We start from the raw sequence: 144,179 nt of genomic DNA on the forward strand, positions 1-144,179 counted from the left end.
GTCTACTTATCGTTGTGATATTTCATTAAAGGTAAAGCTTCAATCTTCTACAATAATTAAATGAAAAAAGATAAGATACTTTCCGAGTTACATTTGGAGCATCCTATTTCAGTATTCAACCTATTTGTAAAATACGATGCGTCGAACCCATCAATTCCAGGAATCCGTAGCCTCTGAACACATTTTCGATCCCGTTGACGGCAGAGTGCTGCGAGGACCATCGAAAGGCGGTCCCGAAATTACCAAGAACTCCATCGATGGGCAGGCTTCGGAGAAGCAGGTTACTCGAGGGGGCAATAAACCGCATTACGGGTGGGTGGCGCGGAAGCTCGTAAAACCAGGACGATAGTTCGCTGTAGGCGCAGCGCCGAAAGTGAAAGCTCAGCGCGACGTTGCACGGCGCTGCTCGTCTCTTGGCTCCGCGATCACGACGTCGCAATTTCGCCCCCGTTACGCTCAAGATATGCGTGATATGCCGATAATATTCGCGCCCCACGGTAACACTCGAATGACAGCGAGTTCACTACTAGATAACGGCGAAGTAGTTTGATGCGAAGTGACGTAACGCGTACCTGAGTGACTTGCACGTGGCCTGACTACAGCGTTGACAGTTCCCCTACTGGATCCAAAGTTGATCAGAAATACCATAGTAACCGTCTCTTCAGGTAATATGGAGAAAAGAGAAAATCCATATACATCGCAAATTATATTCGTTAAATAATTTAATAAAATTTTAATGGGAGATTACAATTCTTTGTTACAAAAATAACACAACGTTTAAAATTGACAAGTTGCATTTAACGGTACAATTTTCAATATCCTCGTTCGCAAAATGTGATAAAAATTCAATGGTAAGAATAGGCTGCTCAACGCATTTAAATTAAATGCCTCGAGTTATATTCATCTTTACTCTGTAATATACATTTGTCAATATCGTAAATGTACATGAATAGATGTTTTTTTAATAAAGGAAAAGCAATGTGCGAGCGGTGATCAATTTCTTGCTGGCATTTCACAAGTTTCTTTAGTAATGTCGTTTGCACAGCGCCTGCGTTACGAGCCATTAAAAGTTGCTAAATGCGAGCAAATAACTCCGCGCTCTAGGAGCCTTTTATGCGGCGTTCAATCTCTTTCGTAGTTTCCTTTAAAATATGCAAACATAACGATGTCGCGTTACTTTTGTGAATCACGAATCACTTATTAACTGTTATGATGCAATCAGATATGACTGCACTTGTATGCATTTTTTTTTATATACAAACTCCGCGCGCATTACAAAGGCACGTTAAATGTTACTTTTTTACGTATTATACATTCTGAACATTTCAGTTACGTCGAATATTCTGCAAATATCAGGCACCGTATTGCGTCGAATGATATGAGAGCAAATACGTGTATTTTGTGTACGTTTTATAAAAAAAAAAGTCTTAGATAGGATTCATAGGAAAAACATCACTGCACCAGTCAATGATATAATTGAAATTTTAACATAATTAAATTTTTAAATAAAATATAATTGCTGTTTTAATAAAGTTTTTATGAAAATTAATATCATAATAAATACAATTATTAAAATTTGCAATTTATTGTTTTAAAGTCTTATTATGTTAATACTTTTCTGAAATAGTCATTCACTGGTAATTATTCAGCGACTGGTGCAGTGACCCTATATTTAATTTATTTATTTTTAATAAAATAAGTACATTGCAGTTATTATCACAGACAGCGTTTCACAATATTTAATCTCTTTCTTTAGCTTATCAAATAGATACTTTATAAAACTTAATCATATATTTCGATCTAAATTTTAGTCACCTCGATTCCCATCGCTTCCTGCAGCTTATTCAACGCAATCATGATTTTCTCATTATCCGACTGTTGATTCTTATTGAAGATAATCTGTTTAGCTCGCTCAATTATATTGCGGTCCATTTTCCAGCTAGCATAAAATTTGTTACCTTTTTTCTCGCTAGGAACGTTATTGTCGTCATGAGAATTTCGACTGTCCTCAATCTCAAAGCTAATCTTGCCGTCTTTATCTCTCAGATAATTTTGAGACAGAAAAGTCCTGCTAGCAAGACTAGCGAAGGACTTCCATAGTAGACATCTAGAAGACCATCGTCTAAGTGACTCATCGATCGCGCAGGCGATATTCTCAAAGTAAGCAATCAGATGTATCCGCTCAATGAGTCCAATCAGCTCGGTCTTGCACAGAATCTCGGCGGTATCGCTAACCGCAATACCATTTATCATATTCATTAATACGATAACCATGAGAAGGACGAATATCACGAACACGAAACGGATCCACATTGATTCCTCTAATTGGAATGTAATATCGTCTATATCGAACTCACCGGTGAGCATGATAATAATTTTGCTGATCGAAAAGATGAGATTTGAATCCTTGAAATTTGGATCCTGGCCGTCCTTAAAAAATATTTGGAAGACCAGAGCGAACGCGATGACGAGAAATATGTACGGCACGAATAAGCATACAAAGTTCCAGAAGACAGTTTGAAAAATCACAATGCCAGTAGTAAATCTCGGATACTGGCTGATCAGAATCATGAGTTTCCAGGTGGATATTAGGATTACCGTGACACCGATATTAAGTTGCAAGTAGTCTGGCAGTAAGTTCAGTATGTTGCTGCATAGCATGGCGATACTTAGTGCAATTAGGCTGATCTGCAACCAGTTCGTAAAATCCTTCGTGTAGTGCTTAAAACAACTGAGGAGTAAAATGAAGTCTCGAAAGATATAAAGTGACAGCATTATAATAATAGAATTCTGTAACATATTGTTCTGGTGAACGTTCTGAAACATTTGCATGGAAACTCTCCCTAGAGACATGTTGAACGACTCCGCTTCGTCTTTATTCGGAGAACTTTTGTATGCCATACTCAGAATGTAACCGTTCAACAAGATGTAGAAGACTACATAGATGATAAAATTCACAAACAAGAGGTGCCGTATCATGTGCCATTTGAGGTGGAGAAAAGACGAGAGCAGCGGATGCTTCAGCAATTGTTTGAGGTTGTTGTTATTAGCAATATACATGAACACTTCCAACTCGCGAGTTCCCAGATCATCGCCTTGCGCCTTGGAAACATTGGGTGGCATCAAGCAGCGATAATTGAATTCGATTGCGCACTTGTTTGTTTGCTGGTCCGTCTTCATCTGTATACAATTATCAAAGTAGTTTGACAGCATGCTTTCCGGAATATCTGCGATAGGCGGTTTATTAACATCGTTTAAATGACCTATATAGCTGTCTCGATTGAGAAATAGAGAAATCGCTTCGCTAAAGCCCGATTTGGCGGCATAATGCAGTGGCGTGTTAGACTTTTCTGTAATAAAATAAAATATTTGCAAACAATTAGAATAAGAAATGTATTCTAATAGTAAAAATATAATAAATTAGAGTCCGTGAGAGACTTTTAAAAAACCTTTAAAGATTAAGCTTAGAAATTAAGATGTTTTCATATTTTCTAAAAATGCTTTTTTTTATTTATTGTATTTATTGTAATATATTCACCGTCCGTTATTGCGCGAATGTTCACTCCTTCTTTATCCAGCATCAAGTTCATACACTCTAGCCAATCGGATATATCAAGCCTATATAAAAAGTAATATATGAAAACATCATATGTATTTTTTATTGAGTTTATCTACAATGAAATACGATCCTCTTCAAAGCTTTGGACTTGGGTCGCGGTGGTACAAGCATCATAATAAAATGTTATATTTATTTTGTAGATCAGATTTTGTATTTTATAGTTCTGATTTTGTATAATTTTTCCAGTTTTGCAAAATAAAAAAAATTGAAAACTCACCATTATGAGACTATATAAATACAAAAAAAAAACATCTAGAAAACTGTGTAAATATTTTAAGAACATTTTTGGAATTGGTAAGAGTACCACAAGGGACCACTGGAAACGATGTTTGTGTGTGCGTGCGTGTATTTTTAAAGAGTACACTTTGATAGAGATTATATGGCATTGTGGATAAATTAATTTCTCTCACTACTTCTGAGACTAACTTTTTATCTTGGTCTCTCAATTTTTTCAGCTGCCAGCAAACATCTATAATTAGGTCCTTAGTTATTTCTGGCACTACGTTCAGCAATTCCTGAAGAACAGCGTAATGACCCTTTTCAATTGCCATGCGTGCCGCTTGCTCTACGAAGAACTTTTTCCTCGTATCTCCTTCTATTTCTTTAAGGCTTTTTAGAATTTCTCTCACTGCCTTACGAAGATTATTTCGCATGGCTATTTTCAATAGCTTTAAACACTCATCATTCGACAAAGAAGTCTCCTTAGGCATATTTTTCAAAAAATTTGTTTCATCATTGACCATCAAATAGTACTGAAGATCATATTTATGGTAAAATGGATATTTGTGAAGTTCTAGATTTGGTCGGTTCTGGTGGATCACCTTGCCTATTGTCTGATTGTTGTGACTGTAACTATCTAGATCCGAGGATTGCCACTGTTCTTGTTGTATCAACTCTGCCATGTCGTGCTGGAAACGATGCTGTTTTTTCTTTACCGCTAGTCGGCTGGCAGTTAAACCCTCACCGTTGGGAATATTAGCGCTAGCACCTTTCTGCAGTAGTTGTAAAGCACACTTTTGATCATTTCTGTTCACCGCAATATGCAGAGCGGTCTGCTGTCCAGCCTGGAGATTAGGATTTACCGTCGCATCAGCTAGTAAAGCTTCCAACGTGTCTACGTGTCCGCCTTCTGCGGCGAAGTGAATAGGAGCGTGATTATACGTGTTGTTCACCCTGTTAAGCTTTACCCCTTGACCCAATAAGATTTTTACGAATTCCGTAAAGCCATTTTTGCTAGCTATATCAAGGCATGTTTCTTTTAGATGTTTAGAGTCGATAAGTATGTAATTAATAAGTTGCGAGTTTCTCAAAGCACGCTTTACGATATTTTGGAAAGATTGGAAATCTTTGAATTGTTCGATGTTCAGCTGACGCTCATAAAGATCTTGTATACTGATTAAAGAAGAATCGCAGTCGTCCAGTAGACACTCCTGCATCTTTTCGCAAGCCATTTTGTTGTTTAAAAATGTCTAAAATATTAAATTTAAGATATTATTGCTGAATCGATTATTTTGAGAAAAAAAAAACTGACACTACAATACTAAATCGATTAATTTGTGAAGATATAAAATTATTGATGCTGGTAAATTAAAAATATTAGATTACACGTTAACTTATTTATTTCGTGAAAAATATAAATCTTGCAAATTTACTTATTTTGAAAAAAATATAAAACATCCTTATAAGTTAATCAAGAAAAGTTAATTATTTATTTAATATATGTATATGCAACAAGTAGATATTAAGTAGATAATATTGAGAAACGTAATAATATTGAGAAACGTGATACGCAAATGTTTCGCATTACTTCACCTTGTAATGATTCTGTATACACGAACAAGATTTAATTTGGTAATTCACATTCACAAAATATTTATAAAGAGATTTGCACTATTAATTAACACTCAAGGTGATTGGCATAATCGATTGTCAATTACACCTGTTCTACGTGTTCTACGCTTGGTATCACGCTTATTAGTAGACTACACATGAAAAATTTTTTGCTTATCGTGTAGGATATGTATAAGATATCAATTATATGATAAGAGATTTATCATTTTGCGATCAAAACAGCCAATAGAAAAACATCGCTTACATAGAAGTCGAACGATAACGAATACAGAAAAATAACGAAAAATTGTAAAAATACATTATCGGAAATGAGCGAGTTATATCACGTATTGCATTACATATAGAATGTACACCAAAAACATACGAAAAATTTGAACACAGACGAGATGAGTCACAGCGGAAAGTTTTACTTCGGAACTGCAAACCGCTCAACTGCACACTCGAGCGACGATGACCAAACGATTATTTTTGATATAATTTTGTCACGCTGAAGATGACTCCAAAGCTGAGTCGAAAAGTACGAATATAGAAAACGTTTAAGAATATTGTTAATAAATATATTTGATTTTGCGCAACACTAACCGCGCTGGACTCCCATTTGCCTGTATCTATTGTTTTTTAAATCTCGAGAGTCGTTTACTCGAGTGTGTTTACTCAAGTGTGTCGAGTCGTATAATTGTATATATTAGTCAGTTGGTGTTTTTTGTTTTAGATATTTTCATTTTTCTGACATTTTTTTAATGCATTTTTTTATAAACATTGTAAATTACAGTATAATGAGGCCTGTTAATAATATTCAAGGTTTTCCTTGTTTTTAAAATAATATAATAGGCCTGTCACTTTTATAACTGCCAATAATATTATCAATATTAGTCGAAATTTATATATAGGATAGTAAACTATTTTAATTATTAATGCTTTGTTGCATTTACAATATAATAAGTACATATCTTAAAAAAAATTAAATATAATATGCGACAAAAATAGGTTACGTCGCAGGTTCAATGTAGTTTGCTCATGCTTTGCTTGCCCTTTGTACTCGAGTTTTGCTTGTTATATACTTGTGAAGTTTATATTCTCCAAGCTCAATTTCTATACGTATGTATATATGCATACATATTGATGACATATATCGCATGTAATCGTTTACGGAGATCGTGATTTTTAGTGTAGACAAATGTATCGCCACTGAACCATTCACGATTCTTGAATTTTAGTTAAATTTTTTTTAGTTTTGCGGCGATAGCTTCAATTTTTTTAACTGTGGAATAAAATTTGTTGCTATTTTCGCAATATTTATTTGATAAAAACAATTGTTAGAAAAAATAAAATATTAAAGTGCGTAAGTCAATTTTTAATCACCGTTTGCAATTTATTAATACGCTAAATTGAGAAAAAGTCACAATTCATAAATACAATTTTCTAATTAAAAATATATTTTAATTGTTATTATAGTTATTATTCTATTCTAAATATTTCTACGAATTAATTTAATTGGCGGAAATTATTTTTATTTCTCTCTGACTAATATCGTTTATATGTAGAGATTAATATGCGAACAAGAATTTCGTCATAATTAACCCATCAGCAGATGTATGAGTACACGACCGGCACGAGTAACTCCCAAGGAGCAGGGAACTTCACTCTCTGTATTTCTGTTCCGAGCTGCGAAGAAAGTTTGGCAAAGCCCGGCGCCAGTGAGCCAAAACACTGCTTTCCCGGTGTCATCTCTCATACCGCTCGACCTCCTTGTACGTGCAAGATTTAGTTGTCGCTATAAAGCGCTTACTGCTTCCTGCTTACTACTAAGTCTTGCTGTGGATCAAAGGCCGCAAATGTCGTCCTTATTCAAGAATGAAATATGGGTCGCGATGCACGTCACGCATACAACAACTTTATAGTCAGGCAAGATCCGATCGGAAGTGAAGTAAGACGCAAGAAGCGTCTCTGAAAAGATTATTCGACCATATTTGCATACCGCAGCATAAATTGACGAAAGAGCACATTTCTGTTCCGCGGATCAATTGCTAAGTACGTCTTTAATCTATTAAGAAAATTATCTCGACAATCTGAGAAAATTTATATGAAAAAAGACAGAAAATGAAAATGTGTCCCACATGTCTCTTCCGATATTCTCCCCCTCTTTCGTCGATTTTGATAATTGAATACATATGTTATGACAATCTTTAAACAAAAGTTGCATTTCTGCAACATACCCGAGGTATAAATCTTATCAATTCGTTGAAATAAATTAAAACTTTGTGGTTTGCACCTGTACACCTTGTACGCCTTATTATTCAAATAAAAAATCAGCGTCGAATACTCGAATAGTGCTTCTTGTTATTAATATAGTTGATACAATGATTAATATTTTATGTGTCAGAAAATAATTGGTTAGAACATATTACGTTATTAAGATCGATAATTCCATTACACCGTGTTTACCGATATCGTCCTTCGATCTTAATTTGACATGGACGCTGCACCACCTGGTTGCTTATTTTTATTTTCTGTTCTTTCAATACGAAAAATCTTTGCTTTTGTGCTTGCTAAAAAAAAAAAAACAAAGGAGAATGAGAATGAATGTACTTACGACATATTGATCCCTGCAACATGTTCTGCCAATAAAGTATATTATTATTAATACCTGCCAATTTTCCAAAAAGGTCGACACACATAGAATGATTCCGATCAGCTTTATGTACAATCTTTGGATACACATAGGTAAACGATTGAGCTAAAATGTCGATATAATAATAAGAAATGCCTTAATATAGAATCCTACAAATAGCGAAATTTTTATAAAACTTAATATTTTTTTTTATACTTAAAAACGAAAAGAAAATTAATTGATATATCAAACACATAGAAATAATTTATAAAAAAAGACAAAAATGAATATCTTTATAAGGCAACGACGTAATTACGTAAATTATACAAATTGATATACGCAAATTACAATATATTTCGATGCTCCGTTTATTTCATATATACGTTGCCGTAATTTTCACTCACGATAAAATGCGATTTGAAAAGATTGCTGAATTTGCATTTAAAATTTCACTTGGGATGATCATCATAATATCAGAATATCGATATTTTCGTCCGTCGCGCGCTAAACGCAGCTAGTCGTATATTCGCAACAGAACGACTGAATAATTCTGTCCGTGTAATGAGTCCGTGCATTTTTTTTGTCTCGTTTCTTTCCGCGACGTTCTAGCAATCTTTTGCTTCGCTCCTTTCCTCTTTTCAACGGTTGCTCCTTGTTGTAAACACGCGAGTGTATACTGCACGTACGCAATGGCAGCCTCGAAATGGCAAAGGAGCCGGAATCTTTATTACAAATCTGAGTGCACCTGTGCGGGCGTGCAGAAAGGTACCTGCTATACTCGACGATCACAGTAGAAATGAGAGAGGTCGTTTTATTTCGACGGTGTTTCAATTTAGCTGCCGCTGCGAAAGAGTTTCGACCTTTTATCGCGTAGCATTTGCCCGACGGGGGTGGAAAATAAAAGGAAGACGAGTCGGAAGGGAAGCGGGTGCGAAGCATCAGGCCGAAATATAAAAACGAGAGACATCGCGACTAGGCACGAATATTGCGCTCCGTATAGCGATATTAGTATCCGGAATTTAAATATAAGTAGTTATATGTGTGTGATATAGAGACGTTCATGTGTACGGCGAGCGATTTTTATAAAATAAATGCCCTTGCATTTTTATATGCATTACCTATGATTTTTTTATGAAAAAATATTCTGCGAAATAATCCGCAGCTGCAACGTTTTCAAAATTCAAAAGTGCAGCTATTAGCGCAGTTAATTTTCAGCCTTTATATAATTTAATTACAATATTTAACATTTTTTTTAACTCACAATTTGTATCTCGTTATAACAAACTTGAAAATATATTTGAACGGAAGTAACATATAGTAATGTAAAATTTTAAAAAAATTACGAAAATTATCAGAGAAAATTATAGACTGTGTATTGAGATCTGAAAAAATTATGAAGATATGAAAAAAATCGACTTTACCAACGATGACATTTGAGGAAATTTATTTAAGTGCCATATTATCGGGCTTATTACTATTAGCGGGTTCTTTTAATTCAAGTTTCTATTACGGTAATTGCCGACCGCGAAATTCAAGTCGTTTTATCACGTAATCGAAAGTCTTTTTCGTATATTCGTTATTTCTTTCCTGTCACGCGGGATTCCATTATTATCGTCATCTAATTGATCTTTCGTTATATTAATGGAACACGGCTAGCCCATCATGTATGAAAGTGGAATTTTATTGACGACTTTATCGGGTACCTGTCGTTTTTTTCCACGTTTTGCCAACTTATCGGTGGGTCAAATCCTGTTTAGCAATCGATCTTATCTTTGTCTTGCTATTTTTATTTTGTAGAATTCAATGCGCGATTAAGCGGATTTCTTTTCACGATGAGTGTGAATCGGAACCCAGATTGGGGTTTCGCATTTGTTACATCGAAGATACCAGCTGTTCCCAGTAGATATGCGGTTTATCGCTGCAACGAAAGACTTACCGCGATTTGTCCGTGCCATGTTGCATTCGCCATTGTCCGTTTTCGCTTTCAAACTCAATGTGATTACTGTGTAAAGTATTAGTCGACGGACACTTCATTTTATTCGTTGTTCAGTTAAAAAGCTATCATATTTTTTCGTAAAACGCCATGCAGTAAAATAATTATTTATTTTTTATACATACAAAATAATTTGAAACATGAGTGGAGATCAAATAAAGTCACATAGAATGCAAAAAATTTGATTTATTATTTTTTTCTTAAATACTATGGAAAAAAACTTGTGGGAACTTTTAAATCCGTGCTCCTAACAAAAAAATATTTATCGATCGAAAGGAGAAACGATACTTAATCGCGAGATGAGTCGAGACGATAAGAGACAGATAGATGTGAGTCGACGTGCGTAGAGATAAGAGTCCCGATTCTTTGAGCAAAACTATCTCGCGAAAATAGTCTTTCTCGTATCCTCTATAATCTCAACCCTACATTATCATTTATATAATACCCATTTAAGAAGTTCTAGGTTTCATTAAATGAGGTTCTAGTTTAACTCACTAAAATGCATTTACTATTTGTATATTATACTGCAAAGCCAACCCATTTTAACTCCTATTACTATAAAGCGGTTATAACGATAATTGTAACAGTTATAATAATTTTTGTTCACCCGATTCACTCATGGTAATATTAACGTGGATTAAAATATGTAGATTGAACAAATAAAATAAGAATTGATAAAAATATTGGAATTTACAATGATTAGAGGTTTAACTTGGGTGCGAAAAGGGGCTCGTAACATTTGCATAGATGCCGTTATGCGAATGATTAAAGAGAATAAACACGCGAGCATACGTGTTTCATGCAAAATAAGTCGTAATAGACTATAATAGATTGCATGTGAATTGCGACGTGAGAAATAATAATCCGTCATTGAGATTCCATTTTCTCCATGGAGAAATGCTAAGTGGTCCGCAAAAACATCTGATTGCATGCAGTGAAACTGCGTTTTTTCTCTTACCTACATCATAAAGCTGTCATCAAGAAGTCAATGAATGCTAATACAAATTGTGCTCTAAATTATTCTTGTTTTTTTGCACTGTGAAAAAGGCGTTGGTTTCGTCCGGAAGAAATATTTATTAAATTATAAAATACACAAAATGTAAAATAACTAAAATTTGTAAAATCGATAAAATGATTGTATGTTTTATATTTATATAATTTATATATTTTTATTATTTATCTATATATATATGAAAATAAATATAATATTGCGTTAACCGCACTAAAAATTACTAAAATATTTCTATACTAAATATAAAAAAATATACAGAATATTCGTCAATTGGTGAAAAAAAATGTAAAGAGTGATTCTAGATGATGAAATTGAGACAAAAATTAAGATAGCAAATTGCGATTTCGTTTTTTAATTGTAAATGTTAAATATTCGCGTGTTTTAGGCATTTTTTACTTAAATATTCAAATATTCAGAATAACTAAACTTTGGCGGAGGCTTCGTCTTCTAATTTTAATATCTAAATATTTACGTGCTATAGATACTTTTTACGTGAATATTTAAACGTTTATAATTAAAAAAAGGAAACCGTAGTCGTAATTCTGCCGTTCTCGAGTTTCGTCTTATTTTACCATCTAAAATCATTTTTCAAACTTACACCTGCTGCCAAGCATCCAGTATATGCAAAAATTCAAAAACTTTATGTACATAAAAGCTTTAAATACTTAAAGACAATCTTTTTAGAAAGAACAGTTATACCTCAAATGTTGTCAAATTTGCAATATCATAATGAGGTTTAACAGAATGATTGGAAATAAAAAAATTTATAAAGAGAGATGGTCTTAAACGTATTTCATTTTCACAAACTTTTATATATATCTTATTATTACTTACACAAACGTTTTTACACTATGTACTCTAAAAGATCGCACGATGCCTGCTAACAAAAATTCGCACACGTCGAAGTAGCTTCGAATTAATTAAAATAATGAATGGGGATACTTTCCAAGATTTGGAGAATGAATTTATTACATACGTATAGTCACGATTAATGTTTTATTGAATGCGTAGTTAGAATGTTTAGTATTTACATTGATTCCACGTATTCAGATAAATAATGTTGATGAGCGCGAGTCCGCGGCCGCATCGCCACGTATCGTGCGTGCCGCGCATAAAACTCGATGTATGGTTTTAAAGACCGTGATCGCCCATCGCATTTCCTCATCGCAGAAAGGCCGCGAGATCGAGCTCTCGCGGAGCGAAACAATCGGTATAGCCGCGGAAACGCGAGATTCCTTCCGAAGTACACTCCTTCGCCACCCTCTTCCTTCCTTTGCCTCCATTATTTTACACTTGAAAATCTGTGGCGCTAAGTGCCCGAAGGAAGAGGATCTAAAGGACATAAAAGAATTCAGAAGATGTCTTTTAAGCGTCTTTTAAACGTCTCGTCCTCTGGGTTTTCGCTTTATTTGCGTTATCTTCGATATTTTAATGAAACGAGGAGCTGAGCTCCGCTCGATGGAAAAAGTCCCCACCGTTGATGGAATAACATATAACAAGTGGAATAAAGTATTAGTTCCGCTTTCGATAAAATAATTGAAGAAACGCAATTTTTTTTTGCGCCTCGAAAGATCCGATCGCTCGCATCGCTGGCTCGACGCGCGCCATCCGAGGCTGGATTATTCATCAATCTTGAGGACGTATGAAAGTGGGTACATACTAGAAGAGAAACGAAAAGAGAACGGGCGAACGAACGGAGAGCAAATGCTCGCGCGCTCGCCGTCTTCTCCCCTCGTTCCACCTTTGTGTTCACATCGGACATTCGTTCGGTTGAACGAACGTTTGCATTTATCATTTATTTAAAGATAGGTATACACTGAGCGAACAAACAGAGCGAGAATGCTTCAGTGTATACCCACCGCTCGGAGAACTCGCGAGAAAGAACTCGCTCGCAATGACGACGAACGGCACTGCGGGCAAGTCGACGGGAATTGAGGTAAGGCTTCTACAGCGCGGAAAGAACGTCGCTCATCCACCTCAGGTTCGCGTAATCAAGTTGTCGCGAGAAATCTGCTTGTCTTATCTCGTCGCGATTTCGAAGAAACGTACACCGGGAGGGCGTTCGAAACGAGATTTACTTAAACTCTCCGCCACCGACAAAAGATAACAAGATTACTTTACGGCGGAATTTACAGCCTTCGCACGTTTGAAAGTATACTTTTGTCGTTGTACACCGCGTACCGGTCAAATTCACGATTTTTTTTTTCGTTCTCTTTTACTCAAATCTGTATTTATTTGTCTGTAGAAACGTCGTTCGGGTTAGATTTATTTATTTATTTATTTATTTGTTCAATTTGATTTGTAAAATAAAAGGAGGCCTCACGGTGGCACGGTACGCGATTTAATCGAAGAGGACGATTCGTCATTATTACGCGGCCCCGCCGCGAATGCTGGTCACGACAAACAGAATTTTCGCGGCAGCCTCTACGTTATGCAATAACGTATCGTACATACGGCGAAAGCTCGATCGAACGCAATCGAAAGGGATGTTTCGGCCAAACAAAAACATGCGCAATCAATAAATGCAAAACGATAAGCGATACAAATCACTTTGGGATTCGAAAATATGAACGGTACCGCGATTAATTGGAAGAACGATAAATCGAGCTCTCGCCGTGTACATTTGTCTGTACGTAACGAATATATACGTTTATATATGTATATATGTAGAATGCACGTACGAAGAAAACGACTCACCGACCACGCACACCGAAAGATATCAATGAGTCGCATATCGAGCGGAAGGGCTCCCATCGGGAAACGAATTTCCTGCGAGAAACTGAGTTTCCTGTCCAAACAAAACGGATCTCCCTTTCCGCTCGCACGACGCTTTTTTCACCAATTTGCGTCTCTTACGACGTACCTTAGTACCATAGTTCCATAATCCTCTGGTCTCATTGCGGTCCACGCGGTTACGTCCGGAGCGATTGGTAATTTTGTTTACGCGAGAAAATTTATATTGCACAGTTTAAAGCGAAAAGAGAACGTAATTTTTAAAATAGAAATACATTTTACGTGAAACGAATTCATCATACGAAATTTATCGCGGCATATCATGTCCACGTGGTGAGATTTTGTATTGTTATGTCAAAATTATTCATCTTTCACGGTTTTCGATAATTCCTTTTGAATTATCATTGTTTTGTACGATTTGTCATCACAAAAGGATCTCCGAGTACAATAAGAGAAATTTTATTCGTATTTACACGCCGTAATCTTGTTTCTCATCGTAATTGCGGACAGAAAGGGGCTTGGACTGTAACTTCGCGCGCAACGAAACGCGTAGAGAGAATTACGCGAGAATTTAAGAGTAAAACTGTATCCTACAGTGAGTCGCTAGCTCAATTTCAAAACGGAGTACAGTCGTCCCGGCAAGCGCACTTAACGCGGCACTCGCGCGAGAACCGGGGGCCGAGATGGAAGATAAGGTGCGAAGGATCGAAGACACAGCTTCACAGGTGGGCGCACCGTATCGGAACAAACTCGGACTCGCTGGCGACTCTGTGCGTCCTTGAGCTACAGGACACCGCGTCGGACCACCCGAGTCGGATTACCGCGGCTGTCAACCCCGAAGAGCGTCTATCTAGTATACGCAAAAGAGAGCAACACACACGTAAGGTGAACCGAGGTATCGCCGTGGAGTTCGTGGTATCACGCGCACAATCATCCCCGGCACCGAAGTTTCTTCCCGAGTCGAAAATGAGCGCGAGGGCTCGTGCCGACACCAGGCAGCGGAACAACGACTTCGGGAACTCGTTTCCTCGCCGGGCCCGCCGTCAGGTCGCGGGGAACACGCGGACCGGAGGACGCCGCCGGGGCGGCGGTAATTCACGTTGGGTAAAGGCTCGTGAAACTCGGTATCCTCCAGCTGACGGCCGCTAGGAGGGACACGAGAAAGTTGCTCGCCAAAATTGCCGGGCTGAGGTTCCTTCTGTCGCCCCCGTGCATCGCCGCTGGCTTCTCCTCCTCTGCAATGAGATTAGAAAAATGCGTTTTATACGGCGGCAAGGGCAGATGCGGATATGATAAGGTTACTCTGGTGTTTATGCCGCGGAAAAAATAGAAAGAAGTAGAGATAACTTATTTATAACCACTCTGTTATATGCTTTTGTGTTATGTTAGGATTTTGTTGTAATTTTTGGTTTTTTTACTCTTTTAACATTAACGAAACCATCATGAGTTGAGTCAATTTGCCAATGTCATGAGCGGTGCAGCGTTGTATTACAATCAACTTGTAAAATTATTGCTAAAATAATACTTGATAAATCAAGTTTTCGTTTAGATATGTACCGGAGGTACTCTAATAGAAAGTAGTCTGCTTAATTTTATATTATATCACTCGTGGCTGCAACGGGCTTAAGGTAGTACATGGTAAACCACTTGAAATAAAACTGCAACACGAGTATGATTTCAACAAAACTTTTCATCCCTCTTAGAATGTAAGGGCAAAGGTAATATAAAATGGTGTCGATATTAAAATTATGTTTTCGAAAAGTCGTGGCCGTTGTATCTTGAAGCTAGCGGGCTACATATTTTCTAGATATTAAAAACTAGTTCTTGAACGTGGAATTTGTTTTTTCGCGATGCTTAGATTTTTGTCGCAGTCAAAAACCAGCAAAAATATATTATAGTGAAAAAACTGTTATGTTCGACTTTAACCAGCTGCAACTTTGTTTTCATACATAATATTTTGATAAACGTCAAGCACTGGATTTTTCTCCGTTTTTCCACAAAAAAATCGCAAATTTAGGTCTTATTTTAATCTATCTAAATATATGTCGCTTTAGGAACACTTGGGAAGTTGCGGACTATAGAATTTTATTAACTATTTGTTTTTGTCTGCGAATGTTACTTTAAGTAGTATTTGCCATGCCATTTGATATATTATTATTCTTTATAACTACGTCCCACGAGAAATTTGAATATTTCTTGTGTAAATCGTTATTCTGTCGACGATAGTATCTTGACTTAAATAAAGGAAATGTGAGATAACGGATTCTCTTCGTATTTGTAAATTCCAGAAATAGTTGATTTGCAAATAAAATCGGAATAAATCAAATAAAAAACAAACATGCAATATTAGCGTTGTTCGGATATCGACGATGATAGAAGGAAGCTAAATAAAAATCTAAAGATACACATGTGTAAACTAGAGCAGAAGTTCACGTCTACAGAAAAGTGTCCTTCTTGTACGGAGCAGTAAAGCCCTCGAGAGCAGAAACGGCGTTTTAAATGATCTCAGGTCCTTCGACGTTCCTAGTTGAGATATAAGATGAAATGCGGATCATTTCACGTTTCTTCTTGTAGAAAATACCGCTCGACAATCTGATCACGTGCGTGACACTCCCTGGTTGTCACGTGCCTCGACGTCACACGGGGACATGGCAAACAGTGGATGAATATCTGTCGAATTTTCTCGGGTTTTCCAAGGCAGTTTCCTCTTTTCACGTCGCCTCAAAATCCCTCAAAGTAAGCTACTCTTTCGAATGCTAAAATCCAATTCTAAAGGACTTCAATGAATAGTGCCTATTTTTTGATTCTTTGCATGTAGTTCCCAACAAATTATCGAATGCAATAAGTTAATTTTAGTGATATTTTGTAAAATCTGTAATAATTACAATATCTTTTTATACGTTGAATAAATTTTTGCTACGTTATTTACAAGAACTGGAAAGTTGGATAAGCGTGTAACAACGTACATGACATTCGAATGTGCATCAGCATTAATAATAAGATATTATCATCATATAATAAGATTTAATTCAAAAATAATTCCAAATAATTAATCTAAATACAATAGTTGCATCGAAAGAATAGCTTTCTAAAAGTATCTAAAATTTTAGTTAGATATAGATCCGCAAATAATTTTATCTTAAAATAATTATGTAAGATGCTTATAAACTGCTAAAATTTTAAAACATTTTTTGCTGCATTTATCATTATTATGCTTGAGCGTCTTACATAATTATTTTTATGGTCCATCAAAATTATTTTCGGATTTATATCTAGCTAAATCTTTAGATAGTGCATAGTTAAATACACAATAACAATTTATCTGACATACAGGATTTTTTAAACTTTATCTTTCTGCTGTATTTTCTCCCTCAGATCTATAATATTGTTTCTATTTTTTCTTTTTACAAGCTTGAGTAAACAGGACCATCGTAAAGTTTAATGTAAAGAGGCTTAATATAATCTACATTAATGCCTTGGAAAAACTTTTGACGACTAGCGATGTCACAGCTATATCGCGGCACGAGCAAAAAAAGATTAAAATCGTGCGGGAGGGAGGGGGATGGGGGAAATGATATCGTCTAGTGTATAAAGAGAAAATAATAGATAAGTTTGATAATGCCCTACGAACACTATCGCGTTGTTATGCAGTTACTAAGCGCGTTAAAGTGTAAGTAAAGCCGGCCCGAAGTTATACACCGTACTTTCAAAAAATTGCGTTCGAACTTCGTCTTCGCAGAACAAACTCGAGGAGGTTTCGTAAAAAGTTTCGTCGTTAGAAGGACGGTCGTACAATTTTGAAGCGCCCCTTCTGTTATCGTGGTCGAGCTATGCGGGATGAGTGCGTCTACGAGAGCCGCTAAATCCAATCGTAACGAGCTCCCTACGAGCCGTTTAATTGTTCAGCACTTACTCTAATGAATATTCAAGTTTCATGGAAGTTCCCACCCGGCCGATCGGCGGCTGATCTCTTCTTCGCCGAAAGTAACTGGAGTGAGTTAATTACCATCGCGTTTTAATCCATGATTTCGGCCTACTGACACAATCCTCAGGCCGCTCGCGTACCGCAGAAACCTCGCTAAAGTCGGATCTTTTACAATCACATCGCTGTGAATTGCCGTGCAATGATGAATACAGAGCTAATGAAGTTTAATTACCGGAAAGCGTCAAAGATTCCCTGCTTGACACGTGCACATGTGTGTCGACGCTGCTTGAACCGCGCAACATTCGCGATTAAATATAGACGGTCTACTTTCGCATTTATGTCATACTTAAAATTTCCTCGTTAGCGAAATAAAAATTGTTTGATAAATAATTCTGTATAACGTTATTTGATTTAACGTTTTATCTTATATAAACGCTAACATATAAAGTTTTGCTACATTTGTACGCAGAAAAAATGATTTTTCCTTTTTTCGTTGAGGTATCTCATAATTGAACTAGATACAGATCTGAAAATAATTGTGTTGGATCGTCAAATTAATTATGATGGACGTTGAAACAGGAGGAGCAATGCTGCAAATAGTTTTGACATTCTGGCAACGAGCTTGAAGCGTCCTATGTCATTATTTTGTCAGTCCATCAAAATTAATTTTAGGTCTCTATCCAACTACATTTTTAGACGCTTGCAAAACCGTTCTTTCCGTAATAATCGTTTGTGACATTTTTTTTATGTACATGCACGCAAATATGTTGCATATAAATACCGTTGGCGTCGTTAGATTTTTTTCGATGCACAAGTAATAGCTGTTTGCGGATTACTTGTTGTATGGTCAGTAAGCAATGATCGGGGGGATCGTTATAGTGATTTATCGCTGATCGTACAACAGTGAATCCAGAGAAAAACTAACGAGGTTTAATCATCGGGAAACGTCAAAGATGCTTCCCTTGACACGTGCACATAGTCATTGGGTTTTGCTTCGCATCGTGAACATAAAAGAGACTGTGACGAGACAGAAATATGCACTTATCGAGAAACAATTTCAACTCGATAATCTTTAATCTATAATTCCGTTAAATAGATTAAACAAATGATATCTTTTCTTATCAAGTGAAAATTTAAATTCAGATAAATATTAGTGTTAGTTGTAAAATTATTAGCTCGGGATTTTATGTTAATTCAGGAAAATTTTGGAACCTGAAATAAATATTGTAAAATATTTGCCACAATTCACATTGACAGAATATACCTTGACATTAATTAATGTCATTTTATTTTAGAATATTATATTTTAGACTAATTATGGTATAGCTTATTCTGTTCCTTCTCACCTTCGATCACGTGGACCATGACGGACGCCGCTTTGGCGTTGCTAGGTACGCACGTGTAATTACCGTCGTGCGTAAGTTTCGTTTTGTTCACCGTGAGAATGGAGCCGCTCGTTGTGAGCTTGACATCGACGCCGGGCTCCTCGTCGTAATTTATCATACGACCCTGACGATACCAGAAGACGTAAAGGGGCTTTTCCGTGGCTGCCATAAGTTGGCATTCCAAACGGAGGCTCGAGCCTTGCTTCACGTGCAGATCAGGCGCACCCGGTATTATCGAGTACGCCTCCGTAATCTTGAGACGAGCGAAGTTTCGCTGCACCGGATGTGACGTCACCTGCAATCGTAACGGAACAATACCTTTAACTTTTCCTACTGCGTTAAGAACGCGAATTCGAAAGAGCTGTAACATTTGTACAGGATGGCAATCGGAAAGTTATCGAAACTAAATAGCTTGTTGTTTCGTGATATATAATAGAAATGGGCAGAATAAAATAAATCGAATATTAAATTGTACACGAAACCTGTTATTTTTATTAGCACACAGTGTAAAATAATATACATTGATTTTTCAAGAATAAATATTGCAAGAAAAAGTTCATTTGTTACAAAATAATAGCCATTTAATTTTTAATGATGAGAGGGAAAATCTTTTTTCTCTTTTAAGATAAATTGCCCTTTAGAGGCGCAAAGCTGAATATATATTAATTAAAATAATACAATAGCGAGCAATCTTATATAAACTTAATGTAAATACGATATTGTACTTAATAAAATAGTATCAAGAAATCGTAATACCGTAACTTGAGCATTTTCCATGCAACAATGGCCGGTTTCAAATTATAACAAGCCATGAATTATGCCGTAATATATACTAAAATTGTATTCACATTGCCAAAGCGATGTTGATTGTCCTTTATAGAAACCTAGGTGAGGCTAAAGCCGTGACTAATCACTGTGACCTGAAACGCAGCTTGTGACCGCTTTGGCATTTGAATTGACATTTTAGACATGCGAAACCTTTAACGAAGTGTCACGGAATCGTACATTAGAAATTACTCAATTTATCAGATATAGCTACAAATGTCCGAGCGCTATTTCACACAATTACTACTGAAAATTAACTCATTCAAACTCGCATTCTAAAGCAAGAATTAAACGGTCGTACAGCGAAAGCTATCTCATGTTCGAGTGTTTTATTGATATGACTAATCGTACGATATGAATAATCGTACTCTCATTAGCATAAAAACTTGACGATGCGAACTGAATAAAGAAAGATCGCGATTATATGTATATGCGACCTCGTTTTATTTACTTATAAATTTATACAGTATTTATTAAGATAGAAATACGATAAAAGATTAAGTACATTATTTTCTTAACGTGATATCTTAATATTAGAATATAGAGATACGAGTAAAAATGTATTATATAAAAATTGTAACCCCACAAATAGTGAATATCTTGAAAATTAAAAATATAAGAGATTAAAAGATCAAATTACCTGACATTCATAGATGCCGGCATCATCTACAGTCACGGTGCGTATTGTGAGTTGCCAATCGGTGCTCGAGTGCCTGACGACAAATCTCTTGTCAATGGAGTGTGTGCTAGTACCGACTGTTAATAACTGTCTGTCCCTCCGTCTCACCCACGTGATCTGTAACAAAAAAAAAAAAACAAGAAGTGAATAACATATTATTTATTTTTGAAAATGTGTAAAAGAATCTTTTTATTAACTTCTTTTGATTAATTAATATTAAAAACGATAGAGATGCAACCATTAAAAGAATTATTATGATGTCATTGTAGAAATTAAATATGAAATTGAATAAAATTACAGCATTGCGACATGCAGTCGTGGCTAAATAGTAATTATTATATGAATGTAATTGTTCCAAATATTTTTACAGATTATACATATCTTTGCTACATTTTTTTATGGTACGCGTTGTAAGAATTTGTTTGCATAAATAATTTTAAAAATTTTATAAAAATAATGAAGATTGTGTTTGAATAATTTTATATAAAATTAATATTGTTGGCTTGGTTACATAAAAAATTTGCAGATAAAGGCAGAAATTATTTTTAAGTTAAAATAATCTTGTGAATATTACAGAAGCGCGCCAGAGCTTTTATCTTTAAAAAAATATATTTGCGATTACCAACTCTAGGGATTCGGACAGTGAAAACTATGGGTGATGTAGTTTGTTCAAAAGCAATAAATTATTTAGAGCAGCAATATATGTACACGAAAGAATGTATATCACATGGAACAATGTGAGAGAAGCCGCGACACGCATCAAATATCAATTATCACGGCCATTAGAGTACCCTAATTTCTAGGTAATTTTCATACCCCACGGGAGTAAACCACAAAACTATGCTCAATATCGGATAGCGGCTACATCGCTCAGTATTTTAATTATGTAGCGATATCATCAATTCTGCGCCACTTTTGGATACGATCGAAGAGAATCGATTATTTAAGCGTTCAGATAAATCTGAATCTACTTAATTACTGAAAGATAAAAACAGAATTAATTTGCGCGAGAGAACGTATTATTATAATTAATGTCCTTTTAATCTTAACACTTACGTTTTTAAGCATTGAAAAAGCTTTTTTTTTGTGAAAATTTTTGTAGAGAAGAGAGATATTTTAAAAAGCTATTGAAATGTTTGTAATATTGACAATTTTTCAATATATATCAATATATGTATTATTGTACATAAACAAATCTGCTATTATTTTTTACGCACGTACATATTTTATCGCTATCAACTATAGTGCATTATTTTAAAGCACTTTATAGGCCATTGTACTTTATATCACATTTGTCGCAAGATTTGTACGGCAAATGCCGACTGTATCGCTTAATTATTTTTCAGAAAATGTATTTTTATTAAAATGTTACGTAAGCCCTTTATATTTCAACCTGAATAATTACTGATGCATCGAGTACACAGCTCAGAGCATTTCCTCTCACTCATTAGGGAGCAAGTAATTACGCATTTCGTAAACGAAGATGCTTATTAATTAACAGCTCTCAGTGAAATTTAATTATTTCCTAATAGGAAATTCCTCGTTACGATTTCCGATTAGCAGGTTGCGCATTACGAAGCCTCCTCCTGAATTTCGATCCAATAGATCAGAGACGTCACGTTGCCATGCCAATTATTTTTTACATCCGCATCTCCCGTGACGAACTCCACCGTAAACGTCTTAGTACTCTCAGGCAGAAACATAATTAGGCCGATTTCATGTAATACATCCCGGGGAAACCAATTCCCAAGGATATGACATTTCTAGTACCGCCAAACCCGGTAATCCGGAGTGCTTGCTGTAATCCTGGGTCCCACCACGAAAAGGACCTATCTACGGCGCACCGACGTGTAACGGCGAATCCAATATGGCAAGACTGCATGTGAGAGAGAAGAGGGAGAGTATGGTGTGTGTGTGTGTGTGTGTGTGTGTGTGTGTGTGTGTGTTTGCACGTCGCTAGTCTTTGACTGGTGGGAGTTATCGGGTAGTAGAGTTTGCCCCAATCGGCGCAAAGTTACGAGAACTTCGCGGTGTCTTCGCGAACAGTCGGAAGGACAAAGATCCCAAATCCCACCGACGTCCGTCTTTCGGTCTCGACTAACTCCAGGTAGACTGTTAGACACACACATGCGGATTGTTAGAACGAACAATGTTTCTGTCTTGCCGAGTACGTGGACTTCATTGCCGAGGATACTTGCGTAGCCAATTAAGGAGGTTTTCCAAGAACATCCATTAAGAGATGAAAAGCAAGAGTCGAGTCGCGATAAAGCTTTCGAGCGAAGCTAATCCATGTTAAAACGTGTATTACACGTGGGAAATAATTTGATCTAGATTCTCGGCGGGATATAAATGATCCTAAAGAGGAATTGCACGTTGCAATACCGCTTTCTAATTATTTCTAGCTCGAACGAACGAAAAGATAATGCGGATATAGCTGCCTCGCTAGAGGGAAACTACCGGAGTCCGCGCGCGTGGCGGGCCTATTTGGCTTTCCAGCGGAAAGGGTTAAAAGTTTGTACGAAGCGCGAGCGAGAGAAGCAGGTGTAGTCCGCCAAAGGATTAAAACCAATTAAAACTTGGAACGAAATGCAAATTGGAGTAGCATGTCCGACCCAGCGTCGGGCCTCCTCCGTACTTAATTTCCTCTTACGTTGTCTTGCCTGACTCGATCATCATCATCAGTCTTGTTAGACGCGGGTTAGGTAACCAATGGCCCCGGAATTCCCGCGGGAACCTATTAAGCCGAGACCCATGTGGGGATTGCTGCTGGCCTAGGCAGGGAAAGACTTTGTACAGCAGCAAGTAAATGGCATCTACACGCGCGGAAAGCGCACACAAGCCGGACTGACATCGGCGTGTGGGATGCGCGGGAGCTTAATTGGGAAATACCCCGGGTTACAGCATGCCAAGCGACCCATACCGACACATTCTTTATCTGTCGGCCGGGAATTGCCATCCGTGATCGGTAACTTGTGCCGTTACATACCAGATACCTCGCGAGAATGAATGGCACATGGGGAAGGCGAGGACAAAGAAACGTTTCAACGAAAACGCGTGCGATATTAGAGTTTTTACGATGATTAAAGCGCATAATAAATGGAAAAAAAAGAAAACAACGATTCGAAGAATTGTTATGAAAATCTTTGTTGCTCAATAAAAAAAAAAGTACGGAAATAAAATTATCGCAGCGATAGGAATATTTCCATTCACAATGACTCCGCGGCAACGGTAGGAAGGAAATTAAAGGCAGCCGTCCTGTTCGCTACTGCGCTCCCGTGATCGCTTTCAACTCTTGCTCGATAGCAAGCATCGGGATTGCCGATAAGGAACACCGAAAGTTCATTCGTTTATCAGGCAAACTGTTTTAAAAGTATTCTTGTAATGAGGAAAGTTCCCTCACCTATCCGCTCCGCGCGGGAATCAAGCCAACCACTACACAGCCGCATTCTATACGCATCACAACCTCGGAAACTTAAGCTATGTAGCGCGACGGTATTACTCGCAGAATTGAAGAGAAACTCCCTCATTTGGAATATTAAAGATAATTACGATTTAGTTTTGAATGTCCGTATTGGAACTTACGAATAACGATTACTAATAGAAGTGATATATTTTCTTCTTTCACAAAACGTCACAATTCAATTTTATCAAAATATGTTCATATAGAGAAGCTAAAAGCATAAATTATGTCGCATGGAATAAAAATATTTGAAGAATACAAATAAATATCTCCTTTTTTTGCATTGAGGTGCTTAAATAATTTATATTATTTACATTTTTAGAAATATTGAACTTTTTGTTATAAAAGACACATTACAGCTTACTATTAAATCATCTATTTGCATTAATTAAATCTATTTTTAGCAAATATTTTCATATAAAGACGATAAAAGCATAAATTATATCGCGTGGAATAAAAATATTTGAAGAATATGCGTCTTCTTTTTTTTCATCAAGGTATTTAAATAATTTAAATGAAACTTTGATTTTCAGAAATACTGGACATTTCTCGATATAAAATATCACACCTCATTATCAAATAATTTATTTTCATTAATTAACTTGATTTTTGTCAAATATTTTCATATAAAGACAATAAAAGTGATATCGCGTGGAATACAAATATTTGAAGGATACGTGTCTTTTTTTTCCATCAAAGTGTTTAAATAATTTATATTAAGTTTTAATTTTGCGAAATATTGGGCATTTCGTTATAAAATATTACAGCTTATTGTCAAATTATTTATTTTTATTAAATAAATTGCTTTTTATCACGAATAGATCCGGACATTTAAAAACTATTTACATACAGTTACTAACCATGTGCTTTTATGGCTTAGAACAATAAAAATCGATTTTCAGATATGTCTTGCGAGCTTGAAACGAGTTTGCGCATTGATTATAGCTTAACAAGAGTGAACACACTATCGAGGTTTAGTTTGAAAACAATTATAATCGATATGTCGATTTTGACGTATTGAGACGTAAAAGTGTGTTAGTCAATCGCTGCGCCGCTCAATCACTGTATCTGTTACTTTATTTAATCAAATATTGATGTTATCATTTTAGGAATGATTGACGTTAGCCAATCGCACCGAGAATTTCTGCGCGCAATATGCTGTCGACAAACAATGCGAATTTGAATTTGACACTTTAAATGGATTTAATCGTACTACTGACCTTGCGATTGAACTTGGCGAAATTGCTGTACAACATACGTGCTGCACAATTAAATTTCGTTTAGCGGAAAATGTGGAAATTTAATAAGAAGTCCCCAGCTAAATCGCTAAATAATGATATCATATGTTTACGTTACATTAGCCTTGTAAATGGATATTCCATGTATATTCATGTGAAAGCATTAAAAAGGCTTAATTTACTTTTTATTTCGTAATATCGATTCCCGTCTGTGCCATCCATCCAATCCTGTCCTATCTATTTGTGATTATCAGTCGCGTTTCACCGTGATACATTTCATTCAGTTTGCAGATAGAAGAGCGCTTTTTCGAAACGTGTTTTCCCTCGATTCTATATAGAACAAATTATATCGCACGCAACGGGAATCGGAATCGCGCCGATCGAAGACCAAATAAAGTAAGAGCTTTGCTTGAATCCGAAAAGACGAACTCTCGAATCCACCCGTTTGACTGATGCATATATCTCGCGCGACGACTCGAGCGCGAGCAGAAAACTCGTGTTATCCCCGCGAAGCAGAGAGAAAAAAACACATAAATTCGTAAACGAGGAGGCGGGAATTTAGCGTTTCAATGTATGTCCATGGATGAATTCGTCGCTCGAATCTTTTCATTTCCGGTAATTCCCCATTCCTGCCAATGTCTCTCTTTCTCTTTCTCTCTCTTATTCGCTCCATCTACGTTCTCAAAGGCGGAAGAAGCTCTACTCCGCCGCACTCTATCCCTCGTATCTCACCATCCGGATATCCTCCATTATACCCTCGCCTGTCTTATCCTCACGATTCATCGTGGCCGAGGACGTTCTTCCGAGGAAGCACTCCGCTTCGACAGTAACCCGCGCGCATATCCATTTTCTCTCTGTCGGCGATGACGTTGAGGGAGAGTGCGTGGTGCGAAACGTCGACTCCTCCGCAACACTTCGGCGATAGCCACACGCCCTTTACCGCCCGGGTAGCGGTTTGGCATTCATCGCGTGATTTACCGTAGGGCGTAGGTCGACGATCTCGCCCTCGCGGCTACCGTTTCCGCCAGGCCAGGAGCAGGTGATCTTTCCGGCCGATGGTTCCATTATGCGCCCCACAACGCGTTACGTTATCGCAACAACGTCGACGCGTTTTGGGAACGAGATAAGTGCATTACGCAAGATACGAGTAGGTCTTGACGGAATAAGTCAATTCTATTATACGCATGGTCGTGCAGCATTATGCGCCAAATTGGGAGCCAGGAGAGAAGGATCGAGCGTTATGCTTTGCATAATTCGCGCTTGGCTCCTCGAGCATGAATCGCGGCCTGCGATAATAATAATTAATTAACGGAAAGCATATTCAAGATGTCCGGCTTCCGGTAGATTCCGTCCGGAGGAACGATCGCGGATCCTTCCGCGACGAAACAGATTGCCTATTGTGCTTCGCACTAGCCGGCGACGGGTACTTCCCGAGTCTCAATTACGTTAGAGAGAAAGAGAGAGAGCTTAAATTTCTGCGAATATATATACACGTCTGTAAAGACTGCCGTAAAAAAAAAGGGTTTGATATTTCTCAAGAGTTTTCCTTGGATTTAAAATAACACTGGATACTTGAAGGAATACGGAGAATAAAGAATCTAGATACAAAAACGGGTTTGAATATTTTTGCTCAACTTTTACGGGAAACTTTTTGGGCGCATTCCAAGCAAAGATAAATGGCGCTTTAAATCGAAGAATCCTAGAACTCATTGATGAAATACAAGAAGAAATCTGCTGATAATTTATAAGCGGTAAAATATTTTATAAGTAGAGAAAATACGCGTTACGAATTTGTACTAATAATTCTATATCTCATTCTTAAAATAATATACGTATGCAAGTAAAAGTTAAGAAGGTCCCTACTTGCCTTATGAACTCCATGGAAGATGTATCTTTCGGAGGATTGTTGTTAGAACTTACTCTACTCTATTGTATAATCGAAAAGTTGCCTTGCATATGAATATAGTACATAAAACAACAATAAGAAGCAGCAGTTTTCAAGTTTAATTTTTTACACTTTTACAATGTAAAGGAAACAAAGGAGTAATTTTTAAAAACTAACGAATATTCATCGAGTCTTAAGTGATTCAATCATCGCCAACTAAAGGTTGAATGATTTTTTAATTAAAAACATATTTAATTCTTCCATAAAAGAATTTATATGATGAAGAATTTGATACGCGATATACCTATTATTTCTTATTCATACTTATAAATTTATACTTATAGATTTATTGCTTATTTATATCTAACTCTATTATACATCTCAACACGAAATATATCAATTTATAGCACGTTATAAATCATGCTGAATTATTATTAATAATTCAACGTGACAATGAGACTAAATTGAAAGTGATTTAATATGTATGGCTCTTAATTGGAGAATTGACTCATCTTTTCATTCATTTATCACTCATTACAGTATTTATTTCAAATTAAAAAAGATGTAAGAAAGATTGTTATGTTTAAAAAATTTACGTTTATAACAAATGTTCAAAACTTTCTTTTTTTTTTTTAAGAAAAAATTTAACATAAATTTTAGGGGAATAATATTCATATCTTTATTTTTTTTGTATAATGTTTATTTTTGTAAATATTTTAAAAATTATTTTATGAAATATAAATGTTATGAAAATATTCAAAGCATATCTCCTTCTATTTTTTCTTTTCTTACAAAGTTTCAAAGTTTCTTTCTTATACATTACGTACGTAATCTTGGTTATATTAATATTTTTGAAATATTTACACAAAAATAAAAATTAAATTTAGAAATAATTATTGCTTATTAAATTCTTACATTAAAACTTGTAATATTTGAGATTGACATAAATGTATAAAAAAATTTATAGATTATAGATTTATTCTACATATTAATACAACATTACGTGTTTAAAACGCGTATAAATATATTTTTAAACATGTTTTTCTTTTAAACATACTGTTTAAAATTAAATTTGAAACAAAATAAGTTTTAAACTAAAAAAAACGTTTTTTTTTTTTATTAAAAACAACACCATTTTTTAAAATGTTGATTTTAGTTGGATACAGATACCATTTATTGATCGTTTGGAAAGATTTTACTACATCGATATTTGTTCGCCATTGCGAATACACGACATGTTACTTCGTCGCGAAAAGGATAAACTTCCGTAAGGCAGTTACATAGACAAGATGTAATGCACTTCCCCCTTGCCTCCCTTTCTTCAGCCTCTCACCGTTTGCCATTCGCAATAGCGAAGCGTTTCTTACTTGTTTTGGTCTTAGCCGCGGCATAAAGAAGACCAGGGCAGCCTTGTTTCTTGTTTCTGTATTTCTGTAGTACACAAGACGCGCATGAATTCATCTTTTATTCATGGTCGACGACGACGCGCGGGATCCGTTGAGGTTATATGCGGTTCGTGACAGGGAATTTTGCATAAGTGGCCTTAGATTTTGCAACTTTCGTATCGTCCAGAACAAAAATCTCCACCAGCGAGCGATCGCTCGATTCAGCGAGAAAGAGAGATGGTAAACATATCAATCTCTCAAACTATAGGCAGATACCTTGAGACGTCGAGCTCCGATCTTTTCAGATTTCATGTATAAAATTCATGTTGAGAAGAAGTTTCTCGCGACAGTTTCGTTTTATTAATTTGAACGCGATATTCACATAATTTTTTGATTACACAAAATTATAAATCCTTTTTCAATTGAAGTATAGACATATGAAGACTATTGAGAACTATTCAGATGTCTATAGCTAATATTCAATTTCTACAGTAACTTGAACAGTAATTATTTGCGGCTACATAATTGAGAGAACAGTAATTAAATAGTAAATTATTCACATTTCTAATAATAATGAATAGTAATGTCCCACACTACATGACATTTTAATAATTCTCAGTCGTTTCTTTCCATAGATGGGAAATTGGAACATCATTTGTTATCGACGTCTGGCGTCGACTCGTGTCAGCGTTGCGTTATATAAAGGTTGTGTACTTTGTATGTATAAAACAAGTAGGGATTGGTCGAATAATTTAAAATAAAAACTTGTTCGAAATAAAACTTATTTAAGATAAACTAAATCGACTTACTTGAAAAACGTAAAATAAATTCTAGAAACATTTTAAATAAGTTCTGGAGTCTGTTTTATATTTTTTATTCTCTGTGAAAATCGATTTAGTTTATATCTCAAATAAGTTTTATCTTAAATAACCTCTAAATAAATATTCTATTAAATAAAGCTTCCCCGATTAAAGCATGAACGGGCTTCAATATTTCAATTGAGGTAATTGCTTTTCATACAAGATTTCAGTTGATATATATATATATATATATTACTTTGTATTGATCGAAAGTGAAAAAAGGAATCTAAAAGCAGCAATCTTATTAGAAACGAAAGTCTTGAGAAAATGACGTTAAACACGTAAATCGCTTTTCTGCCATTAAATTTGCACATAACTCTGGCAATGCGTGAAGTGGAAAGAGAGACCTGAAATACTCTCGCGGTAAGTAAATTACGAGCTGAAGTCCTCGCTCCCCATGCCCAGTGGAGCTGTAAAATCTAGAAATCAAAGGTAGAAGAGTAAATCCCCCTTGGAGTTCATATAAACATGCCGCATCTCCCGAGAGCGTTCCCGAGTTTTCGTGCCCGTTTACAGCAGTTTGCGGACTTTAGCATTGACACGCAAACGCGTACCGATTTGTTTCTGACTATTGAAACACGATTTCGATTATTTATATCAAAGAGCGCGAGCGTCTGTTCCTTTCGCGAAAGAAGCGTGCAGAGTCACAAGAGTCTCTGGCGTTTTTCCATAAAAATATAATTTATTAAATATCGAGGAAAGCAGAGACGGAGCACGATCGCGTTGTAATGCGCTATAAATGCGGAAATCATCGAAGTGGAGGTACAATGCAAAGAGAATTTTGTTTGAAAAAATCTGTTTTAATGAAGAGTGCGTGCGTAACGGGATTTAATCGCGAAATTGCCAAGGAATTTTAACAAAGACACTAATCTACAACGTTTGACATGTAAGATTCAAATACGAAAGTTTATATATATACATATATATATATAATATATATGAGTTCGTTTTCAAACGATATACGAAGCAGGTGTATCGGAAAATGCGCGTTTAAAGTCGGCTTACGTCTCATTCACGTCGCGACGTCGTCGGCACGGGAAACCCGTTGGAATTTCATAGAAACGTGCGTCGCAGAGAGAATCGTCTGTCGACTCACGGAATTCCATTCCGATTTCTAAAGTATACCGCCGCAGCGGCAATCGAGAGAGAGAGAGAGAGAGAGAGAGGAATGCTGAACGCTTCCACCGTCTCGATCGCGTATGCACATAACGCGAATTGCTCTTTCGTTCTCACTTGCCGCCCTTTTCCCGGCGAGGGAGGAAGGAAAAAAAACAGAGAAACACAGTCACGCGGCATCTGGCGCGCCGCGTCAGTTTAACACGTCCCCGAGAAGCCCGCTAAAATATTCTAAAATATTCCCGAGCGAGCGTCTCGACTTCGCGAGGACGGAGACAAAAGCGTACTAGGCATTCGGGATCCAGCGGCGCGTTACGGCGCGCGGAATCCGGCATAGTTCGCGTGAGAATACATTCCAGATACCGAATCGGCCGGCGAGAGATGCGGGGATGTAATCTCCAATTTATCGAGAGGAGCCCCGGAGTTAATGCAAACGTCGAGAGGTTAACGGGAAACGCGGGAGTGCGAACGGAGATAAAGACAAATTCTAATTCTTGATTTGCGCGATGAACGTCGGTTTTCTCGTTGGACGCTGTCAATTAGTACTTTGGCCGTTCGCCATTGAAATACCGGAATTCAACGTGGATGAAAACGGCACGGAGCGGAGCGCGCGAATGCAGATGCGTTCGTCGCGTTTACGCAGATCGTCTCGTTGTTTTTTTCTTTCCTACCTCGGGGAGACGGTACTTTAAATAAGACAAAGAGCGCACGCTACGCCGGAGTAGCGCGTTGTTGTAGATCGTAAACTGGGGCAATTTGCTGGACCGACGGCTACAGCATTAAAGTATGTACATGGCGAGGGCCGTAGAAAAAAAAAAGAGAGAGAAACTCGCGGACAAAAATACCGAGTATCGACCTATCATTTATACCTTCAGCGTGGCGCACCGCGTTTGTTTCCGCTTTCAATACCGCATGCCATATTTGGGACGCACATGATGTTTGTGCGGTTATGCGGAAATATAGTTCCAAAAGAGATGGAATATCTACCTGTGTCTGACGCTTTTAATCGCGGACTCGACAAATCGAAAAAACCAAAGTTCATAAAGAGTTATTAAAACGCGCTACATTAAGCCTGGCTATTAGACACATGAGATGGGGTTATTGATTTCTCTTGTACTCACCCTTCTTTCTGCGCTACTCGTTTTGTTTTATTAGAATTCTGTCGATATATTTTTGTAAAAAAAAGTAAAAAAAAATAACTTTCGTCATGCTTAAAACAAATAGCTCTTCCTGTTGTTTACGTAGTTTTAAAATACACAGATCGTATTTTAAAAATAAACATTTTTCCATACAAATGTTTCAATGAAGGAAGATACCGCAGTGCGGAAGTATAGACTGCCCCGCGAATTTATCTTAATTGCAGCAATAAAGAGCTTGTTACTGCAATAAGAAGATCTGAACCTTTAATGTCTTTGCAATCAAATTGGTCGTGATAAAATTAAAGGATCATATTGTTTAATTCGAGACAATGTTTTAGCAAAATAAATTTTCCTTCTCGAAGAACAGGGTAATTATTCATTGAATAGGACGCAGGGACGAGATGTGTGGAGATACATCAACGTCATCATCGCGCGATGGTGGAAATTAGTCACGCATGTCGTTGTCTTATGCGCGTTCCATTTTGTTCGTTTTTCGACGAAGCACAACGAGCGATGAAGATAAAACGCGCCTGAAAATATTGTCAGCAATGCGATTGCCGAGATAATTCGCGTGCCGAAGAAAATTTGTACTTCAACTTTAATGGCGTCCGCGCGATGGAAGATATTTTTTCTGCAAAGAGCTTCATTGACATTTTACATTTTATCTTCGCGTTTGTCATTCACGTTCCGACGGTTTACGTTTGAATGGCCGTTTCGCCGCTACGACACGGACGCCAACCATATTAGAAACAGAATACTTCTTTCTTTATGGATCACTCGCGCTTGGCATGTGCACGATAGGAAACGGAAATTAAATGAGGATCGTTCGGACCTGTCTGTAAAACGGAAATGAAAATCTGGAAAATCTAGTGTGAATGGAAGGAGACGAGCGACTTTTGAAATGGGCAGAGAAATGGTACGAGAGAGAGAAAAAAATATTGATTATCAATATTTCAAAGTACATTCATGGAAATAATTTCCTGAAAAAATTACTCACTCGCTATATTTCAATTAAGTATTTAAATTTAATTAATAATGTCGTTTTCAGCAATTAATTTACATATTTATATAACAAAAAGAATTTTAATTCTCTCCGTGTGTTACGCAGAAAAAGTATCACGATATTAGCTTTTGTAAATAATATTAATAATATTTGTAAGTAATATTTTATTTATATTATTTGTTTCAAATTGCTCGCTGCTAAATTAAAATACACGAGCAAATCGTATTTTTAATGTTATATTATTTTTAGTAATATATGCGTATTTAAACGACAAGAATAAAAAGGATGTGGCTGACAAACTTGATTATATCGCGGTTCTTTTCAGTAAAAAAATTAATTGCACATGAATATACATCTAGTTAAAAGAAACTGATGTATAAATAGTCTGAAATAAAATATACACATATCGTTATGCAAACCGTGCGATGCTTACCGTTCCAGCTCCGGGATCAGTAATTTTGCATGGCAAAATTGCCGTGGTACCACTTTGAGCAAGCACCTCTCCAATTGGTCCTTCAAGAACATCTTCATTTTTACCCTCCGGCGCGTTCAATGGGGCGATTTCATTATTGGCACTTGAGTTCTGCTGATGCTTCGCCTGACTCACTGCGGACATAAATTACAACAACGTTATTTGAAAATTGGAATTATCTTGCTCGATCTAAATAACATTTGTGTACGACGCTCTCTCGTCTCCATGAATCCTAAATCAGTTAGTTTTATATAATTATTATATTGTATGTTAAACAAGTATCCCGAGTATGAATTTAATGCCAAATTTAATTTGCACTGGATCAGATCCAAATACAGGTCTTAATGGGATCAAATCAGGTAATTATTTTGAGCTCTTTCTATATGCCGAGCAAATAAAAAAGTTAAATAGTTTTATTTAAAAAATTATGAAGTTTTCCGCGCCGCGGATCTATTCCCTTCGTTGCTCCCGGATTAGACTGCGACTTTTGCTTTTAATGCTCAGATCTTAGTTGGAGATTGTAGTTGAATAAGATCGATTAATTAAAGTCCCCCGGAAGATTCAATTAAATGAAAATTACGAAAGTGCTACGATAAAATGCGAGAAATCATCCCACGTATTTTCGTGTATACCTAGGAAGATTCCGCGCGCCCATATAATACCCGTCTCTTCAATGGTTGGTAGTTCTAAGGCCGGCTATGATCAAGGATTAAGGGCGATTTTCATGGTTGACGAAGGGCGCGGCGCAGGGAATGCGAGAGAGACGACGACGACGAAGCGCTCTCCTGCTTCGAGATTAATGCAGCCACCATCACGATAACGCATAACCCGAGCGTCGCCCGAGTGGCTTAAGTGAATAACTTAGTCATGGCAATTACGACGGTTCGGCCAAGCGTTTACCGGCGCCCAAGATGCGCCAAACCGCGGCGAAATCCCGCGGATATTCAGCCAGAAACTTTCTGATCCTGGTGCCTCCTCCCCGCTTGCCTTTCGCAACCGTTCGCTTGTCTCCGCGAACCTCTCAGATTTTCTCGATAAAAAAAAAGTATGATTTCATCCCCCGAGCGCTGCTCATGCATGAGATCTCCAACACCGATGAATAGAAAGTTTCTATTTCTGTTCAACGAGTTGAAAATCCAAGCTCAAAAACGTCTCGCGCCGACGATACAAAGTTTGCTTTTAAAACGTCGCGATATGCACACCGCGTGCACCTTTATGGCAATATTTTTGTTTACTTGAAGTTTTTTTTTATACAGCAGTGCGCTATTATTGCTACGTTTTTATGTTTTTACTCAGTTCTAAGTCGCTATGATGGAGCATTTGTGGTTAGTAATAATGTAATTACAAATATGTGTGTGCAGTGTGTTCATAAAACAATTAAAAATGAATTTTAAAATATTGCAAGGTACACGTAACATAACGACCATTTCTCATTAACTTAATGAATTGTTTATAAACCTTTTAATAATGAAATTTACAATAATGTATATTCCTGGTAATAAATTATTCAATTATACAAGTCTGTTATTTTATTAAGAAATAATAAAAAAATTGTAAAGCGAAGAAGAAATATCACGAATATTTTTCTTTATTCACGAGATCGTTTATTTGTAAGTAACAATAAATACTTTAATTTTTTTTTTAATATTAAGAACATATGTAAATATCAACTGCACATTCTAAATATTATAATACACAAATTTTTACAGCTAATTTTGTTTTAATTTAACAATTTAAGTATTTATATTTATTTTAATTGGAGGGGTGAAAAAAAGCATAAAAGGGGAGTCAGGATAATTAACGAAGGAGTGAGCAAAGCGATAAAAGTTCTCATGTAGAAACGTTCGTTATATATTTCGATCTACGACAACAATATCGAAGTCAAATAAATACGTGTGACTTAGCCGGCTGTTTCGAATCGAATCTCTCGAAAATTGCCTATTGTATTGCGAAATAAGAAACATTCGCTAACGATCATGATCTACAGTCGTGATCTGCGTGAAATGATCGCGTGAATGCGTGAGTCGCTTACATAATAGTACATATGTCCTTATTTAAAAAATGCATTCAGTGCATTCACACTATGATATAAATACAAGGGCATGCTCTTGCGCATCTTGTAAAAAGCGACCAATGAGGAACTCCAAAGCTACGTCACACTGAACGGTAAATTTAAAGCAGCGATTTTACATAGTCATTGTTAAAAGCATTTTTCCGATAAAATTGTTACTCTGATGTTTAAATCCCAGTAATGTGTAATTATAAAATATGCTACGGTATATATACCTATAATATATTCTATATAACACGATAGAATTTGTTATATGTATGCTAATGTAAATTGCAATATGGTCTGTATTAGTGTGTGAAATGCGAACATTATGGTCAAAAACAAATTAAAACAAATTGAATAGCGGTCGTCGTATGACGTATCTATGACGTAGTCTTGGAGATGCGCAATGGTCTGAGCCATGTAATGAGCATACCCTTGTGTTTATATCATGATTCACACGTCATTAATGTTAATGACTAAATTTCTCTTTTGTGCCGTTTTATTATGAATAAGATACATTTCAAACCAATTACGCATTGCCATTATATTATTGACTCTCTCGTTGCAATAATTTACACGTTTGAGACACAGTTTCACTAATTGCATCTTAACCAAATTTTAGTTTTGCATTTATACACATTTACGTAATTTTCAAAAAGATTATCTCTTTTGTAACTTGATTTTTTATTATTAATTAATTATACAAGTCAATTTAATAATACTTATTACATTGGCATCATCACATTTTTATTTCATTTTTATTATATATAAATAAATATTAATAAGATAAAACATTAGATGTTTCACTTTTTTGACATATATTTTTTATTATATATAAAACAAAAAAGATGTAAAAAATTTATATTTTAATAATAGTCATTTTTACTAATTAACATAATTTAATAAACAATAAATTCAAACGTTGAATTTACTTCTTTTTTATGCATATTGAAAAAAACCTTGATCGCAACACAGAATCTTTGTGCATAAGCCGTTATTTATTATTAATAATAGAAAAGATTATTGCAGACTCTCGATGTTGATTAGCGTACCGAGCATCTCACTTGAATTTTCTCAGCGAAGTGAATTAATATCATTATCACAGTCAGCATTCAGTATTTCAAAGTGATTATTCGCCAGAAATTCCCTCGAGAAAAATACTCGAATTCTCCGTGACCGGAATTAATAAAAAAAAGAAAGAAGTACCAGTTAAACGAACGGTACCCTGAGGGATTATTAGAGTAGATATTTCTACTTTGTGAAAAAAATTATAGAGATTTTTTATATTATGCGATAGAGGTGCATAATTTTAATAAAATACAAGATTTAAGAAAAAATAATATATTATAATTAAAACGAAATATTCTCGCGTCAAAAGTTTTTGTTTGCATTTTTCTAGCGCGCAATTTATGAATATGGAAATTAACAATTAATAGAGCAACAAAAATTAACACGCTATAATAAAAATATTGAAATATAAATCTTGCCATGTGCTAAGGTAACATTGAATTTTTGCACCTGCGTATTTATTTTATCGACAACCAAGTATTCTTCAACATTAATTCAATTTTACAGTTTTTATGAGATGTCTCTGCTTGAATATCGAGAATTATTTATCGTGTATAATTATGAATTTATATGTTATTACGATGATGTACGAACCTCTTAATATAAATCTCTGAATATAAATTTTAATGTAATTTTATCAATTTTAATGTAATTTTATCACTAAATATTGTGATATTCATATTTAACTTAAAACTGTGCTTCAAGTTCGAAAATTTATTCGGCGCGCATTTTTTCGTGAACTTGAAAATGTATAAAAATTATACAAGATGTTTTCCTATTATTATAAATCTTTATATTTGGACCCATATAAAGACTGTGAGGCATTCCCATGAAACTATTGAAAGTGGCACACGATGCAGCAGGAAGTTGCAATAGTACATATAGGTAAATCTTATAAACGCTTTGACTTAAGCAAAGACAAAGTGAAACCACTCTATGCTGGTGTAATTTTCTAAATTGAATTTACCAGTGTGATTAGTATTCGCACATAGTGGAAAGATTAATCTGACACAATTTCAGAAAGTTTTCCGAATCGGGAATCGTAAAATGGCCCGGTAATAGGGGCCGTGCATTTAATTAAACTTTCAATTAGATCTAAAGCTTCGGAGGTGTTACGGCGACGACCTAAATTTTCAGTGCCGCATCGTCTCGTTCGGGAATGAGACGTTCTGCGAATTTGTTCGTTCGTATTGTATCCGCGTCGACACTCTCGATGTTCCCGAGAGAAGAGAGTCATCGAGACGCGAGGACGCAACGAACGATCGACGTGATTTCGAATGCGATCCGCCCGTTGAAAAGTTCAGCGCTAACGAGGCGAAAATACGCAGCCGGTTTATAGCAACACGATAACCGGAAATTGCTTGTCAGCCAGTGGATTAAGTGTTTTCCAGTGCCGGCACGAAAATAACTCGCCCGAATGCAAGTGCGGAAGAGTGTGGCGTGCCGCCGTGGAACGCCTGTGTGTTTCTTCAGGCAGCATCATTATCGTTGAAAATTGTATTGCCGTTATGAAGCGAATGCCGACGGAGGAGAATTAGAAACAAAATTATTTAGGCTAGAATGCCGTTGCACTTAAACACGCGAAAGAAAAACGCACGAGAGAAAGACGAATTTTCTGCGTGTTATTTTCCGCCGCAATTTCGAACTCTAGTCTTATAAAATCTTCAAAATGCCGCATTTCTCTGAACGCGATGAAATGAAATACGTAATGTCCAAAACAGGTGAAGAATTCTAAATGATGTAGCAACGCGTATTATTTGTATGCAGCTATGAATATAAAATTTAGAAATGCGTAATGTAATAATAAATAGAATTTTTTTGAAACCATAATATTCATTTTTTACGAGTTACGTTCTTTATACGAGAAATTAAAACAATTATGTGGTTTTCGCGTTTCAAAAGATACTATATTATACGTAAATTAATGTAATATTGTCAAATTTTTATCAGAAAACTGTGATTTCAATTCTTTTGTTTATTCAATAATTACATTTTGAAGATATCATACTATGTACAATATATATTGTAATATAATAATAGTATAATATATTTGCTATAAATCCAAACTCACCTGTGAAGTACAAGTGTATCTCGAGTAGGATGACCACCACGATCCAGAATGTCTTCATGATGATCACAAAATACTCGTGTCACTCTCCTTTCCTCAGACATACATCCCTTTCGAAACAACTGAAATTCAAAAGAAAATACAAAGGTTATTTTTAATACTCATTTCTATGATTTTAATTAATTGCTTTCACATGTAAATTTATTACAATTTAGTTTATTTTTTTAGATAAATTAAAAATTTACAAAATTTGTTAATAAAAGAACTGAAAAATGATCAATAAAAGCAATATAACAAATTGTTTTAATATTTTAAGATATTATTTAACTTATAGCATTATGCAGTTCGAGGTTTAATAATTGTGAAGTTTAAAATTTCAATTAAAGAATAGCAATAGTTCTTGAGTAATGCTCGTTGTGAAATGCATTGCATATCGTTGGGTGATATAAAAAATTGATTAATTTTATGCCGGTCAGCGGTCTACGCTCCTTGCTTATTCATCATACGTTGCCGTCAACTTCAAGCCGACTTATTTTTCGATAGAAAATTGTACCAACAAACTTGAAGAATTTAATATAAATAAGAGCGTCGCGCCAACAGAAAATTTCAACTTCATTTTACGCACGAAATGAACTAACGACATTCTAACTTAAGTGATGTTGGCAGTTTGTAAAATGTGAATGTAAACATGAAGCGACAGCAAATTTTTTTAAGAGAATAATCGGGCTAAAAAAATTATGTCGTAGAAAAGATTTCTGCAGCACACAATTTTCTTTTTACCGAAACTTTATTTTATTTATATATAAAGAACTATTTTCCTTTTTCTGTTTTAAGTTACTCTATTTCAATACACTTGGCGCATTCACTTCGCGAGACCGTACGCGCCATTGAAAAAGGAAAAGGGAAAGAAAAAAAAAGAGAATTACGACTAAAACGTAAAAACAAGGGTGTTGGAACGTGTTCTAAAACTATGCACAAGGTGCCCCTAACGTGGTATTAACTAGTTTTGTCGAATAAAAAGTGCTTGTTTTTTTTTGTTTTTGCAAGGTACGTGCAAGTTTTTCTTAATGCTTCCTGGCGCACAGACGTAGTGTTTTTGTGGAATTGTGTGAGATCGATAGACGCGGGTAACATTCTTCTGTCTGGGCCTTGTTGCCATTTCTGTCCCTTTGCCCCGTACAATTCTCCTAATGATATTTTACTTCTTCGTTTCTTTTGTGCAGCGCGTACGTAATAGCGTAAAGAACAAAAAGTAGGAAGAACTACGTCTAAAATTCAAAATTGTGAAAGCAAGTGGAAGTAAACGGTTGGACTTGTCAAAAAATTTGAAAAAAACAATTAAGTGAAAAATTAAATTGTAAAATAAATTGAAAGAAAATTTTGTTAATTATATGAGTATTCAGAAAATGAAAAATTCGAAAAATAATAAATTTCTGAAAAACCTAAGAACGATATATATGTTGATAAAAATCAAATCAACAGTTAAAAGTAACGCAGAATATATATAAAAAATATGTAACACAAAAAATGTACATCTACCATTTGCTCTACCAATAATAAAAGCGAGCATGGCCCAGAAAGAGTTTTTTGAACTCTCTTCGAATTTTTAAGTTTATTAAATAGTTGTAGCAATAATTGAATTTGGTAAGAATTATATTGAAGCGTAACAAAATAGTGTAAGGTAGTTTTTACATTTTAAATGATGTTTAAATTTTAATTAACAGTAATGTGAATATTGTCTGTAACATGATCTTTCACTCTATCTCGCGTAAAAACTAAAAGTATTTGGATGATATTAGCTGGTATTCATAGTCGTTTCTCATATTAAGGTACAATCTCAAGATGTCATAAACTCCAATCACAGAGCCGTATTAGCTTGAGACCGGCTTTAGAGCGTTTCCGCTGGGAACCAATGATAAAACAGATATAGATATGCAAACAAGATTCTTTAAAAATGCAGATTCGCGATCACGCGGATGATACGCCAGAGAGAACATCAAAAGTGCTCGACGAATTCCCAAGACAGAGCAACGGTTGAACGAATGTGATATAACATTGGATCGGGACAAAATTTCCTTCGCAGCGTCTTTAAGTGAAATTCAAAGACAATGTTTAGATATTTGTACAGATTTATGTACAAATGTACATAGAGATGTGCAGAGTATATCCGCGATGTCTCGTGTCGAGTGACGTGGATTGTTTTCAATTAGCGTTATGATTTAGTCAACGACTGCAGACCTATTAAAGAACGCTACGAACTTTCGTTCCGACCCAAAACTTCGTCGAGAACAGCGGAGAATCTTGTCGGTCCGATAAATGTCCGGCACGAATATTATTCGTATCGCGATTCGTCATAAGTCTCCTGGGATCGCCGAAGTAGAGACGTTCCGAGGTGATTCTCGTATATTCGTATAATTGCCAACTAGGGGCCCTCTTGTGTGCAACGAAAAGACACAAAGTTAGTCATCGGAAAGACAAATACAATATCGGCTGCGCACATCTCGAATACAGAAATAGAAACTGGAAACCGCGATCGCTAGCCAGATTTCCGACCGCTCGTTATTCCGGTTGTTGGTATCGATTCTTGTAACACACGCTTCTGTAGCATCTCGATAAGAAATACCTTAACACAAATCCGATACAAACTGCATCTCTTGTCGAGATACTGATATTGATTCAAGTATTTCCGACATCTTATTGTATACAGAATATTTAAAAAATTATGTACACTAATGCCAGCGTTATATACACACATGTATAGTTTTATATTTGAAGCTGTTTCTTTATATAACCATTTCTAAGGAAAAGAAAGTATTATGCTTTCTTGACACGAATAGAAATTATTTCAAATTTGTTACAACTTCAGAATACCTTGTATGATTTACGATAATTCAAGAATATATTTTAATACTCTATATAGCCGTAAAAACTTCTACATTGTTAAAAATGAACTTTATGAAATTCAATATTTCATTTTATTTTCGAGTTACACAAGTACATTAAATTTAATGTATCTTTATTAACAAGTTTGCAGAAATTTAGTGCACTTTTGACAACATTAAGTTTTTTTTAATGAACCTGCTTGAAATTTACTTCCGTTACATTACATTAGATTTTACTATGTATTTTTAACTGTGTAGAAAACAACTTAAAAGATTTTTAATTTTGCTCTCTGTCACAAATATTTTTGTGGAAACAGCTACTATCTTTAAAAAAATTTTTTTCAGAAATCTACGTAATTTTTTAAAGATATGTATAATTGTATGTAACATATTATATTAATATAAACAAGTTATAAAAAATAATAGAAGCAAACATAAAAAAAAACTATATAATATGGAACTATTTATAATTGTATAAATCACTTGACAAATAATAAGAAACTGTCGATAATTTTACAATACTGTGCTAAATGTATATCATAGTTGCGAGAAACAGATTTTTTACACAGAGTGTTTGATATTCGTATTTTTCTTCCAACAGATACGTTACACTTCTCGCAAGTTGTGATTCAGCCATTTGTAGGCTAACCACGAATGCCATATGTTTCCCCAGCCGGCGTATATAGTAAAATTTTCAAAGCAAGCATCCCGCGTACGCTTTTCCCGTGCTACAAACGGGAAATATTTTGTAGCTCTACATTTAGCTAAATTTTTGTAAACCCAAATTTAACATCATACGGTAATCACTGTTTGGAAATAATTTATACATATAAATATATATTTAAAGTATATGTATAATATATTGGATTTCTGAAAGTATTAGCAGACAAATAACTTGCATTACTTAACAAATTTTGATTTGTACATTTGTTTCGTTTATTTATTTAAATATATATTACAATATAAACTTTTTTTAAATTTTTATAATGATAATTTAGATAATAATTTTATTTTATATTTATAATTTCGATTTTTTCACAATTTTGAGATAATTATTGATAACTTTGACTTCAATATAGATTGACCATCACTTGTAGCCATATTAATTGTTTCCTTCTAACTCTATTCAACAAATATTCTTGCGGAATAGAAATCGAGAAAGACAACTGTGAAACATGGAGATTAATGCTTTCCTTCTCCCATTCATAAAACTGCCTTAGTTTCAATGCCGAGTAGAAGTCTGGAGTTCTACTCTCACATGCGTGTTACTTACGACGTGCTATCTGCAGACAAATGACCGCATTATACACTTTATTTCCTGCCATACTAAGACGTTCATTATTTAGACGAGTTAGATTAACGATTGTGCTTGTGCCTAAAGCTGTAATCGATAAAGGATTTATGGAACGCGCGACATCTTCCTCTTCCCTCGTTTTCCTCGTGCCGGATTGCGCGAGGGAAGTCACGCGAGAATTCACGGCAGGATCGGAAATCTTATAAATTCTCTCGTCTAAAACAATCCTCCGAAATAAGCGGTTGGTTTCCGCGCAGGTATTTAAATATTTAACAGGACGTTCGAAGAGAGAAGCAATCGCGTGCTTCGGACGAGTCGGTACTGCCCAACGTATCGTGCGTGATTATTCGGAGCTGGTCCGATGGCATTTACATGTAACGACGCGTCAATCCAACGATGACTAGTCAACAAAAATAACGAATATCGGTTCCGGGCGTACACGTTTCGTGCTCGAGGCGATTGTGGAAAGGAATATCTAAAACTAGTTGTTGAAACTAGTTGCAGTTAGATTCGAGAAAGATATATTAATTCTATTAAAATTTAATAGGGCTAAGAGATATATACGTATTTAGATATTATTGTAAAATACTACTTATTTGGCAAGAACGATTTCGTTAAAGTGTTTAAACATTTAGCTGGAACATAGTGCTGAAAATAATTCTGTTTCACCATTAAATAATTTTGTAGGACACTCAAAGTGGTTGGTAGAAAGTCGAAACTTTTTGCAGCGTTATTCATCATGCTTAAACGTCCTTCATAATTATTTTAATGGCTCAACATTATTATCTACATCTCTAGCTAAATTTTTAGATGCTTCAATTAATTCTTTCCGTATAAATGTTGTGTAAAGTCGCTAAAGGTGATATTCTGTTTCTTTTTTAGAAATTAATGCTGGGAAGCAAAAAAGTTTTAGTAAAATACATCTCTGAAAATCTGTATTGTATGTGTAAGCAAGGAAATATACGGTCCTCTGCTAAATAAGGAACTTTGAAAAAAATAATAGAACAGAAGTAAAAAGATACAAAATTACGTGCGTACAAAATTATACGAAAATACAGTAGCGGAACGAGATTAGAATCAGCTGCAATTTACGAGGTTATCTAAAGCTTACGTATTATCGAAGAGAAGCCCGACATTGTCAAAAGCTGGTGAACGCCGATATTCTTCGCAACGTTAATATACCGTAGGTGATATTTTTACAGCCGCGGAGAGATGGAAAGTGAGATACGGTCCCTTTTACCGATGACCGACATTTCTAAATAGCATAATATTGGCATGCCATAGTGGCATTTGAGCAAGGTGAAAAAACGATCGTCACCGATAAAAGAGCGTGTATTTATGGCAGCGCGAAAAAATATATAGAACACAATGAAACTCGTTACGGATTTGGCGCGCATTGCGTTGTGAGTTTATACACTGTACGAATAAGCTCTTGGACCTATCATTCTTGCGTTTTTTGCGGTGACCTTATCGCGCGAGAAGAGAACGGGTAGACTGAATGAAAAGCGCGAGAAACAAGTAAGATCGCGCGCGGGAATGAATTTAAAAACAGAACGAGAGTCTCGTATGCAAATAGGCGCGGCTTGAACAGCATATGTGGCAGTTGAATGGAGGTATTCAATGAATGGCCAACACACCGCTGATTGGGATCTTTTAAATGGAAATTCATCAACTGAAACGGGAACGGTACTTTAGATATTGCGCGAGAAAAACGGATCGTGTCTTTTTTCCTCGAAAGATACGCATGTGCATGCATTTTTCACATTCGATTGAAACGACTGAATCAAACATCGCCTTTAACGGTATTTTGCAATGGAAACTCTGGAGAACGCGATTGTTGTTATTCAGAGCATCAAACGTGCGTAGAAAAAAAAGCATTCTTGTTTTGAGATTCTTTATTTTTTCGAAATGTTAAATATAGAAATTAGATTATATTGAGAGCGTTTAACAGACACAACTTGCTTACGTAAACAAAAGTTCTGTACAATTTTATCCGGAAAAATATATTCTCGCTACTCAATAATAATTTTCAGAAGTTGAGAGAAAAAAATATAAAATGGAAAATAACGATATCTTCAAATCAAGAATATGTTTTAGAATTTTTATTTTTATTGTCTTTCATTACTTTTAAATTATTTTATTTTTTACTACCTGTTATTATCTATTGCTTTTTTTATTTTTTTTTGTACTCATTAGATAACTATTATAATATTGGAATAAAAAATATAAATTTTGCGCTGAAATTCAAGATCAATTTTTTTTTGTAAAGGCATTTTGCATAAGCTAATGATTTATCTGTGCGTGGTCCGTGATTGAACGCGCATTCCCTTTATTTAAGAACCTTGTAAAATAGGTCGGATGAAATGTTACCCACGTTCTACGCGCGCTTCGCAGTCGGCGCAAGAGTAGTAGATTGTTGATAATCAACTTCAACTGTCCCTATTCAGGCGCTATTGAACCGCGACATATTTCAAATACTCCTCCCGTTATACACCTCTCGGAATGAGGGTAATGATAATTAATGTTATCACGGCCGCCAACGTTTAAATGGTAAATCAACACGGAGCGCTATTTACGTCATACATCCCAATGTTGAACCAATATATACACTTTATCAAACGCATACGTTACACTTCTCGCGCGGTAAAGAGGTGGAATGATTTTCGTGCTCCGCGCGCAGTTGAATCGCGAAATCCTCCGGTCACCGGCTAACAATTTGGATATTACCATTAGCAGGTTTTATTGTCTCTCTGCATTCCGTCTTTACCGCTCGCAACCCCCCTCGAGTCGCATGCTCGCGGGTTCATTATTTTCTACAACGCGCGATCAACAAAACATAGATCGATGACGATTTCACCCCTCGACCGTCGTATCGCGACGTTGTCATAACTACGTTAATTACATTTTTGGCCCGCCTCATTTTTATCTCGACACACTCAGAAATCAGCGCGTAAATCTCGAAATTAGCCCTCTTCACGGCCACGTTTCTGCGCCGCGGGATATGAATGTTCCAGTGTGTAATTTGCGCGATCTAAATTAGAGTAGCTCGAGGTTACGACAACTGCCTGATTATTTCACTTTCTCACACGGTCTTTCTCGCGGGTTTTAAACGAGCAATGTGTTCCACGACCACTTTACAGGATTATTATTTCTCTCAAAAGAGAGAGAGAGAGAGAGAGAGAGAGAGAGATTCTGTGTACGTTGCGTCAAAAAGTAAAGCAATGTCACTGTTACCATTGTAATTATATTGTCTACGACGAGAAGAATTTTTTTTGGATTCTTTTTTAATTCATTGTGACCAAAATAGACTCTCTTATTTTCAATTCACTCTTATCGATAATGCGTACACGGGATGTTATATATGTAACGTCAACTGCGTAAATTCCGCATTTCTCAATGTCAGAATATGCAAGCCGCAGAAATGAAAATTACAAACAACGTTACCAGCAGCGTGTTAAAAAATTTCATCTGTTTTGTAATCAAATTGCAACAATAGATACACTGAGAAAAAGATGTTGAAAACAAATTTTTCTACTTGATTAAAATTTCTTCAATTTAAATATTTATATACTTAACTCAAATACATAAAATATTTGAATTTTAATTTAAGCGTTTATATATTTAACACAAATACAGTATATAAATATTTGAAGTGAAGAAATTTAGTCAAGTTAACAACATTTTTTTCTCAGTGTAAGGCTGCACAACTCTTGCATCGCGGTCGGTTTGAAATCGGAGAGAACGATGATCGAGTGCTTACATCTACCGTTAAAAATTTGATGCGCTATTTCCAAATTACTTTCGGTGCGTGTGCGATAGCGACGGAGATTTGTGGAGTTTCGTGTCTTAGCCTCGCGCGCCATCGAAATTTTAAGCAACGTTGGGAATAATGCATGCACGTTGGTACGAACGGCGGGCCACCGATTTGAGCAGGTCGAACGCGCAAGAGAATTATCGTAGCAGTCGCGCGCGGCTTCCACCGACAGCTCGCCTCCCCCGGTTCGTCGTTCGCATGCTGATATGAAACATTACACCGGAAGTTGCTGTAATCACCGTTTTGCGAGGGAAAAGACGGGCGGAAAGAGAACGAGGAGGAGGAGGAGGAGAATGAGAGCGGGAACGAACGGGGAGCCGATTTCGCAGCGCGAGCGTATGTATAATAAAATCTATATTCACGAAAAGGGTGGTTGTTGAGCGACGTGGGAGTGGAAAGAGAGACGAGCGCGGAGAACGAGCGTGGAAACGCGGAGACGCGAGAGAACGCGCTAAGCTGATTTCGGGCTAAACGACTCGCGCGCGCCCTTTTTCCGCCGCCTTAAACGCGTGCAGGTGCGCCCCGCAATTCTCTCGTCCTCGGATTAGCCTTCCTTCCCGGATTTCTCTCGCCCTCTGAATAATTTAAGTGAAGCGCGGATATAGCACGGTGCGCCCGGAACGAGGTGCCACTACGAGGGTGATGTACTTGAAGAACACCAACCCGCGGAAAACAATTGCGCGAGGAGATGGCGAATCCGAAGTTAAATATTTGATGGCTAACACTTAAATTAAATCACCGCGAGGATGAATATACCTCGCAACGTTCTTCCTTTTTTTTTTCATTTACTGTGATAACGGTACTGATATGGCTTGACTTGCGTCTATTTAAATTTATTTTATGATCAAGGACAATGGTGCAGGAGGAAACGGCGAACTTTTCTGCTGAAGTATCTAAAAGTTTAATTAGAAAATGGCTTTGTTAAACCGTCAAAATAATTATAATGGAATGTCATATTGTTTTGCAGCATTATTCATCATGTTCAAGCTACATAATTATTTTTACGATTTAACGAAATTATTTTCAGATCCAGCTAAATTTTTTAATATTTCATAAAATCATTCTTTCTGTATAATAATATATATATATATATATATATTTATTTTATACATATTGATACTGTTATATAAATATATACGTATGGTATATATACTTAATTAAATAAATAAATAAATATATATATACTTAATTATTAAATAGAAAGCTGTATATAAGTTAGAAACAATTGTTTTGAATATCAATTTTTAAATGTAGCAAGGCATGCTTTACTTTTGCGACAGATTTCATGATAATCAGAACTCATGTAACACAATTAGTCTCTTCTACTTATCATTTTTATCTTACTAACATTATAAACGCATCGATATATTTTTATAAATAGATCAGTTCTTTTCGAATTGGACGCGACGGTTCAGGAAAGTGATAGAGAGTGAAATTAGTCAGACATTAAAACGCGAATCGATTAAACCGCGCGACGACAAGGATTATAACAGACCGCGCACTCGCGCGCTTTATCTACCCTCTTTTTTCCAACGAAACATACAAGTAACGTGGCATTATTATCCATAAATCACGTTCTGACGCTTACACCGCTGCCACAATAGCACGGCACTGTCATTAGCCCACAATACGCTCTCGCTCTGCTTAGTAAATTGCCTTTCTCCGCCGTCTTTCCCTCTCGATTCCACAGAAGACAATTATTGCACGAATGACATACACATGCTGCTCGCGTACAATGCTTATATGCTATAATCCCAGAGGGATATTTTACACAATTCGATGTAACTCTATTACACGGGACGACTGTATATCTCTAAATACGTTACATCAATGTTATCGATATACAAACGATACTCAATTATAAATATGATTTCGTGAAATGTCTAGAAAGATGGGAAAATATATTATTACAGTGGGTATGCAAATGTAATAATGGGTGTGTGAGCCATTGAATTTTTATTCCGCCGAACGATGCGAAAGCTCGGGGACGATAAAAATCGGGAAACCGTAAAACAGTAAAATTATGCAAGTCCGCGGTTTCGCGTGCGGTAACGCTCTAATGCTCCTTAGAAAGTAACATTATGTCGCACCTCCGTCAACGTTCCCAACGACGTGGCACGGCGTTCTTTTTCGTCATGGTAAGAAGCACGAGTGTCGATCGATCTTCCAATTAATCTGTTGAAACCTTTGGAACGACCGTCATCAGTTACGTAGGATTACCTTAAATCTCTCTCCCTCTCTCTTTCTCTCTTTACCCCCCTTCTCTCTCTCTCTCTCTCTCTCTCTCTCTCTCTCTCTCTCGCTCTCTCGCTCGACCTCGTCGCGGTTTTTGTGCGGTTTCCACGCATCAACATCATGTTCGCGCCACTATCACCGACAGCTCCATTATCCGACCGTGTCAGATCTTCTTCGCGATAAGTATCCCTAAATAATCCTGACAGATAAATCTCCTCGATGTTATAGAAAACATCGCGATGGTCATCGCCCTAGGGTCATCGGTGCAAGCAAACATTAACTCTTGACCGATATATCTTCTTTTTATTACATCGCGCTATCGCTGGATCACCAGTGAGCCTAACCTATTTTAAACTCGAATAAATACAGATAAATTGATTTTTTTGTTATGATATTATTTATTCAGATAATTTGAAAAAAGTTTTAAAAAAATAACAGCTGACATCTGAATAAAATCTGATTCTTGATGTACGTTCGGGTTTTTCCCCCTCTGCCTTCTCTCCCCAAGTGTCTCTCAGGTGTTATTTTATCCTCATTGTTTACTAAAGGTTAGAGAGGAATAATGATACCTGAGAGACACTGGGGAGAGAATCCAAACGCACCCTTAGAGAAAAATCGAAATCGTACAAGCAGAGGTCACTGCAGAGGTGACTTCAGAATACCAGTTCAGGGTTAATTCCGTATAGGCCGGGGGTAACTTTGGCGATACATATATACTCAGTTTCACAGCACGTGTGTACGTACGGGAGATTAAAGGTAAAACCCGATAAAGCAATAAAGATAGGCGTTTAACTGCGTTTAACTACGGAAGTGCAAACCGAGTATTAGCTGCGGATTCGCGCAATGTATTTTATATAAGGCAATATCGCGAGCTCTCTCTCTCTCTCTCTATTTTTACCATAATTGCGTGCTTCCGCGATATATCCCGCCGGCTATCTCTACGGGTATAGAACGCGCGAATGATTTATAGATTCGCATATAGATGCATCATGAATAATAAATCGCGAAATGTTAATAAGTTTACGCATTACTGGTATTTCATTAACCCAAACAAACCTGATACACAGAATCAAATACCTAATGCCATTCAAACCATTTATTAACAAACTTTTTCAATAAAAATTAATACGCATTTTTAATTTGCGTTAATTGTATTCTGTAATTGTACTGCATCAATTCAACTGTGATTACAATAAAAGCCTCTCCGCTCTTCTATTTAAAACGCTGAATAAACGCGGCAAATGTGAAAGTAATAAACTTCGAGTTTGTTTTCGCCAACATTTGCGTATCACAAAGGTGCAATATTAACTTTAATTTTGCGTTATGAAATATATTATATTTGCTATTGTTTTTTTTTTTTTTTAAGTTTTAATACACGCGTCGAATTGCGTGGAAATTTTTCACGAATCGCTTCTATCAACTTTCTATCGACTTATGTATTTTCAAAGAGAAATCGATAAAGCTACTTGATCTAATTTCCCAAAAGGCACAATTTTAGAAATTAATTGATTGCAACGAGGGTGTATACATATATAGTGTCCTTACTAAATTGATCGTAGTAAGGATGTCCCTGTGCGACCATCCGCAGAATATTCGATAATAATTCGCCCGATGCGCTGCTCCTCGCAATTAATATACAGACTTGTTCGCGTCGTGTGTAAAATTTTGTGTGTGAGAGAGAGAGAGAGAGAGAGAATGGAAAATTTAATTTAAAATATTTGAATCTCTCACTCGGCGGGTACATCAGCGCGTGCGGAGCAAAGCGTGAAGAACACGGTTTCAATGTAATTAAGCTATACACGCTGGTCGCGCTTTCATCGCTTCTTGCGAGCTAATTAAATTTGTACTTGCTTGTGGTGTAACCCGTCGTTTCGCGCGCGCTAGATATACGAAATTCAGAATGACATGTTTATATGTATCTCGGCACAATCTAGACGACACCCGAAATTACGTGACTGCCTGCGACGACGCGGATTGAGCTGCGCAATTATTAGCTCTCTTATAATTATCGTTTGTTACAACTGCGTGCGTGCACGCGACGCTCGAATATTATCTTGCGATGAGCGGTATCCCGGATCGCTTATGTACGTGCCAGATACAGAGAGCGCGAAATTTATTCACGTTAATTACGTGTACGAAATCGTCGAAATTGCACATCTTGAAGCATGCACATCGTCTGCCCCACTTTCCATAATTAGATCTACCAAAAATGTCATGTTCGGTAGAAACTATTGTCACCGCTTGTTTTACGATAAGAAAAAAAAATAACTGTTCTGTGACAAGTCCCTGGTATGAAAGAAGATTTAACTATATTTAGAAGTGACTATGTATTTTAAATCGAATAAAGATGAAAAATGGGTCAGTGATAAAAAATAATTCGATCGCCTTTAGGGCTTTTCTCGATGAAATTAAACGTCGAATATCGGCATAACGAGAATCAGTGAATTAGTTTAACGTGAAAATTAAGTATTATAATAATATGAAGCTATAAGCGCACCTTTGCGTTAACCAGCGGGGGCAGGCATCGGAAGGGGAAGGGTATTGGCCTTTACGCCGTTTATAAAGAGCAAGCAGTTCACGCCAGCTAGTCACGTAAAACACAATTTTACAGCGGATATTACTGACCTGTGACGAGCCCGGCGCAATCGTTACACAAGCATTGTGTGCATGTAAAGCGCCGTTTTCAACTGAGTGCGCTAAACGATAATTGAGCGGTACTACTGCGAAACTCTTCTCCATCCTAAAGCGCCAATATCCTGTTCGAAACGCTTCGAAACGCGGAAACGCGTAAAACTCGCGTAAAATTGTTTCTTACGAACGGAATTCTCTCTCGCCTCGCCCGCATTATCATACCGACCTTTGCAGAATGGCGGATATGGAAATTGGCAATGGCCGGCGCCTAGGATAACAGGAGTATGTACATCGGGCGATTCGCAACGATGCCGTAAACAAGCTACAACTTGTGTACCAGGTCCGCGGAGTTGATGAAGTTGTCGGATGATCTCGCGTGAGCGAAGCCTGGCTGACACGGAGGGCCGACACGGGCGGCGAAGGGGAGAAAGCGGCGTTGGTGGAAGCTAAAACTCGGCAGGGAGAATGTACTTTAATAGATTAGGGAAGCCAGATGGATGCGCGTTTTCCCTATATCCCGCGATTAGATCCGATAGGACGGGAAGATGGAAGTGCAAGGTGGGATCAGCATGAAAACGCGTAATAAGATGAAGGGCGGGATATCGGAGGGATTTATACGGGGGACGGATAATCTCTTGTTTATAACCGTCCTTACTTTCACCTGGCGTGCGAGATTCACCGCACGTGTCTGAATACGCGTAATTTTTGCTGGGGAATTATCGTAGCCGGCCGCATGTAATCGGCGCGATGCGATGGCGTGCAGATTTAATCCGGCTCCGAGTTGCACGAAAATCAGAGCGAAAAGGCCGAGAGCTTCCTCAGGAAGTTCCTAATACGAGAGAATCACGCCGGTTTATCATGGGAGAAAGAGAGAGAGAGAGAGAGAAAAAGGGGAATTACAGGAGATGGCTTCATTTTTACTACTAAATACTTAATACAACTATTAAAATAAATTGCTTTAATTTGTAACGTGACTGGAGAGAGTGGTCGAAAAATCTTTTTGCAAGACAAGTATTCGGCGTATTGTTAAATGCATTTTATAACGTTGCCAATTTTAATGAGAATTTCAAACTTAGCGACAATCAACATTTTTCAGTAACTTCGAGTTTGAAATAGCGATTGTTGCAAATAAAAATTTGCACGCGTTTATTAACGATTAATTAAAGAGTAAAATAATTAATGCGTTTATTGTTTCGTGAATGTTAAATTTTGAAAATCTTGTTGCTAAAATTTACTATCTCTCATGTTTCGAGGGCACACAAAGCAGCTATTTTGAGGACAAAGTGGCAAATATAGTATAAAAAACGACGTAAACTCGAATCAACGTAATATATTACCGGGAAGGTTAAACAAAGCGAAAAATGGCAACAAACTATCGGATGCAACAGGGGCGCAGTTGGTACACTTTTTTTTACTTTGCCAGCTCCCAACCATGATAGGTGTATTTATTGCTTCATCTTAGCAATAAATAATACGTGGCTGTCTTCATTTATTTCCGCTTTCTACACTTTTTTTTCCTCGTGTTCGCAGACCAAAGTTTCGCGGGTGAAAATAACGTTGTACTTTAGTGGAAATAATTAAACTTAGTTTTGTATGTTAAATAATACGCACGGCAATCATTATAATTATTCATTATTAATTAAATATCTAGTTACATAGCAGGCTCTTTACTTGATAAATTTATACCTCTTCTAAAATTTTCCTCATCACTATTTTGCTATAACAGTATATAATTCTGAACTTTATTTCTCTTACACGAATATATTGTACAGAGAAGAGAGAGAATTACGAAATGAGAACGATATAACTTTGCCTAAATCCTGATGAGCTGTGAAAGTGCGAGCTGCTGTCTATAAGAACTTGTACATCCTTCACGTTTGTACTTTGTAGATGAACCTGCACGAGAATCAAAATGCTATTGCAAATGGGATAAACTACTTCGCGCTGCGCGCGCTGAAAACTTCTAAGTATCCTCCGGAGACTTAAGAGCCAACTGGGTCCTCCGAACAAGCCCTGAATTCGTTATCTTTCCCCGTGGAAAATTCGTTAAGGGTACCGTAATGCCGTACGCCCCTCAGTACCATTGAAACAACCGGAATGTCGTCGGTGCGAAGCGCTTCGGGGGTTTTAAATTCGCGGACTCGGGCACGATTAATCACGGAAGAACTTTATCGTACTTGAGCGGGTCGGCGAAGTAAAACAAACAGATGGGCTATTAATCTCAAGCTGATGAACCTTTGCCCGAGCTCCCGCGACTTCGAAATTGCGGGGAACTTTGCGTTCGGTCTGTTCCCATCCCCTCCCGCCGCGCCACCCGGCTTTCGTAATTAAAGGGACAAGTTTCCGCGCGGAAACAAAATGTGGCGAATTGAAAGCAAAGAGTTTGTGGACGTTGTACTCCGCGAAGTTCGCGGAGCGAGACCTCCTTCCGATGGCCGAGTCGGAGGAAAGAAGAGACCGGAGACGCGCGATTTAATTAATTCCGGAATTATTTCAGCCGCTATCGGCAATTGTCTGCCAGCGTCGAAAGTATTTTGCTGCATTTATTTCTTCCCCGGGTTGCGAGAAAATGAGCGTGGCTAAATAGCGAAACGATTTTAAGCAACTCAGCGAAAAGGAATTCGTTTGTTCTTTTGTTCTTGTAAAGCGCATCGATTGTAAAGAGTACGTGCGAACGCAACGTCTATTGGATTCCTCGTCCGTTTGATCGCGCTTTGAAAAGAAAAAAGAAATTTGTCCTGCGCCATTCGTGTACGACGATGATTGGCACTTTTTGTTTGTGAGAATGATAGATCGAATCCGGATATTCTTTAGACTGTTGTCGTCAATAAGAGAACAGTTTCTTCGATTCTCCGTGGGGAAACAATCTTGAGACATCAATGTTTGACGAAAGAGAAGAGGAATGATAACAAGCCTCTTGAGAGCTCGGTGGACAGTTCGTTGTCCCGAGTTTCTTCGAGCAGACGGTAGCAGAAAATTAATTGAAGCCTTATCCTCGAGACAACTGTTGACGGGAGGAGGGAGGTATCAAGTTTTTAAATCTAAATTTGTAACAGGAAGTTTTACGATTAAAAAGTGTGCCCGAAATAACCTGTGAAAACTTCTAATTTATCTGTTATCTTACGCAAACTTAAATGTGAAAACGACACACCTTTCCTATCCTCTCTAATGAAAAATTGAGCTTGTGAAAAAACGACATTGTAATTCTAATGCATATGCAAGTGCACGTTTTGAAATTCCCGTATCCATTATTTACAAAATAATAATTTTGAGTGCATTGTGTGTGGATAAAAGTATAAAGATACGCGTAAAGAATAATTTTGTTGAAACGCAGTTGTAAAAACAATAATGTTGAACCATTTAAAAACTTGGGTTGTTTAACTCGGTTGCTAGAAAGTCGAAACTGTAGTAACATTATCATGTTTGGACGTCCTACTTAATTATTTTTATGGTCCAACATAAAATTTTCTGATCTGTATCTAGCTAAAGTTTTAGATGCTGCGGTAAAATTGTTCTTTCCGTATAGCATACGCGTAGTATACGGGTGTAGCGCGTGGGAAATGTGTTAGCTCACATCGAGATAAATAAAAAAAGAAAAGAGCGACGCACCAAAAAGCAACATTTATCAGTTGAAAAAGATAGATAAAAGAAAAGGTAAAAGCAGCAGGGAGAAAATGCTTTAACTTATTTAGCTTTATTCTGCCTTATCAGGAAAGTGGAATGGTAGTCTTGTTAATATCAGAATTATATTATCGACGAGAGACGTATTGATGCCATTCCCTTTCGAATGATCCCATCATTCGTGAAACGGATGAGAGATTAAACCTCTCCAGTGCAGCGAAAGGTGTATCTCTAAAAGTCTTGAGAGCACTGCGTGATTGACGCAAGCTCTCTTGCCTCTCATCCGCCGCTGCTAATGCACTTGGCGTAAGTAGAAAATCTCAGCCGTACGCGCGGCGTTACGTGTGTATACGTTTATACGTGCAAGCGCGTTTCTCGACGTGTTGCAATGTTCTTCGCTGTTACGCTCTCAGAACGACGTAGATATCTTGTGGACTAATTATAAACCGGGAAGCTGCGTATATGTTACTTGACGGCACGTTCTCGCCAAGCCGCCGGCAAAAGCGCAGCTCGGCCGCAAAGCAGAATGTCTACTGGTGTTTTCCGGAAGAGAGAGAGGCTGTCAAGCATTCGCCATGCGCGGAACGTTTACAAGGCTCATATAACGTTGCCAGCGTCGCGTGTCACCCGCGACATGTGACAATCAAGCGTGCAACTCCGTACGGTGATATGCCGTCATAATCGCTTTACGTGTTTCGCAAGCCTGTATCTACAAAAGGGCAACGCTGTACGAAACAAAACCTTTGTAGATACAAAAAAAACGTCAATCTCACAGTTTCGCTTTGGTGGATAAAAAAATATGCTCGAATTTAATTCCCGCAACGATGCACCTTTGCTTCTAACGGTAGACAAAGATTTGATATTAGTATGCTGGTCGTATAAAGGAATTTCGCAAAATAACCGCATTTACTTCCAAGAAATACAAACGAGGATAAGTTGAAATTATCGTGAGAAAAATAGTATATAATAATTTTATATTCTGGACACGCATCAAGTAGTCTCAATGGACGATGAAACTATCGCATCCTAGGAATTAGACTTAACGAGTGGATGATAAAGGAAGGAGAGGAGGGACAGGGTCTAATTGAGACGAACAGCCAGGGAGCGAATGCAGCCACAATGAAATTCATCGTTGCTCGAGCGTTATTTTACGAGCTCGTAAAGGCGCTATTACTCGCAGAGTGAGGGAACGGATTCGCACGCGACCCCCGCGGCTTCACGAAATTTCCATTTTAAGCAGTCCTAAACCGGACGCGATTAAAAGATCCCTTAATTGTCGCGCCGTGACCGACGCACGCTGGACGCGGATTAACTGACTTGCACTTGCGGCATACGCGAGTAACATATATTACGGTGTAAACCTTTCCGCACACAGCTTAAGATTACGCTATCAGGGCGAGGCTCGTTCCGTTCAACCCTTTCGTGGCTATAACTTCTCGTAATTGTCACTTGCCCGACAAAATGTAACAAAAGGGCCGTTTTTAAAAATCATTAAGATCACACGCAATAAAAGATTTTTAATCACTTTTTAATACACAGAAAAAAATCAATATTAAATCAACAATTCGTTGTTTCATATATAAGCAAGAATATAAAATCTTCTTGGAAGAAATTGTAATCTTAAGCAAACATAATTTACTTAGATGAAGAAAATTTTTCTCTTCGTGTAAGCAAATTATGTCTGTCTAAGATTATAAATTTTTTCAAGAAGATTTATATTCTTGCTTACATATATGAAACAATGAATTGTTGATTTGATACTAAATTTTTTCTGTGTATTGGTCTCAATTATCGCTCTTTAGAAAATTGCCGAGAAGAAAATTAAAGACGTTAATGTTGCTTCTATCAATGCCGGATGTATTCTTTCAATTCTACCGACACACATCTTCATCTTTTAATAACTTCGTTTAGATTCTGATAAGAGTGAATAAATATGTGATTCTACTCTTATTGCTTTTATCTTACTGTTGTGCTTTTTTAAATTGTTTATATAACAAAGTATAAAATACCGCTCTGTTATTACGTGTTAAAACCTGACGTTATAGGTATTTTATTAAGTCGATTCGATAATTTTTCCAAAAGATACAAGCATTGCATACGACGGGCAATCCTTTTACTAACGAAAAAGGTGAAAGAAATTATAACAAATGCTTTTATCGCACGATTCTCGTGTAAATCAGTTAGAAATGTTGGTGGCGCGCACGTACGCGATGCCTGTAGCCGATACATCGAGTGTATTGATATTTTCTCTTCGTGGCACATGAAAACGTGCCGTGCGGTGAATGCATGTAATGTATTCTGCGTGATACGAATCTGCAACTTTATTGTAAAGCGCAAACTCTTTCACTGCGCAAGATTTGACGGCAGTTTTTCCATCGAGAGATACCGATCGCAATGCCGGAATACAAAACGACGCGTATCGGCACGGACAGTTTCGTTGTGGGATTTGTAATGAGAAATGCGTGACAATAAAGAATTCAATAATACCCATTTACGTCGGACATTTCGTATTTTGTGATACTTTTTAAATAAATTTACGTATCGCTCATTAGCTGCAAAGGGAAACAAAGTTGCATATGTTTCGAATCATTAAAATTTTGTAACTTTTTTAATTCGACTTTGGCGGACGCGCATGGACGACTCGATCTAAGTGTAGAGAAATAAAAATGTCATTAACATTTTGCTCGGTAATTTTTCATCAAAATTCTCTTTTTTTTTGCAAACAACTAAAAAAAATGATAATTTTTTAGTTACGTCGTTGTTGTGGTACGAGTGATATGTAAATTGTTGGATGAAACTTAAATTTAAAATACTTTTCCCGCAGAATTTTTCCTTTTTGCAACGAATTTATAAGTTGCTTCGGGACGGAATATCAACCGCTTTGCTCGAACGAGACACTCTGTAATTCATATTTTTACGTAACGCGTTGACACAAGCGGACAAATGATAGAAGCATCAAAAGCACTCTTTGTGTCAGGGGTTTCATTAAACATACGTATGAAAAAAATCTTTAATATAACCAGCTGAAAAAGCCACTTTTTTAAAATGATAATTTTCTTGTGATCTTCGCTATGACGTACACGCTTTATTTAATATCAGCTTTATGAAATTCTGACGCTGATAGAGCACTGTACTCCAATGGTATTTTTCACATTTCGCTTTGCAGAAATGACATCCTGTCGGATAACTCGTTTCCAAGCCTGTTATTAATCCACAAATTGACATTCGTAAATAATAGCGAAACATTTAAAAATTCCAGTGGGCATGTCATATAAATGTACGGAAGATGATAACGTTTATCACTTGGTTATATTTTAATATGTTGTATTGTCATATAATCTTTTTAATTGCGTGAAAATCTCGCGAAATGTCCGATATGAAAACATACATTTTAAGTATATTAAAAAAAATGATTTATTACGTACTTAATGTACTCTTAATTTAATTAAATGTTCTTGGTTTAAATGTTTTTAGTAATTTATACATGTATTTCCTTTATTTTCTAATGAAATGTTACAAAAAAATGTGTTCTCCGTTACTTACGAAATATTCAGGGATATTCCGCGTTTATTTTCTATCCTTTCAAGTTACTGCGGTATACTCGTATTTGAAAAAATATCTACTTTGCGATCGCGCGAAACTTTCGCGACAATGAAACACAGACGACTACTGTTGAGAGGCCGCAGCCGCCAAATTACACTCGCGATACCGAATTTGATTGCCAGTCACGTTTAGTAAATTCCAACTTCTCAAAAACCAGGTCGTGTGCTTCGAGTGCTAACGCTCGAACAACTTCTCGGGCGCAATTCATCCATTATAAAGGAGGTGCCGCGAGGTCACGTGTATACACACGCAAAAATGAATCGCATTCGCTAGGTCGGCCGGCTAGATCGCGTGAACTTCGCGATGGCCATCGCCGTGCTGTGCAACGCACTTGTAATCATGCGATCCGTTGATCTTCTTTCACGATGACCGCGTACCGATGTCCGGATAATCCGATGGAGCGCCTACCCAGGTGATTTCGCGTGCCTTTACGACCTTAGAACGATGAGCGCGGCCCTGGAAAATTTCCGGAGACCTAGCTCTAGTTCAGAATAAATAAGCCACTTTCATTGTTGTGCCTAAAGATAGGGGGGTAGAAAATAGCGCTGCGCAAATTATACACATGTATAAGTTGAGCTACATTATAGTCCCACTTTTGCTCAATCGCTCCATTTACCGTCACGATAGATATAGAGCCCATTTAATTTCCCTCCTACCAAAAGCGAGACGCCTCTGCTATTTCTACGGTCCCAAATTACGTGAAAATGTGAACGAAGAAAATGGCTGAAATTGCCTGATGAGAGCTGCATTCGCGGTGTTAGAGAATGCAACGAATCTGCATTTCTCTCTCTCTCTCTCTCTCTCTTTGTAAATGCGTTGTCTAATTCGACGTTGGCGCGTTACAATTGACGATAGGGGCTCGTTATTACGAATTTGCATTTGCAAACGGATATATTGAAATGCGCGGGATACGCCGACTTGATGCAACACAGGTAATCAAACGATATTCTTTGAAAGAGGTACTCGCGCGCGAATGCGCATCCGTTGCCAATTCCGACCCGGACATATAAAGCGCGCCGTGTGACGTTTTGCGGAAAGCGCATGGTTTATTACGCTTCTTTTCACGGCGTAATTCAACTCGGAGATGTAACGAGGCGGTATAATGCACTCGCCTATTCGAGGTTACTCGAAATATCGCCATTGCGGAGGTCGCGCGGTATTTCTACAGTATATCTGCGTCTCTTCGTTCCGCAGCTAAATCCGCTCTATATTTTTTAAATAATATGTTGTTACATTGCTACATGCAAAAGGACCTGTGAGAATAGAATTTCAGAATTCGTTGAGCTTTTTTCGTCGCTCGAGTTCTCATAGCCGACAAGAGGAGATCCAGATATGTATCTCACGGATTTTGGAACGCACTTTGAAAAGTTCGATATTGAGATATAAAGTTTGATGTCGTAAAAGTAACATGCGACATTCAAGTGCCAATGGATCAAAGGGTATGAAAGTTACAAGATTTGGAAGTTTGGAATGACTGTAACTGATATCACAACAAATGGCGAAACTTTATTTTATAGCCGCAGTACCAAAATGTCAACTGTTTCAAATCGCAGTTTTTGTTAAGCAGTACATATTTAAAAAACAATTTAATGTGTTTTGGTCTTTTCAAATAAATTATTTATTTCTATTTTTTTAACAAATAAATTTTTTCAAACGCGTTCGCTTTATAGTATCGTAAAACAAGTTTGAAAGACGAAAAGAATAGATATTGTGAAAAAAAAAGTATTACTTGATCTTGAACAGTAAAGAAAAAAGCCTTACAAGTCTATAATTCTTTGATCTATTGGCAGCTCATATATTATAGTACTTTTACGACATCAAGTTCTATAGCTTAATATCGAGCTTTCCAAAATCCGTGTGATATAGGTATATCTCTTTCCCATGTGAGATTGACAGAAATCGCGAGTTTTCTTCCGAAATGTTCGTTTAAACGAAAGAATGCGACTTGCTGCCAAGTAATATCAATCAAATTTCACCCGTACGCCAGCATCGTTCTTGAAATTTATTAGAACGAACGACGTAATATTACGCGATACTGTGTGGTGATATCCATCGCGTGAATCGCGTGAATCGCGTCGCAGCGCTCCCTTGTGTTCTCTTTACCGTCCTGGCGACACTTCTCCCGATATTTCAAATTCCACTTGCCTCATGATCCATCGACTAAAGGGTCTTTATCCCGCGCCATTGTATCGCGCCACCGGAGAATAAGGGAAGCGCGCGATCGAACGATCGCGTAGCCGGATTGATAGGATCAAGAACGGAGGCGGATATGCAGGTCATCGCGGCGGGTCACGCCGGGTGCACTATAGGCGCTGGAGGTTCTAATAGATTTTATTGCATCCCTGGGTTGCCAGCCGAGAATGAAGGGTCAGCGCGCAGCGGCCCAGCGAGGGTACAATAAACGGTCATCCGCTGCCGTTATTAATCATCGCATTTCCCGCAATATCTACGCTCGAATCCAACGATGAAGACCGACCGACCGAGGATAGACGGCATACATCAGCAAACGATGCAGGCCGCGGCCTATTGTACGAAGGCAAAAGAGATGAGATTGTATCGTAATCGAGTATCGAGGACCGCCTCTCGCAATCTCGTACACCATTTCCTGCACATACACATTCATGGAACTTCCATCTACATAGTCTGCGCGTGAGGCTATCCGCTAAAGCGGTGCCCATAAGCCGCACGTTTTTCGCAAAGCGGCTCTTCGAGATCTTCGCTGATAGCTCAATATTTTCTATTACCGGATGAAATTGTTTTATGTCACGTTGAGAAAAGCGGGTGCACCTCCGAAGTTATTGCCTCCCGAAATCTTTGATTTTCGTTAATTGTCGGACACGAACAGTATGATTAAAGATTTCGAGAGATAACTGGTTCTCCGTTTATTTTTAGGACTATGTGGAGTCAGCTAATAGTAACACAACGAAGCCTACTAATGTTATTTTAACGTTAGATTAAAAATTTCGATGTTTACCATATCAAATTACGATGTTAGATATGTACTATTTTATTGCATATGAACGCAAAGTAGCAACTTTTCGCTGCATAAATCGCGACATAAAGATTTTTAAAATTTATTAAGAGCCCCTTTAGGTTTTATGAATCAATCGGATTTACTAATTTTTTCGAAAATGTAGCGATTCTTGAACTTTCGGCCTTTCTGGCACGGGTGCGCAACTACTAGAATAGCCGGTGAATTATTACTAAAGCTCCCTCTCATATTTGCCAAGCATAGCGAGTTAGAGATGTTAAATTCAATATAGTTCATATTCGGTTTAATAGAAACTTTAAATGTGAACGTTACACAAATTATTCCAATCTGATTTCGCGAACAGCAGGCAGAGAAATCGGTTGGGAACTTTGCAATTAAAGTAAAGTAAATCCTTTGCAATTATAATGTAAGTAAATTTTATGTTATTGACTTTAACAATACGTTAATCAATCTTAAACTAATTGCCATCGAGAGTGCGTTGCAATCAATCGCTTCCGACATTGATAAGCCATTATAAAGAGGATAATTAATTAAGCAACGTCTATTTATTACTCGCATAATGTGAATGTTTAATGTTATTACCAATTGTTATTGTTGATGTCTAATGATGTATGTGTCTTAATCAGACTAAAACTTTGATTGAATTGTGCATGTTAATTAAGAATAATTCTGATTAATTAAACGTACTCGTTCTATTTATGTCAGCTGTAACCAATTATAATCTTGAAATACGAAATCATTAATTACAGCCGTCTAAATAGGATACGACTATCACTTATCAATGTAATTATCGCTTGTGATTGTTCATGATATAAACGAGAAGAATTAAAATTTCTGCGACGATCATGTTATAAATGCATCTATAGAGGAAAGTAATTATGCAAATATAAATATGTACAGTCACGAAATAATTGTCCGGACATAGAACATGGAAGTTTATTTTATGCTACAAATTTACCAAATATTGTAAATTATGATTTTTGATAAATTTACAGTATAAAATAAAATTCACCAAATATATGAATCATAATATTTGATAAATTTGGAACATAAAATAAATTCCCTACAACCTATGTCTGAACAAGTTAATTTCGTGACTGTATGTATATATTGTATATATTTTTTTAAATATTTTAATCCTTTTCTAAACAAAATCCCTGATTAAATAACTTTACTTATGTATTAAATAATATTATGTAATGGAAAATTAATCTCTTAATTGCTTTTCTCCCGCATGTGTCAATTTATCACAAAAGATATAGGTAATTACCTGCCCTGATTATGGTAGAATAGGGAGTTAAAGCGATATTTCGTAATAACGATGGAAGTACGTGGCATTGCTCGTGATTGTTCACTTACAGAATGGAAATTGCTAAAATAACGACGTAGATAGGCGTTGTCGCAACAAATCACGCCAATTTCAATTTCGCGAGTGATCGCCGTGAATTCGCTTTTCTCGTTCGTATTTCAATCCGCGCGGAGATTAATCTTTATTTTAATAGATTTTGCAGCTAGTACGAACACATTTCTTAACTCACGTTCGTCCGGCCAGACATACATTGATCGATATCTGAAGCCGAAACTACGGCACAATTAATGACACGTCACGATAACTAACGATGATTGTTTGCCATTTTTAGAGAGCGACGTACGCACTCGCGACTCCATCGATACTAATTAGAATTCTAAAATAATATCTAAATAAATAATTTCTTGAACGGCCCGGAAATAGAATGTCTCTGTCAAGTGTAATTATGTTGTTCACTTATCTAAATTACATTAATGTACGCAAGTTCTATTTTTTATAAAAAATTGATTTTCTATTTTTCATCAAAGGTTGTGTCAAATTTTTCAATATAACGCTTGCTTTGTACACTTTAAAATTTTGGCATCTATATTTATACTTTTTAAAAATAATCTTTTCGATAGTTAATTAAAAACGTCACTTTTCTTTCTGGAATGACAGGAAATCTAAACTACGTACGACTTTGCGATAAAGCATTCTCTGGAAACGCTAATTTGAATGTAATGTAAGGTATTACATTATATTAACGCATGCACTTCTGAAAGATATTAACAATAAACCTATACAGTGTTGTATTATATGCATATATGTGTATATATATATATATATATATATATATATATATATATATATATGAAATTAATTGTCCGGACACAGGATATTGACAGTTAATTTTATGCTAATCAAGTATTATAATTTTTTAGAGAGAACTTGATTAGAGGTGAAAACTCTTGTCAGTGATACATTTCCATCCAAAGCAAACTTATATTTAAATTGAAAAAAATTACTGGCTTGTTATTAACAAAATCAGATTGAAAGGTTTAAATAAAATTACAACAAGGGCGCCGATTTACTTTATGTCAATCGGCGCTCTTGTTGTAATTTTAGCTGTTTTTATTAAGTCCGAAAATGTATGTAAAAGATGATAAAATTGTGAAAGAATAATATTAAATAAACAACATAATTTCATATATAATCACGAAACTAATTATCAGGTTACATAAGATGGAAGTTTATTTTGTACTACAAATAAAAAAAAAGTGTGCTTTTGATGAAAATGCATTACTGGCGAGAGTTTTCACTTTCAATCGAGTTTTTCGTAAAAAAATTATATAATAACATAACATTTGATTAATTTGTAATAAATCATATCTCGTGTCTGAACTATTAATTTGGGCTGTAGTCAGTATTTCTCGCCTGTGATTAATTTAATATTTGAATATACTTGGAGGAAGAATTAATATTAATTTATCTCCGAACTTCCTGTTTTTGTAAAACTAAATTGCACATCAAAATTAAATCGTTGATATCGGAAACAGTTCAATTTATTTCGACAATATATTAAAGAAATATTTAACGGTGAAATGCCTACTGGATATAAACTAAATTGGACGGAATGAAATCGATACTTTTAAAGTAGGTCAACCAATATCATTCTCCAGCTTGGAAGTAGAAGAACAAACTGGAAGGACTTAACATTTCCTGCCTTCTATTCTCCCATAAGCAACCGCAATGGATTATTTTAGTCAGCAAGATATTGAATTATCCTGCAAGTCATCAGCGAATGGTCGATACGGAGGAACAATTACCTCGATAGTATTTTACTCCGAGAGAGGTGGGGATCTAAGATTTCTATTAGCGCGGAATTATGCTCGCACGGCGGATTATTTCGCGTTACGGAGATCGCAATTACGCTCGTCACGTATGAAGCTCACCGGGGAATCCCGCAGGAGAAACGATATGTCGCATCAGCAGAATTCCAAGAGGTGGTAGGTACCGGCGATATCAGAATGAGACGCGGAAACTTCACCTCTGGGAGCCCCACGGCTCCTCGTGAATTATGCTGTGCGAGGCACTTAAGTTGCCGGATGTTACGGTCTAATAACTGGATGGTTGGAAGCCCTTCACAATGGCCCTATCCACCCACGGCGATTCAGACCAGACGTAGTCTGCGCGATCGTTTTGTTAAATACGGATAAACGATAAGCTACCTTTCGTAATACTGCTTAACGGTCAATACAAATTTCGGTTTAAGCTACGGTAAAGCAATAAGTATGTAGCGTGGGTTGGCAGAAGCGGGGCTTGCGCTGCGTAACGATCGATTTAGTATCCGAAGGGAATGAAACGTACGATTTGGCTCCGCAAATGAATATCTCTTAATGAGCCTTAGATGGCAGACATTAATCTTTTTTTCGGCAAAGCGCCAACGTTAATCTTTCGATCGGTTCATTAAGATGCTTGACAGAAAACACGATCTCTTAAAAGGATCGAGCATTTAGTTCGCACTTAAATGATCAGTACATAATGTATTTATAATAAAAGAAACGCGAGAAACCGTGAAAAATGTTTTTTTTTTGCTGTAAGATACAACTACACCTATATATAAAGTTTTGTACTTTGCAACATGTTAAGGACTCACATAACAATTGTCGTTTATCCGCAAACGATGAAGGTAGCGGAAACATTTATTCGATATCTTGATGGAATCGCCTTCTAGAAATTCTGTACTCTTTGCCTCGTCTATCTCAATGTTGAATGCTCTAAAAGCAAACTCCTAAAATCCCGAGGAAGAGAGAGAGAGAGAGAAGAAAAAGATTAATCGGGATGAACGTCCCGGATCCTTGGCTGATGCACTTCTAAGCCCCGAATTCCTATAATGTATCGCACAAGGCCGCTATTTTCGCGTTACAACGGGAGGCGAGAGATAAATGCTCCTCTGTCCAAGCGTTTCTCGTCAAACTGGTATTGTCGGATACTTGCGTACACGCGCACATACACACGCGCGCGATGCTCAAGTTTACGTTTCGGCGAGCCGTATTTATACGTATACAATATACATTCCATGTCGATGAGAGCCACAGAAGACAGGGTCTTTCTGCAGCGAGGATTCGAATTGAAACCGATCGATCGTCGCCGAGATACGAATCCGAGGGAAGGGGGGACCCCGCCTATTATCTACGAACCTCGCCATTTGTCACGGCGTAAGCCATGAGATGGAGACCGGATTCCGACTGCGTTCGCCTTCGCAAGATTTCTACGTGCAGGAGAAACTACCAAGTCTGATCTGTCAGATTATCCGGAGAATTTCGGTATTCCGAGCGAATATTTAGATGCACCGTATCCGATTAATAGGAACGTCATTACGTTATCTTACCTCGGCGTACAAGGCGAAATTTGAGTCGTGATTTTGCTGTAATCCCTGGCTCACGTAAACCAGCAAAACGGATTAATATTGTAAAAGTCCCGATTCGAAAGTCATTATCTCATTATGAATGTAAAATTGATGTGATTGTATTACGTTGCAATCGAAACTCGTTTATATAGAATGATTTCCAATTAAGGACATTCACGTTGCTACTCGAAGCGAATTTATTTATTTCCGTTTTGCAAACGCGAATAAAATATGTCACACCGCATTTTCTCTCCGCGCCTCTCTGTCCGATGAAAATTATTGATAGCCAATGTATTATCGGTGATTTTGAAATTTTTCCGGAAAGGCCACGTCGAAAGTCCGCGAGACAAACGGAGCTCGTCGGGTACGGAAGTACATCTACAGTTTCCTGATGCGCCTCGACATTTCGAGATCGTTACGATTCCAGGACATTTTTCATGGCTCCCGGGGTTATGGACGTCGCGTGGAACAAGAAATCGCGCAAGAAAACGCGATAAGCTCGCCGATTCCGAGCTGCGGCACGTCCCGGTTACACCAGTGGCTGTAACCCGTTCCGGGATTAGCTCGATCCATATACCTATATGTGTATATACCTATGTGTGTGCGCGCCGATGAGCCCGGGAAAGACGATGAACGTGGGTCTGGCACCGGGAACCAGAACGAAAAGGAACACGATCGCTCCAATTTCTACGACGTGACTCCCCCCGCGATCGATCCTGTCCAGCTGCGTACACCACGATAGGTCGCTAAGCGTTCAATTAACAAGATCCTTTCGGTAGATCCGCCGGATTTCTCACGTTTGCACATCTCCGCCCTTTCCCACTTTCGCAGGAAACCGCGGTTATGCGCACACGACGCGGCGATCCATTTACATTGTCAATACCAGGACGGGACATTTCGAAGGGAGTGTAGCTGTTGTCTCTCTCTCGAAAACCTGAAGCGAACCAGAGTTCTTCTCCTTTCGAGAGGACTTGCGCAGCAAGTCGAAATTAATGGTACATCGATGCGCGAGGAAGCGATTCGTTAACTCTCACGCGAGCAATTTGGATTTGAAATGCTTTTGCCTCTGACGTGTAAATAAGAGAAAAGAATCTCTCTTATTTCATTTAGAGTCTTTAAGGTCCATCAAATAGAGATTCAGATTTTTTTTTAAATAATGCCAAAAAAGCGATAATTGTTCTCGCAGTGAATGTTCCAATTTAAAAAGCCAATGAGAAAGGGTTCGCTTTTAATGAATCTGAACCATCGTGCTTCGTGCTCTGAATCATTCACGGCGATTTGTCATTGTCAGAGAAGCCAAGTAATGAAATCACGCGCAACATCATAATACAATAGTGCTACGATAATTGCAACCGATAAGAATGATTGATATCTGAGCGGGTACAAGGAGTAACACGGTTAACACACCCCGCAGCGCATCGATGAGCACGTGCCGCGGCGTTTGGCGTTCCGCACAACTGCAGAAAGATAGGTTTTGTAGGTTCGCAACGCTTGGCTTGAATACTCCCATTCTGGTAATTGTTCGCACAATCGTTAATTAGAGGCCACGATAATTGGGCAAACCCCGCATGAATCGTCAGCGTCAGATAGATCTCCACATAACGCGACCGATTACGTCAAGTTTCTGGGGCTCGAGTCTCGACCACAGTTCCCAATTACACATGATACTAACGATGCTTGTCTACCGTCGTAAACACGAAATATTTGACCGCATCGTTACGCTACTCGTCGTATAACGTCAGACGCGCCCAGCTACGTTCCGCTACCAAACAGAGTGTAATCGAAATTATTGCAGAACGCCGAACTCTGACTCTATTGGAGTGTACTTATTCACTTATCTTTGTTAACGCGAAAGAAACGAGCTAGATTCCTTAGATGTTCTTTTTCATCATCACGATCGACAGTCTTAAAACATTGTAACGGGACGTTCTCTACAATGTTTAAAATATTTTTTAGCACAATTAAAATCCACAGCAGATCTTAATATTTGAATAATAATTTTATATACGTTTTCTCGTTCTTCGAACTGTGCGCTCTATATACGTCGGTTTTGAAACGCAGCTCTTAAATTGAATAAAAGAAAATGTAACATCACAATATTTATAATCAATTATTATTTGAGCACTGAGCTCTATTGTGACCGTTGTTAGTCTTTTAATTGTTATACACTTTACGGTCTTACGTATTAATTATTGAATATTTTCTAGATTTGCATTTAAAGTTTTTTCACAGGTATTCTCTTCAAAAATGCTAAGAGACCATTTATGGGATGTTTCTGTATCCCGATTCATTATTAAAGCTAATGTTTCGTGAACATTGTAATTTATTTCATCCGGGCAGGAAGCAACTTGATACCGAGAAAGAGTTTACTCCGCTAAATTCCCTTAGACTTTTTTTTTTTAATAATCTCGCTTTGGAGATAATTATGTGGAAAAATTAAAGCGAGCCATCTTGCGTGTAACTAGCTATTTATTTAAGACTTACGTGCAAAACGTAGTTAGGAAAGAAGGATATTATATTTTGGCCTGAGCTAATTTTAATCTCAGCCGGTGTCATGTAATTTGGGTCACGTCGCCATGTAATTTGCCTCAAGCACAGAACGGACGGACGAAAGTTATGTTACCACGGATCTGTTAAAATTGCATTTCTTCTGTCTACCTGTTTTAGGGCGACAAATAATCCTGTTAAAAAGGGCGTAAAGAAATGAAAAATGACAAACGAACTGCTGCCTGATTCGCATGCTAAATCGATGATTAATTATTGTGATGAGACATATAATGAGAGATACAGAACTGCGTATTACCATTGCATTTCCATAAACCGTATTATTACCATAAAGTTAATACACTGGCGAATGCCACACGATACGCGAATTTCCGTGCATAACGCACCGTATCCTATGACGGATATTATTTAGTTACTATTCTAATTTATTATCGCTCGGCGATAAAACTCATTCTCGATTATCATCGAACACTTTGTTTCACTGATACAATTATTCCCACGTCTACGCAGTGAGTTCGATGGAATGCTTTTCGAGCAATTTTAGCTTATTATCTTGGACTTTTCCGTAGACGCGGTCGCGCTTAACGACCTTAGGGATGCACAGGTGGACGCCGAATCCTTTCAACAACCAACGAAAATCCTTTGAACATTCTCTATCCTCGTTCTTCGTCCCTCTTACTCTTCCTTCCGTAAAGCCACGACGTGACGGAATTGTTAATGCCTCGTTTTTCCTTCGAGTTAAGAAATATCTCGATCGGCTCGCAGTTTCCAAAGAATCCGAAATTGTAAAAGGGTAACAGACTTTGTAATACTCAGCTATGTTTTGCACTAATTTGGCCCTTCTCCTTTCTTTCTTAACGTTTGACAGGAGTTAACATTTATGTTACAACTCTGTTTAACATTATTCGGTACAACTCTTACTTGCAATTAATAATTCGACATTATAGTTGTGCGAATCAAGATTTTTTGATGTCGAATCGAATCGAATTGAATTTCAATTTTTTTTTTGTTTTGTTTAATTCGACCCGGATCGAATCATTGAAATATGACTTCTAATTAGTAATATAATTACTATTAAACTGAATTTTTAATATGTAGATAATAAAGGATTTTTACATAACAGAGAAAAATATCGAATACATGATATAGAATTATTATAAACATGATTTTATAATGTTGATAACATTTGTTGTATTAATGTATTCAATATATTCAATATATTTAATTCGTATTTAAAATTTTTTAATTAATTTACACATTTAAATCAAAGATTTTAATCCAAATCCAAAATAATTCATATTCTACTTGATATTTTCTTCTACTATTTATGAAAAAATGTTTCTTCGACATGCAAACCGAGGATGGTTGAATTTGTAAATTTACTTACTGCGTGAGTGAAAACTGTACCGAGTATTAAATCGTGAAGGCAAATTTATCGTATCCTCGCACCAGCTGGGTCGTTCGACAATTGCCAGCGAACTCGAATTTACGATTGTTTTTACATAATTGGAACGGGGGCGGGGAGAAGCGGCGTGCTCAACGAGCCTTTCCTCGTTATCGTCAGTGGCTACCCCTTTCTTTTCCTCTTTGGTCCGTTCTTCACGCCAAATTACAGTAACGAATGAGTACTAATCTCATCGTCGTGTACTCGTCCGAATGAAAGCTGCTCTCACGGAGAGCCATCAAAATTTTTCCAATGTGCTTTACCGCAATTTTCTATCTCATCCATCACATGTGAAAAAAAAAAAATTATCTCCAGTTTCTGTACACGTGTACAGAATGTCTTAAATTTATCGAATATTTCTTTTGACAATAGTCAATTTTTCATACTTATAAAGTCCGCTCTTTTCTTCGCGGAAACTTGAAATCGCATGAGAATTTGTCTCAATCCTTCAATTGCTCAATCCATCAATATTCTAATGATTATCCGCTTCGACTGAGAAATGGCACTTCCTCTCATTTCTAATGATCTGAAGTCTAAAATAAGATTTCTAGAATATAGAATTCAGTAAAAGTAAAATTAGAGTCCTTTATAATTTTTTTGTTGGTATCTTGAAACTATTAAATTAAATGACGGAGTGACACTTCCGATATCGAAATAAATGTGACGTTTTCGATATGTGAAAATGCAGTTGTACTATATTCTAGCTGCGTAATAAGAAAGGCAAAAGATGAATAAGAGAATCGAGTAAAAGTAACGGAGAGAGAGAGAGAGAGAGAGAGAGAGAGAAGGAAAAAGTATATACTCGCATTACGTCGCAGTAAAATTCGTTTCAAGACGTTCAAAATGAGACGTTCTACTCGCGAATCCGTCTCTCGTGTCGAATTATTCTGCCTCGCCCGTTCCCTAACGGATCGCTCGACATATCGGTCGTGTAATCAAATAAAACCGACTTTTCGGCGACGAATCTGCTTCCGCGCTCTCAAATTCGATTTCAAGTGATGACGCGATCTCGATATTTCAATCCAATTATGAAATGCTTTGAGATACCTGGTTACAGTCATTACGCATGACTCTTACATGCAGGGTAAATGTAAACTTAGGTAAGATGGCCATAGTTTTTTAAAATGCGAAAAACACATTTTTATTTTTGTTATTTTTTAATAATGTTTGACATATCACTTTGCTAAATCTTAAAGTAATTAATACTATTGAATTTAAAGAAAAAACTTATTAGAAGAAGAGTTATCTAATATTATCAAAATATTATAACATATGCAGTGGCCATCTTATCTAAAGTTTAAGGAAAATGGTCGTAGTATTATGGGACAGTTGGCTATACACGTTTTATGTTAAAAATGAATCTAATATTTTCTAAAGTAATAAATAAAACTTATAATTTTATATATTTAGTATATATATTTTAAATATGTAAATATATATATATATACACACATATAAAATTTATATACGTATGACTAGTTATAATTATAATATTGCAATAATAACAGAAAATTAAAATTTGATATTCGAATAATAACATAATAATTATAATTCTTTTAAAGTAAGGAAAAGAAACAGATTTCTATAGTTTAAAGAAAAACAATGTATGAAAAAACAAAGTGGACTATCTTGCCCGAATTGTAAGAAAAAGATGACCATAGGGTATTTAAATAAATAGTAAAAATAAAAGTACAAATTATAAGTCACATTACAATTTAGGTTTCTTTATTATATACGCAAGATTGTTTCGAATATTGTACGCATATAAATTACTGTGAACATTGATTATTTTTTGGAATGACTATAAAAATGCACTATTTACTGGATGCAATTACTGAAGAAATTACAGACTATGGCCATCTTTTCCGTATGGCCATAATACCCCAATTTACCCTAATTAGAAAAATTCAACGTTTACGATGAATAATTTACGTGACGGTTATAGATCTGAATTTAGATTGTAACGACATAAAAAATTTTTAATGCACGTTGCACTTGCACATTCAACAATTCTCATCGCGTGAGAATACCATACTATTTGTATCGCGCAGGCTTACACGAGTTGAACTTGCGACTTCTATGAACGGTGCGGATTTTCCCTCGCGTGAAAATTATGCTGACGTGAACTTGCTCGACTTGCTTGTAAATTGGCATTGATTATTTTGTGGTTCGAGTTCGAGTTTACGGTTTATCGCGTTATTATGGTTCTCGCGGTTTTGCGACGTGACCCGTTGATTGATGAAAATAGAAACGTATACAATGGCATATGATAATAGAAACATACAAGTGCAATGATAATGGTGGCCGAGGCATCGACACGATCCCATCGATATGCAAAACTCCCGGAGGGTGCTCGCTCACCTATGACCCCGAGCAATAATCGCGCTACCGTAACTCGTCGCTCATGAACGTGCTTTTTAATTTCAGCCTCGCAGCGAGAGCGCGAACGTTTGTGCAATATCGCGCGCGGGGGCTCTGTTCGCTATCCGTTGGTCTCCAGCTAGTAAATCAAATGAATCGATACATTTAATGCAAGTTGTTCCAGAGCGTTGCACGCTCGCCTATCGCGGGAATTGCTTTATGAGTCACCGTACGACGAGGCGATAACGCCGATAAATCGTAATTAATCGTTATCATCGATCCGGCGGGGCGTCTTTCGGGACTCTCCTCGGCATGACGCCGGGGAACGTAAATTACCCATCAAATCTAAGTGATCCGCCCAACAAAGCGCCGCCCGTTGCTTCTTGTTTTCCCCCGGAACGCTCGCCCGCGCTCTCCCTCGACGCTCGTTTGATCCTGGCGCGGCATCCTCCTCGTTTACATAAGTCCGACGGATACGTGAGCGAGCGCATGTCACGAAAGTACTAGAGACTGCCGGATTTGGGGTATCACGGCCGGGTCAAAGGGAATAACGTATGAGGCCGGGCTTCGCCTAGCATCTTTCTTACTGCGCGGCTACACGGACTCCGCCAGTTAAGAATTATTTAGCGCAAGTACGCCACACGCCGCACACCGACGTTACAATCTTAACATAGATTATTCTTAAGAAATCGCTAGTGTCTTGGAAGATCAAATGTAAGCCCGATGACTCGACGGGAAGCGAGACTAAGAGCAAAGGGAGTGCTATTAATTTTGCACGAATTCAGACCATGAGACCCTTAAATCTAATCGTACCCCATCGCACCCATATCTTTTCAGTGACGTTGGCTTTGCCAGTGACGCTCAATGTATACAGGATACAACATTAAAGCAAAAACAATATGATTTGTATTAAATTCAATATTGACAGCTTTAATTCGTTATTATTTTAATTAAAAAAAAAAAGAAATTGATTAACACGTTTGTGATGAGTGTTGATGAATCAATTGTAACTTTTTAAGTATTTTGAAATATTTGCGCCATTTCGACGCGAAAATATCATCTGATGTGAAAATGGTCAACAAAATCTTGACGCTCGCGCAATCGAACGTTATGAAACCGTCGTGATATTATATTGTATTCTTGACAATATTATTTTACAATTTAGTAAATACGGTATTTTGTATAAACATAATTGTGTAAACGGAATCATGTAATTGCATCGCAATAATACATTATTTACCTAGATGGAAACTACGAAGCGCCAAATTAAACACGCAAAGTTCGCTTGGTGAATTATTAGTCGCGTTAAATCAATACCGTTAGAACCCATCTCGTTGCGGGGCAGATTTGAAACGTCAGCCTTTAATAAATATGCAACGTAAAATTAGTTTCGTGAAATTTAATGCGGATTTAAATTGGTACACCTGACAGGAGAGGGTGGAGAGGATTGCTCGGTTTAAACAAATCGGGCGCTGTCGTGAGAATTTGTCTAACCGTTCGAATCTCGAGTGCAATACCGCACGTCGCGGTATAATGGTGCTGAAGATATACGCACGCATTTCCGACGCGAATTTTGCCCTTAATAACCTCACCCTGTGCGACAAACGGCCGTGAAGAACGGGGCGCGCGCCACCCCCTTGTGGAATTCGTCGCGGTGTGCCATTAAATGCATACCACGCGCAAGGAACATGACACGGTCACGAGAAAAAAAACTAGTATGAGGGGAGAGAGAGAGAGAGAGAGAGAGAGAGAGAGAGAGAGAGAGAGAGAGAGAGAGAGAGAGAGTGGAGAGACAGGGGGGCCAAGAGACAGGAAGAAAGGGGGAGAGAGAGAGGAATTAGCCGACACATCTGTCGCCTCGGCAGATCTCTGTCGTAGGGTAGCTTCTAGCCGACAACAAGACGACTAGACTGGGCCAATCAGCGTGTAATCTGTTTAGGTTTGCCCATTTGACACGGATGACTAACCGCAGCTCGCTGCCGCACACGGCTTACCCGTCCTCTTGGGTCACGGCACGACAAGGAATACTTTATGAGGCCGACAGATGCGCCCGACGGATTATCCTCTAAACACACAGAATCTGTCTCGCACGTTTTATTAACCGCCGCGTGTAAGCGCGTGCACGCGCGAGCGTGTTTTATGGTACGAATGATTGTGTACGGAGAACTTGAGCCCGCGGCAATCGTGTACGAACTCGGATTTATTCGCCTTAGGTCACGAGCCAGGTTCTCCTTATACGTTGATGACAACGATGACAACCTTATATGTCCCCCGTTTTATTGTCGACCACTCTCCTGCGCTCGTTTCTCAACGTACGTGTTTCTCTAAGGTCTACAATTATATCTCGAGGTTAAGAACTTCCGTCCCTTTTAGTAGTAAAATTCCTCAAGCATCGAGGTAGTAGAATTCCAGAGGTTCTCCAATCTTTTCACATAATGTAAGAACTTGATCAAATTTGGAGAATAAATTTAATTAGGCATTCCTGAATTTTTTCAATTTTTTGATCATATTATTTTTTAAAAATAGCATTGAATCTTATCAGAAGGAGAATTTTAAGTAATTTAATCGTAAACAAAATATTTGGATTATTCTAATAAAAAGGAATGACGTTTAGAACATTTTAGAATTAAAAAATTAAGTTTCACGGTATTATCGTGTAAAAATATAAAAGTTTATAAATTTCATGCCATTCTCTTTAAATATGATGCCACTAGAGCTTGCTACATTTAAATCATTATTATAAAAAATTCTTTTTTATTTTTTTTTTATATTAATAGTTATCAATATTATAACAAAGAAATGTTTTTGAATAATAATTGTTTTAATTGCTTAAATTTTCTTTATTATTTATTTTTTTAAATGTAGCGGCGCTAAAAATTTTTGTGTTAAAAAATATGTATGAATGCAAAGTCACAAAACTTCTCCACTCTTTTAAGCTGGATGTTCTTAAAAAGCAAAAGAACATAAAATATTTGTATAATAATTTAATCCTGCGATGAAATGTGCATAGTTTTATTGTCATGTCTACAATTTTGAAAAGTGATTCTTTTAAATATTGATATTATTTTGCGCATTTAATCTATTATTTTTAATGTCAAATTTTCTTTCTTATTCGCGCGTATAGAAGACTGTCATGAATAAACAGAGGAAGCTAACTTTTTACTACTACTTTCTAAATTTAAAAATATTGTTGAGACATTTTGCACGAAAACTTTTGTGATTGTTGCGCGTATCAACGGGTCGATGAAACAGAATCTAAAGTGTCAGAGTTAGTAAATCAATTACGTTATAAACATCTTAAAATAACTGTTCGACGAGCCGATATTAGAAAGTTTTACGACAAACACACACACATAAGCTTAGTAAAACTTTACACACGAGTTCGAAAATAGAACATGATTCACTGGAATTCCGATCCTCAATCGTAGAGCGCCACTACATACCTCCGAGAAACAGCATGGTAATTTTCGCGTTTTATTTGCCCCTACGGGCCGTAAGTCGGCGATAAGCCGATCGGCTTACAACGAAGGTCTCGCGTAAGCATGCGAGCATAAATTTGCATTAATTCAGCGGACTTCGTTGTGCGTATGGTTTATGTGTACAACGCAACGTAACGCGCGAAGAGAAAAATCGTCGGCCGGATAATTATTACCTGCAACGTACGCGTGCTGCGCAAATGCTCTTAGCAAACGCGCTTTCCTTACGAGCATCCTATTTATGCCGAAAGATCTCTACCCCTCATGCGCACGCGACCGGAAATTTTGCTATATTTATTATTTGAGCATTTGCGGTGCCTGTCGTATTTCGAATCGCCTGTTATCCCGGTACAATCAGGTGTTTATTCATTTATAGCTGTCCACCGTTAATCTCGTTATTATCGTTTCCCTAAACCGCAGTGTCGGCCAGTGAAATATTATGCGTTTTTGATTGCAACAATGCGACGCATGGAAATTCATTATCAACGTCTCTCCGCGAAACGATAATTTTAATTACTTCTATGAAGAGTTTCTTAAAGAGCAACTTAGTCGGCTCCGTGGTCGTTTCTTACTTTGGAAAATCATAAAATATGGATTATGATAATTTTTTCCAGAATCTAATTCAGAGAATGGAGTTTTTATTCTATCTTTAATCCAACTTTAATTTTAATCCAATAATATTCCATAACTCTAGCGCGCTGCAAACTTTAGCGAGTAAAAAAAAATAAATTATCGAATCTTCATTGTATCGTAAATGGTTGGCTGCATAACGTGAAATGGGCTTTTCAAAATTAAGGAGCTCGATTATTATGGTTTCTCTAAATTTGAAAAGTAATAGATTAAATAATAAAAGCTTGTTATCTAATAAAAACTTGTTAAATATTCTTTTCCGCTGTATCAAACGTTGCACGTGAAATTCTACTGCGCTTTGTATTACGATTTTCTTTTTGCCTTTATTATTTCAAATAACTTTATCGTTTTAAATACTTTTTTCGATTCAGCTGGGATTTTTACAATTATAATTTAAACGAACCTTTAATGTAGAAGTGCTTAAACGTCCATATTTCAGTAATTGTGACATCGCGAGTCGTTACGAGTGCAGCTACCGGAAAATTAGAGCAGGCACAAAGCAATAATTTATTGTCAAATATAATCGTTTATCGCTCGCGCGCGGTGCATTATCGTTTTGATTTGTGTGCCGGCAAAATTACCGCGTTAACGATAATTAAAAATCTTGGGAGGTTTACGAGCAATTCGCGCTGCGGGGATTTCTTAAGATAACAGAATTTACGGCGGCAAGCCTTCATTTCTTCGAACTATGAATTCCCATTTCTTGGCAGGTTTTCAAAATTACCTACGTATTATCTGCAAAATTTATTTGAATTAAGATGTCCCAATCATTAATCTTTTAATTCTGTTAATTTTTGCAACTTCTTGTAGCTCTAAGAGCGAGACACAATTAAATTTAATATAAATATGAAAGTATAGAATTGTAAAATGTGACGATAAAGAATTAGATTATTTTAATATTTAATTAATATTTAAAATAATTAAATTTTTGGAAAATTAAGAACGCGTTCGCAGTAAAATGTTTATTATTTATTACTTTTACTGCGTCTAAAACTACTGGATCTAAAACAAATTGCAAATTTCGTTTCTTCAACAGAGTTTAAATAGCGATAACGTTAGCTCTTTTTTTTATTGTATAATTTTCACAACATTAAATATAAGTTTTGAGTTTAATTATGCAGTACCAATATCATCGGGCTGCACTTATCAACTTTACGGAGCAATGACTCCATCACACGAAGTAAAATATTCTTACGATATGTACTCCCGTATCGATTTACTGACCGTGCCACGTACAGTCAATTTATGGGTAGATTGGACATCCATACTTCCAGCTAAAGTTCGAATATTTTCCGATACGAAGCACATAACCACCGCCGATGTCATGAAAACGTACTTTATTACACAATATATTTATCTTTACGTGATCTAAATATAGAAAGGATCTATTTTCATTGCGGACGTAGAGAAAACAAAAAGAATTTTACGGTACACTCTAGAATGAAACATGTAAACGTGGATTTTAACGCCATACGTAACATTGTAAACGGTCACATCACGAACGAAGTATTTATCATGTTGTTCCAATGCATATTTGCAAAAGAAGATGAGATCGTTTTATTGTCGTAATTAAAATAGATAAATGACGTTTTTATACAAAATTATTATTGTAAAAGCCCTTGTTAGCTGACAATAGATGATTATCAAACGAAGCGGTAGTTTCTACTGCGAAGCAAGCAGACATCTTGAAAGATACACATTTAGAAGATTGAAGCAGCGTGGAAATTTAAGTTTTCCTCGTCTCGAAATCTTATACGTTTCCGCGAGGAAAAGGAGAAACGATCCAGATACAATTTATTGTCGCCGGAAGCTGAAATTCAACGAAGGAAAGTCAATTTTTGCAAGTGCTGATGCAATGAAAAGAAACTCGAGATAATTCATTTATCACGCGCTCCGCGCATCCACGATACGTCCGCGCCATATGCAGCTGCTTAAGAAGACAGGACCCTCGGGGATAAACCGAATTACTGGTTCACACATACAGACAGCTCAAGCATGAAAACCGATAAGAATCGCTTGATGAAAGAGCAGCGTTTTGCGCTTGCCATTAATGCGGTCTACTCGCCTTTGTCTCTTTCATCCATCTGACGCTCGTGTCATTTTACTAAACACCACTAGTCCCAATGGTATGTCAATACCGGAGTTGCGATAAGAAACGTACATGTACATTGCAAATAGATACGTTTCCGATCGGATCTGTTAGATACGAGCGACATTACTCCGATACATTAAAATTTAACTAGTCAACCCTTCCGTTCTCCTCGATTTTGACACTGGAATCGTACGCGAGCCGCCGGCAGCGAGAGGGTGATTTTCCTCTGGGAATAGAAACGTCTGACTGTTTGATTATCCACGTTATACCTCGGTGGCCGTAATTACAAGTCGAACGCGATATTCGTCACGCCATCTGGTATGTCTCAGGACCCCTTCGTGGAAAGGATAGCCGCGAAGAGTCAAGTCGGCCGGGAAAATAAATCGATATCGAAAAAGTAAATATACGTAAATATAATATATATTCTGAGTCCCGCCTCTCTCTTTCTCTCTCTCTTTTGTATTAAAAAACTGTCGATTTATTTGTCGATACATAAATGTACGGTGTGTTACCAGCGGGACAATTTACGATAAAATATTATATTAGCTATTTATACCTAATGTTTTACGGTTGATCAATTTACATTATTTCATGCATCGAGTATAATAACAATGAAACGATAGTCTTCCACTGTGCAAATGCCATAAATTTCGAATATCAATGCCACGGCGCTCATTAAATACATTACATGCGTCTACACAAGCTTGCAGAATAATATTCACGATTATTATTTACGTTTGCATCGCGCATTTCAACGTACGTAACTCTCGTCCCACAGATTTTGATCAAACACATGAACCGTGACAGACAGACAAAATTCGCAGGCAGTCGCTACACCGTGTAACCGTATACCGTGCAGCGCGCGGGACATTTTTCCACAAATCTGGGATTGCGAGCGTCGCGGATGCATTCCTGTAAACGTCGCCGACGCCGAATATCACGGAGGATTCGCGCGACGATATTTCCTGACTGGATTTAACGTCACGGGTATGCGCGCGACTTGGACTACGCTCTGCGACGCGGGAGATAAGTCCGTTTCGTGTATATTTTGCGCAAACCGGGCGGGAAAGTGCAAACGCCAGTTTATTTTAAAAGGAGGCAAGCGGGCGAAGGAGGACAAGCGCGGCTGAGCCGGGGTGCAATTTTCAGACAATTTCGTGTAATAACTTTTGCATGTGAAATTGCAATAATACGTTCCCCCCAGCGGGCTTGTAGGTCGCTGCACGTTATGCAAAGGGCAGTCTCTTCCGCATATTTCCCCCTTATTCTGTCTTGCCCGCCTCCTGTCCTCCTGCTCTCGTTAGCGGCGAGAGGCCATAGCACCGTGAGGTCATTTCCTCAAATACCGGGACACACTTGTTCCCATCTTTTCTTTCCAATCCCTTTTCCTACGCTTTACCGCCTCTTTACCACCGTTGCTTTCACTTGTTCGCATCTCCAGTTTCTAATTATAAATATTGTTCGCCTCTCTTACGATTACTGCTATTTATAAATATAATCTATCTTGAATATATTTATTTAAATTTTGCGTTTGGCTTATATCTCTCGGATATTTATTAATGTAATATGACTTAAAGAGATTAGTTAATATTTTTTATAAAATAAAGATTTTTATTTAATCTTTTTTTTTAATATTTTTGTATTTGCACGAAGATAAAATAATTTGGTCATAATGTGTTGTCTGCAATTTATTAACAGAATATTGTTATACTTTTTCAATTTCACTTTCACTCTCATACGTTTATATAGTCACGAATTTATTTTAAGCAATTTCTTAATTTATTAATGTGGTTTTGTCTACGTTGAAAATCTTGATACAAGCGTAAGACTTCAGAACAATATATCTATCTATAAAGACACAAGTATAATTTGATTTAAAAATCGTCTGGTTTAGATATAAATAATACATCATTTAGTTAAAAAAGTAAATGTACTCCAATATTTCGTCGATAAAACTGACACTTAATTTACTCACCTTTAAGTTAAAGTTGAGCAGTAATTGAATCTCTGTTCTAATTAAATTGAAATTCTAGAAAATTTAAAAAAGAAGCGTCTGGAAGACGCTAATTACTTTTTATTTAAATAGAAGTTTTAATTTAATGTGAAAAAGACTTTAGACATTGTTCTAAGTTCTTTATTGTACTTATGTTTTTATACTAAGATAGTTATAGTAGTTATGTTTCTCTCTCTCTTTCTCTTTCATTTTTCAGTGTTTTGAATTTATAGTCACTATTATACTTTGTCCAAACGGAAACGAGACAGATCGAAATATTCTATTGACAACTTGTCAAATGCAAGTGTAGCGATCGGATATTACAGAACAAAGCACAAAGGAGAATTTCCAAAACAAATTTTAGCATCCCCTCTGCGGGTGTAAGAATCCAGACCGATTTGAAAGCAAAGAATTGCTGAAGCATTAGTAGCGAAAATAAAATAGATGTCAAATGGATAGAAAGAAAATCGGAGCTTCACATCGACTTTTCTTCGCGAAGAAAGAAACACGCTTTCATCTTGAACGACGTAGTAATGTGCATTAAAATAAGTGACCGTGCGGCTACAATTGTATGAAAGACAAATATAACTTTTATGAAAAGAACTTACATTGCTTTTATTTTATTTTTTTTTAATTACTTAAGTATTTTGTAAAATTTATCAAAATTTTGAAATATTCGCATATATAAAAGTTAATTATCAAAGCGAAAAGAGTTACAAGCATACAGATATTATTTTCATCATACGCAATCCTTTTTCACCTTTGTATAAGACACGTAATGAAATTTACACACAGCACGCTTTAAACTGTTATAATATTTAATTCAAGCATGTTTCATTTGTGAAAATGCCAACATTAAAATAATTTATGGAAGGAAATTATGACGTTACAATTATTTCTCGCCTATGTACGTTTTTAAATTACCTTTATAAAGTATATTTCTTGAATATTCAAATATTCTGGAAGCGTAAAGATTCTATCCAACTGTACAAGGGGGTCAAATTTGCCCGGACCGTAAAAAAAGTCAAACTTGTTAAGTGAAAAAGACACAAATAATGGACTAATTCAGGCACAGTATTAATTTTAAACACGTATATATGAGTTATTGCATAACTCTTCGTTTTCTAAGTTAATCTCCAATGTCTTTGTAATACTTTTTTTGTATTGTATATTTAGAGATAAAATTTTTTTAATTAAAATTTGGTGATTATACAATAACTGGTACATACGTGTATATTAAGAATTAATACTGTGTCTGAATTAATTATTATGCCTTTTTTATATAACAAATTTTGAATGTTTTTTTAGCTAGAAGCATTTTTACCTGCTTCGACTATAACCTTTGCAGGAATAATTAAATCCCATATTCTACAGAAATAACTATGCTAAAAAATTTCTATGCTGCACCGTTTACAGCTCGTTTAACATCAAGATTGCTTTCGCGAACTCGCGATACGTATAAAATTGTTACGATTAATATTCGTTTTACTATACTATTTATATACTTGCAGAAAAGCATCAGAGTTGCGAAATTACTTATTTTGAATTTAATTCTACATGCAATCGCTATGAAATAGCCCGATTCATTTTCTGCACATTTTACATCCATAGAACAAATACAAAAGTCACGTAATGAGAAAATGTTCATTTCATTTTGTCAATTACATCACTATTTTTTTCAATTGTTTTTTTACGATGTATGACTTTAAAAGAATGTTAATCTATACATATTTGATGAAAATAAGGAGTTCATATTTTAATACTCGCGACCGGATCAAGCGCGCTAGTTGTCTCGTGCGAGTTAATAAATCTGGGTGTTATTGGAACTCCCGAATCTAAAATTACCAACGCGAAACTGTATTACAATAAAAAAAAAAATTGCAGCGTAGTTTTAAATTCCGAGATGAATTTTCCAAAAATCAGGTCGCATTCAGGCACACGTCAAAAAATATAGTCCACTCCGATCGAGTTACTGGCATGTACGCCCGGTACGTTCCCGCCTGCTTTAATTTTAATTACGACTACGATTTAATCAATGGTGATATCAATATGTACGAAAGATTTATCGAGCAAGCCCGACGCTTCCGCCGTTGGTGAATGCAATGATGGCGAGCCCGGGATATGGGGCGTGCAGTAGCACTGTAACAACATACAGAGAGAGAGTAAGCTCCATCTTCATTCCCGGGAAATTGAACCCAACGGTAGTTCATGCTTTCGAGTATCCTTTGGAAATGGCGTATCGCTTCACGTTACGTGCTGCTAATATTTTTTCTACACTTGCCAGGGTGTGGGGGAGGAAATATCGGTGCCGCGAAGTCAAGATCAGACGGAATTACAAACGTCGTCGTGTCGTGTCTCATCTCGCGAATGCAAACAGAGAATATACGTGTCTCTCGCCGACATGAGACATGAACAATGCAAGCACAGCTTTGAGGAATTTAGTCGTTATGGCAAAGTACGGAATTATTATTCCTTATGAGCCAAAGTTATCATCTCGCAATGTTTGTCTCATCAAGTTATCCGTGTTATTACTTCAATTTTTACGCGCTGAATACATAATTTTTACAATTTCATTAAATTTTCACTGCAATTAGTATCGTAATTCTGATTCGTTTCGTAATTAATGTAATAATAATGATATCCTATTGTATATTGTATAATATCATTAACAGAGTTGAAAATACGCCCAATAATTCAATTCGCACGTTCTCTCGCTGTTACATTACGCTGTTATTTTTTAATTTTCCAAATTTTCCACAAGGTTTTCACTCTTATGCACGCGAGTCGTTCAACTTGACAATTAAAATAAAAGCACGCCGAGATATAACACTGGCATTCCATTGTAGATCCGGCCGAGGTTGGACTAGCTATGCATTTCACTTTTTTTTAAGGGTGTCGCGGCGCCCGGATATGTCCGAGCATAATAAATTTTACCCTCTTTCGTCGTCCGGTTCTCCTTTACTTATGCTCCATTCGGGTATAAATCCTCGCGCGTACAATGAGAGGCGACCCTTCATGAATACAAAAAGTCAGGAACACGTTCTGCAAGCTCGAATATATTAGCAATTCGCTCGACGGAAACGCAAGAATCACAAGCAATTTAAGATGCAGCGTTTGCGCAAAAAAATTTTAACTGCACGCTAATAGAGTTATCTCGAACAAATTGATATACATTTTTCTTCCGTTCTCAATAACAACACGTTAGTCGCGTTCAACGTGTCTGCGAAGTTATAAAATGATACACGTTCGTGTATCATAACTCAATTTTAAATTTAATAAATTCTCAGCTCGCTGAATTTTTATCTTTCACGTAAAATTTATTTGGAATTGACTTGTAACATATAATTTTTGCGCATATAATTTACGGTTTTGCTATCATTTTTCTAATTATAGGAGAAAATTTGTGTTCAAAAATATTATATTGCGTGCTGTAATATTGTGTCTCATGGGGACCATGATACGTCTTGTACAAAAATGACGTGAAATCGATTACACGTATACACGAGTTAATATTTTATATATTCACAGAGAGTTTTGTTAACACGAATATGTAAAGGAGCTAATTCATCGCGATGATATACAAACGGAAACGATATGTCGTGCTCAATTTTATTAATTATATATAGTACGACTGAAAATGTCGATGTATTAGAATCGTATGTCATTGTCACCGACGTGCTGGATATGGACAAACACAATGCGATACACCGTTGCTGTATAAATCAAAGAAATTGAAAATCATCGTAATCCAGACCAGCGCCGTTATATATTAATGATGTTGGTGCTTCAATGCATTTGATAAATTACGTGCAATATCGAGATTTTCTTTACGTTTTATTAACAGGTAACGGCTAAACGTTAATCGCAGCTCAACCGAAACCAGAGGAGAGATACCGCATTATGCGTTTGTTATTATCAGTAATATTAACATTGATACACCCGTTGAGATTACGCAACGTAGTTCTAATTCAAGATTCTAAAATTTCTTTATAGAGAGTAGCTTTTTCCATTAATTATATTATGTTATTTATAATTAAGCGAAAATATAAAGACCAGTAATATAAATAACACAATTAAGTGAAGAAAAATGTCATTTTTCGAGGCAGATCTCGATGCCTAAAATTAATGTAAATTTTGTTACTTTTAAAAAATATTATTTTATGTTAAAAGTATTTATTTTATTTGACTTGTGTACTACTTGATATTACATTTTTCACTGTTTTCTTAAATTTTGTTGTCCCCTAAAAGCGCTTCGGTATAATATTTTTAATGTGATAAATCTCGCGACTAAAACACTTAATTTGCGGTATATTTTAATTCGTATCTTACGTTAGTTATTCTGAATAAATCGAAGATAAAAGAACATTTCTAGAATTCCAATATTGCCATTATCTTGAAAAAAAAAGAATTCAACATTTTTATTGCACTCGTAGCAATTCGTTCGTTCTACTATTATCTTTGGCTATTGCTTGTTCCGCTTTAACGATCCCCTTGTTGTTTATGATTGATAGAAGGTTTATTCGCGTTTTGTTAGAACACACACACACACACACATTTCAAGAGATTGAGTTTATTTAAATTTTATTTTAAATTTTATTAGGAATTCTCGCTATCTTTCTTGGGCATCTGTATAATTGCCCGAATACTTTTTAGGCGAGCGAAATATAGATTTGCGCGGACGATTAAAATTGTATCAGCCGATGTGTCAGCATTTATAGCGGCCCTTTTGTCAGCCGTTGATAATGATCTGCCAGCAAGCAAGTACGATGCAAATCACCTCTGCCAGAGACGGAGGAAATTAAGCCGCGCGATAACAATAACGGCTCGATAAGACCGGAGCTATTCGAGTTTAGTTTTGCTTCGATGTAATTACGTTACGCGGACTCGGTGCTTGCGCACAGTGTTTCTTCTTCGATACTTACTATGACAATTAGAAGAAAGTTGCGTTCAGCTAACGAGATACAGATTGCTGGTATACGGTATTTCTCTCTGCGCGAGTGGCAAAGCTACGTCTGGCGACAACTGGCATCGTGTCTCATTCGAAACCCGCGCCGCAACTTCGGCGTCGCCGCCGTGTCCAGGAGGACATTTAATTCAATGGGACGGGAATAAGTAATGTACCTTTGATAAAGTCGTTCTCTCCGTACCTGGGGGACCGCTCCGTGCAGCTTCCCGCGACGCGCTTCGGGCAACGGAGCTTGATTATTACATAAAGACAAGAACAATTCCTAGCCCGACGATTCTGCTTGCTTCAACCCGGACATTTCGTTTTATGAATCAACGCTGTAATCCCTGCAATGTATATTAACGATAGTCTTTACTGTTTAATCGAGCCTTAATCCGCATTAGCAACGATTGTTATCTGTTCTTGCGAGTAGGAAACGCACGAACGAATGAGCAGTAATGAGCGGCTCGGCCAGAGCTGAAACTCTGAAATTAATTCTATTGAATAATTTTGAAAAATTCCACTCTCTAATTATTTCTCGTTGCGCGAATCATAACATTTTGTCGTTATGGCTGAAGTAAAACAACTATAAATGCACTCAATTCGACAGTGTGCGCTAGCCCTCCAGTGTTTCTCTTTCAAAAGCGTTAAAGCAAACAGTGGTATATGAAAAGCTTAAGTAAATACAAAGTTGCCCCGGGAAAGGCGCAAACTATTAACAAAGCGGGATTCTCGTATTCGTCTTCGTAATATCCATTGTCAAAAATTTTACTCCTTATAGGATGGAAATTAGACGCGGCGCGTTAAATTATTGTTAAAGCACAATTTCGATGATGAGTAGAGTGCGGAGCGCATGTAACATCGTTATTTGAAACATCCTACGAATTCCGCATGTTCTCTGTGCAAACATTGTTCCGTACAAACTATAATCAAATTAATTACATATTAACATTGTGTTGAATAAATTTAATATAGTTCTGCGACGTAATTCGTCGGCTATATTGCATTTTATCATGAATACATTAATATAACGTATGTGTATTAGCCGAGAGCAAATAACATAAGATAAGGGATATTGAAAGCATCGGAAAGACATGAGTATGTACGTATATGTATATAAAATTCGATAAGACTTTTTGAGTGAAAACTGCTGGACGTCTTTATTGAGAGGCGGAGCAAGGAACTTTCGATAATCGAATTACGACTACGCTCCGAAGTACGCTCGTATTTGGCCGCTTTCTGCGAAATGTACGCGGGGGCCAGCGTTTCCACTCGCTCGGAAATTATGGTCAGACATAGCAATGGAATATTACAGTCCACTGGGCGAAGTTTCTTGCAGCGTGCGCACAACTAAGAAACATTATATCTCGAATTTACGATAGTACCTTTATCAATTCATTTGCCCAATTTCTTGCGTTTAAGAAACTCGAGCGTCTTAATTTGATCAAATATTCATACGATCAAATTTATTTGTTCGCTTTGAGTATTATTTAATTTACAGGCAATTGTGTGCCCGTAATCTGCATATAGACTCTTGAATGGAATTTTATAGACCCAATAAGACGGATATATTAGCCGTAACGTAGTGAAACAGCGACGATTTTTCGGCGACGCGAAGTCGTACTTGCGCGCTTTAAAAAATGCAGAGAGATAACGTACAACTTCGTGTACTCTAACACAAGCCTCATGAATGTTACAGACGAATAAGCCATTACTCTTAATAATCTTTCTCTGAAGAATTGCAACGTCGGCCCGTGCAATTTTAATATGTTCAGCAAACTTTAGTCGCACGCCACGTTCCAGCGTGTTGTAATTTTTATCGTCACCTCCCGGCGGAATACGTTGCGTTTAGGAATTTAATATCATGACACACACACACACACACATATATATATATATATATATATATATATATATATGTATGTATATATATGTATATACGCACACGCCGTGCTCATCGACGCGATGTCGCGCAAAGCCTAATCCTTGCTCTACTTTACTGGACGATGACTTCGCGACCTGATTTTCATTTCGATGTCGAACGCGGAATTACACAAAATGTGTATCGAAGACCGAAATTACTGGAAATTACTTGTCACGCTGTATGCGATAACTTCAATGTGCGCGCGCGATCCGGTGTTTCGTAACTTCAAGTTACATTTGCCGTTTAATATATCAAATGTTATTTTATTAATTGACGACGCGTGTTCAGCGAACGACAGGAGGAAACACGCGCGGCAGAAGCGTGTGTATTCAAAGCGAACCTTTCGTAATGCAAATAATTTCGCGACTGATGTGTGTTTTTATGATGAATAACAAAAAAAAACCGAATTCTTTTTTATCGGTTAAATTTTTATTCCGTCCGTATTATCCGCATTTACGAATATAAAGTACATAATCTTGTTCGTATTATGCAATTCGCATCCGTCTATTATAATAAATTATATTAATATCAAAAAGTGTGAAAACTTTGCAGCTATTGTATCCATTACCGAGTTATTTTTACTTTTCCCTCTCAATAATAAAATTCGCAATATTTATTTTACGAGTAAAATCCGTCGTCATTACGTTGCTATCTTTCATCGCACTTCACACGATGAGTGCGAAAAGAATTCTCCTCGTGATCTCTTATGATCACCGGCCTGACGGACGGCGACACGTCTGACGTCTCGCGTAAAAACGGACGCTCGTGTCCGTCGTAATTCTTGTCGGTCGTGGCACAACATTAGAGGAAAAAAAAGGAATCCGAGCTGGGGAGTTGGTATGCCATTATTGCTCCTCTCGTGAGCCGGCGTGAAATGGAATTTTTTATGACGGCCAGCTCCTACGGGTCGCATTTGTGTCGAGTGTGTGACGGGAAATGAACAGGTCCTAACTCTGTCGGGAAACGCTGTGGCGGTCTGCGCTGTACGCGTACGCGACGCGCACGGGAATTAACTATGACGAAAGAGTACGGCAGGGTACACAGTCGATCATCTCCTAGAATATCTTGGTACTTCACGTCCGGGGAAAATGAGGCGGGCGGCATCAGTCTCGTGCAATTTGAATTGCGAAGCGTGCGCGCGGTATCGGGAAACTTGAAAATAGCTTAATCGATCATCTTCTCATTTCGCATTACCTCGGCTGTCACGCCGTAAGTTACTCGCTCAGTGACTCGATAACGCTTTGAATTATAATCGCGGAAAACGGCATCTATTGAAATGGGATCAGCAGCCTCTAGTGGGTGATTGATTAATCATAGCATCGAAACGGAATTACAAAATGTAGGTTGTACCTCCGCGGAATTGGGCTATTCATTGTAATTACTGTTTGTAATTATCGTGAATCTGTTTATATCAGTGATATTATATAGTATGTCACAAGGATATTTGTTTAATCTACGATGTATAATATTTGGTGTATTCTCAGAGAGAGAGAGAGAGAGAGTTGCTGATTTACACAGAGCGTGGACTTAGTACATACTTTAACAGTTTGTTCTACGAACTAAAATAGGAAAAAAAATTTTATTTAACATAGTTTCTAAAATATTTTATTTAAAAGTTAGCAAGTTACAGCAAAAATATAAAATCTGCAAGAAACAACTTTTCATCCAAGTTTACATTTCAAAATGCCATCCGTCGTGTCAATACAGGTTTAGGATTGATGTATAAATATCAATAGACTTCTATTTGTGAAGGACAGTGAAAAACAAAGTTTATCAAACACAAGTCAACGTCGAGAGATGAACTAATACAAAGAATTATCGTTGTAACTATAGAGATCAAATAAAATCGACATAAAGTTTCTACGGTGATAAATTCCATATTATCTCGTTGCCAAGCCTGTGACATAGGCGGACAGCATATTGAAATGCAAACTCATCTAAGTGAAAAACTGTATAATAAAATTTCATATTTTTGCTGTAACATTTTAATAAAACATTTTAGGACCTATATTTATAATACATTTTTCTTCTCGTTTCAGTTTATAGAACACATTGTTAAAATTTGTTCGAAAAATTCGAGATTCTGTATGTCGAGAGAGTTGTTGAATCGCTGTGTACCAATCATACCTCATTAATATTTTATAATTTTACTCAATATGAGCAACATTTAGTGACAAAAATATGAAATAAATGAGAAATGAATAATAAATAAAAATTTAGTACGTTACATCTCGTTTTGTGCGTGCTAACAACAATTTGAAAAATTAAAATCAAGTCCAATTGATGTCAATTTTTTATTAGTATGTAGCTAATAATAATTGTGCAATTTTATTTTTAATTTATTATAGAATATTTTATATTTATTGCATTATATACATTTATAATTATTATAAAAATCTAATCAATATTTTTGTAAAATTCTTCAAGTTTTCTAAATTGTATTACAATTTATTACAATAAATGATATTAACATAGGCATAAATGATTGCTTTATAAACTCAAAATTTTATTAATTATTCGAAAAATTGCTTATAAAATTTATCTATCATGACAATGCAAATATTGTGGAAAATATTTACTTTCTATTTAAGTTGTTATAAGTATCTTTACTAGCAGCATCAGATGCTATTTTCACGGATTAATCGATATTCTATAATCTATCGGTATTCTATAATCAAGAAGATTATTATTATTAAATTGCAAGAAATTAATGAATCAAGTTAACAAATACGAAAATGTGCTTTCGTCTGCTGTTTCGTTCTAACGATCACAGATTATTTTTGCGCTCATACAGAATGCAATGATGTTCACTCAATAGTGAATATATGTTTGAATTAGAGTGAATGAAGTTTTGCATTCATTCTAATTTACACGCGTTAAAACCACTAGCAAATCGAAGGGCAATTAGCAAAGTGGCCGAATATCGGTCGTGCGTCTACCTCTCTAAGCGATTTGCATAACGCACGGCTAATCATAATCAAAGTAATTAATTGCGCCTCGTCCCTCCTTCCCTCCCGTTCCCACACGTTCTCATAGACCCCGTCATCGGTATGACCCGCGAAACAATTAGATCGCGATTCGGTAGAGTTGGTTCGCCAACAGCGTTATATTATTAATTTAATTTGCATAACTGCATTAAACACCGAACGCGTAGAATTACTAGAAGCGTCTTTAAAGTTCCAATATATCGCCCTGAGATGGTAAACCGCATTTTTAATGTAACACAAATTATATTGAAACTGTAGGAGCTATCACTTGGTAATTTGAATATTATATCATGACAATAACGTAATACATGTATATACATAAAAAAAATAAACTCCTGAACATTTTTTTCATATGTAATTTGAACCATGTTTTGAACAATGTTACATCATTGCAATCCTTATCGTCGCTCAAGAGTTTGAGTAAGCAATTCCTAAGTGTGACAGCGACAACATTCGTGTAACGTACTTTGTTTAAAACGATCGAAATTCATTTTTCACGGAATATCAATGTGAAAACCGAGCTTTTAGCAAGGTCATACAATTTTCCAGCGCACAATTGTCTACGCTTTCCAAAATATTAAATCATCAATTGCTTCTGCAGAAGGATTTCATTCCGCGGCGTGTATTAAATCCATTCGCGCACGTCACACTGAACTTTTTTTTTTTTTTTTTTTAATAAATATAAATAAAAATGTTTTTTGCTTACGACTATATAAAATGCAATGACATAAAATTTTATCACGGTTCAACTAATCCTTTTTACTTGTTCCTCTAATTAAATTGTTTTCCAGAAATCTTATCGGAATTGTTCATTCAATTACCTTGACATACGATTTAATTAATTATGAGCTTCTTTTCGCGCTTTTATTAGCCTGTTGTTATTACCAGATAACTGCGTAACAAAAGAACCTTCATTATATTTTTTTTCTTTTTATTTCACATAAATTGATTTACTTCACGATAGAAATGGTAATGAGTTGCACGGTTAATGCGGCTGATTGAATAACGTTTCAATGAAGAATCGCTGACACTCCCAGAGTGCCACGCAACAAGCCGATAATAGGCGCCTATTAATTACTCGTTTTAACAGGTCCGCTGCGAGCCACTGATGGACTCGCAACGTCCACCGGGACGATTCGTTACGGAAAGCGTCGGTCGGAAAACCGTTCGACGGAAAAATTCTACGCTTAACATCAAAGCCGCGTTATCGACCGAAGCCGCGCGTAATCTCCACGACTGGTTCTGTTGTGTCAGAAAATATTGGTAGTTTCTACGGATCGCGCTCTGCGCGTACACCGTCGAAATGGCACAACAGAACGCGATCGATGGATGACAATTGACGAAATTATTATCGGCCTCGCGAATAGTGATATGTACTGATTGTCGCCTATTTCGCGTATTCGCGATAGCCTAAATGTGACGGTATCCGTGTAATCTGCGTTTCAAATCACTTTCCGATGCATAGAAATACAGATGCACGCTCTTTGCGTTCTTGTTCCAACGTTAAAGCATCTTTTACATGTTCGATAAAATATTTTATTGCATCTAATGTCGATTACAAGTAGATTATAAGTGGGCATAAGTGCAAATATCTCTCATACTAAATATCTTTAAATAAAAAAATACTCATTTTATTATTAGTAAGCACGCTATGCAATTAAAAATTATAGAAGACTAACGTTGCCTGGATTTGCACGGTAAATGTGTTCATGCTGAAAGTTATACCTAAAATTTTCACGTGCTTAAACGAAATAATAAAAGTCTAATATTCAGTGATCAACTAAAGTTACATTCTACTAGCTTGAATATTTTATCACGTTTCTCTCTGCATGGCTAATATAATTTCAGCGGCGTAAAATCCGTAGACAAACTCGAAACGAAACTCTAAAACTCTAAAAACGAGGATCCAAACTCGGCTCGATGGGATAATCGATTAGCTTTGAACATTTTATTGCGCAAAGCGCCCGATAGCCGTGCGCGCGCCGCCCAATAAAATTCCTTCCGCAAAAGATATAAGTTGGAGAACGCATTGCATATTCAGCGTGTACAGTCGATTGCATATTCGGCACCGAAATTCGCACGGCGTCGTTGATAAATTGTATTACGTTTTTCGTCTGGAGTGCAAATCGAAGCTTCCCGTCTCCTGCGCTCTCGCTCGCTCATCATCGCAACGTCGTGGCGTGCGAAATAACGTGAAATTCAATTAGAAGATGAAGCAAAAATTTTCCGTTGCTATTTCCGCTATTTCCAAATATTATTGCTTGCCGTTTGTTATAAAGCAACAATGCGTATTTCCATTTATCAGCCGGCCCGCCGCTGACATCGCGAGCCCCGTTGAAATTAAGAGTTCCGTTGTTATTGTTATGCCAAAACGCTACCGAAATTGTTGCCATTATTGTTGCGCCCTTTTAACCACATCATTAATCCTTTATGCAGATAACATATGCTTCTCATTGTATGATTATTAGTACAATATTTGGCATAACGTCAATTGCGCACCCTCCGTTTATTATTAGCCACTGAATAACGCTTCAATACAATCAGCCTTAAAATACATTCACAAAGGAACGATATGCAAAATTCAATAAGACTTAATTAAATTAATTAAGTAAAATTATAATATTGAACTACAAAATTTGATACAATTTTGTCTAGTATTAGAGAATAAATTGATGATTATTAAGCCATAAGATGAGCGAACTAACGTTAGTGTAATTCGCACGATTACAAAGAGAATTGATAACATTAAAATTGACTTAGCTGAAAATTTTTGGCATTAATTCCATTTGGTTGATTTCATTTCGTATTAATTCCAACTGTGAACACATTGTTTCAAGTTTTAATTGTGCGACGCATATTAAAATTTTACTTTAATATGTAAAAAAGACCTTTTACTTGGTATATTTATTTAGAAATTTTTAATTTAGAAATTTCCTTTCATTTTTTAAATCCGTTCTTATTTTTAAGCGCCAATTTCTATGAGAATGGAATTTTAACAATAAAAGCACAAGCGTCATATGGCGCTTGTTATTTAAAAGCATTTATTAGTTATAATTATGATGATACTAACAAAAAAAAATAGTTTTGACTAAAAATTTATATGCATCTAAAAACAATTTTGTTAGACCGTCAAAATGATAATGTAGGATTCAAGTTGGTTGCTAGAACGTTAAAACGTTTTCAGCATTCAGGATGATGATCATGCTAGGACACGTCCATCACGATTATTTCGATGATCCAATAAAATTGCTGTCAGATTATTTGGTTATTAAAATTTTTAGACGCTTCAGCAAAATCTTTTCGTGTACGGATTCGGTCGACGGTTAGACGGCCGCCGTTGCACCATTGCAAAGATTACTCAAAGATTAGATCCCGCCGAGAAGCGCGGTAGACACGCCTTTTTGGAACGTCTCGTCCACTTCACAATACGTCAGATTCAATGGTACGTCCGTACACCCCGGAATAAAGAAACGGATGGATTTCCACTTACGGATCTCGTAACTACACTTTCCGAACACGGCGGCGAATCTCCTCCTGAAGGACGAGAGTCGCGTTCCCGCGCCGTGCACTCCAGACGCGCATCCAAATCGCCGCTGGGAAATCGCACTGCGATCCTCTTCGTCTCGAAGGAATTCGGATCCAGGCCGTTCGTTCGCGCGCACTTTTACGCGCCGTTATACCGCAATGACGGTGACAAACACGCAGTGCAGTCACGTCCGGTCCGCGAGTTCGTTGCAGCTGGTACCTTTGCGGAACCTCACGACGACGACGACGACGACGGATCGCTCTTCGTCGAAGAGGTGGCACCGCTCAGCCGAATCGCGAAAACTGGTCCCGGGGGTGAACGCGCACCCGCGTCATCACGCCCGCGGTCAGTCACTTCAATTTCAAGTGATTCACAATCGATCGCCGAAGAACAAAGCGTTCGCTCGAGCGAGAAACGCGTCGAGAAGCCTCCGGCGGATAAGTCACTATATACACGCACTGTCAATCGTCCTTCGTGCGCGATCGCGATCGCGCGATCCACATTTTAACAGGTCGATCGGAGCACTTTCCTGGCGCACTGTCGCATCCCCGAAATACGCGCGCGGTCGTCGCCGTATTGTCGTTGTGTACACGTAAAAAAAAAAAATACACGCGCGTTGTTCCCCGACAAATTTGAAATCGCAGTTCGATGAGAGGCTCGTGCGATTCGATTCGCGAGACTCGTCGCCGAAAGGTAAACGCCAGGAAGATCGAGTTCGATGCCTCGATCGATGCCTAGACCGATGACAAATCGGATACCGATGACGAGCGAGGCTGACAGCGCGATGAGAGGGTGGTAGGGGGAGAAGAGCGAGTGCGTGTAAATCCAACGATCGCGAGGCACGAGCGGCACGTCGTGATGTTGGCAGGCGACTAACCTCCGAGAGCCGCTCTGCACCCCCGGACGCCCGCGCATGCCCCCTACCTTAAAGAACGCACCCCCGCTCGTCGCGTCGCCGCGGGCTCGGCCCCGTGTGCAGCCACCCTCCCCGAAACCGCGTTGACTTCATCTTTTTTGACGAGGAAACCACTACTCTCTTTTCTCGCCTCCCTTGCGCCTCCCTCGTTCCTCATACGTGTGTATGTGTGTATGTATATGTATGTGTCCTACAACCCGCCTGTCCTTCTCCACTTACCCCTTTCTATTTGCGTCTCGATCTCCTCTTCCGGTCAATAGCAGGATACACGTCTAAGAATTGTTCTCTCACCGCCATTCTTGGCTCTTCAATTCAATGCATTTTTTTCAACAGTTCCCTCTGAATTAACGAATAAAATGAATGAAATCAAAAGAAGTTTCTTTCAGAAATCATTTTTGTTCTACCATGAAAGAAGAATTTTCTTATTTACTTAAATTAAAGAGTAAACCTTTCAAAGAATAACCTCCCACAGTTATACATTCTACAAGTTCGTTGCATTTACTCTTGATATTTCATTATGCTTCAAAATATTGAAATAAAAACAGTTTATTATTCCATGTGCACGTAATTATTTTTAAGCATTTGACACATTCGATAAAATTATTGTTACCGTTATTATTTTTTGTTTCAATGGGTGTTTAATTTTTTTTTTCATGTCTGGATGCATCACAAATTATTTCGTCGCGACCTAGAAATGTGAAGTTGATGCTGTTAACAATTTTAGTTTCTTCAAGAAAAAGTTAATTAAGATTCATGCATCACCGTCGAATCGCTTTTTTTTAACTTTGCATTATTACAGAAACGTTATTAAAAAAATGATTTTAATAAAGTCCGATTTTTGTTTCAAATCTATACGAGTCGCGCACCTCTTTTAAAAAATATTTAACAGAGATGGGGCTTATGGATCGTGTAATTTGTATTTATTAAGTAATTCTAGCGTCGTATCGGCACGTGTCACGGTGAAAATTCGTCGATAAAATACAAAATCGTGTTCTCTGGCTAGGTAGTAAAAGATACGGGCGAAAGGTAGAAAATTGCGCGAGATAATTTCTTGAAAATGTCGCGCGCGGACGTCCTCCTCCCGGAAAAACGGTTTCGTGCACCAGCTTCGAAAAACTGCGCCGCGAGCATCGGCTAGAGCGAGTTTTCATTTTCCATACCATACGTTACCAGCAGGTTACCAGCAAAAATATTCGATTGGACCTAAATTCCGAATTTTTACCGGAAGTAAAACAAACGAGTTGCCCGTTGTGTTCGATATGGCGCAACAAACATGAGATACAAGACCATGTTATTTCTTAATTAACGCGCGGCGCTTTAACGACCAATTAAAGAATCGTAAACACAAAATAAGAAAGTACGAACATAAAGTAAGAAATAAATATTCAAAAAATTGTAAATTTACGTTCTTTCTATGTAAATGACACAATCTTTTTTTTTTAATATTAACAAAATCAATGAAGTTTGTATATAACGAGTCTTTAAGGTTAAAGCTATTCGCGACGTAAAGTCACATTTATATGTCAGAAATTTCCGTCTGTAAAGCGTTGCAATTTTATTCGCGCGACGGAAGAATCGCCAATGCCTCGGCAGTTTCGTTAAGAAAAAAGGGAATTCGATTGCGGATCGGGCATAAAGCCCCGTAGAGCCGCGGCAAACCTTAAGACCTTCGGTATAACTTCTACCACACCCAAGTAATAATGCGATCGTTTCATTTCGATCGCGGCACCGCTGGAACATTTTTCACACCGCCGGCCGTCCCGGCGCGCGTCATAGAGCTCGGGCCAATTCAACCATCGTATTTTATGGACCATTCAAACATCCGGTTCGGGCTTTTCTTTTTTTTTTCTTTTCTTTCGCCGACCCTTTAATATTTCTTACGATAGTGGCGCTTCTCTCCGTTGCAGGTTTTAGGTCGCTAGGTTGTCCCCGGTAACGCGCGATAAACGCCGGTCGGAGATATACGGTGCCTCCGTAGTGTTTTTCTCGGCTTACATCGGACATCGGCGGCGCGGGATTATTATTTGTCGCGGTAACGAGAATGAACGACGGTTTCGTTTTATTGTATAATATTCCAGCGCGATCGTGGTAACCGACCTCCCAGGATTGCCGAAGACCGCGCCGAGGACTCGAAAGATTAAAGGAATTTAATACGCCGTCGTTTCCGAATTAATTCAAAATCGAGAGTTCGTTAAATCCGCAATTCCGATTACGGTGAGCGCGCGATAGCGCTCCCCGTGCAAAGAAACTCCTCGCTTTGGACGTGTTTTTACGTGGAAATCTTTATGAGAAGGCTATTGATTCGCTCGCTCTGCAGGTACCAGTTGCCTCTTGTATATTTCCACCTTTTCCTCCCGCATTCGCTCTCACCCCTTCTCTCAGCCGGCACGTTTCCTCCCCGATTGACTGTGCCCTCGTTCTCTTTGACTAAATCCCTCCCCCCTCCCCCTCTACCGATCATTTCACATCGCAAGATTGCAATAAAGTGAATTGTCAAATAGCTCTTTAAATTCATTTGTTGTAACACCACGATATAAAGTGCATTCTACGTACAGCGCTACTGTTTGTCTCCTATATTTAACGGTTATTTCACTTGAATTTAGCCTTGCCGTATACGAACAAACGTCGCGTCGTTGAGAAATGTGATAAAACTTTATAGTGAAAAGACGCCTTGCTGCACGATACTCTACGGTGTTGCATAAATTGTAAAAGCTAATAAAAAAAATCTGACGCACATCTAATAAACGTACTTATAAATGCAGACTTGCAAATTAGATGCTAATTCTCGTTAAACACTAGTCTTCGAATCTACCCGCTACAGTCAAACGTCACTTGCATATAAAATCCAGATAACTCATTTTTTTTCTATTATTTTAATATGCGATCTAAATCTCTCTTGCTTCATCAGAAGAATGGATTCAATTGGAAAGAAAATAATGTAATTTTATAAAAGTTAAGAAATGTCTACTTTTACAATTATTATAAATTAAACTGTATTTTTTTCGGTATTTAGTGATGGATGAAAGTAACTTTGTGCTATTTATATTTATATCATTTGTTTTGAGAAACGTTAGTAAGATTGCATCATAAAATATCTTTCTCAATGATAGATTTGCTATGTGTGGAAAAAAATGATCAATTTTTAATTATTCTTAATTTACAAAAATTAGACGTTGGTACGGATAAAAGAAACATCTGCTTCTTTGAGGATTTTTAATCGATTTAAGAAGTTCCGCATATTAGTCAACTGAAAATGGCCAAATGGTACTTTAGCCGCCTTAGGGGTATTTTGTACTTGGGAAACGAGCGCGTTTACTCTCGTTAAAGTGAGTGTCTAGGACTGATTTACCCTCTTTACCCTCGCGTGACACCGACCGGGGCTCCCCAGTTCCCGGGCCTGGGAGGGCACAGGAAGGGTGGAGTAGAAACATTGGGCTCTGAAGTAGGACGTAAAACGAATCGTACGATTTACGAGAGCCTTTCATCCTTCGCAGGACCACGAGAAGAGATTGAAAAGTTCTTTCACGTTAGGATCTCTCTTAGCTTCTCCCTTTCCCGCGACTGATTTCGCACCGATGCGCTTTCCTCATTGAAATTCTTTGCGATGATCAAATTCATTATCGCACTATCTCTCCATTCCGATGTTCCTATATCAATCTCGAATTCACGTGTACTTTGTGTCATTTAACCAGCTTGTGCGCCTTTCACGGCAACCTTATGATTTGAGAAAAAAAATTCCTTTCCTCGTTCTTCTCCGCTTCGAATTTCAATATTACAAGGAATAATTAAATTAATGAAATAATTAATGCGCGTTTTTTAATTCACGACTTTTCTCAAGGCTTTCATCTTCGATAACTGATAATATCTAAATTTTATCGTTTTTAACAAAGCGACTTGACGAGATATAATATTAATACAATAATTCGATATTTGCACATTAAGTTATGTAACTATACGCGTTTTCACTTATCCAAAATTTAGATGACATTTTTAATAAATGTGTGGTTATGAAAATTTATAAATTTGATTTGGAAGAGGGGCCCAGCAATTATCGACATGAACAAACTGACTGAATTTCATTATCGCGAATATAATTCGGTAGTTATCCGATTAATGCTGCCATTTGTTATTTGCTATCTTGCAAACAGCACGATAAATTTTACATCGAATTTATGTCAGAAAGATTCACAATAGTAACCGATGGCCATTTGTATAGATAATTGATAATTGATTGTACCGTGTCCACAAAAAAAACAATTTAATCCTTTTAGCGATAAACATGCTCAGAAATAGTTAAATTTGTTTACGGTCGACAATAAAAAAAAATTGGTAATCGTTAATCGAAATCAGTATGATTGATTTATGGATGGGAGAAATTTTCAGAATTCCGGACGTCGTTAAGTTTGGGAAAGGAAGAAGGAAAGAGGCCATATTCGTTTCTAGGTCGCGCCATCCTGGTGCATTTAAAGCACCAGGCCGATGCATCAAGGCCGAGATCAATGAGCTCCATCGTTAGTCACATGCCGCGGCGCGGGACGTATTCAAATTAACCGGTTAATGGGAAAGTTCGGGCGGCGTGAGTTTCTAAATCGAAGTGTCGGACTGACTCGAAGACGTTCGCGAGAGGCGACGACGACGGTGTTACGTCAATGATACTAATGGCCAATTTAGTTCTTTCCTGCAGCCGACGATACGTCGCGCATAAGCCAGCGGGGATTACTCCGCTCGCTGATCAATTTTTTCATGGAACGCCGTGGGATTTGAGGCTCATTCTCTTCGGCGAGAACGGGACCATCAATCACGCGTCTTTAGAAAGCCCGATTGAACGTCGAAATAAACCGTGATTGACACGCAATAAATATAACAATTGTATTTTTCAGAGACATCGATATATGGAATGTGTACGGCTTTTTTTTCAAGAATATAAAGAATAATACGCTTCACTCGCGCAGAACAGTCGGTGTCAAATGTTTTATTCGCGTTTTTCTTTTCTGTTTCCAAAGAAGTATTCCAAAATCAATTTATATATGTATTGTGCGTTCTGTATCTTTAATAAATTTGATTATATTATGATTCAAATCGTGGTCGTGTATTAAAATAAATCGCATGTTAATCGAAACGGATGAGGTTCGGAATGGCAAAGGAATAGCAAATTTCAACAATTATGATGTCATCGAATCACCTATTTTATATGAGTCAAGGTGCATTTACGGTAACGCGTACGCCTGAATTGTTTTACTACTTGACACTCGAGTCAGCAACTTTGGTATGCAAACTATCTATCTTATCACGTTACTGAAAACTATTTGTGTACGTGTGTGTGTGTGTGTGTGAGTGTGTGTATGTGTGTGTGTGTGTGTGTGTGTGTGTGTGTGTGTGTGTGTGTGTGTGTGTGTATGTGTGTGCCGTTGTCGTCGTACTATCCTTTGTAGTTGTCCTTTGTAGTTTTATAGTTCAAACAAATTTTGCTCTCGTAAAACGTCAAAATGCATTATGTATTATATTAAAAATTAGCAAATAACAATCAAAGTGACCAAAAATTTGCTAATGCTGATGCGTTGCAAAATCAATTTTCTACGAAGAGGACAGTGTAAATAAAAAATGAAGTTCTCTTTCTCCCTCTCGTTCTCCTTTCCGGATCCATTATGCTCATTTTAGTATTCAGAAGCAAGGGGTCGTCGATAAAAAATTTCATCTCAGTTTTGATCGATCTTCCCCAGCGCATTGTCAAATAGACGTTATTCCTTCTCCTTACCGGTGTATAACAGTGAAATGAGGTCGATCGTTTCCTGATCGAACATTTATCGATTCGAGAGTTTCCGTTTATTTTAAAACATCTATCAAGACACTCGATAGACTTATTCGCAATTACGTTGCGAACACTGAGAAAGCTCCAAGCATCAATAATAACAACGGCAAGCACAAACGTAAATGTAAAAGAGAAAACTTATCTTCCAATAATCGTACGATATGTATCTCGATTTCACGGATCATCAGTGAATGTCTCGTTTACGATAAGTGGACAATAATTTCGTGTTGAGCCAGTAACGCGAGACCTCATTTTACCGCGCTAGTCGTTGAACTGCAGTTACATCGCGTTCGAACGTTATGAGAGGAATCGTGGCAGTTTTCGTGCGATTTGCACGATAGGTGGGTGCGCACACAAAGAGACGCCTGACGCGAGCACTTCGCAACACGCTGCACAGACCCCAATCGAGCAACCGTGTCGCATGTCTGGGGTCCCGGGCGTTCTCATGCTTCCATTGTAATTCGAAGTCCTACTGGTTGGCGCGGCGGTATGGGGCAGCAGACGTCGAGCATTAACCCGGCCGCAATGCAAAGGACGGGGCGTGCATCGCGCTCTCTGTCTCCCGTCGTGGGCCCGGCAATGTCGAAATCCGCGGGTGCGGAATCTCGCAGGGTAGCATCCCAGCCTCGTTCACTTTGGAACGAGTTTAGATTATTGCGGGTTTAACAGCGCGGTCGCATACCGCGTTGGTATGCCGCCCGGCGGTGGGCGCGCGTCGCGCCGTATTGCGATAACTGCAAAATTATGCCTTACGATTCGCAATTAAACTCGGACGCCGCGCCGCCGCCGTCGCGGAAGTGCACGTTTAACGCAATATCGCCGCCGTCGCGCATTTACGACGCCAATCGATTTCGGCTAATTAAATGCGACGGCCGGCGCGTATTGATAACGCAATTTAATAATTAAACATTTTCTCATTATACATAACGCGCGCCATGTAATGCCACGGCCGTAATACCGCGTGCAATAAAATGCAAATATTTAGCACCAATTTGCGCCATTTACAGCGCCTGGCGCAATTGAAATAGAATTCCCTTATGTACCGGATGCCGAATACGTATACACGGTTCTTTCAAATTTTTCCCCCCTCGCACGTGCGATACATAAAGCACACGTGTAAAACTGCATGTTGAATTTCTTTGCCCTAAATAAAATGCCTCGACTTCGACTAGTGTAACCCACTCAAGAACGTAACTTACAAGTTCAAACCTTCGTAATTTTATAACTGATACGAATTAAACTTCTTAAACTTCGCCACTTAGCCTACATAAAATCTGCACGACCGACTTTCGCCGCTCTCGACCTATCGACGATCTTGTGTGTTTTTTTGTTTTGAAAATATTATAAAACAAATGATCAGTAAATTAAGATACAAAAATCTCATTTGTCAATTTAAATTAATATCCATTATCTTGACGAACCGATATTATATTTGTACAAATAAATTCACAATTTAATTAGTAATAAATTCGTAGTAAATTATATATATTTATCTTATTGAAATTGACAAAATAAAATTAATCCTTTTTTGAAAAAAAAAGCGAGACAGGAAATAAGACGTGACGTGACACTCCCACTAACGCGAGTAAATGAAGCGTGATCTTGTTTATGAGATTGCAAATAACGCGCAGATCAACCGCCACTTGGAGGGTCGGCGAATATTTATGTTCGTGACCGGGGGATTGCGCGCGGCCGCGGCAACGCGCGCGTTGGATAAAGGGGTAAAAATGCTCCCGCAACGTGGTAGACACCGTAAACAGAAATTTATTAACGACCCGGCACCATCCAAAAGAACGACCCCCGGTCGACTCGGCCTGCTTTTCCGAGTTTATCAGTATTAAGGATCGGCCTCGGGCTCGGCGCTACCCGAAGATTGACGTATTTCGCGGAGAATTAGCGATATACGGGCGCGCGCCTATATATACGAACGTATACACATACGCGTACACCAGGTATCCCTGGCGTCAGAATTATTGACGCGATGATAACGTAAACGGTGTGCAGCGACTTTACATCAGAATGGCGGATCTTACTCCCCCGGATACGACTGTGAACTGAAAATGTCAGCCTCAACGTCTGCAGCTCCGATTTTTATCCGTCGACAAAGGGATTTGCGAACTGTCGAAACTTTGTGATTCTTGATATATTACGCGTGGTATCATATATGCGCGCGCGTTGTACGTATTTAATAAATAAAATTATCCTCGTTTACGTTTAATTGGAGCGTCCACTTCACTGAATCGCACTCATCCATATTTAAATTTTTTGCGAAAAAAAGGAAGCATCTAAATGTGAAAAAAAAAAAAATAAATAAAACAAACCGTGCCCATAAATAACAATTCGGGTAACGTTATAATCGAGTTTTCGTCTCTCGTATAATTTCAGAAACGAGCGCGCGCGTATCACGACTCCGGCAATTATCATCGAGACAGAACGCTAAACTGTAATGTAAGCATAATATTTTCGTTACCTCTCGAAATTCTCTCGCAGGCGGTACCTCTCGCAATCGTTAATTAGCAATTTTCATAGGTACCGGATCGGAGGGGGGGAGGGGAGGTTTTCTAGTTTCTGACGCGAAATTAATCATGCGGCTCTCCTCGCGCGTACGTGCGCACGGCGGAAGTGCGCAGCGCGCGCCTATAAAACATGCGGGCGTTCATTAACGCCCCGCGTGATCCCACGAGAAGAGCGTAGGTATTAAAATGCACGATATTAAAGGTGACGTGCGCGTCTTCCATCGGGACATGGGGAATGAGATAATGCGGCTCTGTAAAACGGTATTATAACGCGGTACTTGACCAGGCCTGGTTAACGCGGCTACGTGGCGGGACCGAAGTTTTGATGAAACTCGTAACCGCATTGGCAAAGGACCCTTTGAAGCGGAGGACATCGTCACTCGAAACTGCAACGTGGCTTGATCGATGAAAGGCTAAACGCGCGGGAGACATTAATGCAGTATGCAAGCGAGCGTGGAGATATTCAGAGCTTTACAACGCGCCTCCTAACGACGTAACCGCTCGTTTCTTCCTTTTCTTTTTGTCTTCGCCCGCGCGTTCGTTCGTCCTTTTATATTTTCTTGTATTTTTTTTTGTTCTTTTTTTTTTAAAGCGGCGCATCACACGGCACGACCCGGGGCGTTACCGTAAAGCAGGAACGCGCGAGTGACCGCCGATGAAAATAGCAACGTTTACTATGCAAATGTCTAATTTCCTAAAATGGATCGTGCCCTCGTCGTATCGCACGATTGCATCTTTCGTGGAAGGGACGGACTTTAATGGCGTCCCCTATTCCAACTTGCACTGATAACTGGACGGTATTAGGCGGAACAAACATGCATTATTTCAGGGATGGAAAGTAACGAGTTACGAGTACGTCGTTATCGTTACCGTTACATTTTATATTAACGATTTGCTAAGAAATTATTTTTTCATAACGGGCCAATGGCAAAAAAGGCCAAAATTGAAGTAGTCATGTTTGACAAGTGACTCGTTACCATTGCAATTATGGAAAATTGTCGTTATTACTAAATCGTTATTCTAAAAAAGTAAAGGTAACGGTGTCATGTTACTTGTAACGCATTACTTCACATTCATGTACCATTTTATGATATTATAAATTCATGCAATATAGCGAAATATGTTTAACAATATTGATAAATTCTTTTCAAGTACGCATCTATGGTTAAATAAAGGTCTATCTAGTCACTTTATATGGCCTAGTAATCTATGATCAAATAAAAATAACGATATGACGTTCATAAAAATATTACCTTTTTGAACGTTTTTATTTTAATAAAAGGAGAACATTTATAATGCATGTTGATGCACATTGAATATTTAATGTAATTGACGCATTCCAGTTATATAAATGTAAATATATGTATCAATCATGATTTTAAATTTTTTATAAATTTGGACAAATTAGAGAAATATAACTGTAACTTTTATTGTAAATTTATTATTTTTTTATTATATAAAGCTATGAATTTAACAAAACAATTGCCAACCTCGTGCACGCGCGTGCGTCTGTATGTCATACGTAGATATACAATACAGAAGAATCATGAAATTATCTTTCATTAAAAATGGATACGTTGCGAATTGAAAATAACCCCGTCCAATTGAAAACATTCCAATTTATTGAGCACTGACAGATGACATTTCATCACGCTCGTATTTTTTTGCGGATATAGTCACTTACAAACGTGCACGCAAAAAATTTCAATATTATAAAGCATTGTAACAAAAGTTTGCTATTGAGCCAAGGCTAAATCCATCAAACGTAACTTTATCAAAACAGTTCTATCTTTAAACCTCATCTAGAAGTGGGGATTTCCGCTTCAAATGGTTTTCCAATATTTTCATTTTTGAAGAATCCTGCTCGCTTTCGTAGTCGCGGCATTTTAAGATAGAATCTTGCGGAGATCCGACAGATGCACCGATTTTGGAACAATAAAGTCAACACAATTGGTTACGTAAGAAACAGAGCACTTTTTAATTTCCTTGTCTCCAATCAATGGCAATATAAAAAAAAAAAAACATTGTGGCAGTCAATCTAATAACGTAAAAATGATCAATCCTTAAGCAATCGAAACTGTTTTAATCCTACTATTATGTTCGAATTTATTTATCGCACGATCATATTATCGAAAAGCTCTAAACTAAAATGAAAAATAAAAAATTTTCACAGAAGAGAGATTTTTCGTTAATAGTCGAGATCAACAAATGTCAGAAAAAAATTTTTTCAATAAAATATTAGTCAGAAGATAAAACACATTTGGATTGTATAGATCCGAATAGCAGCAGGATTAACTTTAACAAAAAATTGAGAGATATATTTTTAATATATATAAAAGCATTTTGAAACTAATTGGATATTTTATTCTCTACCAAATTTGATGTAAAAATATCTTTCGAACATGCTGCGTATTGTATTTATATTAGTCACAGTGTTATGAACGTGAATTCTAAGCTGTTTAATGCTTTTGAGAAAGCACTTAAATTCAGAAATTAGCTTTTCGAGAATGTATTACGCTCCGGATGTTACTCCATCTAATTTGGATGTTCAGCCTTCGAGAGAGAGAGAGAGAGAGAGAGAGAGAGAGAGAGAGAGAGAGAGAGAGAGAGAGAGAGAGAGAGCTGCGTATGCATTTAATTATGCACTTGCTCGTCCGGACTTTTGCCCAGTTATGCGAGGAGAGAAAAATCCTTTCCCGTCTCCTCATCCGTTTTTCGTTTCAGCGTTTCTCTGGCTCTAGCAGACACCTAAAATCCGTCTCTCGCGCATTCGCGTTCGCGCCCGTCCTTCAACTTTCCGCATTACGTTTAACTCAAAATGCACCGCTCATATCTAGCCGCGCCCCTCTTCCGAGTTCGCGAACTTCGCGTAGTTTATACAAAGCCGCGAGCGATCAAAGTTTCAAAACCGGAGTCGAAGAAACGCGTCGCGAGATTTCCATTCCGATAAGCGCCGCCGGCACGTCCGGCGTTCTTGCCACCGGGAACCAACCCTTCCTCGTCCACGAGGGGAGCGATGAAGAAGCGAATTTGTCGTCCATCTTCGCCACACACTCGCACGTATATCTCACGATAGATGTATATATAATACTAAAAAGTAGGCAGAGTCTTTCAAAAGCGAAATGCGCCAAGAATTCTTGAAAATGGGAGAGACTCCTTCGAGAGAGATTTCGCACAAGTCGCGTGTCTGCGTAAATGGCTTTGACTCTTTTGCCTCTCTCTCTCTCTCTCTCTTGTTCGCTCGCTCGCTTGTACACCTACAACCTCGTCGGCACACGAGAGGCACAAATTTATGCGGTAACACAACCACAGAAGGATACCACGCTAAGGAATCTTGTCTTGGAATTCGCTCCGAAACGGGAACCACTCCTAATTTCATCCACTGCCGAAATAATGGCGCCGCGGGCACGTTCTCATTCTGTCGTGTTACGAGAACGTGTTCGCGTTCTCGCATAGTGATTTTCATGTAAACACGTAATTACTGTATACTCGAGAAGAATATGCAAAGCACCCGCCATTATTATTTCCAATTGCTACTAGGAATCAAGTACACAGTCTACAGAAATAATTAAAAAGCCAATTAAACGAAAATAAGAGAATAATTTAAAAAAAGAACGCTTTTAAAATTGTGAGCATAAATACAGTAATAACTCGTCTCGCCAGAGAAGGTTTCTTTAAGTTATTTTAAAAGAAACTGACTTTAAATTGTCAAAGGATACTTGCAAATTTGCTATTCCCTAAAGCCGTACGTGCACGGTCCTTACAGACTCTGGCTGTTCCTTTTGCGCTCGAAGAACCAAGATCACCCCGCTGCTCCGCAGCTTTCAAAAATCCCAAGTTTTCCACGAGTTTCCTATACAAGCCAAAATCGGAGAGCCGAGCCATGCGGTCTGCAGATCTGCGGGTAAGCCAGATTCGATTTTCGACTAAACGACGATTCGAGATCTCTCGAGTTACAGTCGCGACTTCGGAAGGCCACTGCGCAATAATAGACTTTATCCATGTTTCGAGCGGTGTAACGCCGTGCAGCGTAAACGGCAAATAGACAGGTAGACGGCGGACGGGAGTTGCGGGACTCTCGTCCGAAGTTTGAGAGGCGAACTTTCTCCCGCTTAAGCGCGCGCCTCTTGTGATCGTTAAATCGCACCGCCGCGCGTTTCCGCTCGTATTTCCAGCAGCGGGAACCGTAACTGTATCGGGGATTTACAGAATCTATCGCTACGTGCGTCACGCTACGCCCTCGGTACGAGGAATTCTTTCCCCGCCGCGTTTCCCGCGCTCCTCGATGTGTATACGAAGGCGATAAAGTTTTAAGGGTGACTTTAAAGTCTGGCTCGCGTAGCTATTCCGCTCTTGGGCTTACAAAACCGCAACGATGAACTGCCATCGGTAAAAAAATAAACATGCCGAGGCTAATCTTTCGGCGCAGTAACTTCTTGCTAAATGCCGACTCGCGAATGTCTTAAATTTTCGAAGACAAAATACGCGCCTATTTCACGCTAATTCAAATGATCGAAATTAATGTAAATTGTGTGTATGAGTCACGATAATGCGCCTGTTGTTCCTTAAAGATTCAATATTTATATAATTTGATCACTCCATTAATTAAAATAATTTTAATTACTATACTCTTCAAGAATTGTGTGTGAAAGTAGTATAACCATACGATTATTCAAATATTTTCACTCGCAATAATGGCAACTTTCTAAATCTGAATCAGTCATCTGATTATCAGTGAATAATTTTGATCAGTGCCAAGCACACCACTAGTAATTAGTAATTATCTAAACTGACAAATTAATGAATTTATCGTCTCGTGTATTTATTAATACGCGGAAAAGAACTTTTCCATGATTATCAGTAACCTTTCATTGATTTTTAGGTTAAAGTAATTACTGCACTGAGAAAAAAAATTGATTAAAAAAATAAAATATTTAGTCCGATATGTACGACTAAATATTGAGTTGATTTAATTAATTCTTAGTTAAAAAATTGGAATGATTAATATAAATAAACTACATTTTTTTCGTGTAACCAAACAATTGTTGACTCAACCCAATGTTTAGTTGTGCGCATCGGACTAAATATTTTAGTTTTTTAACCACTTTTTTTTCTTAGTGTAACTTATCAGTGCCAAGTATGCCACTGGTATTCAGTGATTATCCACCGATTCAAATTTAGAGAGAACATTAGAACAAACTTTAATTTTTCGCGTGCACGTAATTACCGAAAGTGAATACTCCTATCGTGTATAATGAAGGCAAAACATCGACGAGACGGACCGTTTTGGATCTTCGAGAATTAATTGCGCAAATAAAATTAGCATTAGACTTAAGAGAGTCCGCTCGCGGACCCGCTCGTCCGAATTATAAATAGCGGACAATTTTTAGCTCGGCGCGACGCGGCAAGGTACGCCGTAACGAATGCTGGTGCAGCGGCATTTTATATCAATAAAGTCCTTTCTGTGTCGCAAATCCTGAGAATGCGCTCGCTAGCGCGTTACCGCGAAAAAATCGCGCATGCATTTCCATTGTCTCCCACTCCCCCGAGCCGCGAGAATTTACACGTCCCGCGCCCCCGGCAGGAAAACATGCCTAGCCTTATATGGTGGCGTCGTGCCAACGCGATTAATAATCCCCTCGTTAATGCGGATTAAATATATCACGTTGTAAATTACACGAGCTTAAGGGGAAACGGCGATGATCGACGAACGTTTTGCGCCATACGTACGTAACGTCGGTAACAAATCAAAACGGATCTGCGAGAGGGAACAGCGCTACGCCACGCCGTCTCGCGAGGGGAATGTAATAAACCCTCTAAACGGGATTTGAATAATTTTTGTCCCGTATCACGGGGGTGCGACCAGAAAACGCGGCGACGGCGGTTTCGCCGCAAGGTGATAAATTATTCTTCGGAATATCGAGCGGCCTCGATGGCGCCCCATTGTGCCGCATGACAATCGCACCAGAAATTCTCCCCGTTACACGCAGAAATCACCTCTTAATCGTTTACACGTGAATCGCTTATTTTGCGTGCGCACAAAGTTGCAGTCAAAATTGCACGCGTCAAAGTTGAACTGCCTTGGAATAGCGTGTGCAACGATGCAATTTTTTTTTCTTTTCTTTAATAGAACAGCTATTATTATATCAAGTGGGCAATTTCGCTAATGTTTCTTTGCTTTTGCCAAAAATATTGCTATAGTGTTGAATTATATTGTTACACGGAAAGAACGATTTTACTGTAGTATTTAAAAATTTAGCTGGATACGGATCAGAAAATAATTTTATTTTGGATTGTCAAAATTATTATGTTAAAAGATTCCAGCATGATCCTGCTGTAAAAAATTGTTACATTCTAACAGCTTAAACGTAATATCCAATATAAATTTTTTAACGGTTTAACATAATTATTTTCATATGTATGTTTCAACAAAATTTTTCTTTCTGTATGTAGTCTGTTAATAAAAACATTTATCAAATCTTCTATACGTCAGGATTTTAAAGAGAAATTCTCATGGCGGTCTAAAACACGTGTACATGTTTATCAGTGTACATGTATATGTGGGTGGAATTTTCGAACGGACCGCGTCGACCGCGACACGGTGGTCTGCAAAAGGCGATTTAATCAAGCTTTCACAGGGTTGCGTTACACATGAGTGCCTGGATAATAACAACGGATATTGTAACTATTAATAAGGATGTTGTTAGCGGTTCGCCACACGACTCACAATAGCCTGTCAATATATAATTAACCGTCAAAAATTTTGATGGTACATTCGAGTTTGACGACTTCTTATCGTAATTTTCACCGTCCACGCAACGTAACGGAAACATTTGTGCAAAGTCATTTATGGATATACAAGGAAGAATAATCTAAATAGAATTTGAATTTAAATGAATACAATTAAGCAGATCTGTTTGTCATCTGTCATATAATGTAAATTCATTAAAAGTGTGACAGCAGTTTGACACTTCTTTACTCAAATCTTAAAGTTTAAAATTTAGTTAAACCATCGACAAAATAGAATCCGATTTAAAACAGGAGGTCAGATTTGGAATTAGTGGCTTTAAATTAGACCGGAAACAACGTATTTTGATTTTCCGCTATACGAGTTCAATGCAGGTGAGATACGTCAAAATAGTTTTCGACAAAAATAAAGGTTTAATTGGACCACTCTCCTCTATTGAAAAAGATCTGAGAATATTGATTAATGTACGACTGTTGGCTAAATTAATTACTAGTCGTATTTGTGTTTAGAAAATTTAAAAATGAAAATTTACATATTGTATTTTTTATCACATAAGAGATATTAACTTTTTTACATAAAATAATTTCTACATCAATTTTTTATAATGTAGCAATTATATGAATTATTTAATAATGATGAATTAAAAAATATACATTATTTTAAGATGTATAATAAAACCTATTACATACAGAGTATAATTTAATATCTTGACCAAAAAGTAAATAACAAATTCTAATTAGTGTCTTTAGATTACAATCATAAATTAATCAATGTCCTACTGTAATAAAAGATATTAAATTTTGTATCAAATAGATCTAATATTCTTTTTATCTAAAATAGGATACAATAGCTTTTGAAAGTCACTTTCATAAGACGGTGAAGGGACATTGTATACGGCGCGCGTAATAGAGTTTTTTATTCTCGTGAGCCATTTTTATCGTACATATAAGTTTGTTTAATATAGGACGACATTAGCTTCATGCCATCGTATACTGTACATCGCGGACAGAAGGCTGTGATTGCTCATAACAACGTGAAAGACTTGTTTTCTGTTTATGAAGCGCGCGCGCTCCTCCCTTTTGCAAAAAAAAGGTGTTAGATTTACGTGATAACCTTGATTTATCCCGTTGGAAATAGAGGCATGCTACGTCCTTATCACAGAAGCAAATTATTGCCGCAACTGTAATTGTTATACCTAATTATGCAGCGTAATTAGCTCTAGGCGAATCAATTACTATCCAGGAAGGGAAATAGTCTCGCATAGTAATTCATCTAGCACGGTGTTACTGCTCTATCCTACTAAATGAATACCACGAAACACTATATCCATGTTTTCATTTAATTCGTTATTTAAAAGACACTTTTAATATGTATAGCACTAATTAAGTAATGCAATTAGTAACTTTATGCATTTTATACAAACTATTGTACATTGTCCGCCGAAGTACCGTCACTGAACGAAAGCTCGCGCCAAAAATATGCACAGTGCGTGTGGTTTCTGTATATACAGTTTTCTTAGTTTTAAATAACAACTGTGGTGAATAAAACAATCATTGCTCTAATGTAATAAATATATTTCCTTTTTTAATATGTAAGGACCTACAAAATTATTAAAATACAAAATTATAGGTAATATATGTATTTATATAATTTCAAAATTTTAAGATTAAATGTTTAATATAATATATAATGAAACGCAAATTAGTTTATATATTAATATGTAAAGACTAGTAATATAATTCTGTATGATATGTTTTGAAACAAGGATCTATACATAGGCCAACATTACAATCTTTGCACTCATATCGTGAATCGGATCTTTTATCATTTTTACTACAAATTACACATCTTCGTCTTCGGTTTTTTGGCTTACAAAATGTGGGAAAATGCCTCTCTGTTAACCTCATGGGATTATCGGCGGGTCTGCTTTGACGTCGAGTTACATTGTGATGGTACTTTGCGATTATTTGTTTTATTAACGCCAATTGAAATTTTGCCATGGATATGGTTTCTCCCCGATTGTGCTTGTACAGACAATATGCATTCCACACACAAATATCTATGAGGTGGAAGAAAAATTTACGATACCACTTTAGTGATTTCCGCGTTGAATGGACAGTACTTATTACCATGTCCACCTTGTCTACTATGCCCATTGACTTATTATAGTCTATGACGCATACAGGCTTCTGGACACTCTGTTTCCCTCCATTTTTCGATACTGCTGCAAAATCTGCAGTATGCATAGTGGAAATCATATAGACTTCTCTTCTATCCATCCACTTCATCGCTAACAAATTTTTTGATGTACGAAAACATGCCTCTCCTTTTTTCAATCGCTCTTCCATCTTCGGCATTCCTTGTCGTCTTTTTTTCACAGTCCCGCATGCATTGGTACAGTTATCGTATAAAAAGTTGAATAATGCTGGACTTGAATAAAAATTGTCTATGTAAAGTGTGTGACCTTTCCCTAAGTACGGTTGCAAGAGTGATAAAACTATTGCTCCCGACTTTCCAATTCCCGTAATTGGACTTTCTATAATTGTTGATCTTCCGGTATAAACTATTAGGTCTTGGACATAACCTGTTTTGCAATCACAGAGCATATACGATTTTATGCCAAATCGATTCCTTTTCGAAGGAATGTACTGCTTGAAGGACAGGCGGCCTTTGTATAACAACAAGCTTTCATCAATGCAAACTTCTTTATAGGGATGAAATGCGTCACTGAATGATTTTCTCAACACGTTTATTAGGTCTCTTATTTTATGTAGACGATCATCAGTGCGCCCAAGTTGACGGGTAAAATGTATCATCTTTAGTAACAAAAGATAGCGATCTCTGGTCATTATTTCACTAAAAATATTACTTCGTAAATATTTATCTTTACTCCAGTACTCGTGTAACGTTAGTTTTTTGTTACGTGTCATCAGTAATGACAAAGCAAAAAAACAGTATAGTTCGTCTAGTGTCGTGTTTTTTTGGGTATTCACGTTGTTATTGCTCTTCTGAGCCCAATAGTAATTTGTCTCATCTACAATGTATTCTACAAGCTCTTGAGAAATGAATAGCTCAAAGTAATCTATAATTTTTGAGGATCTGCGTATTTTCTTTCTCAGTCCCGAATTTCTTGAGGAAAATTCATGAATCTTTGGTATGAAATTTTTGGATGTCCATGTTATGTTGTACTTGGTGTCCGTGGCATTATCTTCAATTACGTCTGTTTCCGATTCTGATGTGCTGCATATATTTCTTCGTCGTCTTTTACACAGGTGGAAATTATTTTCATTTTCTGAATCGGATACCTCATTTTCAAACATAATACTTTTTTTACGTTTTATATACATTCTGAAAGGGCCGAAACTATTTTTGTAAATACATTTTCAAACAAAACCCTAACCTAAAAATTCTAATTTTTAACAGATTAAGAATTATACCTTAAGCCGATGTATTCCTAATTCCTGTAAAAACCGTACATGAAATATCGCTTTACTGTCGAATAGATTCGATAGATTATTTGGCATAAAACAGTAAACGATTGTTTTGATGTTTGTATACACATCATTTGGATGCCGCATATATGCGGCGCTCGTACCCACAGGTCGTCGCGTGGATGCCGCATATATGCGGCGCTCGGCGCGAAAGGGTATAGCACTAATTAAGTAATGCAATTAGTAACTTTATGCATTTTATACAAACTATAATAAATACATATATGTACATATCTTAATAATATGACTTTATTACGTCTGTAAACACATTTCTTACGTGAAAAGAATAATTTTATTAAAGTATCTACAAATTTAGCTAGATACATATGTGAAAATAATGTTGTTAGACCGTCAAAATAATGATATAGGACACTCAAGCTTGATAAGCAAAAAGTTTTGATATTTTAGCAATTAGCTTAAGTGTCCTAATTATTTTAATGATCCAATAAAAATACAGATTTGTACCTAACTAAATTTTTAATACTTTAGCAAAACTGTTCCTTCCGTGCATCACTTTTCCAACATTTGTCATCTGTTATATTAAAAAGTTACAACAGCTTTTATACGTTTTTACGAATTGATAAATAATTTGGATACATTGAAATATTAAATGACGTTTACGCGAAAGGTTTATATTTTAGTAACTTAGCAATCTTCAAAAAGCGACATTCTAACAGTGTTTTGAATTCCTAAATTCTTTGTATGTTCTGAAAATAAGGCGCGTTTCACTAACCTAAATATGTCGCTAACTTAAGCCTGAATAGCTGACCGTAATATGTCGTTCTGTTTGTATCTATTTGTAGACAGATTCTGAAACTGCTAAGTGTAGCACTCACGCATTATTTCGAGATTTTTTCTTGTCAGATTAAGAACTGTGATATTTATACTATTATTGTGTAAACATTTGAGAAAAAGAATGAAGTAAAAGGATATATCACACAAAATTATGTTAAGCAATTTAATAATTGCATCTCTAATTGTTATCATGTGTAATTAGTAATTTAAACTCTAATCTATAAACCCAAGCGTGGTTTTGATAAGTTTTATAAAACACGATTTATGCTTTCTCTTTTAATCCGAGAAAAGATGTAAATCTTAGAGATTTAATTTCAGAGATTTAATTTTTTTGCATGTTAAAAATACAAAATTTCTCCATCGTATTATATTTGTGTTGTTTTTTTCGCGAAAGATGAAACGTGTTGAAAACCGAGCTATTTTTATCGAATTCAATTTATGTGTTTTTCTTGCTTTTTGATATCGACAAACTATAGGGTAGCGGGCAGATAAATATGGAACACCAAATAGTTTTTAAATTGTTTTTAAACATTATTTTACTACAAATGAATATTAAGACTTTTAATTTATGTAGAGTTTTTAAGAAACATAGCTATAAAGTCGAATTAATAAAAATCTTCAAAATTTAGGTCCAAGTCCAATATTAACAAAAAAATAATAAAAAAAATAAAAAGTGTAAAAGTTGCAGCCTAAAAAAATTGAATCAAAATCATGTTTTACAACTTTCAGCGATTGCCACTTGAATACAGTTCTTTCTGTAAAAAAATAAGTTCCTATTTCATATTAGTAACTTTTTTCATATTATTCTATATTTCTGGTTTTTCATCAATTTAACTCTGTAATGTTCAAAAAAAAGCATCAAGCTTGTCAAATATTGTTCCATTAGACGAGTACGTAAAAATAGCATGCTACGACGAATTTGAAATAAATAAACAAATGTCTAGTCGCCTAGCGAATAACTGCAAAGTTGCCAAACACAACTCTATAATAAAGTATTCGTCGAGACAGAAAGCGAGGAAGCTTTTTTGGGCTGTTGCTAGGCTAAAATGAAAGTTTCGCAATTGGCTCGAGTGCCATTCGTATGTTAATTCGATTCAAGTTCGGTTAGCGTTGCTCTGCCTTCGGCCAAGTCCGGCCCGGAGAGCGCATTAATATCCCTTCGCGTTTTCGCGTAATGCCCGAACCATTCCTCGCAGTACTCGCGAAACTTTTTTCTTCTTCTATACTCAATTCCCCTCTCCTATCTCGTTGTGATCTCTGGCAATTTGTTTCAAACTCGTTGCGCGCTCCCATTATCTATATCACAACCCGCTGTTTTACATTAATGCGTTAACATCGTCCAGACATTTTTCATTCAAGCCCGTTCTGTCTGCTCGGCCTATCTTGTCCGCGAATTATGTCTCGCCTCTGAGAGAACAACGCTAATGAACTACGATATATTATTTTTACGTTTTTCACATATCAATCTACTATTATTTTGTGCCGTAAAAATTACTGATTATTCTGGTTGATAATCACTAACTCGGAATAAAGTTGTGCGAACTTATTTGAATCGAATCGAATTACGATTCGATTTGAATTTGAATATCTGTGACTCGAATATAAATTATTCGAAATTTTCGAATCTGAAAGATCCGAATAAAAATCGCATATATTGAAACTTTTTTTTATGAAATTGTACGTAAAACAACTTTATGTACCTATAATCGATATTATTTTTCTTACTCTTACAGAAACATTTTCTTATTATCTGCGAATTAAAATTCAATCTAACATAATTATGTTATTGTATTAATTAATAATTGTTTTAACGATTTAATTTGATTCGAGTCGAGTAAAATTTTTTCGATTTAAATTCAAACGAAGAAATAAAGTTTGATTCGGTATCAAAAAACTTTGTTTCGAACATCTCGAGTTCGTAGTAGAGAATGATCACATTTCGAGGGATATTATTCGGCTCGCGCCATTGCCTGCTCGTTGGAATGTGTCGCACGAAATGATAACACAGTGAGCTTTAGGTACGCAGTGGTACGCTAGATGTCACAAAAACGAATATTAACATTTCATGTCTATTTGACTTTTTATCCAATCCAAAATATTTAACATTTTATAAGACAACTCCATGTTTAATATTCTGCTCTTTACATTACAAATAAGTTTCGAAATGAACTATTATCGTGCATAATGTTTAATGTACATTTGAAGAATGAAGCTTGCCTTCTTTTGACCAAGAAAGTAATTATTCCGCACAGGAGAGCTCTACGGAATTCGTGACTATTTTATCAAGAGTAACGTCTGCTTCTAATTGCAGCCACCTAATCCTTAAATGAAGAGAATACTTTACAGAATACGTTACATAACGATATCCCCTCCCCCCTTTTCTTTCCCTGTTTCTTTCTTTGTCTCTCATATTTTACACATAATGACAAATTAAAAGCACGTTAAATTGTAAATAAATTTTTATCAAATTACATAGTTATACATAAAAAAATCGAATGGATCAAAATTAAGGACAGAGGGATTAAAACATTAAACAATGCATATGTAATTGAAGCTACCACATTCTCGCAATGCGATTGTACTCGTACTTAAAATGCATTTTCCATTTTTGATATAGAGCGAAAGTTTACGTTTTAATCTGTGTCATAAATTGCCGACAATCCGAGAAGATTATTAAGTCAGCACCTGCCAATGGAAAATCACCATGAATTAAGAGGTTTTATCGGTGGAAAGAAAACTTTTCCAATAACCAACGCGCCGTGTCGGTTCGAACTTCCGCGAATGGACGGCACGCGTACGAAAACGTTTCTTTCTCTCTCATTACGGCGCTCCATCTTTATTACCGCAACATTGTATATTTCAAGTGTTTCACCGCCCTTGTTATTCCTGTAACAGCGAATCGGCAAATCCGCTCGATCGTACTTCCGACTCGCGGAACTCCCGCGAGAGGAGGGTTGGGGGGGGGGAGGAGCTTTTCCAATAAGTTTCGTCACGCGATATCGAGCTTACCGGAACCGTGGGAACGAAGTCTCAATGAGTGGCCGAGAGTGGCTTCCACTTTCCACTTGCGTGCTGATAAATCTCCGCGGGTCAGTTCCTCGGCGTCATCATCATTATCCATTGAAGTTGAGGGATTATATCGCACGCTGCATTCCCGCATACGATTCTCGCTCGCGTCTCAATGTCCCGGATCTCTATCCTGCAAAAAGATTATTGGACCGCTACATTAAGGGCGTGCTTCAAAAAATCCTTCCTAGATAATATAGTCGTTGCATTTAAATTGTACGTAAATATTTATAATAAAATTATGTAAATATCTCTTCGAAAAAGGAATCGATGAGGCGCGTCTTTTTTATTTATATTCAAATTTTAATCAACCGTGAAAGCTCTCTTAGTTAAGGAAAATAATGAGAGGCACTGCTTCCTGTACCGCAACTACATCACTCGCATTTAATTATTTATCGCTCCGCGATATCGTCGGTTTACGCGCGCAACTTTATGCATCAATAACGAATCGTCAACTTGGCGACAGCACGGCGAAAATAAAGAGCATCCAGTATGAGGCGCCGAGGGGTAGAGGTAAGACTCATTCCGCCGGAAACGCAAACTTTCCTCGACGCGCGCAACGGTTACCTAAAGTTCCGCGAATTTCTCGTCGCCCGCGACGAGACAAAGCGTCCAATAATGACTCACTTTGACTGCAAGTATGTCGCACATCGAGACGCAACTCGCGTCTCCACAGTTAAACAGTTGCCTCGTTTGCAACGCTGTTCGGACGCGACGTGCGCCCGATCGATTCTCCTTTGAGCGAGCACCCGTAAGACGTATGGCATATCGTAAATCATTGGAGCTAATGTAACATCCGGAAGTATCGTTTACGGTGCAGCGCTGACTCGGGAACCCTTAACGAGCAACAGTAATAAAAATAACGCCTGAATATTCTTGGCGAGAATCGACTGTAGTATAATGTCACGGCGATGAAAATGCATTAATAACGTAATCTGATGTTTAATATCCACTTTTTTTTAATACAGGTATCCCTCCATTTATGGCGTTCCTAGAACTTTGATCGTAAATCAAATTGATCGTAAGTCGAACAGCATTATATTTTACATAAATGAAACATTATTTATAAAAAAGAATTACTTTATTATTAAAAATAGTTATCTCTACTCAATGACAAAAGAAATCTTTTTAAAAGGATTGCATTTCTTAATATAACATTTGCTAAATATTACAAAATTAGTATTTAGCTTAAACTCAGCTTAATTGCAACAAGTGATTAAAAAATAATGCTACTTTTTTCTTAAAAAGTATGACTTTTAATATAATATTTAGTGCTATAAAATTAATATTAATTTTGAATCACCGATTAACGAGTATTTAATCAGCTACGTCATAATCTACGTTGTCATAATTTTTAATCAATAAGAAACCAATCGAAATTCAAAAATTCACGAGTAGAATAGTTTTCATTATGCAATCGCGTGTTTCTTTAAATGCACATTATTAGATTATTATCACTATAAGAAAACGAATCGCGAAATCTCTCATCTCTCGTGCAACAACGTAACGAGGGATCTTAAATTATCGAGTATCATGTTTAATCCGGGCGAGTAAACTCCAAGTTTTTTTAATAGAACGTTAATAAACGGAAGTTAAATAAACAAAATTAATAGAGAGCATTAATTACTTACACAAATCACAGGCGCAATATCAAGAGCTCTCTCGCAATCTCGCGGTAGATGTCGAAAGAACTATTATTCGAGATAATTTACGCAAAATAAATATTTCAATCGAATGCAATGACGACTGTTGCAAAAACTCCTCGTATATATGTGCCTCTCAATTGTATGCAAACGGTACGATTCGGTATCGTTGCGAATAGTAACATTTTTTACACCTATTTATCGCGGATGCTACTCGCTGGCACGATGTTACCAGATGTTACCGTTTACGTGTCAGTACTGCCGATCGTTAAAACACTCGTCGGGGTCGACTCGCTCGGTGAAACCAGCTTCCGAATTTAATGCGGGAAACCTCCCTACGCTGAACGATCGATTAGAACAAGTTACACCATTTAGAAATCAAATTATTTCGTTCGACGCTGCTATCGACAGATCAGAGATACAGAGAGTTCAAATTACGAGACAAAATTATGTAGAAGTAAACGATAAAGCAATTAACGAACTAAATGATTCAATAATAAATTGAATTTCGTGCGTCGAATGCTATCGACATGCGTTATTGCGCTATTTAAGGATACTTTTAATATCCGTCTTTACATATTCATCTCGTAAATATTTCTCGCAAAACGGATTTCTCCAATTTCCGTTTTTACTGCATAAGCAACAAGAAACGCGCGCTAGAAACGTTTAGCTTTTTTTATTATCCGATTATTGCAGCACGCGAGATTCGCGATACCGCTCGTAAGGCCCGGATCGTTCCATTCGTTTGCAAGCCGTAGATACTACCAAAGTGGAACCATCGAAATTATCGAGTGCATACGTGCACGCGTTTCCATACTGCGAAACGCAAGCATGTGCACGCACGCGGAGCAGCGCCGGTACATTAGCAGTCACTGATGTATGCCGCAGCATGCACGCTGGATTAGATCCAACGTAGTTTGGCACATCGGTCGTACATAACCATCCTCGTAGTTTCATACGTACTCGGCATTGTTGGCAATGACTTACAAGTTGGCGAACTCCGCGAACTCCGATCTTGCTCCGAAAATAGCTGACGCATACACTTAATTTAAAATTTACGATCTAAAATGAAGACTACCATATCTTTGACTTAAAACATTTACAGTTCACTTCCTGCTCTCTAAAACGGAATCAGTGTATTATTCATCGAATGACAGTGAATAATCTGATTTCAGTGATATAACTATATCAAACACTGACGGGGGTAAATTTCCAAATGCATACTATTTAAGCTATTTTTTTATTATATTTTGCATTTGATGCTGTTTTGGATGCAAATCAAAGTCCGAAATTGTAACTTTGTGTTTCAGTCATCTGTTATTACATGTTAAACCTTTTAGTGATGACAAATTAATTTGCTAAAAGCTTTTTTGTAGCATGCTGCTAGCGCAAAGGCGTGATTTAGAAAACCAGTGGTCTTTTAAATCGTATCGTCTTCGAAAATATCGAATTTATAAATTAAAGTAGTTCAAAATAAAAAAAATTACTGACAACCATTTATTTCATTAATAATTTATCGAGAAAGTGAACAAATATTTAATAATTAATAAATAACAATAATGAAAAGTTGAGAACGTGGAAACAAAACTGGCTTGAATTTATTTTTGTAATTGATATATTTTTGTTCATAGCAATTATTTTGTTATTATAATTCATCAATCTTAATATCATTTTTTTTGTAGCAAAATTTGGCAAGTAGAAATCTTTATGGAGTTTATAAAAATATTGATTTAATTTTTATAATAATTGTAAATATATATATACAAAATATTCTGTAACAAATTTTTTATACAAATTCTAAGATAATTCAAAATAAAATTACATAGTTACATTATTATCAGTTACATGAGTCGGTGAAAAATTTCAAGTGTGATTTTCTAAAATGCCAATGGCGGTCAATGAGAGTACTCCCTTCTCAATCGGAATCACTGAAAAATAGTGAACAGTCACTGATAATCACAATTATAAGTACAGCACTACGAATCAGTAAGATTTCACTGATTCAGCTTTAGAGAGTACGTAGAAATCTTCGTTATAAAATCTGTTGTACATTGTAATAATTTTAAACGTAACTCCCAATCGGCTTTATCGCGCGGCTAAAACGCGCTTAGTTATGGTTAAGCAGAAGTACAGAGAATTTGATAAACCAGTCATCCGTAGAATGACAGTGAACGAAGCGTAATGGCGTCGCAGAATTCCCGCCGAGAGCGGACGCGTCGTCTTCGCCGTGTCCGTGCCGTCCGCTCGGCAGATTTGCATTTACGTACCTAGCCATTTGCATCTCGTTCGAAGAGCCGCGGCGGTGAGAAGTGTCCGCACTTATGGAAATTCAAAGGAATATGATGTACGCGCGATGCCACCTCATGAGGACGGTAATGGATTTTACGCCGCAATCCAAAGACGATTTCGAAATCCGCTAAGAGATAGAGATAGAGAAAAAGAGAGAGATAGATCGAGGGAAAAAGAGAAAGCTTTCAAAGTCACTTTGAGCAAAACCGATAGTGACATTTTTCTTGATATAACTTTACGTTGACGTGTGCATCAACGCTGGCAGTTTGAAATATACCAAAGTAGCTTTCTCGTTTGTACGCGCCGAGCATCATAATTCGCGTAACGACGCTTCTTACGATGGAAAACTTACATTTTTGCCATAAAAAAAATATTTATTCCTTTGAACTTTTTAATCGAGAAATTAAACACATGTGAACCGCGTAAATTTCAGAAAAGCAATCAAAGTTTTAGGATCATCTGAGGTATTAAAGACGATTATTCTCATGTTGCTCGATATTTCGTCTCCCTTTAAAATTTAATACTGTTTCGATATAACATCTCCTACTCTCGATATTTTATGAGATAGTTTCGCCAACGTTGGTTAACTTTAACCAATTACAACTCAGCTTTAACTCGCATATTTAACTTGGAACCAGAACTGAAAGGAGACCCCAAATTAAATAAACTACGGTTAAATTTGATCCAAGCTCATAAAAATAGCCACGTTAGGATATGTAATTGATTACTCCCACGTCGCTTTATATCCTCTTTACAAACGTAGCAAAAAGTTAAATATAGTTTCAAATACGTTAATCTTTTACGAGGGTTTGTTAAAAGCGTTCATAAAAATCAGAAAATAGCTGGATCACAAATTTTCCATACAATTGTCAACAATTTGCCGAGCCTGTCGCAGACGCAGGAGCGAGGACCACTTAAAAGTGTCTTCTGAAGAAAGTCCTCGAAAGGAGGAAGCGTTTGTCGCGACTCGTCAAACGGGATTCCTTTGTCGCGCCCCGCAGCGTACTACACCGGGAGGGAGATCAACGAGCGGTAGACAAAAAATGCTCTTTCCATGGCGCAGACAGGGGTGAAATCAGACCGAACGAGCCCACCCTCGTCATCTCCGAGGCGAGAAGTAATTTGTAGGATCTCGTCCGCCCTTTTTCCACGCCTGTCCCCCTCTGTCTTTTTGCAGCATTATATTCAGCGCGCCGAGGGTGGCGTCTAATCTTGACAGACGGCGCGGCGCCTCTCGGCTATGCTATCTTTAATATTTACACCGCCATCGCGGCTGGAAACGAGACGGGGAAGCGTGACGCCACGCGCGGTTATATTGCATTGATACGTGAACATTATCGCGCTACGCGTGCTGCATACGTCGTGCAATATGTGCTCGGACGTGGCGAATTCCATCGATATTCGCGGTCAGATCCGATAAACCCTTACCCCTAAACCAGAGGGTAAGGAGCGCATAATGATCACTGTAAAAACGTATCCGTGTAACGTGTGCGACACGTGCAGAGTATCTTCATATCGCGTATCATTCCAAGGGAGATCATTCGTGCCGCATCTATATTTTAACTGCATTCGAATCACGGATTACGACCACACCGGTGAAATGCAATTAAACTTTACGATTTGAGATTCGATAGAAAAAAAATCAGCAAAACCGCCGTGACTTTTCATAATCATCCCAATGGTTGCATTCATCCTTTGCTTGAAGATCCCATCGACAGCTGAGAATTTCCGATTTGCGAGCGACAGCGTGTGCACGGAGCAACAAATATCCAAGAAAAATCGCGTACAGAGCCAGTATACTTTCGAGCCGCGAATTTATCCTTGTCGCAATGTGTTAAGTTCGAACGTGAGTACTCTCTAAGATGTGCGAGGCGATAGGGAAGAGATGGAGCAGAATATAAAGCAGTGGCTCACAACCAGCTATCGTTCATTAAAACACTGCATTCCAACTGTTTAAGCTCTAACGTGTCTCGAATGTTGCATTTCCGATCTTTGTATTCTCGAATAAATTATTGATGCCAATCTGTCTCGTCGATTACTTGTGTTCAAATCTAGTTTTTTAGATTAAAAAAAAAAGTAGTTGTACTAAAAGTTAAGTTGAGCAAGCTCGACACAATCTCGGAATATTTTAATAGGAAAAATGAAACGCGGAGATCCAGATGAATTGAACTTACTTTTTTATCACTAAATTTACTCGAGATGTAAGGCCATTTTGCGCAAGTAGCTTGGATAAGGGAGAAAATGTTGCCGCAAGCTCTGCTGGGGAGGGTTGCGCATCACTGATGCAGAGGGCACGGAACTCAGGGTCGTTCGCGCGAGAAATAATAATGCAAATGAATAACGTCGCCGTGCCGGATGGTAATGCGATTTAACGTCTCCCCCATTCCAAAAGGGCAGGACACGAAGGGCAGAGACTCCACCCGGTCCCAGCTTCTCTCTCTCTCTCTCTTACCACCGCCTTCTGCTCCTACCCCTCATCTCTATCTATCTGTCTATTTATCTGTCTCTCTCGCGATTCGACTCGCACGTAACAGATAATGGCACGTAGCCAGAACAATCGCCAGCCGCTAAATTTCAAGTCAACAAACATGGGCGTACTGCCAAGCGTTATCCTCTGCCAGTCGCTTCTATAAAATGTCCAGAGGGATGGGGGGGGGGCTTTTGTGTCCGCTGTGCCGCCAACGATTTCGTTCTCGTGAGATTTGTTACCCGAAAACGGCCAATCACGGCAGCCCTAATTATATTCATCGCCACTTAGCTTACCGTTAAAGCGCGAGAGTGCCACTTGTGAATCCCCCATTGGATGTCTTGTCTGTCTCGAGAGCTTCTTAATCCTCTACGACTGGCTACGTAGGAGTATTGTACTTTCGTTTATACTTTCCTCTCGCTACGAGCTGTTGAATGAATTTGGAAAGCTCTCTCTAAAGCCTTGTGTCCATTGATTCTAAAAATCAATTCGAGATCTCGGACGGAAAGAGAATTGCATTGATCAGTTGGCCGATTTGTTCAAATGCAATTGGTTCTCCCTCTCTGTCTGAGATTTCCGATCGAATTTGATCAAATGTTGCTTTTTTGTCTCATTAACTATTAAATGTTTTGCCATGCGGGTTTCCAATAAGACTTTATTAAAGTGCGTTCCCCCTAATAATTAAAATTGTTTCAAGATCTTTCTTGAAGCGCGAGTTATAGTTTGGTTGGATAAGTTAATGTGATTTAGTTTTGATCAGCTTTCGTATCGTATTTTAGAGTTCGAGTTTCGTACGAATAACCTTCCTAAGTAAATTGAACTTGTTTATATGCGGTACATCTTGGCGTACAATTTTCGCTGAAAACTGTATCTGGATAATTGCATTAAGATTTACGAGCTCGCAGATTTTATACGTGCTACACGTGGATTTTGATCGTCCATAAATCTAACGCGGCATCGCGCATTCTGCTTTAGCGTACGCTTACAAACGATTCTGTCTCAGGTAAATGGACGTTCTCATCGTCGCAGGCGATGCAGCAATATCCCTTCGTTCATATTTCTTTATAGCCGCTACGCCAATAAGTCGCCGTGGATTACATTTGAGATACAAGAATATTGCGACTTAATTTGAAGATACCAAAGGGAAGAATAATAAACAGAAATAATACAACGTGCATAGCGACAACAATAAATGAAAGCCGCAGCTTTCTGTTTTGCGCTTGTGTGTGCCTATGGACAACTTTGTAATAACGAAAGTTTTCCGATGCTTGATCGTCATTCAACTTTTGCAAAGAGAATTTCATATCGGAATTATATTCGTACAGAAGCAACCTCCTCTCTATTTTAAGCTTCGCGGAAAAGTAAATTTCCAAGTGCAAATAAACAAAAAGAGGGATTAATTGTTCTTTCAATTAATTATAATAAAATAAAGCCTTGTATTTTCTAAAAACATAATTTGTTATTTAGTATAACGGCATTCACAAAAGAAAATAATAATTTTGTCGAAATTTTTTTTTCTTGAATTTCATGAAGTCTTATGTAAAATTGTATGAGTAAAAGATGAATACTTAACACGTCTCGTGATAGATGCACGCTATTTATAGTATGCGCATCCATTTCGAGACAGCCCCCATACTTTTTCCTTTTTCTCGCATTAAAACTGCATCGAGCCGTTGCAGTATAAGCGCAGTGTTTCATTACGTAATCCGACACGCGCATACATTCTAGCTGTATCTCTTATTCAAGAATACATGGTTCCTAGGTATCTATGACAAATGATGATCTAGCTAAAATTATAATTTAAAACGTCCAACAAAATCACCTAATTAATCAGCGACAGATTCAATTAAATAATTGTTCAATCATTGTTAAACTTTTATCTCTCTTAAATATACATTCTACTAAAAAGTAGATCAAACACCTTTTTCGTTTTTCTACTTTAATTAATAATAATTGATCGCTTCAACAAACGTCTTAAAAATTAAAAAGAAGCATTTAGCTTTAGTACTAAATATTTATATCCATTTGTAAGTTTAATCCCTTTAAGACAAAAATACTAAGCAACGAATAATTCATATTGTAAAATTATTTTAAAATCCTTCTTTAAAATATTTTATTTTACTATTTTTTTTTATTTTGTGAACCGTTCTAAATGACATGTTACTTTTACACATAATTTTCGGAATTTCAAGCTATTTTTGCCGTGTCAACTTCGAAATGAAGTGCAACCTATTTTATACATATAGATATGCGCTATACATCATCCATCGCGATACATAACTTATGAGGAAATAGAATTTTGTGTCTGTTTCGCCTGGACAAAGCATATCTCTTCTCTGTATTTTTCGAAAGCTCAGATTCAAACGATGACCTACGTCCGCGCCCCAAATTCGGCAAAACCAGAGGGTTTCCGCTTCCGAGAATTTCCCGAGGAGCAAAACTGTTTTATCTGTTCTACCATTATACCGTCTGTTCTGACGTTCATGGATAAATAGGTCTCTCTCTCTCTTTCTCTCTGAATTCCCTATAGCAAATGTACGAAACAATAAATTCATTTGCATCGCAAAACCGTTTTCTACTTCTCTAATACCTTTATTATTACACGACACTTAAAAATATTGAGCTGAGAGTTAAAACAAAATTAGCGATTACCGCAAAATTCTAATATAAAGACATAATTATATAATATTAAGAGTTACGTTAATAATGAAAAAATCTTTAGTCTCAGCTAATTTCAAGCAAAATTTATTAAAACTAGAATTTAATATCAAGTTTAAATTTAATTAAAATAAAATTTGTGCAGTAAAGATTATGAATTTCTAATTCGTTTTTATGCAATATCCTGTTTGCTTTTAGTGATAGTTGTTTATAAATATACATCACGCTTGCAATCTCTCGCCTATAAATAAATAAAATAAAACGAAAAAAAAGTGAACCATTCTAGTATTTCTCTTTCCAGATGTATCCACCGAACATTAGTAGAGTTATCAATTATGTTATACGAAAGATAAAAGTATATGAGCGCGACTTGGCTTACCCCGCAGTACTATCCATGAAAAGAGGCACACGGACACATACGTAGACGCATAGAAACGTCAGGCAACATAAGAAAGGCAGTAAGAAAGTATGAATGCGCAATACGTTATTCCAAAATTACGAGGATCGTGGGTCGGTTAAATCGCCTCGATACAATTTGAAATTATGGCACACGTTGGCTCCGCCGCACATGGATATATGTGTACACACGTTTGCTCCAGTTATTCCCCTTTTCTCCCGCAAAGAGGATAAGCTAGGACACCCTCCGCCCTTCAGATCCGAGGTGCAGTCCCCGTTCTGAGAAAGGGGTGATAGAGGTGGACGATGTGGACGATGTGGGCGTCAGCGGGAAGAAACTGGAAGTTAAAACGTCGAGCGTCGTAAATTCTGTCGCTCTAAGGCCAAGAAATCGAAAACTATTTCGCCACGCCCCATAGATTACATTGTGAAACTCAAAGCACACGCGAGAAAGAGCGGAAAAGGGTGAGGAGGAGGGAGGAGGAAGGGCGGAGGGATAGAGGGACGGTGAGAGATCGAAGTTGGTGCTGCTTCCCAGGAGGTGGAAAACGAACGCAAATAAACGACCGTCCGGAAGTTATCGGTGACCCCTCCACGATGGTGCGCATTGTAACGCTCGCGTCTAACTCGCAGTTTATTAAGTGCGACACTTCTTAGCTACCGCCCGCGCCGGACGAGCGAAACGAGGAGAGCTTTCTTTGAAAGTCGATGCATCACCGGCCCGTGTTCTACTTTCCTGGGAGGAAAGCCGCTGGCATTCCGGAAGCGATGCGCGCGATTGACCCATGCGACGAACCCTCAGACCCGCCTGATTGTCTTAACGAAGTTCCGTCGCGCTCATTCCGTTCAGGAAGGCGATTGAAAGAGGTACAATTTCCGTCGGTTCGACTCACTCAGCGTCTTTTTCTTCGACACGGAAAGAGAATTTATGCGTCCTCTTTCATTTTCCTCTCTTTGTAGACGATCAATTAAAAAATGATTGTTCGATACGATAGAAAGAATTGTAATCTTGGGATTAAAATATAAATAACAGATTGTCCGTGCCTTTTCTGATGACCTTTCGGTCACTGACTTTTCATTATTAAGGTTTTTATTAATTCTCGTTAACATTGGTTTTCCGCTAGAGTCAATCGCTGGCTTCAAATTTTATCATATTACTCCGTTACCTGCAACTTTGCACTGAGAGAAAAAAAATGATTGCATTTACCATAGTTTAATATAATTTATAGTCATTTTCGGTGCCAACTACATATTTGTAACTGTTTTAACCGTGCAAATTATAACTATTACTTATTATTCCTACGTAATAAGCGAATGTTTAAAAAAGTTATATTCATTGTAATTGCGATTTACTATATAGAAATGTTTACTTTAATTTTGACATTTATATTTTGATACATTAATATTTGAAATTATAATTTATGGTAACATTTTTGGATAGAGCTATAAACTCGCTGTGTGGTAATTTATACGCGTCTGCTCTGTGCACCGAGAATCCAGCCAGAACATATCAAATTGATCACCATCTCTCAGAAGGCAATGGTAAACCACTGAAAGCATATACCTTCACCATAGAACATGCATGAGCATGCAAGTGGAGATCACGACATTGAGTCATAAAGAATCAATTTGAGAGAGAAAGAGAGAGAGAGAACTGTAAACACAGTTATTATTACTAAAATTATAGCAGTAATAACTATAAAAATAGAGCTTCTAGCCATAATTATTTTATCACAATTATCGCAATTGAAATAAAATTTCTAAACATCTTTTAATGTGTGCCTTTAAAATATTGTTATAATGATAAACATGCGACTATAGTATCAGTCTGTTGGATCAGTTTTCTTGTCGTTATTCTCACATATGTCAGCGTAACTTTATCCTTAATAACGAATGCGATGCGATAGTACGAATGAAAGGGGACTATATGGTTGGGAAATTTTATTTGCAATCTCTAACGTACAACGCTTAAATAACTAAAACAAAGCTTCGCATAGTCGGAGCGAGTTTTATCACGATCCTGACAAGTGACATAGTTCACGAATTACGAAACTGCAGTTTCTAAACATATCCGAGCATCGGCACGTGGAAAAGAGAAAGTCCAAAATTTTTTGCGTTTAAAAAATTGCAAAACTAAATTAAAGTCTATTGAGTTCATTACTTTTTATTTATTTGTCTCTTTGTCTAGAGAAAACGAAGGAGGAAAAGAAAGAAAGGGGAGAAGAAACGTAGCTTCCGTTTTTTATCTTATTATTCACTTATTACACCACAATGCTGCTTTCATTTCATATTTCTTTATCAACTTCGTAAACCGTGAAGTATTACACCCTTTAGTCACCCGTAGGCTTTCCTCCATTTACGTGAATTTATTGTCGGTGCCTTAAAGGCGATGTACGAATGTAATGTTCGAGTGCGCGAAACATTAACATGAAAATCCAGCCAGTCCATCCTTCCTCGCTGATGCAAACAAGCACGTACTAGCTAAATCGGTACGATATTGTTCACGGGAGACGTCATAACGACCAAATGGCGCGATCGTTCAGATAGTATAGATCGCGCGCGAAAACATACGCCAGACCGAGTGTAGCGGCCAGTGAAAAATCACGTTATTACCTGGCAAGAGCGGCGAAACAGTGGCCATGCGTGCGCCATACGGTGACGAATCGCGGTATCGTGAAACGAACGAGTATCGCCCGTTATCTTGACAAGTCTACATTGGCTACGTCTATACCGAAAAATTGAATTCGACCTTAGGACTAAATTGCTAAGAATCTAACCGGGATCGATCGAAGTACATCCTGTTTTGAAATTTTTACTCTCATCCATATAGTGCAAGGGTTCGCGTACGATCGGTACAGAAATGGCTATCATAGTATCAAATACAGCTTGAGAAAAACCGGAATTTCCGCACGAATTATTGATGCGTGGCCTTCCTGTAAATTTGAACAACTGATCATTGTGAAACGTTTCTCGAAAATTTAAAATAAAAATGTCTAGTTTTTTTTTTAATATTGCCAAAGTAAATTTACATTGATAGTTTAGCTGCAATAGCATGAGGAAAAATGCTGACATATTTTATAGCAAGATTTCTCAAACTTATGTGTGGGCCGCGATTTATTTTTTAAAACGATAAATATCCATGGCAATAATTTAGCAATAATTAGAGAAAATATGAAAAAGCGCCCAGGAAGAAGAAGAGGATAGAGTAAATTAATTATTATGTCACTTTACTCCTTTTACTTTTTAAGTTTTATTGAATATAATTTTATAAATCAATCTTTATTTCAAATACATAAAAAATTTGCTTATTTACTATTTTTTGGTAATAACAGCTTTGATATCGACATCAATGAGAATCATTGTCATATACAAGAAGTTCGATAATTGTAGCTTGGTTCAAATTTGATTTCGATTCCTACTATCGCTTAAAACTTTTTCGCGACCTATCAAAGAGCGATTTACGACCTACTAATGAGTCCCATACCTTGGGAATTCTTGTTTTAGAGTTTACATTGCCACCTGTAGAACACATTTCACGATCGATCTATCCTCGACCAATCTTCAAAAGATTCTGAAACTTTTCTAAACTATTATATTCCAGGAACTTAGAAGGTATGTGAAGAATGTCGACTAAATGCGATATTTTCCACACAATCGCTAGACGATCCTAATAAGTCTGATGTGAGATTGTACGCACAAAAGTTGTAGAAAATAATTAAATAAGCAGTTCTCTTTAAAAGATCAAAATAATTTAGATGGCGATAATCTTTTTAACACTACTATTCTATTCAGGTCTGTTTGAACCAAAATGTATTTTATTTTGTTATTAATATTTTATTAAAAAAGAAAATTTTAACATTTTTTTGTGACTTAGTCTGGTAATGTAATAAGATATATTTTCCGTGAAAAATTCGTATTTTTTATTTTTTTGTAAATATTTTATCATATTTAATAAAGTTCTGGCTTTTATCCAAAGAATTCTAGAATTCCTGACGCGTTTCGAAAAAGATTCTGATCGTTAAATGCAAAAATAAAAATTTGAAGATGAGATCTATTTTACGTTTGCGATACGAAAATTGATATTTACTTTTTTAAAAAAGCAAACGCGAAACGACAAAATTCTCAGGGACTCTAAAAAGGGAAAAACCAGAACTCTGGTTAATAATTAATTAAAATTTTGAAAATAGAACGCTAACTTCACATTGATCAGAAGAGCAAGATTAATCAAATATTACTTGAATCTATATGTAAATTACACTAAATTAACTGTAAAATGTGTAGAGTTTGAATTAAAATTATACAAAGTCGATGTCAGCAATTTCTTGTGTGTAATACGTTAGCGATCGTGCAAAGACGTCATAACGCACTTTCCTCTCTGTTGTTTCATAAATTTCTGCATTTAGAACTCTAGGTTGATTTATGAGTCCTTCTACAACGGAGGAGTACATCCAAGAGAGAGTTTCCCGGGTCCGAAATTATGCAATAATTATGCGTTGATTAAAGAAGATTCACGCTGTTAAAGCTTTCTCGGCCATCGTAGTCGCATTGCAACACGAATGCTAACGATGTTACTCAAGGAATAAGGAATAGCAATTTCACAGAAATGCACACGTGTTCATCTTCACGCGTTTTGCGCTTTACGTTTAATTGCAGTGAAGGAATAGGTACTAAAAGGTGGAAAAAAAAAAGAAAATTGCGAAAACGTAACGGATGAATTATATTCCAAGTTTAGACGTGTACAAACACTTATTCTGTTTACTTTACCGCAATCATCAAAGTAGCACGGGATACCGTCGAGTGTGGATAGATTCATAAAATATTTTAAATTACCCGACGTAAATTGTGGCAACAGTAAAAGTATCCATTACAAGATAAGGTGAATGATAAACGAGCAGGAGCGTCGCTTTCTTTGCAAGGAAACTGCTTTCTTGGGGAGATACTTACTTCCACTGGCGCGATACATTTTGCGAATCGTTAGTTTGCAACAAGAGTCTCGAAGATATCAGATAACTTTCACGTGGCGCTTCATCACCAAGACAGAAGTCTTGAAGAAGACGTGAAGAGCCGCGTATAGGGTCAACGAGGGAAGTTGATGACACGGATCTACGAAATAGTTCTATTAAATGAGCTCGAGCGAAACGGACGGAGAAAGCAGAATAAGCTTAACTCGAACATATGACATCGCCGTTTACCTCCAATATCAAGACAACGCGTCATCAACGTGAAAAGCAGCTAACCGTAAAAGACAATAAGAAGTATCAACGTATCACCAATAACATCCGCGGAAATCGGGAGAGATACGAAATAACTAGGAAATAAGAAGAAAGCACATGTGAGAAGAAAGGAGACAAAACGTATATCTTGATTTAAAGGAATATATAGGATGTGCTGACAACTAAAAGATTCTGCAACATTTTTCAATTCTAAATTTTAGCAATTTTACGAGAAGCTACATTTGCTAATTTGCGTACGCCAACGACGCAGGAAACTTTGTACCGCGTATATTTATTTTAATGGTTTTACTTTACCGTTTGTTTCCAGTTTGCCTTTTCTATTATGTAAAAAATATTCAGGTCACTCTTCACAGAATCTACAAACTAGCTGTACCACAAAGGCAGAATGAACGGAGACCCTCGGTGCTACGGTGGTACGCTTCGCCTTTGTTTACGAGCAGAATCGCGAAAGGATCAAATAACTTTCCTCGGGTTCCTCATCACGTCGCCCGGAGTGATCAAGGAAAAGAACGAACGTTCGCTGACAGTTTCAAGTTGAATTTCCCACCGAGAGGGAAATAAAAACTCTTTAAATGACGGACTGCAAGCTATGAATATCGCGACGATGAGATTGCGGCGGCAGGTTGCCGTAAATTCAGTTTCGTTCCAGATGCTTGTTAACCCATAAGACGCAATACAATTTTATTTCCTCCTTTAGAGTAAGATTATTTTACCGATCAATTTTTTTTTCAATAATTGCTCGTGGAAAAATAATGAAACATTTTGAATTGAGCTCTTAGGTTCTTGTGTAACAATCTAATGGATAGAAATCCAATAAAATCGAAAAGGCTAATAATACCTTTCGAAAAGATACATTATTTTTTCGCGTCATTCGTTTTTATCTCTTCGAAACCGAACCTCAAATGTTTTGAGAATCAATTATTTTTATTGGGATTCGTTTCCGCGATTATTTTAATATCGCGACGGGCGCGCAGATAACGCCGTTTGTCAAATATGCGAAACTATCGGTCGGATGTGCCATTTACTTTCTCGATGGAAATCGAAGAATATTCGTATAGCGCAATGCATGATTTACGCCGCGCACATTGGAGCCGGCTCCTTCTCGCGAATTTTTCGCCTTTTCGATCGCAGAATGCGCGAATTTTCCACGCTCAAACTTTCCGCCGATTTGAGTGCAGTGTCAATGCGTATGTCAGATTGCACGCATTGCGCGTGAAGGTGAGAGCGCTAGTCCGGATTTTTATCTGCGAATCGTATATTCTCGTCCTGACATTGTTACAGTTCTCATAATTCGAAAAGAGTGCGTATTTATTTCCTTTATCTTTTTCTTATCAATAAAAAATTATTAATTGCATTTCGCTTCATATCTTTCCTCACACTATATTACACAAAGTAATGTATGCATTTATAATGTATTACTTTCTCAACTTACACCACTCTCACTGGTTTCTCGCCATTATTAAAACATGAAACTATTGTATAAATAAAGCAAAAAATAAATAATTCATTAAATATAATTTTATCATTCCAGGTCGGTGTCTAGTGACTTATCAATCTTAAATAAAATGATAAATTTATGAAACCTCTTAATGTTCTGTATAATCCGCTATGTATAATTCATGTCATACCGCGTGACCCAGTCTGGAACTGCAATACAGTCACGTTGTACGGTAAGGCAGACATTCTTACAGTATGACAAGTACGTTAGTCATGAAATAAGTGTGTGTCCCACTGTAATATACACTGCACCGACGTATCTTCGTGTACAACGGATATAACTCGTATATCACGCCTTTGATCGTATGCACAGTTGTTATTACCGCTATGAGGTATCACGCAATCACGGAGATGAAATGAATGTGATTGAGTCGCCCATAATATACGCTACTATAATTATACGCTTCCGTATGAAAGCTGCAAGATCATGGCTATTCAAAATAGCGACAGATATTCTGGCGCGCAAGAAATTCGCATTCGGGAGTCATATCTCCCGAGCATTAAAACGGACATCAACGTTACAATGACCGCGGGCCAAAACTCGTTTCCTTTATGCGACCGTTTAACGTGCGTCTAAGTTCTTTGACTGTGTTACCTAAAAGATTCTTAGGATTACAGTGACGAAGAAAAGAAACGAAAATGGCGAACTCGAGCCGACATAAATTTGTCATACTAGTATATTCAACAATCAGTGCGGAAGATCTTCATGAAGGACGATTAATTTGTGCCCCGAAAAAAATTGCACGTCTGATAATAAAGATAAAACGCGTACGTCGTCCCCCTTCCATTATATTCTTCGCCCCTAAAAAAGATGCTTTCGCAGCGTGCACGTCCAGAAAGTCAATATCCGGGCATGATGTTTATACCCTAATCGCATGCATGGTCGACCATCAAGAGACTTGCCGCACGTGTCGCCGGGCTACAAGGTCGTGTCGTACCGATAATATTACTTCACCCCGCGCACTTCTCATTCGTGTCTAAAGATAAAACGAAAATATGCAGCGTCATGGAACCAAAATATAACGCGTTCAACATATTCGTAGAAACATGACCGTCAGAAAATTGACCCGACATGACGAATGAAGGGAGAAGACGTAACCGACATAAAAATGTATAAATTTCGATTCTAGGTTTTCCTTTCATCGACTTTATTCTCATTTTATCTGATTCCTTAGCGCACCGAGCAGACCGCGATGCTGAAATTGAAAATAGCGATAGTTACCGACACACGGAAAATTCGCGTTCAGAAGTTACATCTCTTTAATTGTAACAGTTGTAGTTCAAGAGTTGTATATCTCCGATTTTGATAGAGAAAGCGAAATTAAACGGCACTACGGAAGTTCTGTCTCTAAAAGTTCAAAGATTTGCAGTCGGAGAACAATACGGTGTTCAGCAATTTATTTGTTAGTATTTTTCCGTTTAAAATATAATCTTCTCATGGTTTTTGCACAGTACAATTTTGCGCTGTTACAATACGCATACTATTACACGCATCTAATCTACCTACCTAAGTATGCGCGCAATAAAGTTCCCTTAGTCAGCAGATCATTCACATGTTTTATTACCGTTACGGCTCTTTCGAAGTTGGTAAACCACCCTCTATAATTTACTTAGATTTATTTTATTGTCTTCCCCAACCTTTTGCGGGACATTTAAACTCGACCGTACGTTACGATCCAACTTTAGTGTCACTCGAGCGTGCTCAAACGTCTCGAGACTTCCTCGATTGCCGTATGAGCTTCGTTCGCATTCCCTTGTACGGCGGCGAACAAAAATGTAATCCCACGAGCAGTTACTCGATCCGAATCTTTCTTCCCTGTCGAGTGATTTACCGTCATCGCGTTTGGGGCCGAACGTGGCACCGATTCTCGCCGAATATACTGCATCTCGAGATCTAATTTGATCGTACAGAATTACGACACGAGAGAGAATGAGCGGTACGGATGCTATAATGAGAGAAGTGGACCAGGATGAGCGCGGAAAGAAGGGGGATCAATAATCAACGGACCAACGTTGGAAATCGATGCCGCGCGGAACGTGACGCATCCGGTCAATCGGGAAAATAGAGGATACACGGATCTCCAAATGGAAACAAATGGAGGTGAATCGCACAAGAGCAAGTACAGACTGCGAATGTGTATTCAGATGCGGCAATATACGACAGAGAGGGAGAGAGAGGAAGGGAGACGAGAGGTCGGATGTTAGCCGTTACATCTTGCTCATCTATTTTACTGAACAAATTTACATATACATGATAACGATGCCGTGACTTTTGCTCATATTTAACACGTCAGCGAACAGCAATGGGTATAACCGTTATAGCAAAGTTTATTTTGCTATGTATCCGCCTGTATCAAACTACGTTCCTGGATTTTGGCATAACGCTTATGATCCCCGTTATGCTTCCCGTTTCTTCAATAGTTTTTTTTTTTTTTTTTTTAATTTAAAATTGAAAACTGAAATAATATTCGATACTTTTTCATCTATTTTTGATTTTTGAAAATCTCTGTTTTAAATTTCACGACTTTTTTTATATATTTTTTTATATGAATCCACAATTATTTTCAACATAGATGTATTGAAACACGATAAATATTGTTATCATTCTCATACGTTTGCATGAATTAATTATACAAAACTACGAGCTATAAATTGAAATGTTGTTAAAATTATAAAACGAGCTAATTAGGTAAACCAATATGATTCTCACTATTCATAGAAAGAAATGCAACGTTCAATTTCGGAAAGTAAACTCAACATTTTTTACGATTCAACAATGTTCAATCATTAAATTTTAAATAATTGCGAGCGTGGAAACGGACAAGCACTTTCCAGTAAAGCGGAGAAACTGCAAAGTTGGAGAGTGAGTTTCCATTTCTGCAGCCTCAACTGCGTTCCGGTAAATAAGCCTCGGAAACAACGAGGGAAAGAGCAAGAAGATTGTGTGGATTCCGTTTAGAAGTGTATTCGAGTCCTTCGTTGTATTTACTTATCCGCGGCAATCGCGGTTTCTAAGATCGCCTTTTACCATTACTGAAACAACATGATTAGACTTATGGTATAATCGTGACGTGTCGTCCTGGCTTCCATTTAGAACAGTGCAATTTATATTGAAATGCTGACGTTACAATGATTTTAATAATATAATGAGGAAAAAGTGTTTGGTATCTCTGATTATAATTGTATGGTAAAAGAATATTACGATTAGAAACTCTATTTTTATAGTTATTACTGTTATAATGTTAGTAATATCTTTGTGTTTATGGTTTTATTATAAATTATAAAAAAATTTTACTATAAATGATAATATTAATATAATAAAAGATATATGAGTAGTAAAAATAATATAATTTTTGTATATTAAATACAATCACAATTATAGAGAATATAACTATTTTATAAATATTAGCTTAATATTTACATAATAATAACTAATAATTATAATTTACATGATTAAAACAACTATAAATTGATAGTTAAACAGCGATATAAATAAGTTAAATTATAATAATTGCAATTATTTTTTTCTCTCATCGTAACTAAAAAGTAGAATGTAAAATTGATTAGTATCACTTATGAATTTTCAGTTAAAATAGTTTCACAAAATTTACTTGAGCTATATAAATACTTCAACTTCCTTTATTAGCTTCCGTTGTGTAATTATCACTTACCCATAATTAGAAAAAGAAACTGTTTTTGGAAGAAGTATTAATGTTCGTCTGCAATAGAGTAAATTTTTTACCATTAATCGCGTGTTAGCTCTCTCAGGTAATTTCATTAGAACACACCGAACTTACGAGGGGAGTTCATAAATTCCGCTTAAGTACCGACATCGCCGACTCCCCTCCAACACCAGCGAGATACATCTTGATCAATTAGTCGAATGATATCATCCCGTTACACGATATTTCCATTTCTCGCTTCAAACGCGATAGATCGTCGTCATTATTTCGTCGAACACACATTTCAACATCAATGCGCAAGGTATCCCAATATTTCGATCCTAAATGAGTTAGCGATATTATTTACATATACCTTTACAGATAAACGGATTGGTTATTTTTGACCTGTATTCTACTGCATAATCAAGAAGTCGCTTTGCGTATAATTATAGCAGATGTTATGCATAAAACAGCAGTAATAAATATACATAAAAAAACAAAAGGTAAATTGAGGTTAAGGTTCATCAACGTTAAAAAGTAAAATAAAAGATATAATGAAGAATGTATGAGTCAGCGCAGAAGTTAGTGCCCAAATGATTCAAATATTAACATTTATATTTAAATATTAACATAAATATTATTTGTTTAAATGACAACAGGTGAAAATAGACCGATATGTGATAAAACACAATTAATTAAAGATAGGTTTTACTTGGTCATAAATGGATCTTTATGTTGATATTTCTTATGTGATTTTATGTACATTTTTAGATTGATCAAATTGCGCGCTGAATAAACTTTTGGTTTTGAAACATATAGTTTTAATTTGTGCAAGAATAATAATATTATAATATTAAATTGATAATACTGTCCGACAAATAAAAATATTTTTTTTACGCGACCTGAATAAAGTGATTCTTATAAATTTGTCACTGAAAATAAATTCATAAATAAAATAGTTCAATCAGATCACATTTTTTTAAAAAATTGGATTTACATTGACTTTTTTGAATTGAAGTAGTTAGAAAATGCGACATAATTTATCAATATCTGTTTCATTTGCGAAGTAGTTTTCAACGATAAAAAATAGTCCAATTTGTGGTATAAAAACATTGTAATCAATTACTAATATGAAGTGCAGCTTATAAAAGTTTAGTTTCCATTCCGTAATAGTATGGCAACGCTGTTCTATATAAAAAGCAACATGCTTAGTGTGATAAAATTGATTGTCTGCACACCGATTTCAAAAGTATTTCATAAGGTTAAAGTTCAATCCTCTGTGTCATTTTTCCACATTTTCTATAGTATTTTTATAAAACTTTAATAAACGGTACTTTGTTATAAATGCTTGTTGGCATATATTATTAAATTGTTGAACAATTTAATATTATGACATTACTATTCTTGTTCGATAATAATAACGTCACTTATATTTACAAAATATAATTCCTAACCTAAATTAAATAAACGAGCTTTATTTTTATACCAGATATCAATTCATTGAAACTTTGCAAATTTTCCATGCAGATAGTGAAAGAAAATTGTAAAGTTTTAATAAATTGACATTCGGTATAAAAATGGCTCGTTTATTTAGTTTGGATTAGAAATTTTATTCTTATTCAACTTTAAACTGAAGGTTTATTCAGCGCAGTGTAACAAACTTGAAAATGTACATAAAATCACATAAGAAATATCAGCGAAAGTCCAGCTCTGATCAAACAATGTCTATTTTTACTTTTTTTTTCTATCTCTTATTTTTATCAGTGTTTTCACATATTGATTTATTTCCTCTTATTATTATACGAATGTTATTTATTAAACGTTGATATGTTGCATAAATAATTTGCGCACCAACTTCTGCGCACTTTTATTTAATAAAGAAGCAGTTTTCGAATTTTAAATCTTTTACAGCGCCATAAAAGGGGAAGTATAAGTAATTTTTGTAAATTAACGAATACTCATTGTCTCTCTCAAGTAACCAGGGTTAAACTTGATTAATAAATTGTAAATGGCATACATTAATAAGTTGTAAAGGGCAACTCAAAGAGAGACATTACCTTACAATCGCTTATCGCGCAGCACGTGTTTCATCATTGTAAGAGATTTCTCCAAAGCGCTCACAAACCGGTGGAATGCACATTAGAAAAGCGGTGACGTTTTTTTTTATCGCCGACACTGCGCTTTTACCACCGGTAGATCGTAAAAGTGTCGGCGACGTCTTTTACGATACCACCGAAAAACTTCGTCGTCGAGTTCGTTTTTTGTACGTAACAGCGCACTCTTCCTCGCTCGCGATTTACGAACATACATTTTGGTCCCGAAAAAATTGGCAGAAAGAATTTCGTTACGTTTCCCTTATCTCGTTTATATAAATTAATCTTTTTGTATCACGTTCGGAAAATCTATTTAAAAATAAAATTTAATAAAACAATTTGTCAGTATCTAATTTATCATTAAACATTCGTAAAAAGATCTAATATGCAAAGCGATAAGTCACACGAGCTAGAATTCAGTATCTAATATCTTGGTAATTGAGTTTTAAATCAATTTTTCCTTAAATTGTCAAAATTTTAAGAATTAAAAATGAACTTATAATCTATTAATTCTTTCTAGCACAGTTTCTGGCATAACAGCAAAACAAGCAATAACGAGCCATTTAGAAACTAATTAAGCTGTTTTGACACATATTCTTAGCAACGTTATTTCAAAGGAACGCATAATTTATTCGATGTTTGTTTCTTCAGTAGATGCCCTATTTTTTACGTAATAGATACTTCCGATGAAAATCAAGTAAAAAGATGAAATGTCATCCTATATAAAGCGTACGTTTATATATTATTCTCCGAATTTAGATGCGTTATGTTAACATCGCAATTCTCAAGTAGCACGATGTTCAACGGGATAAAATGAGAGTTAAAAAATAATACGGGCAGAAGATAAATGACGATTGCATGAACTCGTCAGATACGCATATGAATAGGAAGCACCTCTCTTCTCGACTCGTTATTGATAAAAGAACATCTTAACGAAAGAAGGAACCATAATACTCTCGTTTAAGTAGATGAAAAGTTCACGTTGTCTCTACTCACTTTGGCAAAGTGCATCGCACTTATAAATTACACGACGTGACTGAGGCTTCATTTAATCAAGCCGCTTATCGAGAACACGTGTTAATTGAATTTTGATACTGAAACTGGTTTTCATAAAATAAATAAAAACCGCTTTGAAGTCACTTTACAGTTACATTATCAATTACAATATTCATCAGCCACAATTCTCGGTTTACTCAAATTTTATTCTATTTTACTGTACATCCACTACACTAAATATAATTTAATTGTCTGTTTGTATTGATTAAATCGTTAAATTACGACTGTGGTCAAGAAATTCGAAAGAGGAATAAATAAATTATTTTCAATTATATAAATTTTTTACCTCTTCTCGCCTCAGTTTTGTAAAAAAAAAATTAATGTCTTGCAAAATTATTCTGTAGTGAAGATTTATTTTTCTTAAAAACAAAAATTTGGAAAAAAATTTTTTATTCTTGTTATATTTATGAAATTTACGCGCGATTATGAAATACAATATGGTGATAAGCTCTGCAACGGAATTTAACTAAAATTCTTAGCATATTCAATATTACATGGAATAAGGATATTCTTAGTCTGAATGTAATATTGCCCTAGATATTAATACTCGAATAAGAATATTTTATAGGGCTTCGTTCCTATGAAGTTGCAGTAGTAAATTAGTTATAGCTTTGTATCAGTTTGATCTGAAATTTAGTTATTTGCTTTTATACCGTGAAAACCGTCGTTGACGTCAAACTCCGCGAAAGACAATATAAGTTCTAAAGTTCTCTTCGCGTTCAATATTATTCGCGAAGCGTACTGTTTATATCGAGCGTTCTACATTGAATTGGGACAGTTGATACTACGTCTGTTGACGAATGCCGACAAGATTTGTTTGAACTGTCAATTGGTGGTGCGAATTTCCTGTGCGAAAATCGCGCTCGCGTCGCGATTTGTTTCTGCGGCGCGCGGCGCGGCGTGTGGGTGGGAAACAAACGAGAGAAATTGGCCACTTTCTTGTATGCAAATAGCTCCCGGTATTTCCGACCAGTGTCGGTCCAACCCCAAAGTGCGGAATGTTGATTTTTCTCGACGAATCATTCAATTACGTCAATTAGCTTGTGTCGAACGATGATATTCGTTTTACCGCAATACAGAGCGACCTAAATCCCGCTATCTCTTCGCGTTTAACTGCATGATCGGTCAAAAGCGGATTTGTCGGAACACGCGTAAATCCGTGCAAAACTAAAAGATCCCGCAAACATCGAACTTTTTACAGAGAAATTCCACGACCGAACGGATGATACGTATAAAATATTTACGAATTTAAAATATTTTTGATTTAAAAAATCGTTCCCTTTTATGCAGTGATTTGAAAATTTTAAAAGGCAACAGAGTATAATATCAGTACCATACTCTTTTTCAATCGTAGATTAAAAACGGCTAAACGTTTTCCCGTCTTAAGAAATTGAATAACTATACAATAACAGTGGTAACTGTCTCCTTTGTGTATGCGGTAATATTAATTAAAAACTCTCGACCGGTAATTACAACGTTAATTAAGGCTGAGAATTTCTGTCAGAGAGAATGTGCAACTTTGTTTGCGACTTAGGTTTGCAGCTCACTTTGCTATAATTACAGAAAGCACTCTACTTTTCAGCTAAGTCCCGGCGAACTCTTCTCCAACTCGTTTTCATTCTCCCCAAGGCAGCCGCCCGCTTGCTGCCGTAGTGAAATTATTCGATGCCCTCTCTATCTTCGGGAAGGTGCCGCGGATGTTATTTGAGACGTGGGCTTCGCCCTTTCTCCTCGTTCGGTCCCCTGGGAGATTTAAGAGCCCGGTCTCTCTATCCGAATTTTCCAAATTTTATTCCGCGAACTTTAACGTTAATTACGAAAGCTTGAAATTCTCACGCGATCCTTACGTTATCTGGTATGTACATCGTCTATAAGAAATTCGAATCGTCTATAATCACTCCGCCGTTTTATCGTATAAATTACATTTAATGATCTATGCGCCATTTTTGTTAAACAAGAGAGGCAGCAATCAATGTAAATTTTATAATTATCGGAAATTTCGCTATACATCGACGAAACATTAAAAAACTAGAAGTTGGAAATACAATGTTTTATGTAATTATATTATAATGTTTGAAATTTAATTTTTAATACTTCAAATTGAAAAAATGTATTAAACGATAATTAAATGTATTAAACGATATAATTCCTCGTCGCTTATACACTGAAAAAGTTTGATAATAATAATTAAGCTTAGATGATAAATTATTAAGCTTTGGTGAACAATAAATGATTTCTACTACGTTTCGGTGCATGAATAAAAAAGAATTTCAATTCAATATTTAATTCGTATATCCAAATATTTAATAATATTTAATAACTGTTTAATAAATATTTAATAATCGATTGGTTATTATTAATACATTTACTAAATATTATTAAATCTTTAATTGAAATTATTTCACCAAAGCTTAATTATCATTGCCAAATTCTTCTTTTCAATGTAGCAATTTTTCGTAAAAGAAAATATCTGACAATGAGTGACGCGGACAAGATAGAAAAAAAAGATGATCATATTTTTATTATCTTTATCGTTATGTCTTGCGTGTTACGACAAGATAACACATTATGTAAAATGAAATTAATTTTACAACGTTATCTGTACTGCTACAGAACAGATTTAGCGTTCAGTCATTTCCGATACGTGCCGCGCCGTAGTAAAGCGCGGTATTCGCGGTATTACAATGGCAAATCCGGTGTACATTAATACGACATAAAACTACCGCTAAACGGTAATCGAATATTGCTTGAGTAATAGCTCGTCGCGACCTTCTATCGCTCTATACGCACGTATTATCCGATAATGCATGACAAACTAATGACACATTAATGTAAAATCAGCTTTCGTAGTTCTCGTCTACTACAAAGCAAATTTTTGTTTGTAATGTAACACATTACTTCGTCTTGTATGAATTTGTTATTTATAAATTTACTGATATATAAATCGAAATATTGGAATTTTTTTTTACTCTGTAAACTTTAAATCTTTGTAGATTGTCGAGATATAACTGAAGTAAAAATAAAAGCAAATATGTAATCTTCAATCTGTCAGTTTTCAGTGTCGTTAATCCATGTTTGAAGTTTTTCCCCATAAATTCGTAAAATAATACATCAAGCACATACATACAAGTACATATATATGTATGTATATACATATTTACAATTATATAAATTTTGTACTAAGTGACACTGCGAAATATCGCGGGTTTAAGCGAAGGTATGCAAAACCTAATGGAGAGTTTGCTACGGTTTGCTCTGTGGGTATCGTAAATCCGAGAGCTGTCACCGCTTATTGCGGCCAATGTACTGTGCGGCGAGCGAGAAAGGAAGCGACAAAGAAACGGCCCGATGGCGAAAAATTTGCATGATACTCCTGTATTTATGTGCGGTAACAGCCGCGCAGTAACGCTCGCGCTATCGTGGTTTGATACGATCAATGGATCCACGGGTGATCTCGACAAAGTTCGTCAATCGAATCTGGTCGAGTTGGTATGCGCCAGATGAGATCAGAGCTCGGTGAAAATGCGAAAAACTCGAACTATGATGAAAATACTAGCACAGAAAAGAGATGGGGAAAAGCGTGAAAAGAATTGTGAATGAAACAGAGAGAGAGAGAGAGAGAGAGAGAGAGAGAGAGAGAGAATAAGAGCTAAAACCCTGAGAGAGAGCGAGAGACACGCATGGAAACACAGATGGAACGGAGAGCGGAGAGAGCGAAGCTAGAAGGGTTGTAGCAAGAGCTGGTTGCAGGTCAATTTAATCCTGGACGGTAGTTCGAGTCCACTTAAGCATCTGGTAAATAGATTCCGAT

General features: G+C 37.0%; 2 protein-coding genes across 3 annotated transcripts; both read right to left on the minus strand.

The window, feature by feature from the left end:
• Positions 1-1,710: 1,710 nt before the first annotated feature.
• Positions 1,711-6,733, minus strand: LOC105194898 (transient receptor potential cation channel protein painless). 2 transcript variants are annotated; one of them, XM_011160032.3, is made up of 4 exons: positions 5,432-6,733; positions 4,046-5,088; positions 3,539-3,618; positions 1,711-3,350 (listed from the first exon to the last, which is right to left on the minus strand). In XM_011160032.3, exons 2-4 carry the CDS (start codon positions 5,068-5,070, stop codon positions 1,801-1,803), a joined length of 2,655 nt encoding a protein of 884 aa, XP_011158334.2. In that variant the 5' UTR covers positions 5,071-5,088; positions 5,432-6,733; the 3' UTR covers positions 1,711-1,800. The 2 variants fall into 2 exon arrangements, with proteins under 2 accessions (XP_011158334.2, XP_039303762.1); XM_039447828.1 differs by lacking the exon at positions 5,432-6,733 and having other exon boundaries at positions 4,046-5,144.
• A 5,155-nt stretch (positions 6,734-11,888) lies between these two features.
• Positions 11,889-94,914, minus strand: LOC105194897 (limbic system-associated membrane protein). The gene is made up of 6 exons (XM_039447832.1): positions 93,997-94,914; positions 38,384-38,502; positions 33,153-33,325; positions 20,595-20,750; positions 19,091-19,424; positions 11,889-15,054 (listed from the first exon to the last, which is right to left on the minus strand). The coding sequence occupies exons 2-6, from the start codon at positions 38,439-38,441 to the stop codon at positions 14,915-14,917; spliced, it is 861 nt and encodes a 286-aa protein (XP_039303766.1). The 5' UTR covers positions 38,442-38,502; positions 93,997-94,914; the 3' UTR covers positions 11,889-14,914.
• Positions 94,915-144,179: the final 49,265 nt, after the last annotated feature.

This window comes from Solenopsis invicta, chromosome 4 (assembly GCF_016802725.1).
Source record: "Solenopsis invicta isolate M01_SB chromosome 4, UNIL_Sinv_3.0, whole genome shotgun sequence".
NCBI lineage: Eukaryota > Metazoa > Arthropoda > Insecta > Hymenoptera > Formicidae > Solenopsis > Solenopsis invicta.

What these genes read in the sequence shown, in the direction of transcription:
- LOC105194898 (XM_011160032.3), bottom strand. Translation starts at nt 5,070, where the DNA reads ATGGCTTGCGAAAAGATGCAGGAGTGTCTACTGGACGACTGCGATTCT. An exon ending in TTGAGAGACCAAGATAAAAA is followed by an intron (nt 3,619 to 4,045) that starts GTTAGTCTCAGA and finishes CTTTTTATATAG; the next exon opens with GCTTGATATATCCGATTGGC. An exon ending in CATTCGCGCAATAACGGACG is followed by an intron (nt 3,351 to 3,538) that starts GTGAATATATTA and finishes ATTTTATTACAG; the next exon opens with AAAAGTCTAACACGCCACTG.
- LOC105194897 (XM_039447832.1), bottom strand. Translation starts at nt 38,441, where the DNA reads ATGAAGACATTCTGGATCGTGGTGGTCATCCTACTCGAGATACACTTG. An exon ending in GATACACTTGTACTTCACAG is followed by an intron (nt 33,326 to 38,383) that starts GTGAGTTTGGAT and finishes TTATGTCCGCAG; the next exon opens with TGAGTCAGGCGAAGCATCAG. An exon ending in CATGGTCCACGTGATCGAAG is followed by an intron (nt 15,055 to 19,090) that starts GTGAGAAGGAAC and finishes ATCTCATTGCAG; the next exon opens with AGGAGGAGAAGCCAGCGGCG.